Source organism: Dromiciops gliroides, chromosome 4 (assembly GCF_019393635.1).
Source record: "Dromiciops gliroides isolate mDroGli1 chromosome 4, mDroGli1.pri, whole genome shotgun sequence".
Classification (NCBI taxonomy): Eukaryota; Metazoa; Chordata; class Mammalia; order Microbiotheria; family Microbiotheriidae; genus Dromiciops; species Dromiciops gliroides.
In genome coordinates this window covers 152,540,091-152,670,292 of record NC_057864.1, presented here as the reverse complement: position 1 = coordinate 152,670,292, position 130,202 = coordinate 152,540,091, and the positions used below count along the sequence as shown (strand labels likewise).

General features: G+C 39.0%; 1 protein-coding gene and 1 non-coding gene across 3 annotated transcripts; both read right to left on the bottom strand.

Annotated features, from left to right (window-relative positions):
• Window positions 1-8,725: 8,725 nt before the first annotated feature.
• Window positions 8,726-88,498, bottom strand: TRIM67 (tripartite motif containing 67). Of its 2 annotated transcripts, none has more exons than XM_043962462.1 (10): window positions 87,434-88,498; window positions 53,363-53,458; window positions 48,089-48,211; window positions 45,854-45,964; window positions 41,905-42,064; window positions 39,438-39,583; window positions 35,057-35,195; window positions 30,915-31,218; window positions 18,693-18,855; window positions 8,726-16,225 (listed from the first exon to the last, which is right to left on the bottom strand). In XM_043962462.1, exons 1-10 carry the CDS (start codon window positions 88,484-88,486, stop codon window positions 16,160-16,162), a joined length of 2,361 nt encoding a protein of 786 aa, XP_043818397.1. In that variant the 5' UTR covers window positions 88,487-88,498; the 3' UTR covers window positions 8,726-16,159. The 2 variants fall into 2 exon arrangements, with proteins under 2 accessions (XP_043818397.1, XP_043818399.1); XM_043962464.1 differs by having other exon boundaries at window positions 41,911-42,064.
• Window positions 88,499-121,912: 33,414 nt separating this feature from the next.
• Window positions 121,913-122,019, bottom strand: LOC122726902. The gene has a single exon (XR_006352893.1). It is a non-coding gene; the product is annotated as a U6 spliceosomal RNA (small nuclear RNA).
• Between the last annotated feature and the right edge of the window lie 8,183 nt (window positions 122,020-130,202).

The window sequence follows — 130,202 nt, the reverse complement described above, 5'->3', positions numbered from 1 at the left end:
GGAAAATATCTCACATAATTGAGGTGCACAAACAGAAGTCTATACAAACAAGGAGGAAGGGGGATGGAAGGAGCAGCCATTACTTGAACCTAACTCTCATCTGAATTGGTCACAGGAGGGAAAAACACACCCACAGCAGGGTGTAAAAATAAATTTCATTCAACAGGAAATTAGGAGGGAAAGGAAAGAAGGGAGAAAGAAGAATTATTGGAAGAATAGATTAAGGGAGGCATTGGTTCTAAGCAACACAAAATCTAGGTATATACAAAAATATCACTTTTTTTGAGGTGGCTAAGAATAGGAATCTGAGGTACCTGATCCTCAACAATTAGTGAAAAGCTCAATAAATTATCATATGTAAAAATGTGATTGAGTACTACTGAATACTATATTGTGTTATAAGAAATGATGAATTATATGCATTCAGAGAAACCTGAGGAAACTTACATGAATTGATGCAGAGTAAAGTCAACCAGAACAATTTTTACAACAACAATACTGTAAAGACAAAAACTTTGAAAGACTTATGAACTCTAATGAATGTAATGACAATCCAAAATTCCAGAGGACTAATATTGAAACATGCAACCTCTCTACCCCTTTTGCTAGGGAGTTGTAATAATTAGAGTGCAAAATGTGATGTGTGTGTGAGGGAGAGAGGGAGGGGGAGGGAGGGAGAGAGGAAGAGGGAGAGGGAGAGAGGAAGAGGGAGAGGGAGAGAGGAAGAGGGAGAGGGAGAGAGAGGGGGAGGGGGAGAGAGAGAGAGATCTCTTACCTCCAACTGAGAATGAAAGAAAAATGAAACCCTTGTAACAAATGTCCACTTTGCCTCCCCCCTTCCCTCTCTAGCTTTTGCTCTTTCTTTCTTCCTCTTTTGCCTCACACAGCCAATATAGACATGAAATGAAAGGAAATCCAACATGTCAGAAGCTCTGCAGGCTATAAGCACTCAGTCACCACTTTATGATTATATGGGAAATGAGAGGCAGTTTGATGGAATGCAGAGAGAGAGAGAGAGAGCAAGTGTGCTGTCCTTAGAGTCAGGGAGATCCAGGTTTCAATCCTGGCTCTAGCACATCTTGGCTCTTTAACCCTATGCCCCTCAGGGCCCCCCGGACAAAATTCTAAGACCATAAGATAGTTGTTTTTTTTGTCTTTTGTTCTCAAAGAGGATCATGACATTGGGGTGATATCATTACTTGAATTGGATTTAATTGAGAGAGGGCTGTGCAAGGTCACCAACCTCACTCTTTCCTTCAGAATCATCTGGGTCCAGTGGCAAGATATATATCAGGACTACTGGAGATGGCCTCAGGTGTTTAGGGCAACCAGGGTTAAGTGACTTGTCCAGGGTCACACAGCTAGTAAGTGCCTTAGATTTTTGAACTCAGGTCCTCTAGACTACAGGGCCAGTGCTCTATTCACTGCACCCTGCTTAAGATGCAGAGTAGTTGGATGCAGAATAGTTGTTGACCTCCATTGGTAAAGGGAGTTTTCTCAGCAGGAAGGAAGGAAGGAAGGAAACATTTATTAATTGCCTACTATACGCCAGTACTTTACAAAAATTATCTTATTAAATGCTTTACAAATATCATCTGATCCTTACAACAACCCTTTAAAGTAGATGCTGTTATAATCTCCATTTTACAGTTGAGGAAACAGAATCAGAGATTAAATGACTTGTCCAAGGTTACATAGCTAGTAAGTATCTGAGACTAGATTTGAAGTTAATTCTTCTTGACTCCAGGCCCAGCACTCTATCCACAGTGACACCAGTGAAGTCACAATTCTGGTCTGTCCTCCCCAATGATTATTTTTAAGGGTCTTAGGAAACTTCATAGCAGCCAACAGATGAACAAATTTCAAAACCATTTTTTTTTTTGGCAGAAGAATTTACTTAGCAAGTTTTCAGTTGAAGAACATAATTAATATAAGAATTTGACCTACCAGGTCAAATTCTATTCCATCTAGCTGGTGACCTCTGACAGAAGGACCAAAGGATATTCTCTGAAAGGGTATAGTTGTCATCTCTGAAGCCAGACTCCTGGGTAAGTATTATAATCCAAACATCCTTATTCATTAAATGAATTGAATTTATCTTAGTGATCCATTGTGGAGCTGTGGATCTAAATCTATCTAAATAAATAAATAATCTATAAATAATAAATCTATCTAAATCCTTTTCGAGTTATGTTTTCAGCCTTTATCACCTCTTGGCATCTTGTAAAAATAAGTTCTATAAGTTTAGCATTCATTGAAAGAAATAGTATTTGCTTTTATTTGTCTAAAACTTACCCATTTCAGGCTTCAAGGGCCAACAGCTGAACACACTTTCACCATTGTACATTTGATGAAGACAGTATCCTCCTGTGTTTGCTATTTGTCAATTATTAAAGAAAACAAAACATTTGCTATGGTAGAACACAAATGCATTCATCTATGCTGTTCTCCCTCGAGGGTAAATATTAAGATTCTCACTAGACTTGTAAAGAAAATGTCTAATATGTCTCTAAACTAAAATCTCCAGCTGTGGATATTCATGGATGCTTCCAGAACAGCTTCAGGGCTCATGGGACACTAGATTGGCTAAGACTGATGGGAACAAGTGCTAGATACAATATGAGAAAAGCCAAGGTTAAGATTTAGAGCTGGAAAGAGACAGAGGTGAGGAGAAAAAACAGCTCCTATGACAGGAGTGATCTGGGAGCCAAGTTCCAGCTCTCTTAGATATTGTGGTTATTGTTATTTTCCTGTTCTTGTGGATAAAGAGAGTTGAAGATGGATGTGGAAGCTCCGTGGCAGATCAGAGAGGCTTGTGCCAGAGCCAGTTCAAACTAGCTCAGGGATTGTTAAATTTTCAGTGTGAGCATTTATAGCTCAGAAATTGATAAATTCTATAAATCAGGGCTTGCTCTATTGTTTGTTGATTATAGACACAAGAAAGGACTTAGAAAATGCTAACATCATAGATTAAACTTATAAGTATGTCATACTTACTTTTTTTGGGGGGAAGGTCCAGTTGTTAAATATTTACTAGTATGAGTAAACTTCATTTTATTTTTTGAATGTAGCCCCGAATGGGTTAGAGGCCAGATTTTTTGCTTAAGTAGGATGTGCCAGTCATGGGGACCCCACAAATCTTCCAGGGGAGCCAGACATTACTACAAGAAATGTAAGGAATTTCCTCCCATTAAACTTCTCAAGTAACCTATGTGTCTTAACTGGAAACTGCCTATATGCTGTCCAAGCAGCTGTTGTTTCTCTGTGCCTTTGTTTGAACTCTATATAATGTAAAATTTACAGAGAATGGGGGAGCAGGTCACCTATTTTGGTCCTTCCCTCTGCCAGATGACTTAATAAATTTCTTTCTAAATCTTTTTTTTTTCTATTGTTCGTGGAGTTGTGAACTGATCCAACCATTCTAGAGAAAAATTTGGAATCATGCCCAAAAGGCTATAAAACTGTGTGTACCCTTTGACTCAGCAATACCACTAATAGGTCTATATCCCAAAGAGATCATTAAAAAGGGAAAAGGGGGACCCACATGTACAAAAATATTTATAGCTGCTCTTTGCGTAGTAGCAAGGAATTGGAAGTTGAGGGGGTGCCCATCAATTGGGGAATGGCTCGACAAGTTGTGGTATATGAATACAATGGAATACTATTGTGCTGTAAGAAATGATGAGCAGGAAGAGTTCAGAGAAACCTGGAGGGTCTTACGTGAGCTGATGATGAGTGAGATGAGCAGAACCAGAAGAACATTGTACACAGTATCATCAACATTGAGTGTTGACCTACTGTGATGGACTATATTCTTCTCACCAATGCAATGGTACAGAAGAGTTCCAGGGAACTCATGATAGAAGAGGATCTCCAAATCCAAGAAAAAAAAAAGAAAGAAAGAACTGTGGAGTATAGATGCTGATTGAACCATATTATTTCTTTTGTTTTGGGTGCTGTTGGTTTTTTTTTTTCTTTCTATTTTGAGGTTTTGCATCACTGCTCTGATTCTTTCTCTTGTAACAGGATTAATGTTATTATGTGTATATATGTGTGTGCATATATATATATCTATATGTATATGTATAGAGATATATAGATATAACCTATATCAGATTGCCTGCTGTCTAGGGGAGGGGGGGAGGGAGGGGTGGGAGGGAGAAAAATCTGAAATTGTAAAGCATGTATGGACAAAAGTTGAGAACTATCTTTACATGTAATGGAAAAAATAAAATACCTCATACATTTAAAAAAAAAAAGGGAAAAGGATCCACATGTACAAAAAAAGTTTATAGCAGCTCTCTTTGTGGTGGCAAAGAATTGGACATTGAGGGGATGTCCATCAATTGGGGAATGGCAAAACAACTTGTGGTATATGAATGTTATGGAATACTTATTGTGCTGTAAGAAATGATGAGTACAAAGCCAAAAGACTCGTGTTGGAAAATGCTTTCCACATCCAGAAAAAGAAGTATTGAATTTTAATGCAGATTGAAGCATACTATTTTCACCTATGTTATTGGTTTTTTTTAGTTGTTGTTATTTCTTCTTTCTTGTGTTTTTTTCCCCTTTTGTTCTTATTCTTCTCTCACAACATGACTAATGTGGAAATATATTTAATATGAATGTAATGTATAACCTATATCAGATTGCTTTCTGGTTTTGGGAGGGGGAGGGAAGGGAGCATGGGAGAAAAATTTGGAACTCAAAATCTTAGAAAAATGAATATTGAAAACTATCTTTATATGTAATTGGAAAAATACAATAATCAGAGAATTTAAATAAATAATTAAAGGAAAAACTAAATGAGTTATAAGGAGACATAGTAAAATCTAATAGGGAACTTTAATGCACCCTTTTTAAACCTAGCTAAAGCTAACCAAAAAATCCACTTTTTTCAGGTTTGGGTTTGTTCTCAACCAACATCAGCATACTCCTGCTTATGAAGCTTTTCTTGTTCCTGATAACATCAGACTTGAAGACTTAATATGGTTGGACAGCACAGACCCCCTCCTTTTGAGTGGGACATTGTGGTTACAAGAACCTGGAGCATTCACCCATCTGATGACAAGACACACTACAAGTCCAGGCATCAAATCATAGCATCTTTAGCAAGATTTTTTTTTTTTGCCACAACCTGCCCTTGTTCCTATAAAGTGAAAGTGGCTGTAGTATAGCCATTTGATGGGACACCCAGGACTGTAGCCCAGTTGCCCAAGTCTGGGAGTTAGAAGCAAGGCAAAAGGTAGTTTGGGGGTGATGACTGGTTTTGAGGTATCTTTTGATTTTTTTTCCCCTAGAAATCAAAATGATTTTTATTTTAAATATATTTTCTTGTTCTCATTATCATATGAAATCATTTGATAAATATGACTGGGCTGAAAGGGAGAGATTTAGTTGAGTTGAAGCTGCGTAGTACTGTGAGTAGTTTGAACTCAAGCGAACCCAACAAATTACGTAAATTTCCCAGATGACGGTGTGGCAACCTCTCATGTTTAGACTCACAAAGATAACTTTGTTCAATGATCTTTGGATTATCGGTATGAAGATAATTATCAAAAGTGTCCCGACTATGACATAAAGACCATTAAGAAAGTCCATCAGTACAATGATCTTGGACAAACACTGCAGATAGACAATGATTTGGGTCCAGAACTGAACAAGAGGAGAAAAGTAGGGTGATTTGAGAAATTGACCAGCACTTTCAATAATTTCAAGTTGCACACATAGACTCAAACCACATACACACTCACAATATCTTTTTTTTGTGTGGGGGGCAATGAAGGTTAAGTGACTTGCCCAGGGTCACACAGCTAGTAAGTGTCAAGTGTCTGAGGTCAGATTTGAATTCAGGTCATCCCGAATCCAGGGCTGGTGCTTTATCCACTGTGCCACCTAGCTGCCCCCTCACAATATCTTTTTCTCACTTCTTTATTTTTTTTTGGTGAGGCAATTGGGGTTAAGTGACTTGCCCAGGGTCACACAGCTAATAAGTGATAAGTGTCTGAGGTCAGATTTGAACTCAGGTACTACTGAATCCAGGACTGTTGCTCTATCTGCACCACCTAGCTGCCCTGCCCCACAATATCTTTTTAACATGGAATTCTTCCTCTGATTCTAAATGGTCATGAATCATAGAACACTGTAATCTTCAAAGAATTAAAATTTCCAGGGATTAAAGAACCACAGTGAGATGCATGGTAGGTGTTAATAGACAAATTATCCAAAGATGATTTGCATGCAAGAGATGATGTAAAAGATATTACTCATGAAAAGCAGAATTAGAAAAGGTGGGCTAGCCATGTAGTAAGAGTAAAGGATAATAGATTGACAGTCTGATTGTTGCATCAATCACCACAGAATGTTAAAACCAACATTGCCTGTCACTGAAGAATAGGCAAGCCAGCCTAGCTGAAGCAACAAGGCACTCTGAGGGAAAGATGGAAGGTGCATATGCCAGGTAGGTCAAGCCACCTTGAACATCCTCTCTTCAGACCCTGGTGGAGACAGAACAGGATCCTGAGCCCACAGGCCACAGGAATAGTGGCACCCCATAGCCCTTCAGTCCTTCTTCCAGCTTGGTCCTTGATGCTACCATGAAGGTGAGCAACTCTTGTGGAGATGCAACCTGATGACTGTCCCTGCAGAGGCTGCAGCCCCTGCTTCTTCAGCAACCAAGATACTGAAGACCCAGCAAAGGATGTCTCTAAATTCTCTGTGCTAGAGAAAAAGGAACATCAGCCCATAAGATTTAACAATGAAAACAACAACAATTCCGACTAGTAACAGAAATAATTATCTTGGCTGTGTTTGGGAACAGGGTACCATTCTTCTTTCATCAACCTGGTGATCTATTGGACTGACTAGCAGAAAGAGTTCAAACCAAGGGGAAACTAGAGATCTGAGGTTTAGTAGTAATCACAGACCACACCTTCTTTCAGTTTGTTGGCAGTGTCAAAAGAATTTATTTCAAATCTGGTTAAGACAGTGGTAAAACTTAGGTTTTCCAAAAAGTGATACATAAAGTTCAGCCAGACCCCAAAAGACCAAAAAACACTTGTGTTTCCAATTTAAAAAATACAAATGCTTGCAGCTACCAATACAAAAATTAGAAAAAAGTTTTCTTTCCTTTCCTCCTGTCTCCAGTAACACATGAGCACAGATGTGACCAACAACTGTCACTAATTCCCAACAATGAACAACAGAAAGCAACCACACTACAGGAGGAACAAGGATAGGTTAAGAGAGGCGGATTTTTTTTTTTAACAACCAAACAAGACACAAATTTTTTTCTTACTTTTTATGTTCCTTTGCCAACATTTAAACTAACATCTTTCATGCTTCATACAATAGTTTGGTGCAAAGGCAGCAATTCTATTTCATGCATTTTAACTCTCCTGCTTTGCCCCATGGTGCCTCTTGGCTGTGCTTCCATTCATTGCTAATTGAGAAAGCCTCTGGTGTAGTTATTTTCAGCCACAGTGTTGAGGGGGAAGGGTTGGAGTCCATAGTCAGCACCTTTCTCTCTTCTCTCCACCTCAGTTCCATTCGCTCCCCTCCCCCCAACACTGAGGTGGTCCCAGTCTTGTTCATACTTAAATACATACCAAAAATTTCTTTCCTGAGCCTGAGGCCTTATCCTGGGATTCAGCCTCATGGTTTTATCCTCAGTCATAGCATGCGGCATCCACAGGTGATGAACTTTGACTGTTTGGGAAAATACAAATAGATACCCACAGAAGAAACCACACTGTTACTAATCTCCCAATTCCTTATCTACTTATAAACAGCTTAATCCATTTAAAGGGCCAGTAAACTCCCTTTGGAGATGGTGTGGTGGAAGTCCAGGCATTTATCAATTACCTAGGAACATCTTAATACTCTTAAAGTTACTACCTTTTAGATGTGAGTTTGGTTTGTATCTTGTCATATGTCCAGACACTCATATGTAAGGATGCTCATGGTGTGTGAAGCCCTCAGTCATAAAAAAAGGCATGCTATCTGATGAGTGAGTCTGTGTGTGTGTGTGTGTGTGTGTGTGTGTGTGTGTGTGTGTGTTTGTGAGCACCAATCTTGAGTGAGAAGGCAGAAGCCCTGACCCATCTCTTCCCATGGCCCATAAGGGTTTCTGTCCATTCGATGCCTTGATGACTAACAATGAGAACACTGACACTTATAGAACACTTGTAAAAGGTGACTCATTAAAACTGGTCCCACTTAAAGCTAGAGCACTTGGGATTTTTTTTTTTTTTTGTACTCAAAGTAGGCCTGTTTTCAATGACTATTTATGCCCCTAATCAGGTCAGTCATCCTACAAATATACATGACTGATCGCCAAAGAAACAGGAGACTGGATCAGTGAAAAGCCCCTGTATAATCAACTGTTCTATAGCTAGGGTTCATTAGCCAAGCTTTCTGAGATGATAGTTAGAACCTTTTTTCTTTTTAAGGCTTCTTGCTGTTCCTAGAAGAAGATACTCCAGTCTTCAGACTCCTGACATTTTCAATGGCTGTTTCCCAAGCCTGGAATGCTCTCCCTTTTCAATTCTGCCCCCTGGCTTACTGGGTGTCCTTCAAGAACTAGCTAAAATCCCGTCTCCTACAGAAAGCCTTTTCCAATTTCTTTTCTTTCTTTCTTCCTTCCTTTCTTTCTTTTTGTGCTGAGGCAATTGGGGTTAAGTGACTTGCCCAGGGTCACACAGCTAGTAAGTGTCAAGTGTCTGAGTCCGCATTTGAATTCAAGTCCTCCTGAATCCAAAGCTGGTGCTTTATCCACTGCACCACCTAGCTGCCCCTCCAATTTCTCTTAATTCTGCCACTCTCCCCCTGCTGATTATTTCCAATTTATTCTATACATAGCTTTGTTTTACATACTTGTTTACACGCATTCTCCCCCATTAGACTGAATTTCTTGAGAGGAGGGACTACCTTTTACTTTCCTTTGTATCCCCAGTGCTTAGTGAAATGCCTGGCACATAGTGGGCACTTAATACCCATTAATTGACTGACCATTCTCACAACAGCCAGTAGAGGTAGGTAACCGTGATAATAGTAATTGTCCCATTTTACTTATGAGGAGACTGAGGCACAGAGAGATTAAATCATTTGACTGGGACCACACAGTGAGTCAGTAACAGAGCCAGAGTAAAAAGTTTCAACTTTGAAAGACTGTAGTCAGGACCTGGTACCTTGGACAATAAATACTACCATGTCATGTCTTTTTTCAGTTCCTTTCCAGCTTAAGCTGCTTTGATTTTTTTTTTTGCCCCAAAAGGAATCCTTAAGAGATATTATCACTCCAAAAAACAAAAAACAAACCAAAACAAAAAAAACAAAACTGGCTACTTTTAGAAAAGAAAAGAGAAATCCTGAGAATACCCCAGTAACAATATAGTCATTTTATTTGCTATTTGTCTTCTAACCAAGTTTGAGAATGTACCTTTCTAACCAGTTGAAGCCCCTATATCATTGACCTTCCTTTTCAGGGAAGACTAGGAATTCTGATTTCATTCTAAAGCCAAAGGCTCAATTTTCTGTGGATGGTGGGGTGGGCCGGGAGCATCTCCTGAGCATCTCCTGTGTGGGGGTCTAATACCATCCTTTTTGTGTAGGGTTAACATGCCTCTAGCTCTGCCTCACTAAGTTATTTCCCCTAGAGTCAGAATAATGAGATACAGTCAAAAATTTCATTTTGATGCTGGTGCTGGAGGAAAAAAACCACACACATTCCCGTTGTTGCATGTTAGGCTTCCTGGGTTACTGTCAAAGAAATGGCCGATTCATCACTCTGCATGTGAGGCAGCATGGTTAGAGTGTCTCTACAAGAAACTCCATGGGTTGCATGGCAAGGTGCCTAATAATTATGCTATACAGTATTCACAGATCTCCTTTCCAAAGAGCATTTTATCCACCACCCCTATTCATGAGAATCTGGGAAGAGGAAGCAGGTGGTTTGGGACCAGAGTCAGCCTTACGGTACATTGGCTGAGTAGGTATTTGGCTGCTAGAATGAGTAGCAAATTTTGACCTTTTATTAAGGGAAGGTTTTGGCAAAACAGAGGGCACAAAGCACCTGGAGGGGGAGAAAATGATGTGTAGCTGTTTTTCAGTCATGCCTGACTCTTCATGACTCCATTTGGGGTTTTCTTGGCAAAGATACTGGAGTCATTTGCCATTTCCTTCTCCAGCTCTTTTTATAGATGAAGACACTGAGTGACGTGAAATTTAAGTGACTTGCCCAGTGTCACACAGTTTTGTAAGTGTCTGAGATGGGATTCGAACTCAGGAAGATGAGTCCAGGCCAAGCACTCTATACATTGTGCCACCTAGCTGTCCCGAGAGAGTGATAGGGAATGTTATACAGTGGGGCAAAGGACCTCACCTTCCAGCATTAGTCCCAGTTCTCTTGTAAGGCATTTTGCCCAGGGGAACTTTGGGGCTGACAGGCTCAAGCAGGATCTCGGTACACATTTCTAAACTGTTTAGATCAGTTACATTGTAGCCCAGATACCTTTGCCCACATCCTCTATATGTTGGACCCAGTGGTTTTCCAAACATCAGAACAGAAAAGGGGAGGTAAAGCAATATTATAGGTGATGTTTCACCTTGTCCTAGATCAAGCTCTAGGTAGCTCTTGGATATTTTAAAGAGATGTTTAAAAAAAAAAGAAAAGAAAAAACACCGACCAAACTCTATCACCACTGACTAATGTGCTAGAACTACTTTAGGATAACATTATTTACAATGGAATGGGAGCCTTAATATTTCAGACTACTTCAAGCTTCATCCTTTTTCACTAAGCTCTGCTTGATAGGATTAATCAAGTCAATTTCATGGCTGGCTTATTATAAATTCTTGATAAGGTTTTTTTTTATGTACAAAGGATGACATTACATATAGTAACACAATAGGGACTCTGATGAGAGACAATAACTATATTATTCCATCCTGACTTGTAGGAGCCTGGTGCTTTTTTTTCCCCCTGTACTGCAGGAATGGCTCACTATCCTTTCTTTTTAAATGCCCCAGAGACAAAGGTGAGTTTGTGCAGATTTGCCCCTCCTTCTGACATCTATCCTTGGAATCAGTAAACTGGACATTGCTTTGAACTAAAGCAGAGGAGAGAATGAGGAAGTACAGCTCCATCCAACTTGTAAGAGTTTTCATTTTGAGGTGTTGGTTTGGGGAGGTTGGATTCTCCACTCCCTTCCACACCTTCTATACTTGAGTACTGGGGGACGGGGAAGTAAAAATTAGGAGAAGGCAAGTGGCAAAGGACCCTGGAAGAGTGATGAGAAGAAATAGCAAGGGAAGCCTTTCCCAAAGGTCATGTTTTAGGCACTAGTTTCTCTCCAGCCTCCACATAAGCAAGGCAACCTGACACCTTAGGCATTTTCAGCTTCCTATTGGAAACAGACGTAAGTTGTTTTAGGGGGAGAGGTGAATTTAGTACTTCTGAGTGCTAGACAGATTCTTCTTTTCCCTCTCTCCTTTTCTGTTACTAATCCACAAGTCAGTACAAACTCCATTGAATCCTCTATACCTCTCTTCTCCTCCATCTCTGGGAAGTCAGGTACTATGTGCTTCCATTTACTTGAACTTGGGTTAAAGAAAGCTGGGAGAAAGAGGTTTTTGTCTACAAACATCCTCCTATAAATCTAAGCAGGAACCGTTTCCATCCCCTAAAGTACTACTTTGATACTATATCCTGGGTGGAAAAGACTTTCAGGTTTGGAAAACTGTACAATCACAATAGATGTTTTGGCAGGCCTTACCATAATGAAAAGATTTCCAATGCAGGCTCTTCTATAGACCACAGACTGCTTATTGTTTGAGGTCTGGATCAAGGGCAGAAAAGCTCTTCACCAGAAGTTGGCCACCATATAATGTTTTTGTTTTTTTGTCCATAGCAATTCATGAGGACTGTTTCCTAAGGCATGATGGGGTTGTAATCTGCACCTAAACTAATAATATCAAGGATTTCTTTTTTAGTATTGAAGGAACTCTAAGGAGTGGATTTCTACCTCATTTTCCATTCCCTCAAGTCACAGTTTTAAGACTCGATGTGGGAAGTCCCCATGAGTCCTAGTAGGTCCAGTCTGGCCCTTAGCCAGCTCTCACAAGTAATAACAATAGTTTACAAAGCATTTCAATACATTATTATTTCACTTGGTTAAATGCCATCACTATCTCCAAAAGTAGAGAATTATCCCAAGCTCACTGAAGGAATCTAGCTTAACTGCTATCATTGACTGACCCCAGAAACTTAATCTCTTTCAACCGTGGACATCACTGAAAGCATTTTGTTTGGCTTCTTTCTGGCCATAGTTTAGGGAAAGAAGAAAGCCTCTGTGTCCTTACATGCTTCTTTTTGTTTGTTTGAAATTGTTTCAGATGCTTCTGGAGATGAATTAGTCCTTAGAAGTTTGGCCTCATCTTTTTCAAAGGAAGCTACGTGTCTCTCACAGCAATGGTAACTGCTAGCCAAAGCACATGAGAATCTGCCATTCCTTCAGCTTCTGATACCATGGAAAATAATTCTTTGTTCATTTCCACTGGCTCTTTCTGGAAAATCAACTCAGAATTATAATCCTCAGAAGCAATTTGCAAGAAGGGACAACGCAGTCCCTGCTTGAACAATGGGAAAGAGAGAAATGTAGTTAAAAACCCCACATAGGCTGGGGCCAAATTCCCTCTGTCTGGCATTGTCTTCGAGGGTTTGACAGGAAACAGACTTAGAAACTGTCAAGGAAGAACTACATTCTTCAATCTTGGCAACTACTACACTCAAAAGTGAGTCTGGAAGAGGATATTTTCTAGGACAAAGTTCAGTGGTAGGTTAGTCACAACAATCCCATGCAACACCTATCCCACTCTTCCTTTTCATGGAGAAAGCAGGATGAGAGAGCTTCTCAATGGTATTCAAGATCTGGAAGCATGAGATCTGAGGTAGACTTGTTGGATCCACTGAATAAAAGATCAAAACCTGCACAGCATCGACCGGTGGTTAGTAAGAAACCTAATATATAAATAAGAAATCTAGAACCTAAGAAAAACACAGTTGGTTTCGGCTCACAGAACAAAGTAAGAAGAGATTAAGCAGGTAGCAGTTAGCCCTCAACCTCAAAAATAAGAGGCCTGATAAAACATATTCTTCAAGAAAAAGAAAGAAAAATCACTTGTTGCTATCAGGTGAAATTGCTTATTTATGTTGCTTCCCTCATTTCCTTCTTGATACAAAATTGTATGTCTCTTTCGGATAGTAGGATGGGAGCTGGGAAGAAGTGTGGATGATCACAGGTAAACCAGGGAAACTGAAAACAGGATTCTTACCAGGCTTCATTTCTCAGACATACCCATTGTGCCATCTCCTCCTTCCCAAAGGTCCTGGTGTCATGACAAATTTCCTGTTTTGACTGTTGTTTTGGATCCCTTACTGGTCTCCTTGTCCACACAAAGGGCAGATGAAGCATGCTTTCCAAGTTGGTGCTCAACTGTTGCCACCCATACAGGCAAAGGAGAAGACAGTGTGACTCCCATCTGCAGACTTAACTCTGGACACAAGCCTATAGACAGGCTTGTTTGAGTATCTTGAAAAAAAAAATAGCATGCCAATTCATTCGATGTGCTTCTAGATATGTGAGTATGCAGGCAAAGAATGAGAGCTATGCAGCAGTGAGCACAGCTCTAGATCTGGAAAATTCGGCCCATGGAAAGGGCAAGAGTGTTAGATGTAGTGTTGCCCTCCAGAGCTACCAGTACCATCTACTGTTGTCATGAGTCTAATTAAGTCCCGGCTGCCTTGATCAAATTCAACTGTGAACCATGTGGATGGTACTGAGGTCTAACATTTGCCTCTTGTGTGGTGCTTCTGAGAACATTCCATTTGGTCATGATGCCTGAGGTAGGCAGGGCAGAGACCAATGTTCTGAGGGGAAAAAAGTGTCTGATGGGATAGGATGTTTGACTTAGGGCAGGCTCATGGTGGTCTGGGAATCCTGGAGTGAGTCACCTCCTACAGCTACTGAATCCCCAGAGCTAGACCAATATTGGGCTTCTCTGGTGAAGGATATGAGACCGTACTTACCATGGCATCTGACTAACTGTGATGTCTTGACCATGTTCAGCTTTGTGGTACTGGAAGAGAGGTCCAATTCCAGAGTTTCATTTGCAATAACTGGGTAGACTAGGGATCTCAAACACCATAAAGGTCCCAGTTCAGTGGTAAGTACAAGATATTACTGAGCCATTTCCTGTCCTCATCAGTGGACCATGATAACCATGGTCAGACAACCATGATAAAATTCACACTAACCCCCCTCTCCAGACCCCAAGGCAGAACTTTCATTGACTTCATCGGTGTTTTTTTTTTCTCACAGGCTTAGATTCTGAGGCAAATGGGTATTGGGGGTGGGGTGGGTAAGAAATCCTATCACAAAATCCAAATGTTATATGCTTATGACTCTGAGACTGACAGAGCTAGGAAGGGCAACTCCAAAGCCAAAAGAACTCCAGTCACCTCTTTCCCAGGTTCTTTGTAAGTCAACCTTACAAGTAAGGCTCAAACAAAATTTTCCCTGCCCTCTTTCCTCCAAGGAGAAACATGAGTAGTCAGAATAGTTATACCTTTTTTGTTTTTCTTAGCTAGGATAGAGGGCTACTGGTGATCAATCTATTAATAAGAATTCATTAAGCACCCACTATATGCTGGCCCTTGGCAGTTCCAAATGAGGAACAGAAAGATTCCTTGAGAAAGAACATGGAAATCATTTCTGTTTTGACTACTCAGAACTAGGGATGAGGGTTGATTGTTAAATTTGTAGTGAGCATTAGCAAATAAGCAAATGCTAATGCTCTCCCTTTTCAATAATGCTATTTAGTGAGCATTAGCAAATGCTATAAATCAAGGCTTGGTTTATTGTTTCATTGATTGTCTAGACCTAAAGTGATGGAGAAAATGTTAATAATTAAGACTAAACTTAAAAGTGTTTTGTGCATATATTTTTTTCCTCCAGAGAGCTGGTTGTTAGATATTTACCAGCACATCATTAATCATAACTCAGTTTCCAGGAAAGGATATGCCACTTGGGGAATAGGTTGTGATTTTTCAATAGATTTTCAGGAAAACACCAGTGTTTGCATTAAAGCATTTAGGTAGATTTCCTCTGTTGATGTGTGTATTTGTGTGTGTGTGTGTGTGTGTGTGTGTTTTAAGGTAGATCTTAGTCAAGGAGGGAGAAGGGAAATGCAGGAACTATGATACAGATAAGTCAGATATTGCAAGTTCTAGGAAAGTCATTCTGTGAAGTCCAGAATAAATCAATGGAAAAGCTAGAATCCAGGATCCATTTTTGCTCCTCTATGTCCTGGATTAGTTTGTGTCCAGGGCATTATGCTACGCAAACAGTAGGTGCTTAATAAATGTGTTTTTTAAATTGCATTATTAGATTAGACTGATATTAGCAGGTACCAGGTAAATAGACTGTAGCCTCCTGAAGGAAGAAATTGGAGATGTTAGTTTTAGAGAATGATTTTCCTATACCAAGAGGAGACTCTAGCAATCTTGGGACTGCAAAGAGGTAGGGGCATCTAAGAAAAAAAAGGCAAAATGCACAGCATACTCCCTCCAGTAATGGGAATTAAACAGTGGTCATTGCCCTTTCTGGAAGTGTCATTCTCAGAACCAGAAAACCCCACCCCCCCCAAACAAATTCCCATTTAAACATTAGTTACAAGAAACCTATGCATGCCAACTAGACTTGCTATCTTACTCCTCTGTTAAAGTTCTCTTTCTTGTGATTAGGGAAAGGAACTCTGACTTCTGAGGTTCTCTGAACTTAATTGTAAGATATTTCAGTCTCCCATCCCACCCTAAAGAGCTCTACTATGGAAAAGTGAGGCTATGAGGATAAAATGTACAGATCACACACCCACGTCTGCATGTGAAAAGGGACTTGTGATGAAGAGACTCATTCCTGATTCTCCATAGGAAAAGTTTGTGTTTTTTTTTAAACATGGTCTTCAATGGCTACTGTGCTACCCTCCTCATTTGACCATTTTATATTTCTCAGAACAGATTCTGTGCTAAATTTGAAGATAGGGATGGCTGGGCTTCTCTCACGGAGGATCTTCTCATTGAAGATCATCAGCATCTGGGATTTCAGTTGCCAGATAGTTTTTGCTGCCTGGTATTCAATGGTACCTCTAGTCCTGTGTGAAGGGTGACCTGGAGACAGAAGAGATAACTGTGGGTAGAGCTGTTGCCCCCAAAAACATGTTAAAGAAAGTCTAGAAATCACACAGATAGCAGCTATGGTGATTTGTGACATGAGTCTAGAGAGCGTGTTAGTTCCTTCCCTCTGAAATTACCTTCCATTTACCCCACATATAACTTTCCAGACAGTTATTTCCATGTTGTCTTTCTCGTTAGATATTAGACAACACGAGTTCCTTGAAGATAGAAACTATTTTTGTTTTTTTCTGATATCCCCTGCTTCAGTAGACAGTAAGCTCTTAATAAATGCTTGTTGACGAACTAATTGCTGTGCATGCAGACCTAGGTCTGCCCCCTTTCCAAAGACAATTCTGAAGACCTGACAAGAGAGGCACTTCTACTTTAACTGTGGGCAGCATGAAAGAATTTGAGAGGTAGGAGGTACCCCACTGGTCATGTGGACCAACACATACTTGAGAAGAATCCTCATTATAACATACCTGACTAGTGTCCATCCAGCCTCTGCCTGAAGACCTCTAAGGATGGGAAACTCATTGTCTCCTGAAACAGTCTGTTCCACTTTTGGACAACTCTAATTATTAGGAAGCTTTTCCTGATAGTTAACCTAAGTTTGCCTCTTTGCAATGTCCAATCATTGTTCCTGGTCCTGTATTTCAGGGCCAAATAGAACAAGTCTAATTCTTCTTCCATAAAGGCTGCCATTTAGGGCAGTTAGGTAGCTCAGGTGATAGAGCACTGGCCCTGGAGTCAGGAGGACCTGAGTTCAAATTGGGCCTCAGACATTTACTAGCTGTGTGACCCTGGACAAGTCACATAACCCTGATTACCTCAAAAAAAAAAAAAAAGACTGCCCTTGAAGTATTTGAAGACTGCATGTCTCCTTCTCTGCACCCACCTCCAACTCTTCTCTTCTCCAGGGAGGTCAACATGCCCAAGTTCTTCAACTGGTCCTCCTATTAGATGGAGTCTATGGCCCTTCCCTATACTGGTTGCATTCCTCTGGGCACTGTCCAGCTTAACCATGTCAAGCCAACAAACTTAAATTTATTAACCATTTATTAAATATCAGGTACTGTGCTAAGTAGTGAGGAAAACAAGAATGATACTTATTGCACCCAGAATTGAGGCCCATAGAGGGGTGTTGAACACAGCACTCCAGATGAGGCATGACCAGGGAAGAGAGTAGGATAGAGCTAATACCTCTCTTTTTTTGGAAGTTATGACTCTCTTAATGCAGTCCAGGACTGAAGCAAAATTTTTTGGCTGCTGCATCGCAATGCTGACTCTTCTAGAGACTTTGGTCCAATAAAATGCCCATATCCCTTTTAGAGCAATTACTGTTTAACCATGCCTCCCTTATATTGTACATGTGATGTTAATTTTTTTCCATTCAAGTATAAGACTTTACCTTTTTCTCTGCTGAATTTTGTCTTATTAGATTCAATGCAATGCACTAGCCTGACAGGATCCCTTGGGATCCTAACTGTCATTCTGGTTTTTAGCTATTCCATCCAAATTGGTTCCTCTGCAAATTTGATGAGCCTACCACCTATGCCTATATCCAAGTCATTGATAAAAATGTTAACACATGGGGCCAAGAAGAGATCTCCAAGGCACTACAATGGAGAATTGCCACATTGATATTGAACCTTAAAAACTGTTCTTTAATCTGACCATCCAACTAGTTCTGACTCCATCTGATTATAAGGCCATCCATTCCATCTCTCTCTCCAAAAGAATAGCATGGAATGTAGTAGGAGCTAAGATAAAATCCAGATAAAGGTTGGGTCCACACCCACGTGATTTACTTCCCCCTTCTCGGCTTCACTAATCCCTTGGGAAATGCTTCTAACCTTGTACCTGATGTGCCTTGGCCTGCACATGACATCATCATTCAGCTGAAAAAGGTTCTCCTCCTAGTTCATGTGAGATCCATAGGAAAGAGAGTAGGGAAGCAGGGCACTAGGGAAGACCTCCATCTGTTCAAATAGTCTCCTATAATTATTTTCTTCTGTACACCACCCTCAAAGGGCAGGCACATGAAATATCATGTTAGGACATCTGAGGCATGCAATTAAAAGTCAGGTTTCAGGGAGGTCTGCATAACCATGGAGGTAGTGTGTGGTACAGTCTTAACAGGGAAAACACTCACCTTCTCCAGCTTTTCCATCTCAACTTCCAGGAGCACTAGCCTCAATGAGCTAAAACACCCCTGTGTTTCTTTTGATTCCACCTATCCCATGGGCTAACAGCTTTAGAAACAGCTATTTCCTTCCTCTCTAGGGTGAAAAACCAAAAGGTGTGTTGGGCATCATTCCTTCCATTGTCAAGAACCTCCAAGAGGCCAGATTAGTTTCAAAGACCACTATGTGGGCTGGAGCAATGGAGGACTTTATTTACAGTTGGCTCCCTGAGGTAAGTCTTTAGATTAATTTGGGACCTGAGGAATTTACTATACCTGAACATTCCGATTGAGGCTGACAGCTGGCATGAAGACTCCATCCACATGGTCAAAGGCAGTAGGACCCTGCTGTTGCCCATTGATATAGAAGGTCAGAGTATGCTTATTCAGATCCAGAAGTACACCAACAGTAGCTCCTTTAAATACACCACCTTCAGTCCTAGGGGAAACCCAACAAAGCCCACTTACTAATGCTAACCTTACACTGTTGGTAAAATAGGTGATCACAGCATCATAGATTGAAAGCTAGACCTCAAAGTTCATCTACAACTTACTCATTTTACAGATGAGAAACTGAGGCCCAGAGTTAAGTAACATTGAACTGTTTACAAAGCAATATAGGACTGTGCTGGTAAATGTTTTATAATTGGGCTGCGGAAGGTGGGAGAAATGTATGCCCATACCTTCAAGTTTAATCTGTATTATTAACACTTTCTTAAATCTAGACAATCAACAAAACAGCAAATCAAGCTCCAATTTGTAGCATTTACCAATTCCAAGGTGTAAATGCCTACCCTGAAAATTAAACAAACTTTAGCAAATTAGTTAGAGCTGGCTCCAGTAAACCCCCATGAAATTCCATTAGAGATTTAATCCTTTGGATTTATTCAACTGAAATCAATTCAACTAATGTCTAAGTACCTACTATGCATAAAGCATGGTGCTAGGCAATGGGATTAAAAATTTGTGGTGTTTTTTTTTTAAGTCAAGGTCTTTGCTCTTCAGGATTCCAAAATCAGGTGAATAATGAGATGTAGCCACAAATAAACAGAATCTGTTAAAATATAAGTAAGGGAAGGGCAGTGCAGTACAGTAAAAAGTGTCCTGAATTTGGATTCAGAGGGGCACTGCTCTGCCTCTTATTAGCTGTGTGACTTTGAGCTTGTCAATTAATTTCTGCAGACTTCAGTTCGTCAACTGTAAATATCTTCCTGTGATGGGGGTGGCCCAAATAGAATGACCCAATAAATGCAAGGAAGAAGGGATCACTTTTAATTGGGAGAAAGAGGGAATCACAGAAGTCTCAAAAGAGGTAGCACCTGGGGGGCAGCTAGGTGACCCTGGATTCAGGAGGTCCTGAGTTCAAATTTGACCTCAGACACTTGACACTTACTAGCTTTGTGACCTTGGGCAAATCATTTAACCTTTATTGCCCCGCCAAAAAAAAAAAAAGGCACCTAACCTTGGACTTTTAGGGATAAAGATTTCAACCGGTAGCAGTGGGAAGTTGCCTAAAGGCATGGTGTTAGCAAATCTACAGAGGCAGGAGAGTGAGGAGAGTGAACAGATGAGATCAGTGAAGAGCAAACAGGAACTTGGCTGGAGCATAGACTAGGTGAAAGGGAGCAGTATAACATAAGGCTAGAAAGCTAGGTTGGAGCCAAGCCCTTGAGGAACTTGAGAAACAGGCTAAGGAGTTTATATTTCATTTTTAAACACTAATGAATTGCTGAAGGTTTTTTTTTCTTCTTTTGTTTCCCCCTCAGGAGCCTGACTTTATGAGACCTATGACTTAGGACAATTATTTTGGAAACTCTGTGAAGGATGGAGTGGTAAAAGTAAGGACTGGAGTAAGAGAGGCCATTGAAGAAGTCATTACAAATGGTCTAGGAAATAGCATAGTTCAAGTAACAAGGGTCAGAACTAGGGTAATAACAGTATGAGTAGAGAGAAAGGCAAAGGATATGAAAGATTTTGTAGAGCAGAGATGTCAAATTGTGGGAAGTAGATTAAGATGTAGTTGGGAGACATTTAACAAAATAAATTAAAATACAATAGAATATAGATGATGTTAATATGCCCCTCCTAGATCACTGCCTTGTTGGTAGAGGGGCTTATGTAGCTCAATTAAATTATGAAGTATGACATTCAGGGTTTCCAAGATGGACAGGTTATAGCAGAAAGTTCCAACAAACGATGATCCATTGGAGAAGGAAATGGCAAACCGCTCCACTATCTTTGCCAAGAAAATCCCATAGACAATACTAAAATGATAAAACATATGACACCAGAAGATGAGCCCCTCATTTTCGAAGATATCCAGTACATTACTGGGGAAGAGTGGAGGACAACTACAGGTAGCTCCAGAAAGAATGAAGCAACTGGGCTAAAGCCTAAAGGAAGTTCAGCTGGGGATGTGTCTGGTGACAGAGGAAAGTCCAATGTAGTAAAGATAAATAGTACACAGGAACCTGGAATGTAAGAGCTATGAACCAAGGTAAGCTGGATGTGGTCAAACAGGCAATGGAAAAATTAAACATTGGCATCTTGGGTGTCAGTAAACTTAAATGGATGAGAATGGGCGAATTTAATTCATATGATCACTACATATACCACTGTGGGCAAGAATTCTTTAGAACAAATGGAATAGCCAATAGTCAATAAAGGGGTGAGAAAAGCAGTACTGAGATATAATATTAAAAAGGACAGAATGATATCTGTTTGAGTCTAAGGCAAGCAGTACAGTAATACAAGTCTATGCTCCAATCACTGATGCCAAAGAAGTCAAAGTCGATCAAATCTATGAAGTCCGACAACATTTTTTAGAAGTAACACCAAAAAAAGATGTCACACTCATCATTGGGGATTGGAAAACTAAAGTAAGAAATCAAAAGATAATTGGAGGGGCAGCTAGATGGCGCAGTGGATAGAGCACTGGCCTTGGAGTCAGGAGTACCTGAGTTCAAATCCGGCCTCAGACACTTAACACTTACTAGCTGTGTGACCCTGGGCAAGTCACTTAACCCCAATTGCCTCACTAAAAAAAAAAAAAAAAAAAGAGAATTGGAGAGGCAGCTAGGTGGCGCAGTGGATAGAGTATTGGCCCTGGAGTCAGAAGCACCTGAGTTCAAAAGTTCAAATCCAGCCTCAGACACTTAAAACTTACTAGCTGTGTGACCCTGGGCAAGTCACTTAACCCCAATTGCCCCACCAAAAAAAAAAAAAAGATAATTGGAAAAACAGGCAGGTTTGGTCTTGGAGTATAAAATGAAGCAGGGCAGAGAAGAAAAATTTTGTCAAGATAATTCACTGGTCACAGCAAACACTCTTTTTCAACAACACAAAAGGCAACTCTACACATGGAAATCACCAGCTGGTCAATATCGAAATCAGATGGACTATATACTTTGCAGCCAAAAGTGGAGCTCTGTATGAACAGTTTAAAACAAGACCTGGAGTGGACTGTGGCTCAGATTATAAACTTTTTTGGTTTTGTTTGTTTCTTTGTTTGTTTTTATTATAAGCTTCTTATTGTAAAATTCAGACAAATTAAAGAAAGTTGGCAAAGCCATCAAACCACATTGGTATGACCTAAATAACATCCCTTATGAATATGAAGTAGAAGTAATGAATAGATTTAAGGGATTAGATCTGGTAGATAAGATTACCTGAAGAACTATGGACAAAGGTTTGTGATTTGTACAGAAGGCAGCAACAACAACAACAAAAACATTCTGAAGAAAAACAAATCAAGAAAGCAAAATGGTTGTCTGATGAGGTTTTACAAATAGTTGAGGAAAGAAGGAAAGTGAAGGAGAACATATGCCCAACTGAATAGAAGATTCTAGAGAATAGCAAGGAAAGATAAGAAGGTTTTCTTTTCTTTTCTTTGTGGGGCAATGAGGGTTAAGTGACTTGCCCAGGGTCACACAGCTGGTAAGTGTCAAGTGTCTGAGGTCAGATTTGAACTCAGGTCCTCCTGAATCCAGGGTCAGTGCTTTATCCACTGTGCCACCCAGCTGCCCCTAGAAGTTTTTCTTAAATGAGCAGTACATAGAAATAGAAGAAACCAATAGGATGGAAAAGACAAGAGATCTCTTCAAGAAAATTAAAGATATTAAGAGAACATTTCATGAAAAATGGGCATGGTAAGAGATAGAAATGGTAGAGATTTTAGAAAAGTAGAAGAGGTGCCAAGAATACACAGAACTATACAAAAAGATCTTAACATCACCAGTAACCATGATGGTGTGATTATATCCTAGAGAATGAAGTCAAGTGGGCTTTGGGAAGTGTTGCTAAAAATAAGGCTGGTGGAAGTGGCACAATTCCAACTGAGCTATTTAAGGTCCTAAAAGATGATGCTCTTAAAGTGCTGCACTCAATATGCCAGCAAATTTGGAAAACTCAACAGTGTCCACGGGATTGGAATAGATCAGTTTACGTCCCAGTCCTAAGAAGGGCAATGCCAAAGAATGTTCAATTTACCAAACAATTGTGTTCTTTTCACACACTAGTTTAAGACTGTCTAGACTAGGCTTCAGCAATATGTGAACTGAGAATTACCAGAAGAACAGGCTGTTTTTCAAAGAGGCAGAAGCAGTAAAGACTAAATTGCCACATTTGCTGGATTATGTGGAAAGCAAGGGAGTTCCAGAACAACTTCCATTTCTTCGACTACACTAAAGTCTATGACCGTGTGGATCACAACAAAATGTGCCAAGTCTTCAAAGAGATGGGAGTACCAGTTCATCTTACTTGTTCTCCTAAAGAACCTGTATATGGATAAAGAAGCAACATGGAACAACTAATTGGCTTAAGATTGGAAAAGGAGAATGACATTTATTGTCATTTGTTGTTTATTTAACTCCTATGCAGAGTACATCATGCAGAATACCAGGCTACATGAAAAGCCAGAATTACAGTTGCTAGGAGAAATATTAACAATCTAAAAAAATTTATAGACAGCTTCTCAGATAAAGATCTAATATCTTAAACATATAGAAAACTTTGTCAAATTTATAAGAATGCAAGTCATTTCCCAATTGACAAATGCTCAAAGGATATGAACAGGCAGGGTTTTTTTGTTTGTTTGTTTTTGTTTTTGTTTGTGTGGGGCAATGAGGGTTAAGTGACTTGCCCAGGGTCACACAGTTAGTAAGTGTCAAGGGTCTGAGGCTGGATTTGAATTCAGGTCCTCCAGGGCCTGTGCTTTATCCAATGTGCCACCTAACTGTCCCCCAGGCAGTTTTTTGATGAAGAAATCAAAGCTACAAAAAGTCACATGAGGGGGCAGCTAGATGGCGCAGTGGTTAAAGCATTGGCCCTGGATTCAGGAGTACCTGAGTTCAAATCTGACCTCAGACACTTGACACTTACTAGCTGTGTGACTGTGGGCAAGTCACTTAACCCCCATTGCCTAAAGAAAAAAAAAAGTCACATGAAAAATGCTGTAAATCATTATTGATCGGAGATATGCAAATTAAAATAATTTTGAGACATTGTCTCATACCTATCAGATTGTCTAAAATGATAGAAGGGAAAAATGACAAATGTTGGAGATGTGGAAGAATTGGGACATAAATATACTGTTAGTGGAATTGTGAACTGATCGTACCATTCTGGAGAGCAATTTGAAATTACGCACAAAGAATTATAAAACTGTGTATATCTTTTGACCAAGAAGTATCATGTTTGTTTCTCTAGGTGATCAGGGAAAAAGGAAAATAACCTATATGTTCTAAAATTATAACAGCTTTCTTTGTGGTGGCAGAGAACTGAAAATTGAGAGAATTCCCCATCAGTTGGGGAATGGCTAAACAAGTTCTAGTATATGATTGTGATGGGATATTACTATGCTGTGAGAAATGATGAGCAGGTTGATTTTAGAAAAAACATGGAAAGACTTGCATGAAATAATAGTGATATGGGGGCAGCTAGGTGGTGCAGTGGATAGAGCACCGGCCCTGGAGTCAGGAGTACCTGAGTTCAAATCCGGCCTCAGACACTTAACACTTACTAGCTGTGTGACCCTGGGCAAGTCACTTAACCCCAATTGCCTCACTAAAAAAAATAGTGATACAAACCAAGAGAACATTATATAGTGTAACAACAATATTCTTCAAAGAATAACTAAATTATTCTGAATATTAGACATACTGAAATAAATTTAAAAAGACCTATGAAGGCAGATGCTATCACCCCCAGAGAAAGAACTGATAAAATTATGCATTGTATGGTTTTGCATACATATGTGTCAAAGGATGGACTTCTCTAGTGTAGGGTGGGAAGGGAGAGAGGGAGACAGTTTGGAACTTAAAATCTAACAAGAAATAAATAAAATTTAAAAGAAATAACAATCTCAGATGTGCAGATGATACCACTCTGATGGCAGAAAGTGAAGAAGAATTAAGAAGCCTCTTCATGAGGGTAAAAGAGGAGAGTGTAAAAGTTTTCTTGAAGCTTAACATCCAAAAAGCTAAGATCTTGGCAACTGGTTACATCACTTCCTGGCAAAGAGAGGGAGAAGAAATAGAAGAAGTGTCAGATTTTATATTTTTGGGCTCAAAAATCACTGCAGATGGCAACTGCAGCCATGAAATTAAAAGATGATTGCTCCTTGGAAGGAAAACTATGGAAAATCTGGACAGCATGCTAAAAAGCAGAGATATCATCTTGCCAACAAAGGTCCATATAGTCAAAGCTATAGTTTTTCCAGTAGCAATGTATAGCTGTGAGAGACTATAAGGAAAGCTGTGTGCCACAGAATCCATGCTTTTGAATTATGGTGATGGAGAAGACTTTTGAGGGTCCCTTGGACATCAAGGAGATCAAATCAGTCAATACTTAGAGAAGTTAATTCAGACTATTCATTGGAAGGTCAAATACTGATGCTGAAATATAAATATTTTGGCCACATAATGAGAAGACAGGTCTCATTGGAAAAGATTCTGTTGTGGGGAAAGATTGAAGGCAAATGGAAAAGGCAGAGAATGGGATGTTAGATAGTGTCATGGAAGCAACAAACATAAGTTTGGACAGACTTTGGGAGATAGTGAAGGACAGAAGGATTTGGTATGCTGTAATCCATGGGGTCATGCAGAGTCAGACATGACTAAATGACTGAACAACAACAAATGTTAATATAGGATTTTCTAAGTTAGCCCACCAACTCAAGGGATCCTTATGTATGGTTTAGTGGCTCTGTTTCTATTTGTTTGACACCACTGCTATAGAGTTAATAGGACTTAGCAAGTGATTAGGCTTGAGAGGGAGGGAGGAGAGGGAGAGACTAGTCAAAGATAATCCCCAGGTTTTGAGACTGGATGTTTGGGAGAGTGAGGAAGCAATGTAGGGGTGTTAGATGATAAGATAAGTTCAGCTTGGGTCATAAAGAGTCTGAGGTCAGGGCATATAGACACAGATATTTCCTGGACAGCTGTAAATTCAATGTTTATTTAGTGGTTTGGTTGAAGAAGTACAAAACGCTTTTATCAACATTGCTTCACTGCTTCATTGCTTCATAAACACCCTGTAATTTGGTGGTGCAATGGCTATGGAAGAATGCTTAATCAGAGGCAGAGACTCTGAATTCTGTTTGAATCCCCCATCTGCTACTTATTGCATGTGAGTCCTCAAGGAAGCCACAATCTCTCTGGGCCTCAGTTTCCTCAGCCTTAAAATGAGAGGACTTAAACTTGGTGATCTCTGAAGTGCCTTTCAGTTTTAAATCTACGATCCATATTGGCTATAATCCTGGTATTCACAGTAGCTGTTACCTTCCTCTTTCAGATAAGGAAAGTTCAGAGAGGTTATGACTTTCCCAGGGACACTCATGGCAAAACTAAGACCCAAATCTCTAAACCCAGTACTCATTAACATTTAAAAAATTAATTTAATTTTAATTTATGGAATAAAACAAACATTTCTATAACAGCATATTTTTTGAAAAAAGATTGCACATGAAACTGTCAATTTATTACATACAACTTGCTGTTCTATTTAAATATATAATAAATTTATTATGTAAATTTCCCTCCCCCTTTTTTTCTTCCCTGTCCTAGAGATGGCTACCATTAGGCACAAATATGTATCTCTATATATGTAAAATTATTTTATACATACTTCTTTTATCTTTTATATATACTTCTTTATGAATAGAATGATTTTATACATATACACATATATGTATAAAATCTTTAATATATTTTTATGGATAGAATGATTTTATACATATATACATACATACATATATGTATATAATATATGTGTAAAATCATTCTATCCATAAAGAATATATTAAAGATTTTACACAGTATATATGTATAAAATCATTCTATACATACTTCTTTTATCAATTCTTTCTCTGGATGCGGATGGCATCTTCCTTCATATGTCCTTTGTAGTTAATTTGCATTTTAAGAACAACTTTGAGTCAATAAATCATTTTGACAATCATAAATACCCGGTATTCATTTTCCTACAGAATGTTGTCTCTCACAAATAAATTCCTTTTAAAATGTAAATACCCCTGGCAAGGTGAACACAGTAAATTGTTGGCCTATCCCCTCGTGGGACTCACCTTATTTGGACACTTTCTTCCTCTTAATTAGCCAGGAGACACAGGTGAGGAGGGAGAGACAAAGTGTTTTTGTGTGCTGTTCCTAACATCAGGGAGGACATTACCACTGGATCAGAGTATGTAGGGGAGAGTGAGGAGTAAGAACTTCCTATGTGCCTGTAACATAGTAGGTGCTTAATAAATGCTTTCCCCCCCCCCCATTCACTCATCTAGGCCCTGTCTCCTTTCCTTTGAGAGAAATTGCCATTTCCCCCATGGCAACCACATTCCCAGCCAAAGCTGCCACAGTTCCTTCTTCAACCCATAACTATTTTTGCCTGAGGACCTAGGCTCTTTCCTCCCCAGTCTTGAGTTTAAACTCTAGACAGGGTACCCTTTTTGGAGTAGCCAATGGTTATGTTTTATGCATTGACTAACTTTTTCCATTAGTAGCTCATTAGGATGTGAGCTCCTAAGGGCAGGGTCTGTTGTTACCTTTTAAAAAATATTCGTAGGGGCAGCTAGGTGGCACAGTGGATAGAGCACTGGCCCTGGAGTCAGGAGTACCTGAGTTCAAATCCGGCCTCAGACACTTAATACTTACTGGCTGTGTGACCCTGGGCAAGTCACTTAACCCCAATTGCCTCACACACACACACAAAAATATTCCTAGCACTTAGCACAATACATTGAACACAGTAAACACTGAATGTTTGTTGACTGAGTAGTTCAAAATAAATCTTCCTACTAGCCTAATTCCCCCCAATTATATGATCTAAGGCTCCCACTTAGAAAAAAAGTTCTACCCATCAACTCATCCTGGTGCTTGAAATCAACATATTAGAACTATTTCAGCATTGGTATCTATTAAAAATTTAAATCCTTTCCTGAGAGGTGGTAATTTAGTATTTACACCATCATACAAATGATTCATCCCTTAGCTGAAAGATTTTCAATTTAATTGGTGTAGGAGAAGGAAAGAGGAATGGCTTTAGGTTACAATGAAAGAAGAGGGAAGGCTTTGAAAGGGAAATTGGAGTGAAGACAGACCTTGTCTGTTTCACAATTTTTTCCCCTAAAACTGACTCCCTCAGCATGCCGAGCAAGAATGTGTTTGGATGGGGGCAGCTAGGTGGCGCAGTGGATAAAGCACTGGCCCTGGATTCAGGAGGACCTAAGTTCAAATCCGGCCTCATAGACTTGACACTAGCTGTGTGACCCTGGGCAAGTCACTTAACCCTCATTGCCCTGCAAAAAAAGAGAAAAAAAAAAGAATGTGTTTGGAGCTGGGGATTTGGGGTCCTGAACCAAATGTTGGGAACTGAACCAAATGTTGGGAACAAGAATGACCAACCCTGATCGTGCCATAGACAATCTGAGCTAGTGCTGTTCTGACATAGACCACAGTGTGGCAGTACAGGATAGGGAAGAGGTTGCTAGCATTACAATGTAGATGCCACACTATAGTAAGTGAAGTCAGCCTTAACAGACTTGAATCAAGACTGAACAGATTCAAGTGTCTTTCTTCCCCAGACTGAACTGACTACATACCTACACCTCCTGGTCTCCTTAGTGTTGCCTGAAGGCCTTTTCCATCAGTATTTTCTGTAAGCCTGTAACCCCAGATACTGAAGAAATCCTGACTGCCTCCCTCCCTCCGCCTTCTCCCATGGTCTTTCTGTACATACGATGCCAATAACTCTCAATTTGTCTCCGCCCTCTCAGTTTAAAGATCTCCAGAGGGAGGAAACTGAAATCAGTGGTACTCATGAAGTTGTTGGGTTCTCTGAAAATGACAGTTCTATAAGTTTCCCAATCTCCATTTCCTTAAGTTAGGACCTGACTGGACAAGTCTCTCACATCTACAGAATACAGGGAATAAAGTGACATGTCCCCAAAAATCTGGGCCACTTTGTAGGGCATGGGCCAGAGGGTATAGGAGCCAACTGATCTGAGATTCCTCTCCCCTACAAACAGCCATATACATGCCACCAGGAAAAATTCTGCTCTACCCAAAGGAGCTTGGGGAGGAGGCTGCCACAGTTTTCACGTCTTCTCTAGACCATTAGGGTACCCTTGGGCAAATTACTTCTCTCTTCCAGGACTAGGTTTCCCAATAAGAAAAGATGACTCCTTTCAGTGTCTGGGAGAAAGAACGGGTTGCTGTTTCAGAGGGGTTTGCCAGAATGAGCTGAGCAAGACAGAGGAAACCAAAATCCTTTTGTAGACTCATTTTCCAGCCTTGTCCTTGAGACTTCTGTAACCCACTCTGTCCTTTGTGGTTGGAGAGAGAATAGCACATGAAAAATCTAGAAGCAGAGTGTGGCTTGGAGCCTTCTTCCTCTCTGTTTCTAGGTTTCTCGGCCAGAGGAGAGCATGGTGACTGGTTTCAGTGATTTTCCATCCCTTGTACACCCTGGTAGAGGGTACAGCTGAAATTTCTCCAGAGAAACAGAAAGAGGGCACTGAATAGAGAAGGGAGGAGTCAGGTTGGTGCTGTCACATTCACTGTGATTAAGGAGAGTGACCAAGGTGACTATGAAATACTGGAGCAAGTCCAGGTATTGAAAGTACCTCCCTCTAACCAGGCTAAGCAGAGTCCAATCTCCCTTGCTGCAACCTACCCAGGGTTGGTCAGGTCTCAGCCCTCTGCTGAACTGAGAAGGCTGCAATAAGCTTATGACTTAATTCACATAATCTTTTTTTATTCTTTTCTTTCACTCATTTGCTTCCACCTCTATTTATTGAGAACTGGCTATTTATTTTGTGCATATTGTGTGTAAAGAAGCATTATACTTGGTGCTAAGGGATACATAAAGATAAATAAAACATGGTCCTTTTAAGGCATTTTTATCTTCTGTAACTTAGCTCTGTTACCTTATGCTCACGCAAAAGTAGGCAGATAGAGAGCAACATGGTACAGTGGAAAAAGCATTCTTTCTGAAGTCACAAGATCTGGGTTCAAATTCTGCCTGTGATACTTACCATCTCTGTGACCTTGAGTATATTACCTAACCTCCCTTGGGTACATCATCTAACTGAGCAGCCTCAGTTTCCTCATATGTAAAACAAGGAGGTTAGAGATGGCTTCTGAAGTCTGTTCCAGCACTACATCAATGCTCTATAAGGTACAATGTGTGTATTTGCAAAGTGAAAAGGAATGGAACCCTCTTCCCCTGGATAACCCTTCCTAGAGGAGACACAAGAATGGAGCTTAGAGGGCAATGAATGGGGAGCAAAGCATGCACATCTCAAAGCCAGTGAGAAAAACCATCTTTAATAGTGTAGAGGCATAAGATCCCAAAGAACAGGAACCAGCTAGCATCTAATGGCACTTGGTTGTGGTAGTCATTTAATTAAAGAACAACTGTGAATTTGAGGGAAATTAGTTTTGGGTTAAAATGAAAAGGTTTCAGGAAATGAGGAAATTCAATTAACATGAGACCTTTTTAAAGCCAGGGCACACATTCTTGTCTTGGCTGAGTTTGGGGGAGATGGACTTGGTAGAAAAAAATAAATAAAGATGTATGTCGTCATTTTAGCTATTTCTCAACTTATCTCTTGCTCCTGGTACCATTTTGTACTGGGCCAAGTAATTATTTCCTCCTACTTGTGTTCCAGGCCTCTACTTTTCCCTCTTGAAAATAGGGGAGGGGCAGCTAGGTGGCACAGTGGATAAAGTACCAGCCCTGGATTCAGGAGGACCTGAGTTCAAATTCGACCTCAGACACTTGACACTTACTAGCTGTGTGACCCTGGGCAAGTCACTTAATCCTCATTGCCTCGAAAAAAAAGGGGGGGGGACAAGAGTAGCTAAAAATGTTTCCCACTGTCCCAGATGATGATGATCATAAAACAGAAGAAGAGGATACCACTCAAATGGGAATGTTCATTCAGGTCATAAGGGAGAGCTGAGAGTCAAGGCCAGGACCACTCACCGGTTGGTGTGAGAGTTGCAGTGCATGAACCAGCTTCGGTTATTGTCCACATACATGGCCCAGGCCTTGTCATCTTTGCCCAGCATCATATCTTTCACCACATTAACTCTGGCTACACCAAAAGCTGGATCTGGATGGTTGTCATATCGGTCCACGTGGAGTTCCCAGTAATGGACTCCCTTGGAAAAAGCTGCCGTGCCCAGCACTACCCGGTCATCATAACTGCTACATGTGGCTGTCTGGTTGTCATTTGACAGGACGATGTCCCGGTGGCCAGAGTTGGGATCGAATGTGAACCAGGCCACTGTAGCAGAAGGAGACAAGGGATAGAGAGTCAAAGGGAAGGAACTTAAGATGCATAGAGGCAGTTGGTGATCCAGTGGATAGAATGCTGGGCCTAGGATCAGGAAGGCATGAGTTCAGATCTAGCCTCAGACACTTACTGGCTGCATGACCTCAGGCAAGACATGTAACCTCTGTTTGCCTTAGTTTCCTCAACTGGGAAATGATGTTAATAAGAACACTCACCCCTACAGAGTTGTTTCGAGGATCAAATGAGATAATAATTATAAAAAGGGCTTAGTACAGTGCCAGGCACAAAGTAGGTACTATCCTTATTCCTTTCCCAGGCTGATAGAAAAAGGGTTCCACACAGCTACCAAAGTGATTTTTCCAAAAATATTGATCTGATCATGCCACTCCCCTACTCAATAAACCTCAAATGACTCCTATTATGTCTAGGATCAAATATAAACTCTATTCATCATTCCCCACCTGCTCCCAACCTACTTTTCCAGCCCCTTGCACATTACTCCCTATCCCATACTCTACAGTTCAGCCATACTGTCTTATCATGCTACAAACTTGACTCTCCATCTCCTATCTCTATACCCTTGCACTGGCTGACCCCCTCTACCTGGAAGGTATTTCTTCCTCATCTTTGTCTTCTAGAATTCCTAGTTTCCTTCAGGGCTCAATTCAAGTCTCTACCTTCTGCATGATTTTTCTTTACCTGCCCCCTGCCCACAACTGCTAGTACTTCTGCCTGCCCCATCACCTTGTATTTACTTATTTATTTTGCACATACCTATATGTGTATGTATGTGCATGTTGTTTTCTATAGCTAGACTGCAAACTCCTTGAATGCAAGAGCCTAGTACAGTCTCTGGCACATACTAGTAATAAATGAATGTAGGGTGATTGAGTAATTAATTAGAAGAGAAGTTGGCCTCAGTTTTTAAGGGAGTTAGACTAGATAGCTTCTAAGGCCCTTCCCAACTCTAAAGTGCTATGAGTCTATAAGTTTCATTTAATTTTATTTGGAAATTCAGGGACCAGGGCTGACTATTCTTCAGTTTAATTCAATTCAATCCCTGAAATAACTTATTAGGTATCTACTATAGAACAGGTAGGCAGCTAGGTAGCAGAATGAATAGAGTGTCAGGCCTGGAGTCAAGAAGACTCATCTTCCCAAGTTCAAATCTAGCCTCAGACACTTACTAGCTGTGTGATCCTGGGCAAGTCACTTAACCCTGCTTGTCTCAATTTCCTCATCTGTGAAATGAGCTGGAGAAGGAAATGGCAGACCACTCCAGTATCTTTGCCAAGAAAACCCCATAAGGGGTCATCAAGAGTCGGACACAACTGAAAACAACTGAACAACAACAAGATGAGACAGGTACTGTGCTAAGCACTTAGGAGTATGAGACAAAATGAAAAGATGTCCTAGGGGAAATAGCACAGAGAGAGAAAAATAAATATAAAATATGTACAAAATAAACAGAATATAGTTGGGGGTAAGGGTAGGGGTGGGGTTGGGGTGGGGGAAGCACTGGGGGAACCAGGAAAGGTCTCTTATAGGATATGGCCCTTTGAGCTGAACCATGAAGGCAGGTAGGGGTTCCAAGAGGTAGAGAGAGAGACAGAGACAGAGAGAACAATACAGGCCAGAGGGTATATAGCTTGTACATAGACATGGTAAATGGAAACTGAGGTTCAGAGAGATGAAAAGACTTCAACAAGGTCTCACAAATAATTATTTGGCAGAGTCCGGATTGCCGACTCTCAGTTTATGGGACTAGGCAGCTTGCTAGTTATCAGAGGAGCTGGATTGTGGGCACATAATAAAAGCTAACATTTATATAGTACCTTAGTGTTTGCAAAGTGCTTTATAAATATTTTCTCCTTTTATCCTCCCAACAATCCTGGGATATAAATACTATGATTGTCTTCATTTAACAGATTGGGGAAACTGAGGCAATCAGAGGTTAAACAACTTGCCCAGGGTCACACAGCTACTAGATGTCTGAGGCTGGATTTGAACTCAGTTATTTCATTTATTTACTTATTTGTTTGTTTGTTTATTTATTTATTCACTTATTCATTTACTTATTTATTTATTCATTCATTCATTCATTCACTTATTTATTTATTTATTGATTTATTGATTGATTTTTGGCAGGGCAATGAGGGTTAAGTGACTTGCCCTGGGTCACATGGCTAGTAAGTATCAAGTGTCTGAGGTCAGATTTTTTTTTTTTTTGGTGAGGCAATTGGGGTTAAGTTACTTGCCCAGGGTCACACAGCTAGTAAGTGTCAAGTGTCTGAGGTCGGATTTGAACTCAGGCACTCCTCAATCCAGGGCCGGTGCTTTAACCACTGCCCCTGTACCACCTAGCTGCCCCTGAACTCAGTTATTCTTGACTCCAGGCCCAGTGCTCTATCTACTATGCTGCCTAGATGACTCAACTTGCAATCTTCCCTTAAAATTGTGACTATAAATTCACCACTTGAGTACTTTATTTATTTATTTGAGTAGCTTTAGGTTGCTGAGGTCCACTGCTGTGAGGTGTGAGGTGCGTCATAGACTTTAAATCTACAAGGGAATTTACTCCAATCTTCCTCATTTTATCGATGAGGAAACAGACACAGAGAGGTTCCTTAGCTTGCCCACCTTCACATAGTGAGAAACAGGACCTGTCCCCTAGGGTAAGGGAGGCTAGTGAACATATTTAGAATTGTCTAGCAGTTTTGTAAGCTGGCATATGTTAAATATGCATCTATCAGGCAGATCTACTACTATCACCAACACATTCTGGCTGTGTGACCACAGCAAGACATTTAACTCCTGAGTACCTGCAGGCAGCTCTCTGGAGTCTATTGCTATCTGCTGCAGAGAAAGTACCAAAGTTATGCAGTGGTTGTTATTTTTTAAAAATTACTCACCGGTTTCCCCCTTTATTGCTGCTGCTTCTTAGGCTCTTATGCTCCTCTGGGAGTACATGCACCTGGGTTACAATCTGGAGCTCCTAGTTCTTTATGAACAATAAGCAGCGAATGGGCAGTAGGGAGTAGGGCACTGTGGGGCAAGGAAGGGACAGCAGCTGGGGAAGTGGGGAAGCTGTGGCCTCGATTTAGCAGAGGCAAAATATCCATGGATTTTAATTCTTTATCCCTGGTATTGTTCCCATCTATTGGCGTGGAAAATCAAGATCTGATTATCTATAAATATACTCACACAACCTAAAAACCAGATGGGTGTTTAGGCTAAATAAAGCCAGCTGTCACATCTGAGCACTTTTCACTTTGTTTTTTGATGAATGTGTTAGTGTGGGGAGAAAGGGATAAAGCCCTAGAGATTGAAACCCATTCAACCTTAGAATATCAAATGCCATTCAGGGGTCATCACATGCAGCAAGCAGTAGCAGCAACAACAATCCTACTGCCCAGGCTGCTCCATCCCTAGCCCATCAACATGACTTGGACATAAAGGGAAGAGAGGGTTTCTTCTCCACCTTCTAGGACTGCTGGATGGTCAGTCTGTTTCATGCAGGTGATTAAAGAATAGCTGTTCTAGTTGCTCTATGGTGTCAGGTCTGGATGTGGGAGAGGATCTTTCTATGAGTTCTTAGGAAGGTATCTTGTTATCTTACATCAGAGCGAGAAACATAATAACAATGTTCTGTTTTCTAAGCTGCTGATGCTTCTCTTACAGTGTGTGTTGCTGCTCTCTGGCTGTCCCACCCTCGGGATGAAATGTCGTGCAAGTCTGCATCCTTAGGAAAACAAATATTCCATAGGAAAACAGGGACATGTGTGGGCACATCTGTCACCTTTTGAGGAAAAATGTAAACAAGACTCACCATCGGATGTCTGGAGAACAACAGTTTTGCTGTAAGGCCCAACTCCAGAGGAATTGAAAGCCTTGACTCTTGCATTGTATGTACTGTTGAAATGAAGGCCATCAATGGTGCAGAGGGTCTCCTTGCCAACATAGACTTCCTAAATGAGAGCCAAGACCATTAAGCTGTTGTTGTTTTTCCCCATTTGTGAATCTCAATTAGGAAATGGCACAAAAGCAATAAGTAGATAATAATTCAGCAACTTAAGACTTTCCTTGGGGGTGGGGAATAGGAGTAGATCTAATAATAGCTAATTACCCTTTCAACTACAAGCCTTATAATCCCATGACTTTCATAGATCTCAGTAGCTATGGTTGGAGTAAGAATGGTAGCAATCAATGATCTCTTACCGCCCTGTGTCACCTCAAACCAGAGGATCAGTCTGACATTAAAGCTGGTCATCAATTCAGAATACTTAGTAACATTAGGTTGACTGACCTACATTGACTTTATAACCCCTTTTGGCTAATAGTATCTGTTATATAATTTAATTCAATTAAACCCAACAGTAATTTATTAATTACCCACCATGTACCAGGCACTATGCTAGGCATTGGGAAAAGAATAGAAAATTAGTAAAAGGTTCTGCCCCTTACATATGTGGATATTTTGGTAACTGAAAGGGGCAGAAAAAGAATACTGTTTTGGTAAGAAAAACTGAAAAAAAAATCAGCTTGAAGAAGAAAATAGCCTTTCAAATAAAATGTTGAGAGGAGACTCGGATGCTCCTGAGGAGCTGAGAGAGAATTGTCCCTCTGATAAATGTACTGTAAGGAAGAACTATTTGGAGGCAGATCATTGACTGAGGTAACTAGATTCAGACCACTACAATCTATTAGCTTGTTTGTATATTACTATTTTCAGTGTTTTGAAAGATGTAGTTGACAAATTTTAAATCAAATAACTGGGGAATATGAGAGAGTCATATAAGCACTTTTGGGGTTATAACAGAGAAAAGTACAATTTTTGATTTTCACATCATAAACTGCAAATTGATCACTTTTTATGAGTACTGATTTGAGAGATTAGAAGCTAGGAAATAGAAGGAGCTGAATAAAGGAGAAAGATGATCAGGTAAAGCTAGAAGTAGGAAAGAAAGAATCAGAGACAGAAGATGCAGAAGGCTACAAGAAGAGCTGCTTATAGAAGACAGAATACAGGAGTCGATCTAGGATAATAGGAAGGATCTGCAGCTATTTTGCTGGAAACTGTGCTGATTAGGAGACACTGCTTTGCTGAGAATTGATTGGTTGAAGAAATGCAGCATTATCCTCTAGTGCCATCCATAGCCTGAGAAAAGGGACCTTTCTCAAATGTTTGCCTGTCTTGCCCTTTACTTTCCAAACTCACTTGTTTAAGACAAAGAAACAGAATGGGAAAGGCAGGTTTTGCATCTTCTTTGAAAAGAGCTATAACTTTGTTGAGAGATGATTGAATAAAACAGAATTCCCTGCTATTTGAAGAGCTGGTTGGGGTAATGGTGCATGGCCCTATTACTATCTACAGCTTGAGAGGGAGAAACTCAACAGACCCAACCTCAGAGAGATTGACAGTTCTCCAATTTAAGGCAATTGCTTGCCACTAAAAGAGCATAATGCTTTTTCAGCATCCTGCTAAGGTTGGCTACTACAGGTTGGAACTTATTGCTGCTTTAAAATTTAAAGAGGGGGGCAGCTAGGTGGTGCAGTGGATAGAGCACTGGCCCTGGATTCAGGAGGACCTGAGTTCAAATCCGGCCTCAGACACTTAGCACTTACTAGCTGTGTGACCCTGGGCAAGTCACTTAACCCCAACTGCCTCACCAAAAAAAAAAAAAAAAAGTAAAATCTAAAGAACATTTGAGAAGCAATTTTGTCCAGCAAGAAAACTGTGAGGGCAAGAAGGAGAGCAGATAGTAGAGAAGTAGTTTTGTCCAGTAGGTGACTAGTGGCACAGGTTACTCTCCAAAGAGACCAAGGACAGGTAGACATCTTGAGTTATGAAGTGCCCTAGGTACCTGGGTTTCCCCAGTCATGTGCCTCCTTGCTAGGCTTCTGTGTTATTCCATGGCTTGAAATGATACAGTATCACCAAAAGAATACTCAAGTTCAAAAACCAAGCCTTTGTTTCAGGAAGAAGCCTGAGTTCATTAAGAACACTGTGCAATTGCCCAAAGGCAATCCAGTTTAAACTCATCCTCCTCCTGGTCAATTCTGGGGCTAGTTCATTGTCCATATGCATTACTTATCCAGATATATGCACTGGTAGACCAGATCTATGACTTATACACCTAAATGCATATAATAGTATGGACAATCATTCATCTACTTGTTTTTTCCTGTTTGAATTGGTGGGTCAACCCTTTTAACTGAACAGAGATCTCAGTAGGAGATTCTGCAATATCTCAGAGCTTAATGTAATCAGCATAGTGTCATATGAAAACACAAGAATCTGGAGGACCTCATCACCTGTACGAAATCCCTCTTTAATTTGGTCTCTTATTCAGACTTCCTCCATGGCAATGGCAATGATATTTGTTGAGTATACATTTCCTGGTTTTATGCTTCTTTTGCTTTAATTATCTGGGAGTTATTCAACAAAGATACCTGCTATTCTTTCTTTCTTGGAATCTAATAGATTTTTAATCTATGCATGGTAGTTACCTTGTTGAAGGAGAGCCTTTAAAGTGACGTTTTACTTTATAGTATAACAATTGGGGGGGCAGGGCAATGAAGGTTAAGTGACTTTCCCAGGGTCACACAGCTAGTAAGTGTCAAGTGTATGAGGCTGGATTTGAACTCAGGTCCTCCTGAATCCAGGGCCAGTGCTTTATCCACTGCGCCACCTAGCTGCCCCTGTATAACAATTTTTTGTTTGTTTGTTTGTTTGGGTTTTTTTGCAGGGCAATGGGGGTTAAGTGACTTGCCCAGGGTCAGACAGCTAGTAAGTGTCAAGTGTCTGAGGCCAGATTTGAACTCAGGTACTCCTGAATCCAGGGCCAGTGTTTTATTCACTGCACCACCTAGCCACCCCCCCGTATAACAATTTTTAATAGTCAGCCAACAATAAGCATAATGGGATCATATATTCTTTGCACATTTCGGTCCAGTCATTATGTGACTTAAAAGATAGTTTAAAGTAGTATACAATTTGTGAAAATATGACTGTTCCTTTCTCGAGCCTTCATCAAAGATGCTCTCAGTGCATGTGTTTATTATTCTTATAAAAGCTTATTTAAGCTGTGTGACCCTGGGCAAGTCACTTAACCCCAATTGCCTCACCAAAAAAAGCTTATTTAAAAAACTGTGGGAATAGAAACATAGATTTATGGAATGGTAGTTATTGATACTTTCTTGGTCACTTTTCTGGAGGTAATAATAAAGTATGTTTTTTTCTATAAGTGGTTAGTATCTTTCCTCTTTTCAGATAGCCTAAGAATTAATCTCTCAATGTCCTCTAAATCATGTTGCTTCTAGCACAGCTCTCCTCTGTGTATATTTGATCTAGTTTAACTGTTTTTCCTTTCCTTTCTAGTGACTTTTTTTTTTTTTAGTGAGGCAATTGGGGTTAAGTGACTTGCCCAGGGTCACACAGCTAGTAAGTGTTAAGTGTCTGAGGCCAGATCTGAACTCAGGTCTGAGGCCAGATTTGAACTCAGGTCCTCCTGACTCCAGGGCCGGTGCTCTATCCACTGTGCCACCTAGCTGCCCCCTTTCTAGTGACTTCTTGCACAGCACACTAGTGACTGTGATATTCTGCTTCAAGTGTGAAGACATCTGCCACTTGTGGAGAAAAGAGTTTGTTATAGAAATCCCTACCTCCAACCAGAACTCAAGCTCCCATCCATGTGACTGTGACTCTGCATTCTGATTGGTGAGCATTTACCTTATCTTGTTTATTCTCAGGCCTACCACTACACTCATCAGAATATCTATGCCATATCCTCCACCCCTAATTCTCAGTCCCACCTTCCAACTCTATCTGTGAGAACAGTAACCAAATGAACACCATTATTCCTGGAAAGGATATGTCAATCATTTGATTTATAGTTTCTATCTTCCTTTTTCTGACTTCCTGGTCCAAAACATTCCTCCCTGGCCACCACTCTCCTCTATGTGTTGTTTTCTCCTATTAAAATGTAAACTCCAGGGAAAGGACTTGTTTGCTTGTATTCCCAGTGTTTTACACAATGTCTATCATATAGTAAGCATTTAAATCTGTTTTCATTCATTCATTCATTCATATTGATATATATTTTCCATTTTTCCTTTTCTCTCTCCCTCCTCTCTTCTTCTCCCTCCCTCCCTTTCTCTTTCTCTGTTTCTCTCTGTCTCTCTCTTTCTACTAGAACAGATGAGCTCACCCGAAACTGCCCACCATCTCCATCATCCAGCTCCAGGATATAGCCCTCCACAGGGCTATGGATAAAAGGTGGCATCCTCCAAGCAAGGGTGACACTGTTATTTCGAGTACAGCACTTCTCCAACTGCAGTAAGGGGACGGGTGGCACTGCGGCAGGAACTGAGCACAGGTTAGTGTAACCCTATCCTTCCCCATCTGACATCCAAAGGAGGCATCATAGAATCTGTCCCTTCCCCCCCCCCCCCAACCAAATGATAACTCCAACCACTATAAGTCATGGCCACAGAAAACCTACTTGGGTTTTGAATCTTTCCTTGACAGTCTCCAAGTTAGCACCCTGAAGGAATTTGTCAGGAATCCCAAACATATGTATACACCTTTGACTAGGCCCTTCATATCAGAACTTGAAGGGTTTTTAAGGTTTATCTGTACCAACATTCATATTTCACAGATGAAGAAACTGAGGACCAGAAAGATTAAATTACTGCCCTAAAGTCAAACAAGAATTAAGTGGCAAAATTGGAACTAGAACCCAAGTCTTCTAACACATAGCCCAGGTCTTTCCAGTATGCCCTTCAGAAAGATATTAATTTGAAAACATTCAAAATAGCCTTTAAGCAGACGCTTGGTCATAGGGATGATGAACTAGCAGTGATACCTAGGAATTCTTGTGGCCAAGGCAAATTTAGTCAGGATCAATGGTGATAGATCATGGTTAGGGGACTAATTTCTAGCCATCACTTATCCTGGGGCTGCCCTAGAGCTGTGCTCTCCCTCTCCTCCATCTGAAACACATTTTCCACCCCCAGCATAGGACCTGCTGAACCCTTACCCAGAGTCCCTGAAGCTCTCCTCCAAAGGATGATCATGGTCTGAGGGCTGTGGGAAGCTGCAGTGCTCCTTTTTCGGGGAGGAGTTTTTATCAGGTCCCTAGAGTACCCTTCCTCCATGGAGGAGGTAGAAAGTGGTCTAAAGAATCATACTCTTGCCTGCCACTTACCCCTAGTCTGCCTAGTGTTGTGTTGCCCTTGTGCCATCAGCTCATTTCAGGGATCAGCATCATCTTTCCAGGAGATGCTGTCTCTGCTCACTCCTTTTCTCAGGACCAACCAGCCTCAGGCTTGACTCTTAAGTATCAGAGTACTTTAGAATCAGGGATGGGATCCCCTCCAGTAAAATTGGGGGTGTATTTTGATTCCCCCCCAATTCAGCTAAATTTTTTTTCAAAGAAAACACACAGGTTCTAAAACATTAGAGCTACTTCATTGGAAAATTGGTTGATTGAAACAATTTTAGTTCAGATTCAGGTTTTTTAGTTTGGGGTTCATGGTTCGGTTTGCTTAAAATTGGTTGGAATACAGTTTAGACATGAGTACAGGGCCAAGTAGAGATAGTCTGATACCTCTAGTCCCTCATTTAAAAACTGAATAAAATCTTCATTTTGCATTTATTTCTTTGTCCTATAGTTATTTTTCTGCTTTTTTTCTTTTTAAAAAATCAATTTCTCATTGACATTTCCCCTCTCTTTTTGGAAGACAGTGGTTGGAACAATCATTACAGGACCTCTTGCCTTCACCAAGTCTTTTGGTAAGGTTGAAATAGACCCTCTTCTTTATAATACCATTCCCAGGGTCCCATGGATGAAAAAGGATGTTGAGTTTTTGTTGGAGCTCTCTCACCAGCAATCTGAGCCAAGGCTCTGTAGAAGTGGGCAATATTGCTCCAAGTAGCTTCATTTATATTGGGACAGCAGCATTTCCAAACTGTGTCTCCAGATGAGCATAAAAGTTCTTTCAGCACCAAACTATGAAACTGAGCATAAACCTGAGATTAGCTTCATGGGAAGGTGAGGGTATTTCTTCAGAGTTTCTCTTTCTTTAAAATGGATATAAGTGAATGCCTTCAAGGCAAAAATCTCAAGCATCTCATGTTCCATAGAGATAATTCAACCCTTTAGTGCTTTAGTTGCTGCCTGAAGTTCCTTATTCATTCTTCCAAACACACAATTGGATTAACATGCAGATTGGTCTGAGTAGGAGTGGTCCTTCTCCTCTCCCCCATTACATGATTCCCTTGAAGCTTCTAGCGGCCTTTCTCTGAAGACCAAAGCCAGGGGAGAACTCCACTAGGGACTTCTGTTGTATTCCTTTCTCCAACAGAACTATTTCCATGAATTCTCTGGGCAGCTCTAGTAAGGCATCCTATTGAATTGAGATTAAGTTTTCTTTGCTTATTAATTCAAAGTCAGCAAGGTACTCTGTCTCTCTCCTTAGAAATAGTCTTTTGTCCTGATCAAATCCAACTGTATATCCCTAGCCCCCAACTCTACTTTTTTTTTTTAAAGGAGACCTTGGACCTAAGAGAACAAGGGGTGGTCACTACTCTTGTCCCAGATATCATCTACAATGCTGCTACAGAACAAACGTTCATCAAAAGAAACATTGAACACATGCCGAACCAAAGCTCACCCCTACATTTCATCTGAATGAAGTCCAGCTGATGGATAGCCTGCAGCAAAGGCTCACTGTCCAGGGTCAAGTCAAACTCTGCAGACACCTTAGGCTCCAAAGCTCCTTTGACCCACTGCTCTTGAGACACCTGGACACGCTTGATCAGAGCATCTGAAATCTTAAAGAGACCAAGAGACCATTAGGTTTGGGCTAGGAATCTTCAAAGGAAAGAATAAATGGAAAGTTGAGAGGACATTTATTTTCAGCCTTCAGGGCTCAAGGACAGGAAATCATTAAATGATTTGTTTGAGCACCTAGATACTTCAGAGGGAGAGAGAGAGAGAGAGAGACAGAGACAGAGAGAGAGACAGAGAGACAGAGAGACAGAGACAGAAAGAGAGAAACTTAGCTAGAGGCAGAGACTTCACTTTTGTTTCTGACTACCTCACTTTATGAATCTCATGGGAAAATAGGGCAGCCAGGTGGCACAGTGGAGAGAATGCTGTACTTTGAGCCAGCAAGACTGAGTTAAAATCCTATCTCAGATATTTACTAGTGGTGTGACCTTGGGCAAATCAGTTAAACAAATCTTCAACAGTTTCTTCATCTGTAAAATTGAGATAATAATAGCATCTACCTCACAGAGTTGTTGTGAGGATCAAATAAGATAACATGTAAAGCTTATTGCAAACCCTAAAGTATTATGTAAATGCTAACTAGCATTATTTTGTAAGAATTTTATTTTGAAAATGGAATCACATTTGATTCCATTGAAAGATGACATTTGGCATTTAAAGGAACCCTGCAGTGAATCCTTCTGTGAAATTTTTTTTTCCTTTTCTTTGTGAGGCAGTTAGGGTTAAGTGACTTGCCCAGGGTCACACAGCTAGTAAGTGTTAAGTGTCTGAGGTCAGATTTGAACTCAAGTCCTCCTGACTCCAGGGCTGGGGTTCTATCCACTGTGCCACCTAGCTGCCCCACTGAAATTTTTTTAAAAATCTGTTTTATAGCGAGGATAATCCTTATTTCAATTTTTTTTATTAGTTTAGCATTTTACAGAGTGGAGAACAACCATGTTTTGTCAGGTAGATTCTTTTTTGGGGGGGGGGAAATGAGGGTTAAGTGACTTGTCCAGTGTCACACAGCTAGTGCCAAGTGTCTGAGGTCAAATTTGAACTCAGGTCCTCCTGAATCCAGGGCTGGTGCTTTATCCACTGCACCACCTAGCTGCCCCTGTCAAGTAGATTCTTTTTTTTTTTTTAAACTTTTTTTTTTTTTGTGGGGCAATGGGGGTTAAGTGACTTGCCCAGGGTCACACAGCTAGTAAGTGTCAAGCGTCCGAGGCCAGATTTGAACTCAGGTACTCCTGAATCCAGGGCCGATGCTTTATCCACTGCGCCACCTTGCTGCCCCTCAAGTAGATTCTTAAGAGCAAAAGAAAATAAACACTGAGTTGCTGAAAATTGCTTATATATCATTTTACTTAGTTTGTTTTTTCAAGGCTATTTCATACTCTCTCCTCTCAGTCCCATTAGCATCATGTTCACAGGATTACCCACTTTATAGTTCAGCCATCTCCCATCTCTGTTCCTTTGTATAGGCTGTATTCCTTCACTCCTAGCCCTTAGGAATTACTAATTCTTTTAAATGTCACCTCATTCATTACCTCTTACATGAGGTCTTTCCTGATGTCCCCTAGCTGCTAGTGCTACCCTCCCAAAAGTTAGCTTTTGTTTATTTTGTGTACATGATGAATATACATATTCATATGCGTACATATATGATTTTCTTCATTTTCTTGAGGACTTTTGTTTTTATCTTTGTTTCTTTAATTCTTAGTTCAGTAGATGGCATGTAGTAGATAATTAATAAATGTTTGTTGATTGATGCCAGAGAAGGTTTTAGTTCAAATTCCAAGGGAAGAACATCTCTTCAGTACAGTGTTCCTCAGTCTCAGTGGAAAGGCCTTTTTTTTGACATTCTACTCTATTGTGAAAAAAATAATACTACTTTTCTACAATCAGAACCACTATTCATTAATTCATCCTCCCAATATGAGGCCAAGGAAGAAGATCATCATGAAATGGGAGGCAGAGCACTAAAAGAGAGCTTTATCTAAAAACTGCCTGTTCATATCTTTTTGCTATTTATCAATTGGGGAATAACTTGTACTCATAGATTTTACAAAATTCTTTATATATTTGAGATATGAGATCTTTATCTGAGAAAATGTCTATAAAATCCGCCCCCCCAATTTTCTGTTTTCCTTCTGCTATTGGCTACATTTGTTTTATTTGTAAAAAAAAACCAAACCACCCTTTAAATTTAATGTAACTGAAATTATCCATTTTACATCTCTCTGCTCTCTATCAAAAAAGAGTGAATTGTGACTTAGTTTTTTAAAAATTATGTACTTAACAATTACTAATGAATATGAACATTTCAGGATACAAAGAACAAAAAAAAGCTTTTTATGTGAAATTATGTACTTCATAAATATAGTTGGTTTTTAAAAGTATGTATTAAATTTAAGTTGGTAGTAATAAACTTGTCCTGTTTGTTTCTGTCAATAAATCAATAAACAGGAACTTATTAACTTCCTACTGTGTACCAAGTACTGTATCCTTCTGGAAAGTCTTGTTTTCTTTTGTTAATCTGTGTGCTTTAACATATTTTATGCATGTCTTTCTCTTTCTCTCTTTTTTTTTTTACATACCTATTGCCATCCACTAACTTACCTTCCCACTTCTCCATAGAAGCCCTTCCTTGGTAATAAATATAGCCAAGAAAAGCAATTAAACCCACTGGCCACATCTCAAAATGTCTTGTTCTATAGCCCTAATCCATCATCTCTGCTACAAAATGGGTGGCTCTTTACTTAAGGCCACGATAAGATTCCAGGAATATTTGGTTCCTGAGAACATGGACAAGTCATTAGTAGCTCTTGGTAAGTTTCAGTTGTCTCTGAAGAGTCCTTAGGGAATAATCAAGGTAATTCATCATTCCCTCTATAGAAAAAGGGTTATACTACATCTACATCACTGTTGTATTCCAGAAATTGTACAACTCTGAACTGGTCTGCTATGCTAGAGATTAAATTCTAAGTAAGGCTGAATTACCCCAGAGGACAACTGGAAATTTGTTCTGTCCTGTGGGAACTTGCACTTTTGAATGTGAGAAATAACAGCATTGACTTGTCATCAGTGGACACTGTTAAGCGGCCTGACATCCCTGGACTATGCCCAACTTGCTTTACAGAGGTCACTTTATCCTGATCCTTGGCTTTTCTATAGGGGATTAGGCAGAAAAGTAGAAGTATGGTTTCCCAAACACAAAAATGTAGAATCATACAACATCAGAGCTGTGAGGAAACTTAAAAATCATTTAACCCAAATACCTCCCATTTCACAGATAAGAAAACTGAGGCCTAGAGAGGTTGAATGACTTGCTTAGACTCACTAGTTACCAGAAAAACCAAAATAAGCTCATTTGACTTCTGGCCAGTGTTCTTTCAAGTGTTATGAAGGGGGAGAAGGGAAGCATTTATATAGCACTTACTATGTGCCAGACACTATGTTAAGCACTTTACAAATATCTTATTTGACCCTCACAACAATCCATAAGGTAGATGCTGTGATTAGGCACATTTTACAGTTGAGGGAACTGAGGCAAATAGAAGCTAAGTGACTTACCCAGGGTCATATAGCTATTAAGTGTCTAAGGCTGGATTTGAATTCGGATTTTCCTGACTCCAGGACAAGTCCTCTATCTAGTGCACCAACTAGCTACCTCTAGAATATTATGATACAATATTCTTCTAATAGCAAGTAAAAGGGAATCAATAGAATGTCAAAGCCATGGGAAAGGGTTTTATTTTTAATTATAAAGTGTGAGTCAGGGTAGTGCTGGTAGAAAAGAGAGGAAAAAACACCCTCCTTCCCCCAGCAAAGTTCATGAAGACACTTACCTGCAAAAACCCAGAGGGGTCATTTTCTTTGATCACCTCTAGGCAGTATTCCATTAGGCCTGTTGACTGGCGTAACTTTAATGTACAATGGTTGATCTGGTCCCAAACCACCTGTAAAGAGAAGAAGAGTTCATATTGGGGTATCATCATGGCTTTCTTCTTTTTGAAGAGAATTAAACAAAAGGCTGGGGGCAGCCAGGTGGCAAAGTGAAGGTGACTTTGAATGTGGCCTCAGACACGTGCTAGCTATATGACCCTGGGGAAGTCACTTAACCCTGTTTGCCTCAGTTTTCCTCATCTGGAGAAGGAAATACCAAACCACTCCAGTATCATTGCCAATAAAATCTCAAATAGGGTCACAAAGAGGCAGATATGACTGAAACAACTGAACAACGACAAAAACATAGAGCTGCAATAGGGATGATAATAGTAGTAACTTTTTTTTTTAAGTGAGACAATTGGGGTTAAGTGACTTGCCCAGGGTCACACAGCTTGTAAGTGTTAAATGTCTGAGGCCAGATTTGAACTCAGGTACTTCTGAATCCAGGGCTGGTGTTCTATCCACTACACCACCTAGCTGCCCCTAACTTTTTTTTTTTTAAAGCCTATAGCACCCGGTATTCCCAGGCGGTCTCCCATCCAAGTACTAACCAGGCCTGACCCTGTGAGATCGCGCATGTTCAGGGTGGTATGGCCATAGACGATAATAATAGTAACTTTAAAAAAATAGTTGGGGAGAGCTGCCTGGCAGTCCTTTCTCTTTGTACCTGAATTCTGCATGCAATCTGTGTTGGGAAACAATGTTGAACTTTTCCCCAATGATCTTGGATTAGGCACCCAATATACCTTCCTGAACACTGAACATAGAAAAAGCAGAATTGAGATGGTCCTAAGCAGTAATGATTGACTCCCTATGTGATTAATGGGTAGTTGAATGGACTTTAGTTTCTTCACACATGCATAGAGTTACAATAGGCTTATAAAGCTCTAAAAGACCTTAGAAATTATTTACTCTATTTTTCTCCAACTAATTTAGTCACAGGACCCTTTTGGTCTTGAAATATATTGGCAAAACCCAATACCCCAAAGATAAAGAGAAGTGGGAAATTTGTAATCAAAGTAGAAAAATAAAGTTGATTTTTATATTGAAAAAATTCTGGAAATAATGATATTTTGATATAAATATAACTTGTGTTTAATATTTTAGGATAAATATATGATTCACATTTATACTTTGTCATGTGATTCCATCAATATTACAGGCAACATTAGGGTTATGGAATACAGTATGGGAAATGCTGACCTAGCCCAACCCCTTCATTTTGTGGATTAGCAAACTAAAGTCCAGAAATATTTCCCATGTGACCAAGGTCACATGGAAAAACCAGATGTAGAATTCAGATCTACATCTGGCCAAGCAGGACAAAGTTGAATTTATAAGAAAAATACTTTGTCACAACAGTCCCATACTTCAGGGTGACTTGTGTCTTTGCATATGTCTTTCAAGATTCTTCTAGTATCTTTTTCCTCTTTCGATAAAACTTTATTCTGTAATATTGCATACTGTGTGGATATGAATGGGGAGTCAGTTGCAGTCTCACGTATGTATATTATTCCATGTTTCCTAGGGGGATCCTAGGAGACAACAAAATGAGAAAATCCCCAATGTGTCCCTGACTCCTTTGTGTTCTAAGTGAGTCTCTGCCACAAATATTATACACATTAAAAGCAGACCCAGCTCAAGTTGTCAAAGAGCTTGTATTAAATAGTCAAGATGAGAGACTTCTATGTAATTAATGGAAGTATAGGTAAATGTAGTAACTTCAAGAAAGAGTTGGGATTATGTGTGTATTTATACACTGCAGTGGGGCAGGTGAGTTTGACAAATACTCAAAAGGTTCCTAGATGACATAAGCCTGAAGCATGTGGGCTGGAAAAGGGGAGAGATGTGCTTCTGGTACACCTTTATGAATGTTTCTGTAGAAAGGGCAAGTGGCTGATGTGATATTTTATGATTTGCTAAGAACATTAAAATGGAGAAGGAATTGGTAAACCACTCCAGCATCTTTGCCAAGAAAAGCCCAAATGGGGTCACAAAGAGTCAGAAACAACTGAAATGACTGGACAACAACAAAAAACATTAAAACTCTATTGCCTGGAGACTATGAATGGGTACTAAAAGACAGCTTACTTCTAGATGACAGTTCCCAAGGAAACAAGCCCCCAGTCACTCACCTTCAATTTGTGTTCCCGCTCTTTAGTGACCTTGGTGAGTAATTTGGCTTTTTGCCGAGTTAAAGCATCAACAAGGGCATCACACTGAGCAACCAGGCAGGCCTCATAGTCTAGCCCATTTTCCTGGAGGAAATCAAGGTTTATCAAGAAGAGAGGTTAAAATGAAATGCTGTTACTATACGGTTTTATCTCTTTCAATTCCCTCATCTAAGTGGATTCTCAATGTCATATTTCTTTGTGTTTCCTTCCCATCCTCCTTTTTAACCTGTGGCCTGAAACACTTCATGATGACCTACTTCAGCTTGTTAAGAGGGTTAGTCTTCAGTGAATCTCTAACAACTCAATGGCTCCACAGTTTATTCCTTTTTGAAAGCCTGACAAACTAATGCTTAACAGGAATCACGATCTATTTAAACATGACTATAAATATGCTGGAGGAAGCTGTGATGTGGTAGAAAGAGCAATGAACTCAGAGTCAGACAACCAGCCACTTACTAGCCCCTTGATCTTGAATAAATCCCTTATGGGCTATGTGACCTCTCTAAGGAAAGTGCTTCATATAGCTATAAAAATATGAGATAGATTACATTATGCATGTGATATATAATAGAACATATTAAAGTATCCTTTAAATGTGAATTATCATTAATGTGCTTTTTGTTTATTTGGACCCTTAATATCATGAGCATAGGAAACTCTGGCATGGAAACTGCTTCCATGGTTGTAGGGTGGTGGCTGCTTTAAATTATAGTCTAAGAGTTTCCTTGTGTGCTGAGAGATTAAGTGACTTGCACATGGTCATACAGTCAATATGTATCAGAGGCAGGGATTGGTCTCAGGTGTGCCTGAGCCCTAGGCTGGACCTCTATCCATCCTGTCACGTGGCTTCTCATTGTGTATATGCTTTGTTCAGAATACATGCATACACATATATAAACATGAAGCATGGCACAGGGAAAAGAATACTGCCTCTGAAGTCAGAGGACTTGGGTTCAAATCTTGCCTCTGATGCTTATTACCCATAAGACTTGGGCAAGTTTCTCTCTCAGGTTCTTAGTTTTTTCATCATAAAATGAGAGGGCTGGACTAGATGGTCTTTAAAATACCTTCCAATTCGCTCTTGCTCTCGGGCTTGCTCTTGTGTGTGCTCTCATTCTGTCTGTATGTGTTCATGTATATGTATGTGTGTATAATCGTATTGTAAAGGGGTGGTAATTACTGAGTCAGTCACCTCACTTCACTTATCCCTGATTGTCAGTGAGAACACATCTTGATATAGATAGAGTAGCTACCCTCTGGGGACATAGCCTTACGGCATGAGTAAGGGCTGAGAAATGAGCTCCAGAACATGTGCCACACTATCATATACAACATATTTGCCACTAAAGTCCTCTCTGACCATTTCTGTTGGGATGAAGATGTTTTTGAGTTGTCAGATAGTAGAGTGTAAACATGGGCAGGCCTTTTTCAAGTTGGAAAGGCTTTAAATCAATCAGAATCAATCATTGGATCACTCATTCAAGAAACAGCATTTCAACTAGGTGTGACAGGAAGCCTGTTTGGATTTATTGAGAGACTTCCTTATATTCTGTGGGGTTTATGTAAAACCATCAAGCTAATTTGGAATCAAGGAGTTGAGTGTCTAGCACTTTAGTATTAGAAACCTTCAGCCAAGCCCTAGAAAAGGAATAACCTGAGGGGGAGGAGAGTGCTTCATCCTCGGTCTTGGTCTCCCACCCACTCCCCACCTTGGTTAGAGGAGAACCTTGGGAAATTCAGAACAGAGAATATTTGAACTTTTCATTAGTATCTGAGCCATGTTCCTGGAACAGCTAATGCCAGTGTCTATATCAGAATTCAAGAACAGACTGGACTCAAGGAGAAAGGGCAAATTCAAAGCTCTACTAAAAGCCCAGAAGAAAGTTATATTATGCCATACTTTTATCCTGATGTTTCATTTTTTTGAGGGGGAGGGCAATGAGGGTTAAGTGACTTGCCCAGGGTCACACAGCTAGTGTTAAGTGTCTGAGGCCAGATGTGAACTCAGGTACTCCTGAATCCAGGGCTGGTGCTTTATCTACTTCACCACCTAGCTGCCCCATATACTGGTGTTTCAAAGAGAACATCATGAGGACTCCACAAAAGGGAGAAAAGGACTTCCAGAACCTGTGCATTACTCCCTTTATGTCCTAAGCTCAAGTACACCTTCCCCTGGATTCTGTATGTACTTGTGGTCTAGGTTTGTAGACTTTCAGGAAGGGGAGTGTTTTGTGCCAACTAAAAGTATTGTAGTAAATATCCATTTCTAAAAGCTAATCAAGTTTGTGTAACTCATATTGTGATGAAGTAATGAGATTTAGCAGATACTCAAAGACCCACCTGGAGATTAATCTAGACTGATTGAATCAAGTGAGAGTGATTAACTGCTAATTAGCCTACTTCAAGTTAATTGGATTGTAATCACACCTTGAGAACACCTTCAGAACCAATGGATTTGGATGACACCAACCAATCAGCTTGAAGCACTGTGTAAGGCCCGCCTCTGTTCCAGACCTATAAAATGCTTCCACAATCAGTTTGCTGGAGAGAGTTCATGATTGAAGCAGGCTTGTGGCAGAGGACTTGAGGAAGAACCATACCAGGCTGGAACTCTAGGCTAAATAGGCTTTTTTCTTAACTTTCTGAACTCCATGGGGATATCTGTATGCTTTAATAAATCTTTAATGCCCAAGAGCTGGTGCTAAAGCTTCTAATATTAAGGCGACCACAATTTAGATTTTAAACATCACAATATCAACTGATAATCAGGTGAAACACATTGGTGGGGGCACATAAGCAATGATATTAGAACAACCCTTCACCATCCCCACCCCAGCTTCAGGGTTAACTCTAGAGCAGGGGTCAGTAAACTATAGCCAGAATGCCAAACCTGGGGGGCAGCTAGGTGGTGCAGTGGCTAAAGCACCAGCCCCTGGATTCAGGAGCACCTGAGTTCAAATCTGGCCTCAGACACTTGACACTAACTAGCTGTGTGACCCTGGGCAAGTCACTTAACCCTCATTGGCCCACAACAAACAAACAAACAAAAATCCAGAATGCCAAACCTGGCCAAACCCTGTTTTTATACAGTCAGTCAGCTAAGAATGGTCTCTACATTTCAAAATACAATAAAACTTTATTTAAAAATATGAAAATCATTCTTAGCTTGCAGATGGTAGATGTTAACAATAGTTTGCTAATCCCTTTTCTAGAGCCCTAAGGGGATACAGTAGCCACTCTCTGGGGACATAGCCTTGCAGCATGAGTAAGGACTGAGAAATCAGCTCCAGAACTATCATATACTACATATTTGCCACTAAAGTCCTTTTTGACCATTTCTGTTGGAATTAAGATGTTTTTGAGTTGTCAGATAGTGGAGTGTAAGGATGAGCAGGCCTTTTCAAGCTGGAAAGGCTTTAAACACAGGCCTTCTGACAAACGACATGCCTGTCATCCAAGAACCAGCACGGCTAAATTCAGTCTTATCACCAGAAGGTTGACTACCAATAGAGGAATTTTTTGGTCCTAGAAATTCATAAAATCTGTCTCAGTAGTAAGTCCTATATCTACAAAATCACAGATCTTTTCAACTACTAAAGAAAAGTATATCATATAGAATCTCTGCTTCTTTCTTTGAAAATGAGGGAGTTAGTGGGAAAAAAGGGATGTCTATGAATTAGAGAATGGCTGAACAAATTATGGTATATAAATATAATGGGATACTAATTTGCTGTAAGAAATGGTGGAGATGGTTTCAAAGTAATATTTGAGGAGTTTTAAAAGAACAATCCATACAATAACAATTATATTATAAAGAGAAATAATATTGAAAGATTAAAGAGATACTATCAAATCAATGAATAATCCAGATTTTAGAATATTGATGATGAAAAATCCCTTCTCTCCCTGACAGAGAAGTGATGGAGGCAGGGTACAGTTTGAAACATATATATTTGGACTTGTTAAATATTAAATGAAGGAATATGTTTAGTTAAATTATGTATATTTATTACAAGTTTTTTTTAATTGGAGGGATGGGTAAGAAGAAAATGCTTTTTTCAATAAACAGTAAAACTTAATGAAAAATAAAATATTGAATAATGAAAGCACAAAAAGAATTGCATAACATGTGAAGATAGATATTGATATTAATATGCATGTACTCCTCTACTCAAGTCAATCAATGCATCGATAATCATTTGTTAAACATGTACTGTATGATTAAAAAAAAAAGAAAATGAGGGAGTTAGGTGAGATGCACTTATTGTACTAGACAGGTCCCAATGAGTGTGAATAATAAATAATAATAGCAAATAATATTAAAGAAATAATAAAGAAATAAACAAATGAATTAATAAATAAATACTGGGAGGTGGTAGCATGTATTAATTCAGTACAGTTCAAAGTTATAGTTGTATAAAATATGGTAATTGCTTTGAGCTGAATGGAAATGAGTGTTGCAAATTTGAATAATGCTACCACTTTACAGAATTCATTATTTACACTATTCCTGACCTAGCTGTATTTATGCCATCTTTGAAATGAAAAGAAATTTAAAGGTCATTTAGCCTAACCCCCTCATCTTACAGATGAGCAATTTAAGGTCTAAAGGTTCTTTCTTCCTTTAACATACTTATAGATCAAAGATCTAGGGTTGGAGAGGACCTCAGAGGTCATCTAATACAATTCCCTAATTTTACTAATGAGGAACCTGAGGCTCAATAAAGTTAAGTGACTTGCCCACAGTTATACATGTTGTCCGCATCAGAGACAGCATTCAAAAGCAGGTCCTCTATCCTGCTCCTTCCACCATCCCCCTTATGACAGTTATAATACTTTATAATAGTTTTAAAATAAATTCCCTTTCTTTTCTTAGCTGTAAGGTAATTGTCAACATCTTGCTTTTGTCATGTTTACAAGGGTCAAGGCTGGAGCCTCATTTTATAAAAAATACAATTGGAGGCAGCTAGGTGGCACAGTGGATTCAGGAGGACCTGAGTTCAAATCTGGTCTCAGACATGTGACACTTACTGGCTGTGTAACCCTGGGCAAGTCATTTAACCCTCATTGCCCCACTCAAAAATAAATAAACAAATGAATGAATAAATGAATGAATGAATGATGCAATCTTCGAAAATTAACCTCTTCTGCTATTCCTGACTCATCACATAACATTTTCCTCCCAGGAGAGAGCTTGAGGGGAGCCAACCTAAAATGACCCCAGGACATCCTTACCTGGATCTGCTGAAGTATATTCTTGAGCTGAACCAGGAACTCTTTAGCTTCCTTTGCTTTATCAGAAACACCATTCAATGCTTGAGATAGCTGTGCCTAAACCATAATATACATATATGGAAGAAAAAAAAATCAGAAATGAAGAAGAGGGCAAAATTTATGTTTAATAAGAAATCATTCCATTGAAAGTACACATTTCTCCGCAGAGCTCAGACAATATTGTAGGTAGAATCACACTAACAAAAATTGATCTTTATGTGGCACTCTAAGGTTTGCAAAGACCTTGACATACATTATCTTATTTAGAGCCACAGTAGCCCTGTAAGGGAAGTTCTGCTATTATTTTTTTATATGGATGAGGAAACTGAAGGTCCTAGAGAATAGAAGATTTGCCCATGATTACACAGTTAATGTACAGGAAATGGCATTTAAAACTACCTGCCTCATAAGGTGATTGGGTGGGTGGGAATGTGTTATAAGCCTTAAAGCCTTATAAAAACATTATTCATTATTTCTTATGTGGTTGCTAGTCACTATAGGAGACATAGAGATAAATAGGCTATGGCCCCTGCCTTCAAGGAGTTTGCAGTCTAATAGGAGGTATATGACATGTACACAAATGAAAAATAGAAATAATACAAAAAAGTTGGATATTATAAATTTAACAAAAATCGGTCATCAGAAGGGGGGAGAGGCAAGGGGACCTATTTGGCTACACTAAAGCTCTCCCATCCTGTCCTTTTCAGCTATCCTTCCCCCAGGACTCTTAGAGGCACAGCTTATGCACAGTGGAAGCATGCAGCACCAGCTGCCTGTCAATTTGTTGCCAATCCTTCTGATTCTTATTAGTCTCATGAATGAATAATATTAAAAATAATAGAAACTTAGCATTGAAAAGGACTATAGATCAGCAAGTGCAGCACCGTGAGCAATTTTTATGGCTATTTATACTATCCATGCTTCTCTAAAACAGATGTTAGTATGGAACAAAATATTAATAACAACAATTTTGTGGTACAGATAATTGGAGACAAAGTGAGTTACTATAGATCAAGGAATGACTAAACAAGCTCTAGTACATGAACATAATGGAATATTATTGCATAGTAAAAAACATAACAAGTATGAGGAACTTAGAGGAATATAGGGAGATGCATAAATCAATGTAGTAGAGTGAGGAAGGCAGAACCAGGAAAACACATGTGTGTATCTGTATCTGTATCTATATCATCTATATCTATCTATCCCTATTTCTATCTCTGTCTCTATCTCTGTCTCTGTATCTATATCTACACACACATATATATATACACATACATATATATGTGTGTATATATATCTGTATACACACACATATATATTTAACTGGCTGAACCAAATGTGTTATATTATTGCAAGCTGCTTGAGGACAGGAATTGTCTTTTGACTCTTTTTATATCCCCAGCACTTAGCACAGTGCCTGGCACATAGTAGGTGCTTAATAAATACTGATTGAGGGGCGGCTAGGTGGCACAGTGGATAAAGCACCAGCCCTGGATTCAGAAGTACCTGAGTTCAAATCCAGCCTCAGACACTTGACACTTACTAGCTGTGTGACCCTGGGCAAGTCACTTAATCCCCATTGCCCCTCAAAAAAACAAAAACAAAAACAAAAATAAATACTGATTGAATTGAAAATTTTGATACAAATGTGATGGAATACTACTGTGCACTATTGTGTACTATTGTGAAATGAGGAAATGGATGCTTTCAAAGAAGCATGGAAAAACTTTTGTGAACTGCTACAGAATGAAATAAGCAGAATCAAAAGAACAATTTATACTACATTATCAATATTATAAAAATGAACAACTCTTAGACTTTTGTAAATGATGAATAAATTTTTATAAATTTAGTTTTTATAAATATAATGAAGAATGAAATGAGCAGATCTAGAGAATAATTTATCCAATAACAGTAACACTTAAAAAACAACATTGAAAGTTTCAAGAACTATGATCAATGCAATGACCATCCAGGATTCTGGAGGATCAATGATGAAGCATGTTACCTACCTCCTCACACAAAGATGATAAACTCAGGGTGTAGAATGAGACATGTTTTTTTGAACATAGCAAATGAGGCAATTTGTTTTATTTGATTATGCATGTTTACTAAAAGAAACTTATTTTTCTTTCTTCAGTGGGGTGAAGGATGAGAAGAGAAAATAGATTTCTTTTCATGAAAACCATATATAAATAAATATATACAAAATGTATTAAAAAACAACACAAGATAAATTTGGGAGGTGGTGGTGGTGGTAATATCCTGACAACTGTTTGGCTGCCAGGGCTGGTAGACAACCTCATGGCTCAGTAGACACTCTCCTGCTAGTCCCAGTCTTACAGTCTGACTTCTTAGTTATATTTGGCAGTGCCAGTTTAAGGTTGAAAGATGCCTCAGGCTCTAACGAATCTAAAAATCAGTTTTTTGAACATCACAATATATGTGCCCTGAATAGCTTGAACTCCTCACTGATGATCAAGTGGAAGAGAGGTGGTATATAGGGGGAGTCCTTGCCTGGAAGTGGGAAAATCTTGGCTCTTTTTCTAGGCTGAGAAGTCATTTTACCTCTTCTCATCAGTATAGGTTCAAGAATCACAAACATGCCGGCCAATATGGTACAATTGTGAGGAAAACAATGGGTTTGGAATCAGAAAATCTGAGATCGCATCCTAATATTTATTGTCTGTGTGACCATGGTCAAATCACTTGACTTTTCTGGGTCTCCATTTTATTATCTTAAAAGCAAGTGTTTAGATTTTATTTCTAAGGTCTTGTACAGCTCTCAATCCTATGATGATCTAACCAAATGTCAAATGCATTGAACTCAAGGGAACAAGGAAACAGAGAAACACAGATGGAATTTATGTGGATGAGACTATTTATAAAGCTGTGCTCAAGAAAAAAGGTTATATCTCTTCTTCACCTTCCCTGAGGTAAGTGAGGTCAAGAATTGAGTTCTAACTGAGAGTCCTCAGGGTGACATACGGAATAGAGGAACATAAGAATTGTCACATGAGGTCAAACCAAGGACGTATTTTAGCCCAGGCTTCAGTTTCTGGCAATGGCCCAGAGGAACAGTTTGTTGGATAACATGGTCTCTGTTTGACACAACATTATCCTCCTAGCTTAGCAACCTACATAGACCAGTCCTAGGTCTTGATAGATTAATCAACTGTGAATTTTGCCATACCTTTCTGTATAGAGGCTTTCCTCCTGTATAACTGCATGGTGAAATGAATAGAATTCTACACTTAAAGTCAAGAGGATCTGAATTTGAATCCTTAGTAATTTTGTAACCACAGTTAATGACTTAATATACCTGAGCCTCATTTTTCTTCATCTGTAAAATTGGAATGATAGCATCAACAAGCATTTATCAAGTACTTACTTTGTGCCAGGCACTGTCCTAGGTGCTGGAGACACAAAGACAGCAGTGTCTCTGTTCTTTTGTGTGTGTGTGTGTGGCAATTGGGGTTAAGTGACTTGCCCAGGGTCACACAGCTAGTAAGTGTTAAGTGTCTGAGGCCGGATTTGAACTCAGGTCCTCTTGACTCCAGGGCTAGTGCTCTATCCACTGTGCCACCTAGCTGCCCCTGTCTCTGTTCTTTAAGAGCTTATATTCTGTTGCTGTTGCTGCTGGGGTGGGAGTGAGGGAAAACATGTATAATGATAAGTACAATGATAAAGGATAATTTTGGGAGGAGAGATTCCAGCAGCTAAGAGGATTAAAAAAGGCCTTGTTTATGAAGTGGTATTGGAGCTGGGCTTTTAAAGAAATTAAGGATTCTAAGAGGTGGAGTAGAGGAAGTTGTGCTCCCCAAAGCACAGAGGACAGTCTGTGCAAAGATGGAATGCTGTAGATAAGGTAGAGTCAGAAGGCCATTTTGGCTGGACTATAGTATGGGAAGCAGAGTAATATGCAATAAGCTCTGAAAGGTAAGTTGGAGGTTTTAAATGCTAAGCAGATGAGTTTGTATTTGGTCCTACAGATAATTAGGGACCATTTGAGTTTATTGAGCAAGGCAGTGGCTAGGAAAGGCTTCTTGTAGAAGGTAGGATTTTAGCTGACATTTAAAAGAAGCCAGGGAAGCTGGGACACAAAAAAAGGAGAGACAGTATTCCAGGTATGGAACAGCCAATGAATATATGCAGAGTCAGGAAATGGAGTGTTTTGTATAAGGAATAGCCAGAAGGCAATGTCATTGGGGGAAGCTAGGCAGATAGAGTTCTGGGTCTGAAATCAGGAAGACTCATCTTTGTGAGTTCAGCAACCATGTATACTCTTTTTTTTTTGGTGGGGCAATGGGGATTAAGTGACTTGCTCAAGGTCACACAGCTAGTAAGTGTCAAGTGTCTGAGGCCGGATTTGAACTAGGGTACTCCTGAATCCAGGGCCGGTGCTTTATCCACTGCACCATCTAGCAGCCCCTGACATCTAGCTGGCCCCCTGAGTTCAAATCCAGCTTTTGTTTGACCCTGGGCAAGTCACTTAACTCTGTTGGCCCCAGTTTCCTCATCAGTAAAGTGAGTTGGAGAAGGAAATGCCAAACCACTCTAGTATCTTTGCCAAGAAAATCCTAAATGGGGTCACAAAGAGTTGGACATGACTGAAATGACTGAACAACAACAAATGTTGCTGGATTTTAGATTGTGGGGCAGGTAGTAAAGTGTAGAAAGACTGGAAAGATAGGAAAAGGTCAGGTTATAAAGGGCTTTAAAAGTCAAATCAAGGATTTTATATTTGCTATTAGATTGATGTGAAGTTATTTGAGTAGTAGGAGTTGATATAGTCAGACTGACACTTTAGGAAGATTATTTTGGCAGCTGAGATGGATTGTAGTGGGGAAGAGACTTGAGGTAGGGAGATCAACTAGAAGACTATTGCAATAATCCAGGTATGAAGTGATGAGAGTCTGAACTAGGGTAGTGGCAGTGGAGAGAAGGGAATGTTATAAGAAATATCATAAGGGTAAGACTAATAGGACTTGGCAACAGATTGGATATGGGGATGAGAAAAGTGAAGCGTCAAGGATGACACTAAGGTTTTGAACCTGGATGACTGGGAAGATGGTAATGTCTCAACAGTAACAGAAAAGTTAAGAAGAGGGGAGAGTTTTGGGGGAAAGATAATGAGTTAACTTTTAGACATGCTGAATTTAAGATGTCTGTAAGACCTCCAATTTGAGATGCCCAATAAATATTCAGAAATGCAAGACTGGAGGTCAGGAGAGAGGCTAGAGTTGGAAAAGTAAACCTAAGAATCATCTGCAAAGAAATGATAATTGAATCCATCAGAGCTGATGAAATCACCAAAAGAAATGATACAGAGAAAAAAGAAAAGAGAGTCCAGGACAGAGCTTTGAGGAACACCAATAGTAGGCTCAACCCACATGAATACCCAGCAAAGGAAACTGAGGATTAGTCAAATAGATAGTAGGAGAAATAGGAGGGAACGATGCCACAAAAACCTAAAAAGAAAAGAGTATCAGGTAGAATAGGATGATTAACAGTGTGAGGGGTTAAGAAGGATGAGGACTAAGAAAGGCCATTAAATTTCAAAATTAAGAGAACATTGGTAATTTTTGGAAAGAGCAGTTTGAGTTAAATTGTGAGGTCAGATGCCAGACTGCAGAAAGTTTAGAAGAGAATGATAAGGATGATAATTTTCTCAAGAGTCAGGCATGAAAAGGAGCTAATGATTGAGAGAGAGATGGAATCTGGGCACCTCAAAAACTATTCCTCATAAATCCACTGTCCATAGATAAGGTTTTCATTGTTAGAAAACATAAGTGTTAATGCAATCTCCAACAACTTGGATGAGTTCATAGTCATTTAATTATATTTGCAGGGTTGAGGTATGAGTGGAGGAGGCAAGAGTTTTATTCTTTTTTGGGGGGGGGAGCAGGACAATGAGGGTTAAGTGACTTGCCCAGGGTCACAGAGCTAGTAAGTGTCAAGTGTCTGAGGTCAAATCTGAACTCAGGTCCTTCTGAATCCAGGGTCAGTGCTTTATCTACTGTGCCAACTAGCTGCCCTCAAGAGTTTTATTCTTTAGAACATTTTTATATGTTCAAAAGAGTAATTCTCATTGACTTTATAGCTCACAGGTGAAATGAGAATCCAGGGAGTCTTTCAAGGAATTACTGATTTCCTTTAGAAACAACAATAATGGGACTGGGAGAGAAGAAACTTGCTTTCAGGGTGTACCATCTGCTTGCTCCAGATTTCGCCTAATTAGCTCCATTGGGGTTCCATCCCTCCAAACCCTACACACTGGACATCATATGAATGGCCATCTGACTTCACACAACTCAACTTTTCTAGGACATAGAAAGCATGTATGGGAAGCAATTTCAAGTCCTTTTGGCATAAACTTATACACAATGTGATACAATATTGAACTGGGAATCAGAAAACTTGGACTCTAGTCCTAGCTCTGCCACTGAGCCCCTGTGACCAATTGTTTAACCTCTCATTCTCCTATTCCTCATCTACAAAAATAAAATGAAGATATTACATTAGATTAGATATTCTTAAGGTCCCTTCAGTGCTAGAATTTTATGTTTCAAATCATAAGATCAAAGAATCATGAGTTTATAGCTAGAAGGGACCTCAAAGGTCATCCATGAGTTTATAGCTAGAAGGGACCTCAAAGGTCATCCTCATATTTTTATATGAGGAAACTGAAGTCTACAGAGGTTCAGTGAATTCAATTCAGTTCATGTTCAATTAAATTTAATAAAATTTCATACTTACATCACATCTTGCCTAGATTATTGCAAAAGCCTCTTAACTGGTCTCTCTACCCCATATTTTTTCCTTCTCCAGCTACCAAAATGATATTTCTAAAGTGCAGGTATGACTATATTACTCCCTTACTCAAGAAACTTCAGTGGATTCTTATTGCCTTGAGGATGAAAATTAAACTCCTCTCTTTGCTTTTTTCAAGTATTCACAATCTGGCTATAGCCTACCCCTTAGGCTTATTTCATACTATTCCCCTGCATGTACCCTATGTTCCAGTCAAACTGACCTACTTGCTGCTCCTTGTGCGGGACTTTCCCTCTCATGTTTCTTTTACTTCTATACTTGGAATATTCTCCCATCTAATCAGCTCTTGGAAGCTCTGCCTTCTTTTAAGTCAGCTCAACAATATGGAACTCTACCCTAAGGGCTATAAAACTGTGCATACTCTTTGACCCAGAAACATCACTACTATGTCTGTGCCCCAAAGATATTTTTCTAAAAAGGAAAAGGACCTATATATTCAAAAATATTTATATTACCTTTTTGTGGTCACAAAGAATTGGAAATTGAGGTGATGCCCATCAACTGGGGAATGGCTAAACAAGTTGTAGTATATGATTGTGATGGAATACTATTATAATAAGAAATGATGAGTAGGATGCTTTCAGAAAAACCTGGAAAGACTTACATGAACTGATGCAAAATGAAGTGAGAACCAGGAAAACATTGCACACAGTTACAGCAATATTGCAAAATGATCGACTATGATTGATTTAGCAATACAAAGCTCTGTTTCATCAAGGAACACCTGTTCCTAGAAGAAACAAAGGGGGGAATGTGATGAAATAATGGGATTTAGCAGATACTCAAAGACCCACCTGGAGATTAATCAAGACTGAGTGAATCAAGTGAGAGTAATTGACTGCTGATTAAGCCTACTTCAAGTTAATTGGATTGTAATCACACCTGGCTATTCCTTAAGAAGGTATTGTTCTCAGAAACTAGACTGTGAACTCAACTTGAGAACACCTTCAAAGACAATGGATTTGGATGACCAATCACCTTGAAGCAATATGTAAGGACCGCCTCTGTTCCAGATCTATAAAAAAGCTTCCACAAACAGCTTGCTGAGGAATGCTGATTAAAACAGGCTGGTGAAGGAGTTCCTGATTAAAGCAGGCTTGTGGAGGAGGACTTCAGGAAGAACCCAACCAAGCTGGAACTCTAGGCTAGGTAGGGCTTCTTTTTCATAACCTTCTGAACTCTTTGTAAATATCTGTATGTTCTAATAAATGTTTAATGCCCAAAGACTGGTACTGAAGCCTTTTAATTTTTGGCGACCACAATTTAGATTTTAAACATCACAGATCCAAGGTAATTTAAAAGGACTTATGATGAAAAATGCTATCTACCTCCAGAAAAAGAACTTATGGAGTTTGAAGGCAGATGAAAGCATACTATTTTTCACTTTTATTATTTTTCTAAAATTTTTTTGGTTTTTGTTTTCTCTTACAAAATGTTTAATATGGAAATATGTTTTGCATGACTGTGCATGTGAAACCTATTTCAAATTGCCTGCCTTCTCAGTGAGGGCTTAAGGGAGGGAGGTAAGAAGAGAATTTGGAACTATTTTTTAAGAACATTAATGTTAAAAATTGTTTTTATGTGTCATTGGAAAAAAAGAAATATTTAAAATTGAAAAAAAAAGTCAGCTCAAGTGCCACTTCTACAAGAAGCTTATCTTCATCTCTCTGGTTGTGTAAGTGTTCCCAATACCATCCCCCCCCCAACCCCAAGAAATTACTCTGCATATATATTTTTTTTGGGGGGGGGTGAGCCAATTGGGGTTAAGTGACTTGCCCAGGGTCACACAACTAGTAAGTGTCAAGTGTATGAGGCTGGATTTGAACTCAAGTCCTCCTGAATGCAGGGCCAGTGCTTTATCCACTGTGCCACCTAGCTGCCCCTCTGCAAATATTTTGTATTTCATTTTTGGTAAACATATTGTTTCCTCACACTAGAATATCATCTCCTTGAGGGTAAGAGCCATTTGCTTTTGTCTTTTTATCCCAAGTGCCTACTCAGAGTGCCTGGTACTTACTAAGTGCCTAATAAATGCTTGTTGGATGTTGAGTGCTTACTTTCCTCTGGGTGAGGGTGATCTAGGGACATACTTCACAGAGAGGTTGGCAACTGAATTAAGACAAAGTAAGAGAGGCATTTCATTAAGAAGAGGTGGGAGCTGGGGTAAAGGAAGTATGAAAGGTCCATTCCAGGAAAATGAAACAACATGGAAGAGGGAAAGATGGGAACAATGATTAGTCTAATTTGGCTGGAATAGTTGAAGGAGATTCTATGCCTTTCATGACCTTATGGGGAGTTATTATTCCCCAGGAAATTACTGGGGCTAAATAGTTCCAAGATCAGCCCAAAGCCAAAGAACCTCTGCTCCCCTCTCACTCTTCAGTTCAATCCATGGAGCTAAATGATAACCCCTAATAGTCCCACACTGTTTCTCTTGGGGACAACTTGCCTATAGTTAGTGAAGCTCTTCCCTTAGGCAGCTCAAGCTTCATTTCCCAGTGTCTCTGAACTGGCAAGCCAGCTGGGGAACTGATCTTTTTGTTGTTATTATTATTTTTTTGTGAGGCAATTGGGGTTAAGTGACTTGCTCAGGGTCACACAGCTAGTAAGTGTTAAGTGTCTGAGGCCGGATTTGAACTCAGGTCCTCCTGAATCCAGGGCCGGTGCTCTATCCACTGCACCACCTAGCTGCCCCGGAACTGATCTTTTTAAGGATTCAAGAGAACCTAGTAACCAAAAATTACATAACAGTCCTATTTAGTTTCACAAAGCTTGACAGTCATCTTTTAATAGCACTTACTACTGACGGAGACCCAACAACAGACTTCTGAATGTGGAAAACAAAATAGTACTCTACAGGACTCATTGAAGATGGCTCTCTGGAAACTGGGAGAGGGAGATAACCTAGTATTTATGAAGGTTGTGGGAGCCCAGGGAAGGGGTATGTACTGAAGTCTCCATTGTTCAAATAGAAAAAAATGAGGCACCAAGTGGGGTCATGACTCAGTCACATATGGCATTGCCAGGCCTCCCTAATTCTCAAGCTCAAGTCATCTCAGCAGCATAGCATTTTCCCTTAAGTGATCTCCCAGGACCCCTGGGATAAGAGGGATTAAAAACTGAGAAGGAAAGGAGGTAAAGACTGTGCTAGTGAAAAGAATTCATGATGATGATTATTATTATCAAAAGCTCACATTTTGTTTTGTGGCTGCAAGCCATGGAATACTACAGTCTCTGTAGAATTAATAATAAGTATTAGGTTATTTATTGTGGACTTTCTCTTTCCCTTCTTCATTCCCCAGCTCCTTGACATTATCCCCCATTTTCCTCATCCCTCTGCCTCCCTTTCAGCTGAGAATTTTGCCCCTTTACTGAAAAAAGAGGCCACTTGATTAGCTCCTTCTTGTCCAATTCTCTTCATTTAAAAACTCTTTGACATCATCTTTCACTCTCTCCTCTATTCCCTCAGTCTCTGACAAAGAGGTGGCTCTTCTTGCCAAGGCAAACTCCTCTATTTATGTTCTTGAGCCTCTCCCTTCCCACTTTCTCTTGCAGATTGTACTTCAATCACCTCCCCCTTTCTAATCTTCAATATCTCTTTATATACTTATTCCTTTTCTATAAGCTTCAAACAACCTCTAGTCTCCCCATCTTGAAAAAAACAAACAAACCACAAAACACAACTTCACCAGACCTTGACATTCTATGTCTTTCTTCCATTTCTCAAACTCCTACAAAAATTTGTCTACACTTCCTCTTCTCTCATTCCTCAACCCTTTGAAATCTGGCTTCTCTCCTTATCACTCAACTGAGATTTCTGTCTGCAAAGTTATCAGTGATCTGCCCCAAGGTGCCTCCACTGTGGAGGAAGAAGTGCGTTCAATCTTACAGTTTCCTAATTTAACTAATCATTCTTGCTAATGAGGTGCTAAGCTCATTTTTTTCTATGCTGCTGGAGCAGTATAAGTCATATCAATACCCAATAATTTTGGCACTCTTGAGCAAAGCCCTGTCCTATTTATGGCTCTGCCAAACACACTGCTTCCTCAGTTAACTCAGGAAACAGGATTTACATGGAAAAGACCATAGTCTTCATGTTACCCTTTTTAGGAACATACTCAAAGCTGACTATTGCTTTGTATTTTAGAGGCACTCAAATATGTGTTGAATAAAAACAAGTGGTAATAATATATTACCCATACAGAAGATGAAATAACATGTACTGAGCAATCAGACAAAAAGTTGGGTGATGGCAATGGCACTAAATTTTGAGTTAGAACACCTAGGTTTAGATCTTATGTCTTGGTCAAGTCACTTGCCTTTTCTGGGCCTCAGTTTCTTCATTTGTAAAAAGAAATTGGACTTAATTTTTTCTAAGATTCCCCGAAATCTAAAGTGCTATGATTTTCGAGGTCAATTCTATACATAAGTAGAATAAGTCCACCTAGTTCAATTTAAGGAACACTGCCTAAAGATCCTTTTCAAAAATATCTTCATAGACAAAAGATTATTTCCATTGAGTTAGGGTATGTGTTGCTATACTGCTGAAATCTTTCAAAATGTAAATATTAATAGTTTTAACATTTAATGTCAAATGGGCGGACATATGCAAAGCTTCAGTAATCCTAGATACATGGGAGCTATTATTAATACTAAATAATTTCTCAGATCATAATAAAATAATTCCATTCATTAAAAAAGTTATCAGTGATCAGGGCAGCTAGGTAGGGCAGTGGATAAAGCACCGGCCCTGTATTCAGGAGGACCTGAGTTCAAATCTGTTGTCAGACACTTAACACTTACTAGCTATGTGACCCTGGGCAAGTCACTTAACCCCAATTGCCTCACAAAAAAAAAAGTTATCAGTGATCTTTGAATTTTCAAATCCATTGGCTCTTTTCTCAGTTTTTTCCTCCTTTTTAAACCTCTTGGCAGCATCTAATCCTGTTGTCTACTCTCTCCTCTTGGATGCAAGTTTCTGGTCATGAGTGACTGAGGAACAGATAATATCTGGTGAATGACTGAGAAGCCAGGACTAATGACTTAGTAAAGGCTGAGCCAGAACTGAATGTGAATACAAAAGTTTCAAATAGATGATCTTTTTTTCTGTTGACCTTAAGGTGAGAAGCATTAATGTGAATTGCCAGGTAGGAAAGGAAAAACGGGCCCTTTCTCCCACCCAGCCAACAAGTGTCCATGAACAAAAGACGACTGTCTTTGTTTGTTTTGTTTCTTTTATGTTATCTCCTGGTCCTGGGTGAATGTGTGTCTGGAGACGGAATTTATCCCAGGTATGACCTCGTGAGCTTCAAAATGTCAGAAGAGCCACTAGAGGTCCCTTCACCAACCAGAGTCAATAGTAGAGATGACCAGAGCCAGTGGCAGCAGTAATTACATCCAATCAAGCAGCACCATAGCAGCTAAGTGACCTGCTTTCCTCAGTCAAGCAGAGCTTGACTCATCAGCCTAGATACTGAGGTCTGGAAGGAGCCAGATTAGCTGAGTGAGGGCCCCAAACTGAATTTGTCAGGATTCCTAAAAGGGAGAAAAGGATTGTAAGGATGAGGAGTAATAAACTACCCCTCAGATCTACCTGCTCCTTTATATGTATGCTTTAGTAGTTTTCATTCACTCTCCATAGGGACCTGGTGTGTCTGTGTTTTGGAGAATATGCCCTGAGTTGAGGGGATTTTTGTTTGTTTGGGGTTTTTTTTTTTGTTTTTGTTTTTGTTTGTTTGTTTGATGAATACCCTTAAGCTTGAGCCTTCTCTCCCCAGAGAAGAGTGCATCCCTGGTCTTAGGAATATTTTAGTAAATACTTTCCTAGCTATACCTTCTCAGCAAATACCCCTTTGATAACTGATATCAATTTGTTAATTAATATTTAGAGAGGCACATTGATGGAAAGCTTGTGGGTATTAGAAGTTCCCAGGGTTATCCCTGAAAAACTTTCTTTCCTCAGCTCTACCTCCTCCCCTACCTGGCTTCCTTCTAGTCCCAGCTAAAATCCCACCTTCTATAGGGAGCCTTTCCCACTTTTCCTTAATTTAAGCATTTTTCCTCTGTTAGTTCCAATTTATACTGTATGTAGCTTGTTTGTGTACATAGTTATTTCATGTTGTGTCCCCTATTAAAATATGAGCTCCTTGGGGCAGCTGGGTGGTGCAGTGGATAGAGCACCAGCCCTGGAGTCAGGAGTACCTGAGTTCAAATCCAGCCTCAGACACTTAACACTTACTAGTGACCCTGGACAAGTCACTTAACCCCAATTGCCTCACTAAAAGAAAAATGAGCTCCTTGAGAGCAGGGACTGTATTTTGCCTTTCTTTGTATCCCTAGTACTTAGCAAGTGACTGGAACATAGTAGGTGATTAATAAATGTTTATTGATTGACTGATCTCCCAATGAGGGGAGAAGTAGTCAGCCACCTCTGAGGACGCAAACCTTCCATTGTGAGGGGAATTAAGAGAGTGAACCCATATACAGCATCAGAGAAGTTAAAGGCCTTGCCTAGGGTCACACAGCTAAGTATCTAAAGCAGAAGTTGAACCTAGGTCTTCCTCATGCTAAATCCAGTGCTCTATCTCCTATACCATCTTCCCTGAGAAGGAGTGGTGGGACATTTTTTTTTTTAATGAGATATTTTATTTTTTCCGTTACATGTAAAGATAGTTCTCAACTTTTGTTTATACATGCTTTACAATTTCAGATTTTTCTCCCTCCCTCCCCTCCCTCCCCCCTCCCCTAGACAGCAGGTAATCTGGGTGGGACATTTTTTAAAGTTTCAACTGACTGCAAATTCCCATATGAATCTCTTTTTAAATATTTTTTAAAATTTATTTTTATTTTTTGAATCTCTTAATAGAATTAGAATGTGTTTTCTCATTTACAGAATATCACCTTGTATTCCCAGCATGGAACACTGTCTTCCACACATTATTTTTTAATCTTGACTTGTGACTTGACTGGTACATTAAAAATCAAATGAGGAACCCCCCCCCCAACCAATGTATACTCATAACTATTCTGTAACCTATTTTCTTGGACAGTTGTCTGGAGCATTGAAAGGTTAAGTGACTTGCCTAGCTGGTATGTGCCAGAGATGGGCAATGAATCCAGGTCTTACTGATTTTGAAGCTGGTCCTCTACCCAATATGCTATACCAACTCTGCTTTCCACACAATAAATGTACAAAAGCTTATTGTTTGTTGAATGAGATGATGGGGTGGGAATTATGTATGAAGAACAACAGTAGTTCTGAGACATGTTTTCCACCCACCTGCTGTGACTATATTTTATTCCCAAGGAATAACAGCAAATACATTGTTGGAAAAAACCATAGGGTGCTGACCTAGGCTACTACTTCATCTTCCTATTTTGAAAGCCAAACAATCCTGGCATGGAGGATTTACTTTTGTGTGTGTTTCTCTGGTTTTGGGGGGTGGGTGAAGGGGAGTGGTGGGAAGGGAGAGCCGGAAAGCTTTTATTATCCTTCTTCCTGATGAACCACATATGCCTTAGGGAGGCAGAGGTAGGACCCTAGCAGTTTCCTTCCTTGAATTCCAATTCAGGGTCCCTCCTGCAGTGTAGGAGATGGGGAACACAGCAGCTGAAACATGAACAATCAGCGCAGCTGGGATTCCCTCCCCACTCTTTTGCTGCCTGGGCAGCCTCTGGGCTTTCTGTTTTGAGATTTATCTTCTGTTCAGGATTTATATGCCATGAAAGATTAGCATCCTCCTTAGCCTAACTACTCTACATAGATTGGAGACCATGGGTGTTATGGAAATATGTAGATTAAAAAGATCTCAGCAGGATAGAAACAATTCAAAGAAAGGGTATGAACATTAGGTCTCTTCACTAGAGCCTTCCGTTTATGCTCTTGGTTTCACCTTTCTTTGTATCCCTAGGGCTTAGCACAGTATCTGGCACATAGTAGGAGCTAACTAAATGCTTGTTGACTGACTGTTGAGGAATGAGAAACTATGTGAGGGCTTTTGAACTCTGAGGGGCCCAACTCAGATGATTTCTGTGCCCTAAATTGGCTCTCAGGGTAGGGCTTAAAGAAAAATGGCCAGGTGTCCTAAAGATAGGATAGCCTTTGAATTATATTTCCTGTAGGGTTTAGCATGGTGGTCTCTCAATAATTCATTTTGTCTTCACTGGAATATATTCCCGTCATGTCTGCTCCCTAATCTTTTCCTTTTCTACCTTGAAGTCATAGGGCTGCACTCTCTACATGTTGGTGTTGTATTTTAGCATGTTAGAGGACAGTGGTATGTGAAAACAGGGTTAATAGCCAAAGGTTGGAAACTCAGTTTCTCAATGGTACTTTCTGTAACTTCCAGCCTTTGCTTTTTTCAGGAGTTGTGGCTAAGTCACAGCTTTAATAAATATATTTGTATATATACATCTATCTCCATGATATATAGCCATATGTTTTAAATATATACATATACTAAGCAAATGTGTATATATATGTATATGTGTATATATGGTTGTTCAGTTATTTCAGGTGTGTCCAACTCTTCATGACCCCATTTGGAGTATCTTGGCAAAGATACTAGAGTGGTTTGTCATTTCCTTCTCCAACTTATTTTACAGATGAGGAAACTTACGCAAACAGGGTTAAATGACTTACCTAGGGTCACACAGCAATTAAGTGTCTGAGGCCTGATTTGAACTCAGGAAATTGAGTCTTCCTGACCCCAGGACTGGTATATTCCTTGATGCAGCCACAGAGACAACTTTATTTAATATTCCTCTGATTATCAGCATCAAGCAAGGCATAAATTAGTGAAAGACTTGCATTACTGTCATGGAGGAAGTACTGAGCAGAGTCCAAATGGAAGAAAAATTCCCTGTAGGTAGCAAAGTCTTCTAGATGCTCATTTTAATGGATGACTTAGTGCTTCTTGAAACAATGTCCAGTATACTACAGAGCTTTTTTTTTTTATTGAGATCTATGACCACTCAGAAGAGATCAGCCAAAATGGAAAATCTCAAAGGATAAAGTATTCATATTGTCCATACTCTGACATATAGTTGGAGGGGCAACCCATTGAGTTAATCCATCAGAACATTTATCTTGTACAAGCACTGCAAGTAGACAATGAATAGTGCTTAGAATTGAATAAAAGAGTGGGCTAGACTGCATTTAGGAAATGTAGTGCCTTCAGCAACCCCAGGCTTTAAAAACTGCATGGCATAACAATATATTATGCCATATACCCTGATAAACTAAAAACAGATGTATGATCTGAATATTAATGGTCACACCATAAAATAATTAGAAGAAATTCAAATAAGATACCTTTGGCAACCATGGCTAGGTGGAGAAACAAGGGATAGAGGCTATCACAAAAGATAAAATAGATCATTTCAATTATATGATTAATTTTTTTTTGCAAACACAAAATGAACACAAATAGATACGTGGTCAATTTAGAAAAAATATTTGCATAAATGTCTCTGACAACACTCTAGAACCAAACATATATAAGGAACAATGAATAAACCAGCAAGTATTTTTTAAGTGCTTCTCATGTGCTAGGAACTGTGCTATTTTCTTGAAAACTAAGGTAAAATAACTTTACAAGAACCAAAGTGATTCCCCAACGGATAGCTGACAAAAGAATTTGATTAAAAGTTCTCAAAATAATTTTGGACTACCAACCATATGAAAGATTGCTCCCCATCACTGAAAGAAATGAAAACTACTGTGTGACCCAGAGCAAGTTACTTAACCCCCATTGCCCCACAAAAAAATAAAAAAAGAAATGAAAACTAAAATAACTATGATGTTTTGTGTAACATTCAACAAATTGGCAAAGCCGAGAAAGAATGAAAATAATGAATGTCAAAGAGTTGTAGAAAGACTGGAACACTGATACACTGTTGCCAGAATTGTGAATTGGTTCAATCATTCTGGAAAGAAATGTAGAATTATGCTAAGACAATGACCAAAATATCCATACTCTGTTCTGGAGATCTTGTGGTTAAGCAGATATGCCAAGGAGGTCAATTATAAAAAAGAATGATCTTATCTACACCAAAATATTAATAGCATCATATTTTGTTATATCAAACAATTGAAAACAAAGTAAATATCCAGCAATTGGGAAATGGATAAACAACTTGTGGTTTGTGAATGTAATGGGTAATATTCTATACAAAATTATCAATATGATGAATGCCTTGGAAAACCTATATGAATTGATGCAAAGTGAAGTAAGCAGAACCAGAAAATAACATACACCATGATGTCATTGTTGTTGCTCAGCTGTTTCAGTCATATTTGACTCTTTGGAACCTCATTTGGGGTTTTCTTGGCAAAGATACTGGAGCGGTTTGCCAATTCCTTCTGCAACTCATTTTACAGATGAGAAAACTGAGGCCAACAGGTGACTTGCCCAGAGGTCACACAGATACTAAGTGTCTGAGGTCAGATTTGAGCTCAGGAAGATAAGTCCTGCAACTCCAAGGCTAGAATTCTATCCATTACACCACTTACTATGCAAATGGAGGAACAGCCACAACAAAACAATAAAAAATGGAATGCTGTATAATTACTAAATTTGGCCTCCAAAAAATGTAACTCCCATCGTTCTTTATGGAGATAATGACCTACAGGTGTGCAACACTGAAAATCATTTCGTACATGGTTAGTGTGTTGACAATTTTTGGCAAATTTTCAAAAATCTTTTTTATTCTTAGTTATATGGGATGGCTCTGGGAGGGAAAAGAGGAACAGATATGTTGGGAATATAGGTGATATTTTTAAAAGATGTCAAGAAAAATAAATAAAAATAAAGCCCACTAAGAAAAAAAGGTTGCATGTTGCTCTACCGTTTATGAGAGTGACCTACAAATATATCGAAGGCATCTTTCATGTTGCCTGACACAAAAAAACCATTTAAAAAATCAATATTCTTCTAGCAATGTTATATAGCTAGGAGTAAAGAAACACCACAATTACCAAAGAGTTAAAATAATGTGTCACCCAAAAGGCAAAGGAAACATCAGCTTTCTCTCCATAAAGAAGGGTTCTCATTTGAAAGGGGGGCCAGGGAGAGTCATATAGGCTGATGTATATTATCTGGGGTTACTAATGCATTAGAAGTGATGTGAAAAATATCATTCAGGAAATCCATTATCAGAAAAGTGCTGATTATTTGGTGAGAATGAGCGATAACAAAAAAGAGCCCAAATTCTACTATGGTGATCCCAAAAGACTAAAAGACCTAGAGAAAGGCCTTTTGCATACTGAATAGATTATTTGTGGAAAACTGATGGGGGCACATGGGAAAGAAGTGAACAGAATGAAAAGGTGTGGATGGGTTGTGATCTGTATTGGTGGAAAGAATATCCATGTTGAGAAATCAAAGATCCAACAATGTGTTAAGGTATTCATTCTATCAAATCAAATGCTTTTTTTGGTAATAAAAAAGCAGGAAAATGGGCTCTTGTATTCCCTACATTACAGGCTGCTAGGTGGTGCAGTAGATAAGAGTGCTAGGCCTGGAGTCAGGATACTCATCTTCCTGAGTTCAAATCCAGCCTCAAGCATTTCCTAGCTGTGTGACCCTGGACAAGTCACTTAATCCTGTTTGCCTCATCTATAAAATGAGCTGAAGAAGGAAATGGAAAATCACTCCAGTATCTTTGCAAGAAAACTTACATGACTAAAACAACTGAACTAAAAACAACAACAACAGCAACAAAATTTCCTATATCTCTCTGCCAATTTTGTGATTGTGAAGGTTGCTCTACTGTAGAGAATCATATGGGAAAGCCTACAGATTCCCATCCATAGTTTCATGAAGGAAACCCTCAATATATGCATAGAGTAGTCTCATAAGATTTTTATAGTAATGAGAAAATAATCATAACAACCAATAGTTAACTATTTCTTTCTTCCTGCCTGCCATTTGTGGGTAATAATATCATCCATGAACTCTTCTATTGTTTTGGAATGTTTCCCACACCTTGAGATATCTTTAAAACTGATTTTCAGTGTCTTACAGCTGTTACCTCTAGCACCACTTCTGTCCATATGTCTTTGATTAAATCTATCTTCTTCTCTCAAGACTACAACTTTACTGGCACATCTTCCAAGAACCCAGGCTTCCCATTATGAGGCACCAGTGGTACAGTGGGAAGAGTCTTGCATTTAGAACCAGAAGATCTGCATTTGAATAATGATTTTGCCACTTACCCCTTTTATGACCCCCAGGGCAAGTCATTTCATCTCTTTAAACCTGATTTTCTTCATCAGTAAAATAAGGGAATCCAACTAAATGCTATAGAGAATGCATTAACATTCCTTGCAGATCTACATCTGCGATCTAGGACAACTGTTCTTAGTCAATGGAAGCATCCTATTAATAAACTGATTAATTTGGTTCATCTTTCAATTTAGAAAGCTGATTTCACAGAATCATAGAACCTCTGAGTCAGAAGGGACCTCAAAAGTCATCTAGTACCAATCATTATTTTAAATAGGTATGTTCTCTATAATAAAACCTGGCTATCCAGCCTCTATTTCAAGACATTCAGTGATGGGGAACTCACTACCTCCAAAGTCAGCCCATTCACTTTTTTTTTGGTGGGACAATGAAGGTTAAGTGACTTGCCCAAGGTCACACAGCTAGTAAGTGTCAAGTGTTTGAGGCTGCATTTGAACTCAGGTCCTCTTGAATCCAGGGCCAGTGCTTTATCCACTGCACCACCTAGCTGCAAACACCCCCTCCCCCCATTCACTTTTGGACAACATTTTAGGGAAGACCAGACTATATTTCAGATTCAAATCCTATCCTGTCACTCAACTAGCCACCAGGTCATCTCACCTTCCTTTTGATACTGACCTGGTCCTCTCTATTTGGTCCAGCATGCTCTGCACCAAACTGAACCCATGTGCTAGTCTCTGGGGAACTTAATTCATACATCTTCAGAATTCCCACCTAAAGACCCCACCCAGTTCATTGACAACTAAGCATGTGCAAACTAGACCACTTAGTTCATTATATCTCCTAGCTGATCACTGAGACACTAGATGATGATGATCTGCCTTACTCCTCCTCCTCTTTCTCCTCCTTGGAACAAAAATTCTTTCCCTGGTTAGCTTTCCCCTATTTTCTCCTATTAGAGTGTAAGCTCCTAGAAAGCAAGAACTGCTATATTTTCATCTTTGTATCTTGAGTTTGTAGTATAGTTCCTGGCATATAGCATGCACTTAATAAATGCTTTTTCATTTATTAATTCATTTTCCTCACATCAAGGTTAAATTTCCCTCTATTACAACCTATACCCAGTTTTCCTAGTGCTGACCTCTGGTCCCAAAAGAAGTCTAATTGCTCTTTCCCATAATAACCTTTCAAACACTTGAAGAGACCTATTGTGTTTCCTAAATCTTCTCTCTCTCTCTTTTTTTTTTAAACGGGGCAATGGGGTTAAGTGACTTGCCCAGGGTCACACAGCTAGTAAGTGTCAAGTGTCTGAGGCCGGATTTGAACTCCGGAACTCCTGAATTCAGGGCCGGTGCTTTACTAAATCTTCTCTCTTGAAGGAGAAACATTCCTAGTTCCTTCAGCTGATCTTTATATATCATGGTCTCTAATGCTTTAGTTCCCTTCAATAGTGTACAAATTATCATCCAGGTAGGGGATTTTTGACTCTTTACCAGTTGGTTACTACCAGAATAAACAGAAGCAAATCTGGCATTTCTTCTCCCCAGAAGCCTCCAAGTTAGTGGCAATATCAGTTTCCCAATAATTCAGGCTCTTGCTTGAGAAGAAATTATTGCATCCCCAGATCTGTCCTGCTACATTCCCTAGTCACTTTCCAGAGAGGTTGCCACACAGAATACAACCCCTCCAAGCATTTATAAGCCCCAATACTCATTGGGTACAAGAACATCTGTATCATATTTTATGTTTATTGTTGACCCTTTAAAGCTACAACTCTTGAAATATCCCTGGGAAGATAGCAAGTGGTAAGAATAACTTTCTTGTTTTCCTACTCATTACTCAGCAGGAGATCTCCTGGGTTTTCTCCAGCTCTAATTTCTGTGATTTTCAGAGTTGCTGTCCCCAGTAAGTTTCTGCCCTCCACATGTGCATGGTAACAGCCTGATCTGTCAATATTTATTTTCAAGCTGCTAATATTGATGTATCAGAGCCAACAACCATTCTCAGTCTGAATTTAATGGTGGGGTGGGAAATGAAAGCAGACAGGAACTAGATTCTGATCATTAGACACACACACACAAGGGCATTCTGATCTTTTTCCACTGTGTCAATTTGGGGTAATTATTGCTAATAGTACAAGGTACCTGGTTGATGGCAGGGACCATATCATATTTATCTTTGTATTTTCTCCCTTCTGTCCTCTTCCCATTCCTATCTTAGTTCTCCAATACACTAGGTATTAAATAAATAGTTATACATATTCATAAATATGTATGAGTTATATACAGTGCAAATAAATAATACCAGAACTTAAACCATTCCTGTAGCTGGTATGTGTGTATGTGTGTATATACATGTGTGTATACATACATATATTCCCATGGCTAATATGTGTATATATACATATATATTCCCATAGCTGATATGTTTCTCTATATAATCCCATGGCTAATATGTGTATATATATATACATATATTCCCATAGCTGATATGTATATATATATATATACACACACATATCAGATGCATATATATTTCCATAGATGATATAGATATATATGTATACAGATAAGTTGTGGGAATATATATGTATGTATATGTATATACATACATCCATAATAATCCCTATATCCCACACAGTTATTGCTCACTCTGCCACTACAAAGAAGAGGGCTAGCTCCCAGCTAGCTCTGTGTCAAAGTCAGGGGGCCTTAACAGATTAGAGACCTAACCTTTCCAAGTATAACTTTTTGAGCCTTTTCATTTGAGGGAGGTCCATTCACTCCATAGTAAATGCGGAATGTCCTTGAAGGTAAGGAAAATCAAGGCTATTCTGAGGTAGGACTCTTTGTACCTTCATTAGAGATTGGCCATCTAGAGGAAAGATTTATCTCCCAATCTGACTACAGTAGGAGTAGGCATTTAAGGGCTAGAGAGCAAAATTTAATCTTTCCTTTCTCCTACTGTCCACATATGCTCCTCTCTAATACACTGTAGACTTTGTTTTTCCTTATCTAGTGAGTTCCCACCTAATCTATTCCCCAGAAAAACACTGGGCAAGATGCTAGTAATGTTGCTGTACTGCTTTTGAGTATAAACTGAGTGCCTAAGTCTAACTAAAGTCCATTGCTGCTTATTCCACCACTTCATAAATGGTGGGATCAACACAGTCAGGTCAATATGTGTGGTCTTTGTTGCTCATCCTTTGTTTTTTGAAAAGGACCGATGACATTATTGTGTGTGAATTGGACATAAGTGAAGCAGAGTTGCACAAAGTTGTCAGCTTCAGTCTCCATTTTTTTTTGTGGGGCAACGAGGGTTAAGCGACTTGCCCAGGGTCACACAGCTAGTAAGTGTCAAGTGTCTGAGGCCAGATTTGAACTCAGGTCCTCCTGAATCCAGGGCTGGTGCTTTATCTACTGCACCACCTAGCTGCCCCAGCCTCACTCTCTCTTCCAAAATCATCAAAGTCCAGTGGCAAGACAAAAATTAGTATGACTGGGATGACCTAAGATGCAGTGAATGATTGGTACTTTTTATGTCTGACCAAGCTCTAAGCATGCCACAGTACCTGCTTCAGCCATCTTCCTGACCATCAGAACAAGTTGTTCTCATTCACCCATTCCTCTGGGGGAAGTTTTCAACATGCTTGGAGTAGACATTACCTTAACTCATTGATGGGTTTGACATCTGTCAGTTACCCTCAACCTGGTTTAGCCCATCTGCCAAGATGGTTTTACCAGGGTGTGGTTACTGTGCATGATACAGCTTCTTGGAGCCACAGGTGAGAGCTGGGGGTGAACACTAAAGGGGGATGAGAAGCCCATGAGGTCCAGGGAAAAATGCCTTATTCCTCTTTCTTTTGTCTACTATGTTCCTATTCTTTCCTACCTAGCAATCCTTTCTCACTTCAAGGCAAATGTAATTTCATTTATCAACTTAACCTGAGAACTTCATTACCAAAACATTCATTTATAAAAAACTCCAAATGAATGAGACATTAGACAGATGTGCCCATGTGGTGCTAGAAAGTCCCCCTAAGAACACAGAATATTTTGAGCTAACAGGGACTTCCAAGGTCATCTCATTTTACCTCTTAATTTATTAATGAAGAAGCTGAGGCCCAGAGAGGTAAAATAATTTGTTGAAAGTTAAACAGGTAAAAATGATAGAACCAGAACTTGAACCCATGCCCTCTAACTCTAGATACAGTATTTCTATACACCAAAGACCATCTATCTCTGTGTCTACTCAGATTATCCTTATGAAGATTAACCAATTACTAATGATAGCCTAAGACACTCTAACCCAAATAGGAAGTTTAGAAACCACCTCAGTCCCAATTATCTGAATCTTGAATAGCACAAACTACTTGAGAAGCAATCTGGCTCTTCTATAATATCTTGTCAGGCTATTCTGTCCTGAATGGTCTCCTTCCTCAAGTCTTTCCTGCTTCCAGTCATCTTCCACACATCTATCAAGTTATTCTTCCTAACTGTATCTGACCACATCATCCTCCCTACTCAAGTAATTCCATTATCTCCTTATTTCCTCCATGATGTAATAGAAAATCCTTCATTTGGCTTTTAAAGACCTTTATATCCTTGTTCCTTTCTGCCCTTCCAGTCTTACACTAATACCCTACACTTACTTTGATTTAATAACGCTGTTCTACTTCCTGTTCCTCACTCATGGCACTACGATCTCCTGATTCTACACTCTTTCATTGGTTGTCCCTATGCTTGGAATGCTCTCTTTTCTCACTTCATGTTCTGGATTCCTTGTTTTTTTCTAGACTCAGTTCAATTCTCACCATCTATAAGAGGTCTTTCCTATACCCTGTTAGTGTCTACCTTCCGAGATTACCTCCTTTTTGCACTGTATGTATCTTGTATTAACACAGCTGTTTGCATGTTGTCTTCCTTATTAGGATATAAGCTCTTTGAGGTCAGGGATCCTGTTTTTTACTTTCTTTTTATCCTCAGCTCTTAGCACAGTGACTGATACATAATAAACACTTAATAAATACTTGTTGACTAAGTACTGACTATGTCTTCTCTTTATCACTCTCGAATTCTTGATATTATTATAGTGGGCACATGTTATGGGGATAGAGCTTTGTGGAGGTGGAACATTTGTTAAAATCTATCCACATATCCATCCATCCATCCATCCATCCATCCATCCATCCATCCATCCATCCATCTATCTATCTCATCCTCTCTCCATTCACAAACTATCACTCTCATTGAGACCTTCATCACCTCTCTACTGGAATTCTACAATAGTTTTCTAACTGGCTTCCCTACCTTAAGTATCTTCCCATACCAATCCATCCTTCACTCAATTGCCAAAGTGTTTTTTTCTAAACTGTAGACCTCTCTCTCTCTCTCTCTCTCTCTCTCTCTCTCTCTCTCTCACACACACACACACACACACACACACACACACACATACACACACACACACACATACACACACACACACACATAGCAAGCTCTAGTATTTCCTTATTATCTTTGGGATTAAGATCAAATTTAAACTCCTGCATTTAAAACTCTTCATAACTTGTTCTCTTCTCATCTTTCTAGTATTCTTATACTTTACTCTCATCCACACATTGTGTTTGAGCAATGCTGGCTTACTTGTAGTTACTGGAACTTGACACTCTATCTCTCATCTCTGTGGCTTTGTACTGACTGCCCACCCTACTCTTATCACCATATTATAGTTTCCTGAACTTCCTTCAAAATTTAGCTCAAATCCCATCTATTATATAAGCTCATCTCCCCCAACTACTAGTACCTTCCCCTTTCAGATTTCTTTTTTGTCCTCTCTCTCTCTCTCTCTCTCTCTCTCTATATATATATATATATATATATATATTCACTAATATATATATTAGTGAATATATATTATATTATATATAATTATATATATAATCACTAATATATATATATATATATATAAAATGAATCTAGTTGTTTACATGTTCTCTCCCCCATTGAAATATAAGCACCTTCAGTTTTTACATTTCTTTGTACCCCTGGTGCTTAGTATAGTCTCTGGCACATAGTACATATTTAATACATGTGTGTTGGCTTGAAAGATGGAAGGAGATATCATTGCCTGAATTGGACAAGGTCTTATCTCTATCTTGTTAGCTATATAGGGATGATGCTTTAACATCATTCTCTAGAGGGATTGGATTCTCTTGAGGGTTGTTTTGGATGTGTTGAGTTTAAAATACTTATGGAATGTCCAGTTTAGGATGTTCAAGAAGTAGTTGGAAATGTGTGTCTCTCAGGAGAAAGACTTGGGTAGGATATATAAATGGAGATGATAATTGAATCCATGAAAGCTGATAAGATCAATAGCTTAAGAGGTTCTATACCCTAGTCAGAACATTTCAGTATAATACCCTATTAAATAATTGACTTGTTTTAAGTCAAGGGGTCCTGCGTCTTGCTACCTGTTTGTCCCTAGGAAAGAAACCTCACCTCTCACCTCAGTGTACTCACTTGAAAAATTCAAATCCTTTTTTCAAGGAATTCAGCACCTGCATCACTATCTTTCTACTCACCAACTTCTGCCTTTATACTGGGAGTCTTCCACATCCATATTGATCCTTTGTCATACTTCCTACCCTCCCAGTTCCTCAATATTTAAACCCATTGTGATACCTAGTAGGACCTGAGACAGACAAAGGTTAAGTGACTTGCCGAGAGTACCACAGCTAATAAGTATCTGAGACCAGATTTGAATTCAGGTCTTCCTGAGTCCAGGTACAGAGCCCTAACCATGCTACATCTAGCTGCCTGTAATTATCAGGTCATACCCTGGATATCACCATTTCCATTAGTGTTCCATTCCTTAATTAGAAACTCTAACATTCCTGTATCTGACCATAACTTTATATTCATTCTATTTTTCTCAGTGCCTCACCTCTCCTAAAGATATTCTCTACTTTCATTTCATCTCCCCATCTTTCTCTCATTTAGTATTTTTTCAGCCCTATTCTGACTTCACTTTCCTCCTTCCCCTATTGTTAATCAATTAAATCCTATAATGTCATCTACTTCTTAATCCCTGGCCACATTGTGCCATCAAAGCTCATCCTTTGCCAATCTACCCCCAATTTTCCACCATACACCACTTCTGATCCTACCCACATGCTGCTGAATAGAACTGTGGGAAGTCACACAACTATGTTGCCTAGTTTCACTATAAATTCATGCTATACAATTTCATCTAGGCTCTTGCTACAATAAAGCAATCCTTTTCTTCCTCTATCACCAGTTCCTTACCTGATTTCCCACAGAAACTATTCCAAATCTTTTCTTCTCACCTCTGCTTTTCACACCCCCTCAGAGGGAGACCTCACCTCTTACTGAGAAAATTGAGACCATTTCCTATTAACTCCCTCTTCTCCCTTTCTCTTCATCTCAAAACTCCTTGACATCATCCCCCACTCTTTCCTCCTTACCTCCATTCTCTGACAAAGAGATGGCCCTTCTTCTTGTTAAGGTTATCCCCTTTACACATGCCTTTAATCTCATCCTCTCTTGCCTTTCCCAGAAGACTACTCCTTTTTCTAATCACTAACCTCTCCCAAATTTGCTAATTTCTTCTTTTACTACCTTCAAACATGCCCTGGTATCACCCATTTCTAAACCTCCCTCCCAAAGACTTTTAAGACCCTACCACCACCATCCCAAAAAAAGACCCTCCCACCCCCTGAAACTACTGTCCTATATCTTTCCTCCCTTTCTCAGATAAACTCTTGGGAAAAGTTGTCTATACTCACTGGATCTACTTCCTCTCATTTCATTCCTCAATGCTTTAGAATCTAACTTTCATTCCTATTGCTCAACTGAAATTGTTCTATCCGAAGTTAGCAATGATCTCTGGATAGCCAAATCTGATGTGTTCCTCAATCCTGATCCTCCTTTAGCTCTATGCTATATTTGATACTGTTGACCATCCTCTCTACTGGATAATCTTTCTTCTTTAAGTAATTTCTCCTAGTTCCCTTCCAACTTGATTGATAGTTCCTTCTTAATTTCCTTTGCTGGTACATCATCTATAGTATATCTCCTAACTGTTGATGTTCCTGAAGGCTCTATCCTAGGCCTCCTATCAGTTCCTATGGTTTTTAATTATCATCTCCAAGCACATTATTGCCAGATATAGATAGTCCCAATTTCCTCTGAGTTCCATTCCACATTACCATATGACTATTGGACATTTCAAACTGAATGTCCTGGAGACATCTCTAACTCAATGTGTCCAAAACAGAACTCATTATCTTTCCTTCTAAACCCATTATTCTGCCAAATTTTCCCATTTCTGGTGAAGGTACCATCATTCTTCTAGACTTTCAGATTTCTAGATTTGACATTTTCTTCAACTCCTCACTCTCCTTCATCCTACTTATTCAATCAGCTGTCAATTCATGTTTTTTACTTTCTCTATAGTATCTCTCTCATTCAATCTTTTCTTCCTACTCTTACAGCCACCACCTTGGTTTGGACCTTATCATCTCTTGCCTAGATTACTAGAATGGTCACTTAATTGGTCCTCCTGCCTCAAGTATTTACCAATTTCATTCCATCTTTCACATGGCAGCTACCAAAGTGATTTTCCTTAAATGAAGATCTGACCATGACATTTACATACTCAATAAATTCCAATGGGTCCCTATTGCTTCTGTGATAAGGTATAAACTCCTATGTGTAGTTTTTACAATCTGTCCCCAACTCATTTTTCCAGCCTCATTGTACATTACTCTATTTTCTATGTTCTGAGAACTGGTCTTCTCTCTGTTCCTCACAAATGATACTCCATTTCCCTCCTTTCCACTGACTATCTCCCATGCCTAGAATGTGCTCATCATCCCTGCCTCCTAGAATCCCTGTCTTTCTTTAAGACACAGCTCAAACACCACCTTTCCACATGAAGCACAGTGAATAGAGTGTATTGCCTGATATATAGTTGATGCTTAATAAATGTTTATTGATGGATTAAAAGGAATTGGACCAGGAGATTTCTATGGTCTGTGCTCAACAATCTTCCAGTTGTATCCAGAGTACAGATATGTTTGCATGTAGTTGATCCCAGAGTACTTTCTCTAAGAGCATAAAAATACTTTGTATTGTTCATTACCCATCACAAATGTGACTTAAGGAGCTTAGAAACCATGTAGTGAGGGCAGGGTTATGGTGTCTTGAAAGAGAACTGTAGTGTTGATGGAGGAGAGAGACAGACAGACAGACAGAGACAGAAACAGAGAAAGACAGAGAGAGAGAGCAAAAAAGGAAGGAAGGAAAGAAGTAGAAAAGGGAAAGAAAATAAATTAAAAGAAATATCACATCTTAGCCCATAGTCTATTCAGCTCATCTTTAGCAATTTCTTCTTAATTCTCAATGACAGATTGAACAGAAGCTACTGCTTCCCAGAAACCTCAAAGTTGGTATATATATTAAAAATCAACTTCACATTTACTCAAGCTCTCAGATGAAAAAACTGTAGTATTCTTAGATCTGCCATGCCACATGCTCTGAAAGTCAGGACAGGTTTCTGCCTAATGATATGGTACTTACAGCTGACGTCTGAGGTTATGTGAAGCAATCAGTGTGGTGGGATAAAATTCTAAATCCCTCAGCAAGATTGCATAATGAATGTATCTTTTTCTTCCCCTAAGAAACACCCTTTGCTGTGTGCCTAAAGTCTCAATTTTTTCATAGACTTGTAAGATCTGCAGGTGCTCCAGGCAGTAATTGTGCCCATGGAAGGAATTTTTATGTGATTCCTGAGATTCTGATCCAAGCACTGGTAAACCCAGGAATTCAAGTACAAATTAACAACTTCACTGTAGCTCATAATAGTTTTCTCAGGGGCTTTAAAGATTATTACCATGTCCCTTTTAACAGAGAAGGAAAGCGGAGTGCAGAGACCAAACGTCCACAGGCATAATATCAAAACAAGTCTGTGGCAGAGGTTCTGTCTCTCTACATCCTGGTTTTCTAGGACATGTACTCTTTTGTATCTGTGCTGGCTCATTGGGAGCAGCAGTTTCAGGGCTGTGAGATGGCAATTTAAAAAAATATGCCATCTGCTATTTGCAACATGTTCCATAGAGCTCCCAAAGAAGCATTCATCTAGAATTTTGTAACTATGTTTCTGAGATCAATTCCTATCTCCTTCAATTCAGGGTCAAATTGCTTCTATCCAGCAGACCAGGCACAATGCCAAGATGCCAAGAACCTGGGTGAATTATAAGGGAATTTATGATATTCTGTGAAATATCACAAGAGGGCTGGAAGTTACTAAGTACCTCTCCTGAACCCCCTGATTTCTTATTGCTAGCTGTGTGCCAAGGAAAATCACTTTGTATGTTGTTTTTATTTGTTTCTATGTATCCATGTTCTCCCTCCCCATACCCCACCATTAGAATGCAAGTTCCTTGAAGTTGGGGATTTTTTTTTTGTCTGTATCCCAGTACCTCTCAGAGTGCCTGGTTTACAGTAGATATTTAATAAATGCTTGCTGCATGAATAAATCTGTGCTAATCCTTACCCTTGTAAAGTGGGGTTCCATGTCCAAATGTGCTCTGAAGTGGGGCCTTCATTTCTATTTTTTTGAAATTTTAATTTTCTTCAAGTCAGAAGCATTCATTGGAACTGTTAAGCCTCTTCCAGAGGAATCATGTGAAAAGGTGTTTGTTGAGATCAGCAGCTTTTTCCACCCCTTTGGAAAATGTGCTAATCAATCTTTACTCAAAATAGATACAAGTGCCAAACATGGGCCTCATCTGTAACCTCAGGATTATACTGATCAGAGTCAAGTTCAGTGAAACTGGAGTAGTATCTAAGCCAAATCCTGTTGAAAGCTTTGTATGACAGATAAATGAGGACTGCCTGAGTTCCAACCTTCTACCCTTTAAGCCTATAAAGGTTTACTAGTGACCCTGGTGATTTTTTATTATACTGCGGGAGGAGATGGAGCCTACCACAGGAGACTCTTTTTTCTCTAAAGAACTCAGCTTTCACAATTGATATCTGATTGGAATTTAGTCTCCTAGTATGCATTTCTAGAGAAAACATCCTCACACCGAATAGCTAACATATGTACACTCATATACAAAGCAAATAAAGGCAGTCATCAAAGGATCCAGCAATAACGTCTTATTTTAGAAAAGGTATGTTTTCACTAATACAATTAATATGATCCCTTTTCCTATTTAGAGTGATGAATCAGTTCCATGAGGCAGTAGGTAGGCATCAAAGCATCATTTCCTGCCCTGTCAGGTGCCTCATCTTGTAGAAGTGACCTTGGGCTCTTTTAAGTAGAACTTAAGTTCTGGAAGGTTTATCAAAATGGAAAGATTTCTGCACATATGGCAAAGGACCATATGTCAATCATCCAAGGACCTAGAAAAGTTTATTATCACAACGTTGGCCACCAGGTATTGAATTTATTTTGGCCTCAGTAATTTGTGAAGGCAATTTACTGAAGTATAATGGGGTTGTGATCTTCATTGGGGGGGGGCAATACTTGTACCTCAATTCCTCAATGTACTGGAAGACATGATAGCATTTTCTTACTTAGGTTTAACAAGTATTTTTCATTTGTCCTCATACTTCTGTCAGGAAAGTAGGAGCCATCAGATCTATGTAATTGATAGTAAAACTCAGGTAAGAAATTGAAAGAATTTTTCCAAAGACATGAAAGCCCTTCAGATCATGTCCTGTGAAAAAATTCATGAGCTCATTTAAAGAGTTTGAAGGTTTTGTAAAGTGTAACTCTCTTTTGATTACCTCTCCTGTCCCTCCTTCCCATCCACCATACTGAGTTTTTAGAAAATGACACTCAGATTTACTTCTAGAGGGGAGAATGTATTTTCACTTTCCAATAGATGTTGGATCTAGAACTCATATTTCCCTGGGCTATTAAATCCAGAAAACCTATGTACTTAATCAGATGTCATCTAATCCTAGTCTTATCTGATAGCTGCTTCTTATTTGTAAAGTGGAGAAGAGCTTCAGCCACTTGCCTTCAAGCAGATGAAAATGCAAAATGACATGATTGTTGATAGCACTCAACCATTCCTGACCACATGTAATTCTTTCCTTTTTCATGTGCCTCCTTATTCTCTATTCTACTCCTTCCTTTAACCCTACCTTCTTTCTCTTCTTTTTCCCTTTGTTTTTTCCTATTCCCACATCCTATGTCTTTCCCTTCTCTTATTCTTCCTTTACTTTGCTTCCCTCTCATATGCCTCTCTCCCATGCCAGTGCTACTCAGCAGCACCCACAGATAGTTTTAAACTTGTTTCCAGAACAAATAAAGATTACTGTTAAACCAAATAAATAAACAAAATATGTAAGTAAAATGGAGACAAGAAGATCAGTTCAGATAAATTGGTAATTAGAAAGTAGTCGATTAGTAACAATTACTGTGAAGTAGTCTGCTTCTAAAATAAAAATTCATTGTCATCTAGTGTAGATATTTTACCCAACACAAAGCTATTTTAAAGCATGCTAAAATTTACCAGCTTGTTCTTTCCCTGAGCTATATGATCAGTTAAAGAAACATTTTTGCCTCTGACCTGTGGTTATTTTTAAGTCTGACACTATCATCTTTGTGAATATCATTGATATGGTCAAACCAGATATTAGTAAAATATTCAACAAAGTCTCTCAAGGCATTGGGATTACAGAACCAAGAGCATTATTTTTGTGAAAAAGATGGAGGTAAATAGGCAAGATGCTAATACAGTTAGGTGGGTTCATAGCTAGTTAAATGGTTGCTGACTAGAAAAATACTCATTACTATAACAATTTCAAGTAATTCTTTAGGGGGAGGCCCCATGGATCTTCAAGATGGCAGAAAGCTGTGAGGGATAAATTGAGTGAAAGAGTCAAGATCCCAAATAGTCTTGGGCTAAATCACTGCTCTGAATAAAATAAGGTAAAATTTAATAGATATAAATGTAAAGTCTTAATTTAAGCTCAAAATATTAATGTCACGGGCAAAGCATAGGGAAGGTGTAGTTAGAGACAGTTCATCTGAAAATAAATGGGACTGCTATCTGTTACAGTAGAAAGAATTCTAGAGTGTAGAGTCAGAGAATCTGGGTTCAAATTTCACTTCTGATATTCCCTGTGTGTTCTTGAGCAAGTCACTTAGTCTTTCTAGGCTTCATGTTCCTCATCTGTAAAATGGTGGGGTCAGATTGAAGGGCCTTTAAATTTATGATCTTTGTGTGCTTTGTAAGCTACAACAAGCTCAATAAGAGTCAATATGTGATATGGAAAATAAGAAAAGCTATGACAGTCTTAGATTGCATTGATGGGCATAGTGTTCAAGACTAGGGAGGTAATAATTTCACTGTACTTCCCACCCCCACCCCCAACCTGACTCATCGAATCCTGAGAGCAAGCTTGTTCAAGTTGGTCATGGAATTTGGAGGAGAAAGTCTTTTTCTTTAATGAATGTTAAAAGATCTGATTGTATTTTTTAAGAAGAAGAAGGCATTTTCCTGGCTGGTTTTACTTGATTCAAAAAGCATTCATTAGGCACAACTACTAGGCACTATTAGGCACTGTACAATGCTTGAGGAAAATCCAAAGTTTAGATAGAACATGGTTACTGCCCTCATGTAACTTATTATCTAGTAGGAGGTTGAGACACAGAGATTACAATAATAAATAGTATTACTATAATACTGAAGTAGGAACTTAAAACAACCCAGAAAGCTATGTGAATTGTGAGCAGTAAGGTCATTGGCAACAGGACAATCAAGAGAGGGTTCATGGAAGTAGCTTTAGAATTGGGTTTTTAAGGAAGTATAGAACTTTAGTTTTTAAAGAGTATTAAAATTTTTTTCTGATATCTCCCCTTTCTCATCATTGGACATAGCTAATTTTTAAAAAATGATCACCACAGTATGGAAAACTCCTACTATGTAAACTTTTTTCACTAGTTTATATTGGCAACTAATCTACATCTTACTCTTAGAGAACTGACTGGAGCCCTGAGAGATTGAGCAACTCTACATACTATACAGCTATCATATATTAAAGGTAGGGCTTGAACCTACCTCTTTTTTTCTTTGCAAGTCTACCCTTTATCCACTGAACAATGATACTTCTTGAGCTCACCATTGACTAAAACATTTTATCCTCTCCCATTAGATGTCTGGAATGCCATTACACTAGTACTCTCGATTTATCTCTGTGTTGTGGGAGCCACATATCACCCAAGTAGGGGTCACTTTAGAAAGCCAGCAAGGGATGAGCTATCCTGTTATTTAAAAAGTGTGCCCTGCACAGCCCTTTTCAACCCAGCCTTCCTCTCACACTGTCCAGAATTACTAGGGTAAAGAAATGGATAACACTTGAGAAACCAACATCCTACTGGATAAAGGATTAGGCATTTAAATTTCAATAATGAATTTGTGACACATGGCTTTCTAAGAGAATAACTTTTCAAAGATTCTAGGATAAGAAACCTATGAACAATAATGAAATGCAGAATACAAGTTTTAGATGAAGGTATAAACTACATAGGGAGCAAGTTGGAGGATAGTGTTCTACATGTAGGAAAAGGAATTAACTTCATGGGCCTATATATAGTTTGAGGAAGAGTTAAAGAATATTTTTTCCCCATGGGAACAGAGAAAAGTTAGTCATTTTCTTAGTGCTGTATAAGGAAACTTTAATTTGGAACACTTTCCTGTGACCCAAGGAAGAGCTTGCCATTGGGTTATCATCACAGGAATTTGGGAATCAGATTTTGGGTATAAAAGCCCTTTCTTTGCTTGAACTAATTTTCTGTAGAGACTTTGAATCTGTACCCACAATCCTTCCTACTTTGTTCTTGTAAGTAAGAAGTGAAGAAATTCCTCTCAGGGTTAACCTTCCACCCTCCAAACTCTCCTTTTCAGAACTGTTCATATCTCAGCTGTATATTTGTCCCTAAAATATTTCTACTTGCTGCTCACCTTGTGCAGTTTCCACATGGCCCCTAACGGTTTGACTTCATGTTTGCCGTGTCTGCCTTCCTCCAGACACTGGTAGCAGACAGGGGTACGACAGGTCACACAGTACATACTGTAGTTCTCCAGCTCATGATCCGTGCACGTGGGAAACTTACGGACCCCGGTACCCCCTGCTGCTCCCGCCCCAGGGCCTGGGCTTTTGCTGCTGCCGCCGCTGCTGCCACTGGGGGCTCCTTGGGCAGCACCTAGAGGTGCAGAGGCCGCTGGCTGTGGCGGCGGCGGTTGGACCAAGCGGTGCTTGGCAAAAGGTCCTCTGGACGGATGGCATTTAATCTGGCAGGCAGAGCAATAGAGTACATCGCACTGCTCACAGAGCGTAGCTGCTGGTTCTGGAGGGGTGCGGTCGCAAAGCTGGCAATGGGCAACTACAGCTGCTGCGGTTGCTCCAGTTCCAGAACCCCGGCTCTGTTGATAGCGATGTACAATGGCCTCCAGCAGCCGGTTGCGCTGGAAGCCACGGAGGCCGCGGTGGTCCAAAGAGGCGCTGCGGTGGCATTGAGGGCAGGTGATGGAGCTGGAGGAAGAAGAGGACAGGGAGGAACAGGCGGCTCCCCGGGCAGCCGCGGCAGAGGAGCCTGGGGGTGCGGGCACCATGGGTAATACCCGCACTCCATTAGGGGACTTAAGGCTGGGAGTGTAGGAGCCATAACCGCTGTCCGTCTCGCTATGCAGGCTCAGTTTGTCAGCGTGATCCCCTCCCCCAACGACACCACCTACGCCGCCGCCGCCGCCGCCGCCGCCACTACTGCTGGTGCCTCCACCACTACAGGCTGGTCCAGTCCCAGTTTCATATTCTGGTGGAGGACCTGCAGTTGAGCCGGTGGGCAACGAAGGGCCCCGAGTATGCAAGAGAGGCGGAGGCAGGTGTTGCTCGCTGTCAGGAGTCTGTACCGCTATGGTGCGGGCGCAAGGCAAGCAGACATTGTGGGAACAGGGCAAGATGATGGGCTCTCGGAACAGGGACCCACACACTGGGCACTTCAGCTCCTCTTCCATCGCGGCTCAGGCGGCGTCGGTTGCTCAGAGGCTGGCGGGAAGGCTCTAAGCTCTGGAGTTGAGGGGGGCGGGATAGTGATTGCACTGTGTAGCCACGAAGGTAACTGACATCAAAGAGGCATGGTTTCCCGCCCCGCCCCCACTTTGTGGTGCACACTTCTTTCTATTCTTTTTCTGTGACCGCCCTTACGCATAGGGCTCCTGCACCCGGCTACTTTCAGTCCCACTGTCCGGGCCTGGAGTAAGTTCCTCGCTGTTCTCGGGGTAAAAGCCTCGAAGTAATATGTAATGAATCAGCAAGAGCGCCTCCCTGAGTTGCAGAGCTCTCTTTTCAACACCCGGGCTAGGGGAGCAGGCAGCCTGTCTCTCCTCGCTCTCCCTCTTTTGCTGCAGCCCCTTTACTCCAGTAGGTAGCTGTCAGGGCCCCTTTATCCGGAGGAAGAAGTGGAAGGTATGGGGAAAGAGTTAGACTTGCCTTGAGGCAGAGATGGATTCAGCACCAGGACCCTGGTGGACAGCGCCCTACTAGAAGAAAATGCCTCTATCCTTGGGCGATAAACGAGGCGCAGTCTGGGAGGTGGGCGGCGGGCGGAACTGCTGCTGCTGCTGTTGCTGCTGCTGCCGCTGTTGCCGACTGATAGAGCACTGCTTGGGTGGGGATGATCCGGCTACGCCTCATAGGGTTGCTGCGGCTGCCACTGCTGTCGCCGTCAATCCCAGACTGGGCAGGACAAGCTACCTCGGTTTTCCACAGCTACTCCCGAAGCGCCGCTGACCTTGGTCTAGCCGAGGATGGCAGCCGGCAGGCTGAGGGCGTGATCCCAGATTGCACGGGAATTCCCCCCCTTCCGCCTCCTCCCTCCTCCTGGTCTAGGTGCTGGTGCATGGTGGAGTTGTAATTTTCATAGCAGAGCGTAATAGGGTGGGGGGAAGGGAAGAAAGAATCTGCTTAGCAAATAAGTGCTTGCTTCACACGGCCGGCAGGGCAAAGGGAAAATTTAAAGGGATTCGCGGAAATTGGATCATTATAAATTACAATACGTTATTTAGAGGGAGAGCACATTTTGGAAAGAGCACCGCCCTATCCTCCCATCATCCCCACATCTCCTTTCCCTGCTTCCTCCCTCAAAATAAACAAATGAGGGAAAATCGGGATGTCAAAAATCCGAAGCTTAAAAATGTATGGGAGACATAGGTTGAGGGTTTCTTTTCAAATCTATGATGGAGTTAAAACGCTGGTCACAAAATGTCGGACAGCTTTAAACCAAAGGATGAAGCTTTATTAAATTATTTAATTTAAGACGTTTTGTCTCTCTATTATACACCTCGCCTTTGAGCCATGGCCCAATGACCTAGAATAGTCTTGTAAATAGCGTGGATTTCGGGGTTAAAAGGGAGGAAGTCCCAGTGAGCAGCGAAATGTAAGAAAACGCTAAATTAGCACGTACCACAGTCAAGAATTAAGCACCAAGACAATGTAAAAGCTGTGGTGGAGGGGGAACCAAGGGGACTGAAGGTGTCCAGGGAGAGCAGGGAGCAGGATTGTAAGTTTTGTGAATGGAAAATTCATCACACCCTCAAATGCAAGCCACTAGCGGCGGGAACAGCCTACCCACGCAACCCTCGAATCTCAGTCTGCTCTGCAGATCTCTCAGATTTCTATGTATTGTGGTGCAGACAGAAGGGAAGAGATCACAAATAGGAAGCAGGCTGCCTACAGAAGTTTCTCAGTATCATGAATCAGAAAAATATTTAGATACTATTTATTTAGAAGCTACATGAATATCCAATTACCTCCTTCCCGTCGCATCTGGGTATGCAGAAACAAAAGGCTATAAAGACAGAGTAATTGCATGCAGCATCTAAATCATCAATACCTTAGAGTCAGTGGCGAAGGTGGTTGTGCTATTTCGACTCGTCAGCAGAAAAAGGAATCAGTTTCTTCAGCCATCACTATGGCCTTCCAGCCATAGTGCCAGCCACCTCTCCTCCATTCCCCTTTGGCTTTCCACAAGGCAGGTCGTTTAGGAGAAGAGGGAAATCTAAAAATGAATGGGTAGGGAGCAGATTGACAGTATCGTTCCCCAAACTTACTTCAGTGGTTAAAAAATACTCCTGTGTATTAATTATCAAGGGTGAGACCTGACATTTGAAAGGTCTGTTTTGTTCACTGCTTATCTATCTGCTTCCAGATTGCTTGACACATATGCTATAGAAAGAGAAATGGTGGGAGTGCCTTTAAAAGACTTCATTCAAATTCAACAAACATGAATCTAAATTGTGTTCAGAATAAAGTGCCAGGCTAGGTCCTGGGGTGTGTGGGGGGAGGAGTAGAGGTGAATTTAATTAAGACACAGCATATGGGGGCAGCTAGGTGGCACAGTGGATAAAGCATCCGCCCTGGATTCAGGAGGACCTGAGTTCAAATCCAGCCTCAGACACTTGATACTTACTAGCTGTGTGACCCTCGGCAAGTCACTTAACCCTTATTGCCCCACAAAAAAAAAGACAAAGCATATAAGCATATAACTATAATACACAGTTTATTATATACAATATTATATATTAAGACACAGCATATAATACATATAACATAATACATGTTAGCAAGATACCTAAACAAGTGATATTTCAAATCAGAGGAGATAATTGTTCCTTACAGAAGATATCAAAAAAATGCTTTATGAAGGAGATAGTTTTTTAGTTTGGTTTTAAAGAATGAGTAGGAATTTGTTGATAAATGACTGAAGACATTCTAGTTGCAAAAAAAAAAGTGTGAGCAAAGGCAAAAAAAGTAGGAAGGAAAAGGGTTAGTGGTCTACCACAGCAGTGAGCAATTCAGATATGGATAGGACTGGAAAGTGGTGTCAGACTATGGAGGATTTTGAAGACCAGGAAAAGAAATTTGAGTGTGAAATTGACTCACAAGGCAATAGTGAGCCACTGAAATTTTTTTGAGCAAAGAAGTGGCATGGCCAGATCCTAAAGATTAGTCTGACAATGGTATAAAATATTTATTGGAAAGTGGAGTCAGGGAAGCTTGTACAGAGTCAGGAGTAGAATCCTGGGTACTATTTCCTTTTTTCCACTGGATGATTAAATCCTATCACTTTAATCAGGCTTCAGCAGGGCAAAGTGTAAATAACACTGACTTTAGAGTCAGAAGACCTGAGTTCAAATCCTAGATACTACTTAAAAGCTATGTGCCATTGGGAAAGTTACTTAATATTAAGAATCTTAATTTACTCATCTGTAAAATGGAGATAATAATGTTTGCATTACTTAATTAGCAAGGTTGTTGTGAGGAAAGTACAGTATTATATAAATGTGAATTATTATTAATATCTGGTTGACAGCTTCTATTCTTCACTGCCTTCCAGAGATAGAGACAGAATGAATTAGATCCTGCCTGGAGAACCTAGATAAGCCTCCTAAAAAGTTGCTGGTAGCAACCTAGTCAGTGTCTTCAAGTATGACACTGTCTTTTGTCTGTGTCTTTACATTGCTTTCTGCATATTCCTGGAATGCTCTTCCTCCTTATCTTGGAGTTACTTTTGGAATCTCTAGTTTCCTTTAGGACTTGGTTCAAGTACCATCTTCTGTGAGAAATCTTTCCCAGTCCTGCCAGGTGCTAATATCTTCCCCCGTAAGGCTACCTTATACCTACACTGCATATATGTTGTAAATACCTATATATGTACACATTGACTTCCCTATTAAAATGTAAACTTCTTGAGGTCAGGAAGCTCCTGCCGCAACTAGGACATCGGAAAACTTCACTCTCTGTTGCCCGTTGGTTCCTGCGTCTCATTCGTTTTTCTTCCTCCAGAGCTTGAAGGCCCATCTCAGCTTCGAGCAAGCTGCTCCTGAGTACCGAACTCCATCCGGCAAGGTTCTTGGCCTTCTCCTCCCAGCTGCCGATGTCTATTCCCAGAGCCCTCAAGTCTCGCTTGCATACATCTCTGTAGCGAAGCTGGGGGTGTCCAGCAGGTCTTTGGTCTGAGGCTGACTTGCCATGGAGTAGGTCTTTAGGAATGCACCAGTCTTGCATGCGGTGCACATGACCGAGCCAGTGCAGCTGTCTTTGTTTCAGTATCGATGTGTATATATACGCACAGAGATATATATGTGTGTGTGTGTGTCTACATATATTATATGTGTGTGTATATATATTATGTGTGTATGTATATATATATATATATACGCATATTGTTTGTGTGCATGTTGTCTCCTCATTAGATTGTAAGCTCTTTGAGGGCTGGGGCTATTTTTTGCCTCTTTTTGTATGTACCCCTAGCATTTAGCATCATGCCTTGCATGATGTAGGTACTTAATAAATATTTACTAATGATGGTGATGATGATAGTCTACTGGTAGTATGATTACAACCTTCCTCTTACTTTTCACAAAGGCTGAATTGCAGTTTCTCCAGAAATTGAGTGGGTCAGATTACAGATGATGGCTACCTAAATAAATATATCTCTGAAACATAGGCCACTCTAGGTTAATGTGTCCTAGTTTAAACCCTATATGGAACTGGAGGCTGACCAATGAGGACCTAGTAGTTAAAAGGATGCACCGAATACTCTGCCTAGTGCAAACCACCACCACCACCCTTCATGTGAAGAATAGGGTTGAGCTTGCTTCTGAAAGTTTGTGATGATGTAGAATGGAATGCTCCAATTCTTCATTTCAGAGCATGGATAGGTATTCTCTGACTGCTTCCTTTCCACTTACTATGTAATAAAGCATTATAAAAGAAAAAGAGAAAAAAAAATCAGCAAAACTGAGCAACACATTGGGAAAACATCTAAAAATATATATGATATGCCATACCTCACCTTTACGAAGTAGATGGGACTGTTTTTTCATATCTCTCAAGTAGAGCCGTTCTAGTTCTTTTTAACTTTTCAACATTTATTTTCATTTTTTTGTGCTTGTTTTTCTATTTACATTGTTGTAGTCATTGCGTATATGGTTTTCATAGCTCTCCTTACTTCACTTTTCATCAGATCATGTAACTCTTTCCATATTTCTCTGTATTCCCAATATTAATAATTTCTTACAGCACAGTAATATTCCATTACATTCATGTGTTGCAATGGCTGGCCATCACACGTAGCATGGGAGTGCTATTGTGTGGCTCAAAGGGAAGCAGAATAGAGGCAGACAACTCTAGCCTCTCTGTACTCACCTTCTCCAAGGTGGACTTTAACTTCTTCCAGGAAGAGAAGCAGGAGGTTTGGGCCAGAAGTTTGGTGACTCTGTTCTTTTAAGTGAGAGGGAATATGGGGATAGAATTATATCTATCTGATGCCTTAAATTTTGTTAGTCCAAGGGATATAGTTTTCAGATTCAAGATAATTTCTGATCATTATTCATTTGGTGGGGGCAAGGGGATGTACCTCAAGCTTTAAATCTAAGGCTCAAGTCACTTCCCACCCAATATCTGCTATGCAATGAATATACACTTAGGAATTATTAAAGAAACCCATTTATCCAATTTAGTAGCAAAATATAAATCTGAGAGATTATAAATGAGAATATATAACAGACAATACAGAGTGAAGTTCTCCCATTGGAAGAAAAGTAACTAACCTCAACCAAGAGACAGAGTACTAGATCTCAGTCAAGGAAACTGTTGTGGATAAAATTTAACAAAAAGGTAAACTGAGGCAATTCTCTGAGCAAGATAACAGTTATTTACAGAGGCATGCTGCCTGTCATTAAAGGGGTGAATATCTTGCCTCCATTTATGCTAAAGACCCTGAACAGACAGACAGCTTCCCTTTTATAGGTTTTGTGTAGTATAGAACAAAGAATGAATAGGGTACGATGATACCATAGGGTTGAGGGCAACATGATCAATTACAGAGCTGAGATGTAGGGAATAACATGATTGGTTGTAAGTGGTAATGGGGGCTACCAATGACTCCCTCCTTCTCTCCTGAGACTAAGAAGTACTCACTGAGCTCAGGTGCAAGATAGTGAGCCAGATTTTTGGATAGCAAACCAGATATCCTTGAAGGATAGCTTGGTGGTGTAAAGATATTGGACCTGACTCCATTGTGTTCACACAGCATTCCCCAGGGACAACTAAATTCCTTGAGGCAAGAACAGATCAGTGATTGGCAGGAGAGATAGATTTTTAAACTTCATCCATTACAGGTCAGCTGAATTCTGAACCAAGTTCAGAGACAGAGAACCATGACTTAAGTAGTTACAGGACAAAAGTAATGAGTGGTAAATAGGATCAATAAGAAAATGATACAGAATTAATATTGATCATTTCAATTCCCCCTTTGAATGTCTGTCATAGATTACATATCTATAAGCTAAACCTTTAAGATCTTTACTACATTTATTATTAAGAGTACACAAATGGGGGCAGCTAGGTGGTGCAGTGGATAAAGCACCAGCCCTGGATTCAGGAATACCTGAGTTCAAATCTGGCCTCAGATACCTAATACTTATTAGCTGTGTAACCCTGGGCAAGTCACTTAACCCCAATTGCCTAACCAAAAAAAAAAAAAAAGAATACGCAGATACCAATTCTTCTGGTACAACATTAGAACATATTTTTAACATAGCAACTAACGCAAAGTCTAAAAAGAGTAACTGATTAAAGGCTGATTAATCATGGCACAAGCCATAGCAAAAACATCCAAAATCATGGATCAAATTCAAAGAGATTTACAAGTCCCAAGGTAACTAAGAAAATTCAGCAAATAGATATGTTGTAATGAAAGCAAAAGCAGTATAATGATGATCAACAACCTTACTTAACATTAGGTCTTCTAGTATCCCAGTAATCCATTCCCAATGTTCACTTAATCAGCAGCATCTTGTTTGTTTGTTTGTTTTGTTTGTTTTTGCAGGGCAATGAGGCTTAAGTGACTTGCCTAGGGTCACATAGCTAGTAAGTGTCAAGTGTCTGAGGCCAGATTTGAACTCAGGTGCTTTATCTAGCTGTCCCTATCAGCAGCATCTTGGATCCCAGATATCCCATATAGTCATCTGGCCTAGGAATAGGACTTGTTCTCAGGGCACCTCTGAAGTGATCTTCTCTTTAGGAGATTTGCTTTTATAATTCCATATTGCTTGTAGAAATTCCTAGGTGTTCTTACTAAAATCTTTTACAAAACAGATCTCAAGACACTTTAGCACACCTTTATACAATTTTACTTCTCCAATAACAAGTTCATATGGTGAAAATCAGCTCAAACCTTGTGGTTCTGATCTTATTAATAACAGACCTAAAAGAAAAGTGCAAAATTAGGAACTCATAGCTTACTTAAAACTTCAGAGAATTTAAATTCTTAAATACCTCTTCTTGCTTCTGTCTTTAAACCCTATACTTGCTATAAATACTGTCAATAGTATAGGCTGAAGAGGGGGCAGCTAGGCAGCACAGTGGTTAAAGGACTGGCCCTGGATTCAGGAGGACCTGAGTTCAAATCCAGCCTCAGACCCTTGACACTTACTAGCTATGTGACCCTGGGTAAGTCACTTAACCATCATTCACCACCACCGCCCCCAAAAAACCTGATTGGCTGAAGAATTTGAAAAAAACCTATGAGGATATGACTTGTAAAATGAGCCTTTCTAGTTAAAGATTTAGTATTTGCCAAAGTAGGCATGCAAACCAGGGTTAAGAATGCTTTTCTAAATTGCCATTGACTCCATTATCATTTAACTCCTTATAGTGTAAGTCAGCAAACTGTTACACTGATATATTTAAGAAATTCCAATACCAACTGAAAAATCAAAAACTAAGTATTTTAAAATACCACAGAAGGTAGAATTTTAAAAAAGCTTTTCAATTTCTCAACCTTTAAAATTATATATGTAATCTTTAGGCATTGTTGCATTCTTAAAATTTTTACTCAATTTTTTTACTACAATTATTTAGAACTCCAAATTTTTTCAGTTAATTCCAATTCAATCTCCCCACCCCCTTAGGAGGAGTAGAGATTGATGAGGATCTAATCCTTACGTGAAAAGCATAGACAACAATACTTTTTTGCAAGTAGATGACCTCTCTTACACAAATGAATTTATTCAAAATTTGCAAATTTTATTCTAATTGTAGCAAAAGATCTGGAATGGATGGGTAAATATATAAAGCAATTAATTTCAAACTGTATACAAAAACAGTGCATATAAAATGAGCTCTCTTTTTAAAACATGTTTGCACTTCAGGGCATACTTAATACACAGCTGGTAATTCCAGATTAAGTAATAAATCTGAGCAAAATTGGACTGCCCTTTAAGGTAACATAAGATAGTCCACAAGTTACTCTTCTCAAAGATAACTGATGACAGTGAAGTTTTATTTTTTAAAACAAAACAGAAGATTTTCTGACAATCATATTAATGAATAGATTTGTATGTGGATCATTGTCTAATTACTTCCATATCATTCTGAAAAATTTAAGGATCTTATCTTATATGTGAATATAACTATAAACAGTCAGATGACAAACCCAAATACCCATCTACCCAGGTGTTCAGGATATGGAAATGGTTATAATCTCAGAGTGAAAACAGTAGGAAGTGCTAAGGCATTGCAGCAACAAGATTCTTTATAAAAATCATAGGTTAACTTTCCTTGCTTACAGAGATTTGCTATGAAAGGAAGAAACAGGGACATGCTTATAACAGCATCAATACTGATCTTCTAGACTAAAGCCCAAGAGCACAGAATGATTAAACACAATTATAATATGATAAAGCATCCTTAGTTCCATTTCATTTCAGGTAAGAAAATGTATACTATTGTATAAGTATCCAAGTGTATGACAGGATACCACAGTCATGTTTAGAATTAGCCAGTGGAAAGATTTCTTGTGTGTGAAACTGAGTCAAGAGGGTACTACCTTAGTCTTCCCAAGGTTGCCCCACTTCCCAACCTTTTCCCCAGGGACTGGTATTTGTTGGCCATAGATCAGAGACCTCACTCTCATTGAGCTGTTAACATTTTTCTGGAAGTGGTAAAACCTTGACTCAAGGACACAGCAAATCTTAAAATGAAGCTCAAAAAGAAAAGTTATGGTCCCCAAATATTTCACCTCAAACAAAAAAGTCTCACTAATTACAGCAGGGCTGGACACAATTGTTATCAAATGCTCTTATGTCGTTGCAAGAAATTAGCTAGCAAATAAAAAGTTATCAGTCTATCTCTAAAAAGAAAACACATAAAAGATTTTATATAACATTCTTTTCTTCTATTATTTCCCTTTCTCAAATACAGCTTTAAACTTATCCTGATTTAAAAGGTGAACATCAGACTTTAACAAAAATAATCATATTATATTAACTCACATAGATAGTGAATATATAATAGTTTACTCAAAAAGAGTATCTCAGAATTCACTGGCTAATTGTTGCTAATCTCCAGTCTAGCAGTTACCACTCCTCTAAGACACAATAAAATCTTTAAGAATGGGGTCTGTTAAGACAAAGTTGACTAAAGATATAACTTCAGTATCGACCATTCCAGCTATAACTTCATAATTCACATAAAATAATTCTATACTATAAACAAATTCTTAGTTACTTCCCCCTTTCATCAAGAAGTATTTGTAATTGGGGGATAGATATCCTGTTCTGTAAATAAACCAATTTACAAACTTTTTCACAGGGCTGATAAAGTTTTCATGACCTTGCTCAAGAAACTTGGCAGGTAAGCAAATAAGATTTTTTTCAACAAGGTCTTTCACTCTCTTTTTCTTTTTGCAACAAAACAAAACAAAACAAAACAAAACAAAAACCCCAAGCAATTATTATTCTTCCCTTTTAAAATATACCCAGCTAAAAATTTCATAGATATTAACATAATGACAATGGCTTCTAAAAATTCAATCAATATCCTTCAATATCCAAATCAAAAGGAATTAAATTCTCCAATGATATAATATTGCCATTCCATTAAAAGCATTTATCAATCAATGGTTTCCCATAATTTACAATACTGGAAAATTTAGAAACATGGTAATAACATTCACAATACCATGAATTCAAAACATGAAACAAAACTCCATCCTAATCAGATGATGTTAATTCAATCAAATGAATATCCAAATTACTTTTGTATAGAAAATCATTCATCTTACCAAAAGTGGCTTTTAAATTCACACTTCTCATACTTTAGAAAAGGCATTATTACAAAACACATTTCACTAAATACCCAATTAGCAAAAATATAAAATATACATATGCCAAATGAGATCATATAAGACAAATTAATCTCACAGTAAAATTACTAGGAGGTACATATACAATTTTACTGGCTTACATTTACTGTTAGGTCAGTACAAAACACACATTAGTTGTTTGTTAAAATTAGTTGTTTTTAAAATTCCTTACTGTACATAGAAGGCTTGTAAGAGCTTAGACCTCTTCATTTCATAAATGAGGACTTCTTAAAGAGATTTCTGCTGTATCAAATTCACAGTAAAAACATTATTACCTATTGCCTTACTAAATGACCAGTTTAAAACAATTTAAATCATTCTTTTATCAATCAAATATATAACCCCAAAGAATGCAGATTGTTAAAAATTTACCATTTTAACAAAATTTTTAATACAATGAATTATCAAGGAAATGTTGGGTATTATCTTTATCTACATGAAAGCTTATTAAACTGTGAGTCATGACCCCATGTAACTGAATGTGGCAGGGAGTTGAGAAAAATTTGGCAACAGTACAAGGTTATGAATACCTATTTTATATACCTATATATCCAGGGTTGTGTAAAAATTTCTCCAGCAAAAAGGGGTCCTGAGTGGAAAAAGTTTAAGAAGCCCTGATCTGCATTAAAGATTGATAAACTGTGGGGGGCAGCTAGGTGGCGCAGTGGATAGAGCACCGGCCCTGGAGTCAGGAGTACCTGAGTTCAAATCCAGCCTCAGACACTTAACACTTACTAGCTGTGTGACCCTGGGCAAGTCACTTAACTCCAATTGCCTCACTTAAAAAAAAAAAAGATTGATAAACTGTGGTAACTTGTTTTAAGATCACACAGTTAACAAATTTCCTGACTCATGAATTTCCCCCACAATTTGTCTTAAAGCCAAATAGTAGAATAAACTTTCATTTATCTTATATCTTATTAGGAGAGACACATCTCAGTTAAAATGAGACCAGAATAAGTTCATTTATACCTGGGTCCATTTTCCACAATGGTATCACACAGAATCTCAATTTTACAAGGGTCATTTATTTTAAGCATTTTGTATTATGGGCCCCACTATTTCAGCTAATCCACTGCCAAAGATTTAAAACTGGCTGTCTAATATTAAGTTCCACTCTGCCCCAATTATCACAAAAGGGAAGCACATGTAAGAGCACATTTTAATTTAATTCAAATTTGGGTTTTATAATTACTAATGGAAACATTTTAAAATCTCAGAAAGAACCCATTGCTATCAGTTTACTTCTGGTTCTCTATAATTTTTCTCTATTTACTTTCAAATCAAGGTTCAGTTACATTACTGCAGTTTCCATAAAGTAAATATATAGTTTCTCAAATCTTTCTTACTTTAACAAAGCCAAAACATCCCTTAGACCTTTCTTTCCCCATGGTTAAACTATTTCACATTTCTCTGTATATACCTCCAATGGTCTTAAAAACCACAGCTTTTTTCATTGCCTTCATAGTCTTCTTTTTGTTTTTGTTTTTGTGGGGTAATGAGGGTTAAGTGACTTGCCCAGAGTCACACAGCTAGTAAGTATCAAGTGTCTCAGGCCAGATTTGAACTCAGGTCCTCTTGACTCCAGGGCCGGTGCTTTAACCACTGTACCACCTAGCTTCCCCCAAGACTTTTATTCTTAAGGTACAATATTGGCACTGTGCCTCTAACAAACTTTGAATTATGGTCAATTAGTTACAATTCTGTTATTCTCTAAGAAATGGAAGCCCCCCAAATCTTTTAAGATGTTCTTAGCAATTATAAAAATCCTCAAGAGCTCACAAAAGCTTATTTTATTAAAATAATAAATCCTGTTACATTATTTTTTTTTGCAGGGCAGTGGGGGTTAAGTGACTTGCCCAAGGTCACACAGCCATTAAGTGTCAAGTGTCTGAGGCAGGATTTGAACTCAGGAACTCCTGAATCCAGGGCCAGTGCTTTATCCACTGCACCACCTAGCTGCCCCCTTGTTATATTATTAAATGGGTAGGAATCTCATATAATTTGCAGCAAAATTTCTAATTTCAAAATACACATCAATTAAAAAATTATTTCTAAAAGAATTAATACTTACCCTTAATTAGCAAAGCCTCTAAGCATACAATTAAATGTTCTAATAAACTTTATCTACTTAATTTACACAAAATTTTCTCTCTTCCATGAACCAGGAAAGAGTCAATACTTTAAATTGCGAGCTGCAGTCTATTTTTTTTTCCATTTTGAAACTTTGCTGAAAACCCTTCAAACAAGCCACTCCCTAATCAGGAAAATGACCTCCTTCTCCTAGCTGCAAAACAATAAATTTGGCCACATGGCAGGCAAAGAGTGATAAGAAAATCTGAATGTTATTTTCCTTATAACTTTTATAATTATATTCTCAATTTCTTTAAAATAAATTTAAAGCATGTTAACCCCAAACTGGCTAGAATATTCCAACATTTATAAAAGCATTTAAATACAATTTGGAAACCCATAATAGAGAACGTACATTTGAGTCATAAACTCAGTTTCTAATTAGTTTACAATGTCATAAATTCCTATAGCCTGAGGGAAAACATTCCCCTACTTCTTTTCTGTCTTTCCTCTTGCACTCTCAAAACTTAGGATCCTAAAGAGGAGATATTTTTCTCAAGTCTTAGAGAATTAAAAAAATAATTAGATCACAAGACAGAGAGGTCTTTCCTTCTAAGTTCAATTCCCATGATATTCTAAAAGCAGTCTTAATGAAATGGCAGAGAGAGACCATATAAAGACACAGTCATAGATACTCAGACCCTGACAGACAGCTATGAGAGATAGTGGCCTCAGTATTTCCTTAGTGGTAAGGCTGTAGTGTGAGCCTTCTGAATATTTACTTTTACTGATAATTTACCTACTCTGCTCAAAGAAATACTTTGCTGGTTCAATTTAAATGGGAAATTGTTTCATGTGGGCTCTATCGAATAGGGGAAGGTTTGGATAAGGGTCTGGGGGAAACCTTTTATTCCCTAGCCTATTCCTACCACCAAAATTGAACAAAAAGGTAAACTGAGGCAATTCTCTGAGGAAGATAATAGTTATTTACAGAGGCATACTGCCTGTTAATAAAGGGATCAATAGCTTACTTCTATTTATGGTAAAGACCCTGAACAGACAGACAGCTTCCCTTTTATAGGTTTTGTGTAGTACAGAACAAAGAATAGAACAGGTAGATGACACCATATGGTTGATTGGTTATAGAGCTGAGATGTAGGGAACAACATGATTGGTCATAAGTTTGGTGATGGGGGCTACCAATGACTCCCTCCTTCACTCTTTTTGTTTGTTTGTGGGGTTTCTTCGTTTGTTTTTGCAGGGCAATGAGGGTTAAGTAACTTGGCCAGAGTCACACAGCTAGTGTCAAGTGTCTGGGGCCAAATTTGAACTCAGGCCCTGCTGAATCCAGGGCTGGTGCTTTACCACTGTGCCACCTAGCTGCCCCATCCCTCCTTCACTCTTTTTTTTTTCAGTGAGGCAATTGGGATTAAGTGACTTGCCCAGGGTCACACAGCTAGTGTTAAGTGTCTGAGGCAGGATTTGAACTCAGGTCCTCCTGACTCCAGGGTCGGTGCTCTATCCACTGCACCACCTAGGTGCCCCCGCTCCTTCACCCTTGAGACTAAGAAATTCTCATTGTTTGAGTCCAGGTGCAAGATAGTGGGCCAGATTTTTGGACAGCAAACCAGACATCCTTGAATGATAGGTTGGTGGTATAAATATATTAGACCTGATTCCATTGTGTTCATACAGCATTCCTCAAGGACAACTAAATTCCTTTGGACAAGAACAGATCAGTGATTACCAGGAGAGCTAGATTTTTTAACCTAACCCATTACAGTTCAGCTGAATTCTGAATCAAGTTCAGAGAAAGATAGCCATGACTTGAGCAGTTATAGGGCAAAAGCAATTAATTATAAATAGGATCAATAAGAAAATTATACAGAATTGATATTGGTCATTTCAAGATGTTCACCAAAGTCTCTAGTAGAGCCAATTTAGGCTAAGGATTATGATGGAGACTACCAGCTTCTCTACTGTCAGCTTCTTCCCAGAATTTATTACTTCAGCAACTTGAAGTGGGATTGGCATCATCCATCTTCTCTCTTGAAAATGAAAACCAGAAGTGCCTGGAACATGAAGAGATTGAAGTGACCTGAAGAGACTCTTGAGCTTAAAGAGACTGAACCTCTCCTCTTTCCCACTCTTGCCAACTTAATCCTGCTCTTCATTCAGGTTCAGGGCATTGAGTTCCACTAGGAAGGAGTCGAATATTAATGGGCTTTGGGACTCAGATTACACATATATGATAATTTGTTTAGCCATACCTCCATCAATAAGCATCTACTTAGTTTCCAATTCTTAGCTTTCATTATGCTTTAAGGAAAAAATAGCTAAGTCTTCATGGGGCAAATGTTGGTCTTATGACATCCTACACCTTAGTGGAAAAAAGTCTCAAAGTTATTCTAGAGGAGCTTCTTAATTAACCACTTAATGACCTTAGGATCATTATAGGGCAACCTTGACCTTGGGGATATGAGAAACTTGGTATAGGCAGCACCAAATGAGGAGATTAGTTCAGGTTAAGAAAAAGAAAGTCAGAAACACATCAACAAAGACAACAAAAAAGTGAACACCAGAAATCCCAAGTTTTGCCTCTTTGCTTGAGAAGGATTAAGTATGGTGGTTGATGTTAAATCTTTGCAGTTACCTCCGTCTCCCAAGATAATATGGTGACAATGAGCAGGAGCAGTACAAGGAATATCAGGGCCAAAATATAAATAATGACACTTCCAGAATAGTTATTGATCCTCATCATGGATCAGGGTCACCCATAGTAAAATAACTATAAGGTCATTACCCTCTTGCATATAGCTTTTCCTGTTGCCAAGATAAATACTGAGACTTGCCCCATATCCAAGGATATACCAAAGTCAGTTCAAACTGGCTCGTCAGAGCTGATCATTAACTTTTCAATGTGAGCATTTACACCTTGGAAATTGGCAAATGCTACACATCAGGGCTTGATTTATTGTATTGTTCATTTCTAGGCTTAAGAAAGTGATAGGGGAAATGTTAATGACACCAAACTAAAATCAAAGGTGTGTTTACCTTCCCATCATTATTAGAAAGTAAAGCATCTCCCAACAATTCCACCATTTGGCCATGTGAGCCCTATTTCAGAAGGAGTTGTTCTCTGAAGACTGAATACCATGCTGGAATCAATGTGTAGTAGCCCTATTAGTTCCAGATTATACCCAGAAAAAGTCTACTATGGACATGGTATAGCCCATTCTGCTGAGGCCCACACTGCTGCTGCTCATTCTACTGTTGTTGGGTCCTAAGTGTTGCCCCAATGTGAAAGGGCTGAATCCTATGCTAGCTGAATCCTCCTTGTTCTACCCTATGTTAGGGCCTGTGAGTTTCTCCAGGGGCTGACATTATCCCTGAAGTGTTAACCAATTTATGGAATTATTAAATGGGGGCAGACATGACTAGTTCTTTGGGTACTTGCCAAGAAAGACCATGATGGTGGTGGAGAGTAATGCCTCAATTGCACTTTAATTAGGCACAGAAGGTACAGGGACAAATGACACAGAAAGTCCAAAGACAAATGGCACACAGAATCAGACAGTATGGAGACAGGGATGGGGTAGTGGAGGAAGACAGAAGGAATGGAGAAGTGAATGGAGAGGGGGAGAGTCATTCATGCAACCAAAGATCAGAGTTGGGAGCACTCAAGAAATGTGGACTCTTAGAGGATGGAAAAGTGCTTGGAGAACAGGGGTTTTGGGGTCTCATTTTTATAGGGTTTTGGTAGGGGACAGAGTAACTCTTTGGGGTTAATTCAGTAACATATCCACATTGCCTCAAATTATTTGCAATACTTTAGTATTAGTTCATTACCATTTACATATCTGTATCATCTAAAATTTAGTGATATTTGGTGTTGAGAAAGATGATTCATTGAGGACCCCATCTCAAAATCTAATCAGTATCAATCAATCCATTATGATTCTATAATAGGTATTGATTATTGGCAATTATTTTGATATAATTATCTGGTAATACATATTTAGTGAGTTATCTAATAATAGGTATAAGAATAAGCAATGTATCCTGCTATATTTTGTATAGAATATAGCTTCTAATAGAAGGGCCCTACCATAGACCTGAAACTCAAAAGTAATGCCCACTACCTGTTTACCAGGTAAGGAGATAACTTGTGTAACTGCAAGAATGCTGGCATGAATGTCTCCACTCTGTTTTGTTCAAATTCCATGACCAAGTCAAGCCTGGGTGCCGTGGTAATGGAAACCCCCAATATACGAACCCCCCCCCAATATATTCTTTTTATTTTTGCAGGGCAATGGGGGTTAAGTGACTTGCCCAGGGTCACACAGCTAGTAAGTGTCAAGTGTCTGAGGCTGGATTTGAACTCAGGTACTCCTGAATCCAGGGCTGGTGCTTTATCCACTGTGCCACCTAGCCGCCCTATGCCATGTACTCTTAAATTCAGTGATAGTGGCCTCCTTGCTGTTCCTTAAATAAGACCCTTCATCTCTCAGCATCCAGGCATTTTCTCTAGCTTTCTACTATGCCTGGAATATTCTCTCTTCTCATCTCTCCCTACTGGCTTCCTTCAAGTACCAACTAAAACCCTATATTCTACAGGAAGCTTTTCCCAACCCTTCTTAATTCTGGTGCCTTCCCTTTTAAAATTATTTCTTATTTATCTTGTATAAGGCTTGCTTGTCCATATTTGTTTGCTTATTGCCTTCCCCATTTGACTATAAGCTTCTTAAGGGCAGGGACTGTCCTTTGCCATTTTCTTTAAATATTCTCAGAGCCTAGCCCAGTGCCTGATTCATAGTAGGTGCTTAATAAATATTTACTGACTGACAGACTGCTACTGCTCCTTTGTAAGTACTACCCCTTTGTGCTGGGGTCAAGTTTATACTTCCATTGTGTCAGGACCTTAGTGCTGTTGTCAAGAGTTAATGTTGTTCAGCAAGCATTTACCAAGCACTTACTATGTGCTAGGCACTGTGCTAAGATACTGAGGATAAAAAGAAAGGTTTTTTTTTAAACGATCCCTGCTCTTAAGGAGCTCGCATTTTATCAGGGGAGAAAATACATAAAAAGTTGCATATAAGATACATATAATATTCTCAAAGGGAAAGCAGTAAGGGAGGATTAGGCACCAAGAAAAAGATCTCCTCTAGAAAATAGAATTTGAGCTGAGTCTTGAAGGCAACCAGGGGAGCCAGGAGGCTAAGGGGAGGAGGAGGGGCATTCCATGTTTGGAAGAAAAACAATGAAAGGGCATGGACTCAAAGGTAGAGTTTCATGTGTGAAAAATAGCAATAAGGCCAGTGTTGTTGAATTGTAAAGTATATAGAGGGGAATAAAGTGTAAAAAGACTGGAGATATAGAAAGGCCAAAGCTAACATCATGGGCTCACTATTTACTGACATGTTCAGCAAAAGAGATAAAAAGGAGAAAACATTGGGTAGAGACTCCTCTAGGCCCTCTTAGCTCTAGGTGCCATATGTGAGCAGTTCCACTGGGTTAGGACAAAGTATCTTGAGTCTGCACTGCTCACTCAGCTGGGGAAACTCACCTACTTCTCACTTCAAGGTCCAGAGAGAAGAAGTTATAGTTCACAGTTCTGGAGTGAAAGAGGAAGATGTCCTTCCTTTTAGTCTAATGCAGTACCCCACTCCCTGTCTTCAGCAAATCAAGTGGGGTACGTTCAGCACATTTGCCCATATAGGAAAGACTTCTAGTGTCCCAGGGGAGGTATGAGCTTCTTTTATGTGTCTCACACAATACATTACACTAAGAAATCTCAACAAAGTCCACATGGCAGAGCTCTGGCTTCTTAAATGTCATGCAAATCCCCAAATCAGTTCATTTTTTACAGTTCTTAGACAATCCTCAAAATCACAGTCTTTAGAAAGGCCCACACCTACCTCACCTGGTGGGCCTAGGGATCATGACAAATCTCAAATACAAAGTTATAAAATTCACTAAGCAAACGTTATCTCCTTTGAGAAATGGTTCTTAAAGACCCAGAGTACATATTTGTCTGTCTTTAGTTGCTGAATGCTCAGGCATAGTTTGCTTACTAATCTCACAAGGTCAGTGGGAATCTTATCCTTATTCCATTGAAATTGTTTCAGGTTAGTGTACAGAAGCACAGTAGTCATGGAGTGAAAGGCTCCAGCCTTTGGCCACCTAGCCCTCTTTTCCTCTGAATAACTCTTCATTCACTTTAACCACAGGTCAGGCTGAAAGTAATTCTGAGCTAATTCTGTTGACTAATATCAAAGGTCATAGGATAGTCTGGTTGTTTGGGTTCAGAATTGGAATGAAATGAAACAATCATAGAGCATCTAGCACTTAACAATAGCATGGAGATTTACTTAATAGTGTGGAAAGGATATTCAGCAAAGATAGAGGTCTTATTCAGTTTAGTACAGCTTTCCTGACTCTGCATTTGCCATTGTTGAATACCAGTCAGAAGTATGAGTTAATCCTCATGTTCTGGCTTCTGGATTAAGGCAGCTAGTTGGTGCAGTAGATAGAGTGGTAGGCCTGGAACTAGGAAGACCTGGGTGCAAATCTGCCTTAAAAATACTCACTAGCTGTATGACCTTAATAAAGTCACTTAACCTCTGTCTGCCTCAGTTTTCTCACCTGTAAGTAGAGATAATAATGGCACCTGCCTCCAAGGGTTACTGTGAGAATCAAATGAGATAATATTTATGTAAAACATTTAGCATAGTGCCTAACACACAGTAGGCACTTTGTAATTGCTAGCTGTTGTATTTGTTGTTTGTTGTTGTTGTACTTAGGTGACTAGGAAGCTACATCAACCATTTCAGGGACCGCTTCTAGCCTTCATGAGGTAGATGTTGTTCCTACAGAAGCTTCTCATTACATACTTTTTTTTTTTTGGCAGGGCAATGAGGGTTAAGTGACTTGCCCAGGGTCACACGACTAGTAAGTGTCAAGTGTCTGAGGCTGGATTTGAACTTAGGTTCTCCTGAATCCAGGGCCAGTGCTTTATCTACACCTTGCTGCCCCCTTATTATGTACTTTTTTTTTTTGGTTTGGTTTGGGTTTTTTTTTTGTTTTTTTTTTTTGTGAGGCAATTGGGGTTAAGTGACTTGCCCAGAGTCACACAGCTAGTAAGTGGTAAGTGTCTGAGGCCAGATTTGAACTCAGGTACTCCTGAATCCAGGGCTGGTACTTTATCCACTATGCCATCTAGCTGCCCCTTGTTATGTACTTTTAAAGGAGATTTTCCTCCCCAACTCAATAATAGTACCTGACATTTAACCCTATTAAATGTCATTTTATTATATGTAGTCCAGGTGAAGTAAGTTTGTATTTTGACTTTTACACAGTATATGAGCTATCTTTTACATCTTTGTGTTAATTTTAAATTCAATAAGTTCACCATTTGATATAATTCTCTCTTGATAATCTTTTGCCTTGTCTTTCAATGTAAAATAATTCCTACTCTGAATGATCTGATTGTTTCTTCTGTCATTCACCTTCATCACATTAAGATCAGTGCAAACCATTTGGGTGAGGTAGGGTAGGGGCAATCAGGGTTGGATACTTAATCTTTCCCCTAAGAAAATAGAGCTTGCAATTCAAGCGACACAGGTCTCTAATCTTAGCCTGGGATAGTTTCTTCAGAAAGAATGCCTGTTAACATATGCTATGTGACATAGGGCTTAGGATAAATTAGAAGTTTCTCCTGTGAGAAGCAAAACCAAAGATGATAAGATAACAGGACAGATATATCAAGGAATCAAGGGACTATTAAAGTTTAGACTGACCAACTAGATATCAGGACAGACACACCTAAGAAATAAGGGGAGATAAAATTCTATAGTAGGAAAGTCAATTAGGCATGGCTACTACCTGACCAGAGATAGGAGACAGAGATAACCCCAAAGATCAGGATCATCATTTCAAAAAAATCTCTCTTGACTCTCAGGAATATGACAAGCATTCAGGCTTTTCCCAACCCTATCCAAAAAGGAACTTTCTATTTTTAGGTGAACACTCTATTCTCTATAAAAGCTTTTGCCTTCCTTCTGTTCTGGAAGGAGAATATATCTGAGCCCTCCTCCCCAGGGGTGAAGTCTTTAATAGGGTCACTTTCTCTAGCACCAAATAAAAGACCACCTTAATTTTAATTTGACTGTGTGCAAGATTGTAATTCTTTATTGAGGAATACCTAAGGACCCTCACCATTTCCTCGTGACACTATGAATTCTATACAGTATTTAGGGAGGCATGGTGGTTCTATGGAAGGAAAGAACAGTGACTTCTAGTATTTTCTAAGTAAACCATTATGTCATCAACAAATAGGGATGGTTTTATCTCTTCCACCTATTTTCACATCTTTGACACCTTTCTCTTTGCCTTCCTGCTATTACTGCTAGCATTTCTAGAAAAATAGGGGAGAAGAGCAACTTTACTTTACTTCTACATTTAATAGGGAAGCTTCTAGTGTATCCCATTGAATATGATGCTTCTTTTTGATTTTATGTGGATATGTTTTATGATATTAAAAGGTCCTTCTCTGCCTCTACTTATAATATATTTTTATATAGTGTCTTTTTAAAAGTATAAATTAGTAGTAAAAATTTAGTATAAATTAGTGTTATATTTTGTCAAAGGTTTTTCTACATTTATTGAGATAATTATGTGGTTTTGTATGTTTTTCTTTTTAATATGAATAATGATGTTATTTTTTTAAATGATGAACTATCTTTGCATCCCTGGCATAAATCCAACTTAGTCAGAATAAATGATTTCTTAGATGAATTACTATTGTTTGACAGGGTTTTATTTAAAATTTTGGAATCATTATTCATTAATGATATTACTTCATAGCTCTTTTTTGCTTTATCATTCCCTGGGTATTAGGAGTATTTTGGTTCATAAAAGGAGTCCGGTACAATGCTTTCTTTCTGTTTTTGAAAATGATTTGTGTAATATTGTTACTAATTATTCTTTAAAAGTTTGATAGAATTCTCCTGTGAATCCATCAGGACCAGGAATTGTTTTTCCTTTGGTAGCTCCTTTACAATTAGTTTTATTTCCTTTTCTGAATTTGGATTATTTAAAGTCTTTATTTGGTCTTTTGTCAGTTTGTGTATTTTATATTTTTCTTCTATATCTATTGTATTCTTAATTTTGTTATCATATGCTAACTTTTGGGGGAGGCAGGGCAATGAGGGTTAAGTGATTTGCCCAGGGTCACACAGCTAGTAAGTGTCAAATGTCTGAGGTCAGATCTGAACTCAGGTCCTCCTGAATCCAGGGCCAGTGCTTTATCCACTGTGCACCACATAGCTGCCCCCATAGCATAAAACTTTGTATAGAAGGTGTTAAATCCCCACATCTTTTAATTGCTTTGTAAACCCCTCTACCAATTGCTCTTTGTCACATGACAAACTATGCATAATCGTTATAGCTAATGCTCAATGCAAAGAATGAATCCCATGGAGTTTTTACATTATTCAAATTCATACTGTATATTTCCATAGGGTTGGAACCAATGATCATATTTATAATTTTGAATAGTGCAAATTCAAACATATGTGACTACTTTATGAAATTCATTACTTGCATTAACTGAGACTTAACTATACTGATGTTTACTACTTCTGTACTGATGTTTACTATAAAATGTTCCTTGTTTCCACTATTGGAAGTAATCTGTAAACTGAAATCAGACCCTGGCTTAGGCTCTAGGAACAAGAGTATGGTTCACTGATCCTTTCTTTTTGAGAAGCAATGAAGTACAATGGAAAGTATATCAGCCTGGGGAATCTTGTTTCTAGTTTGTTTCTAGTCCTTGATCTATCAGTTTCGGCCTTAGTTTCTTCCTCCATAAAATTAGGATCATATCCTTTCCACCTCCTAACCAACCATAAGGGATTGATGTGAGAATCAAATGAGCTCGGGGGCAGCCAGGTGGCAGTGGATAAAGCTCCGGCCCTGGATTCAGGAGGACCTGAGTTCAAATGTGGCCTCAGGCACTTGACACTTACTAGCTGTGTGACCCTGGGCAAGTCACTTACCTCTCATTGCCTCACAAAAAAAAACAAAACAAAAAGAATCAAATGAGCTCATTTATATGAAAGTACATTAAAATCATAAAGCACTGTGCAAAATATGTCCAAGTCACTGAGGGCTCTGGAAGAGACCCATGAGGATTGTGGGGGTTAATTAATCCCAGCTAGCAGTGCTAGGTGCTACTGATAAGTGATGATGGATTTATTTGCCAAAAAACTTAAGAATATCCATCTTTCCTTCAACACCTTTTCCTCCTTATCTTGCCCACTCTACAAACATACATACTCCTTCAAACAGACTTACACTGAAGAGTGTTGAATATCAAGTAAAGCCCTAATGGAGACAAAACTATTCTGAAAGCAAATAAATAACAACAACGCCTGATTTCCATGAGAATTTTGTCTAACTTCCAAGATGAAAAGGACCATTTCTTGGACTTTTTCCTTTTATTTCTGACCTTTCTCATTTATTTTTAAAAATACATTTAACCTGACTAATGCCTTCTTTTCTCATTTCCCCTCCAGTCTTCTGGTATGTGACATACCTTGTGGCAGAGATAGCCTGTATATAATTCCTACTCCTACCTATATAAAGAAGTATCCTTAGCATCATCTCAAGTCCCAGTGCTATTTTTGTAGTTGTTGTTAAAGTATACATTATCATATGGTTTTTTTAATGCACTTGATCAGCAAACCAAAGATAAAAACTCTTCCCCAATAGCAGAGAAAAACAAAAGCTATGATGTATTATTTTCAATACTATGCTCAAGGATGAATTTTACGGTCTGAGAGTCTCACCAGGCAGGTAATAGATCACACTCTCCTAACTTGGGAAAAACAAACCAAAATAGGGGAGGTAGTTTACTTAAAGTCATACAGTAAATGGTTAAGTCTGTAGAGTCCGCAGTCCCCTTTTTTGACTGGAGTCTCAAGTCATGTTGTAATTGGCGACATTATTTACTAGGTAAAAATAGGTACTATAACCTGAAGGACATACTATAATTCTGTGGTTAGAGAGATAGCCAGTGAGTGAGTCAGGAGTTTGGAGGTTGAATTCTTGCTTCTGACCTATTACTGTTCTTTATCCTTCATTTTTGAAGAGGACCAGTGACATCACAACGTGATGGGTGATGTCTTGACTTGCACAGGAATTGGATTTAAGTGAGGCAGAGTCTCATCAGCTTCACTCTCTCTTTCAGAGTCATCAAAATCCAATGGCAGGGCAAAAGTCAAGATGACTGGCAATGGCCTGGGATGCAGAGAATGACCTTGGTATTTTTGAAGTCTGACCAAACTCCAAGAACTGCTCTATAGCAATTGCTTCAGCAGTCTCCATGGCCTTTGGAATCAATTGTTCTTATCTAATCATTTTACTGGGGGATGTCTTCACATACTTGGGGTAGATAGATATAAGGTCTGTTGGTTTAGCCCATCTGCTTAAATGGTTTATCAGGGTGTGGCCACTGCACACACACCTTTTTGGAGCCACAGGTGAGAGGTTTATGGAGTAGTGGTATATGGGATGCTCACGAAGGACCAGCACCTCTGGTGTGAGGGCTTGCTGTGCCCTTTTCAGGGCTGCTCATTCACCTTTGGTGTCCACCTTCTGGCATATGGTGTCTTTTTGATCCCCTCATATTTCTCAGTGTTGCAAGGAACTCTAACACCATAAAGTTGAGAAAATTGAGTTGCTGCTTGCTTCAGACTTTACCATTAAATCACAACTCCAACAATAGAATCGAAGTCTCTAAATTATTATTTTTTTTGGAACAAACATTTATTTTATTTTTTCCGGTTACATGTAAGGGTAGTTTGCAACATTCATTTTCATAAGATTTAGAGTTCCAAATTTTTCTCTTTCCCTCCCTCCTTTTCCTCCCCCCCTCCACAAGATCGCAACCAGGTTATATATGTACAATCCACAAATGTTCTTTTTATCAGTTCTTTCTATGGGGGTGGATAGTAAGCTTCCTCATTAGTTCCTTGGGATTGTCTTGGATCATTGCATTGTTGAGAGTAGTTAAGTCATTCACAATTGCTCATTGAACAATACTGCTGTCCCTATACACAATGTCCTCCCAGCTCTGCTCACTTCACTATACATTGATGTCCATTAGTCTTTCCAGGTTTTTCTGGGATCATCCTGTTTGTCATTTCTAGCACAAGACCATTCCACCACAATCATATAGCATAGCTTCTTCCATCATTCCTCAATTGATGGACATTCCCTTGATTTTCAATTCTTAACTTCCACCAAGAGTTGCTATAAATATTTTTTGTACATTTTTTCCCACTTTTCTCTTTTTCATGATTACTATTGTTAACTGTTTTCCTTCCATCCTATTCCCTTCCCCATGACATTTATTCTATTATCCATCTTCTTTCATCCTATCATTCTTCAAAAGGGATTTGCTTCTGTCTGTTCCCTCCCCCACTCTGCCCTTCCTTCTTTTGCCCCCCCCCCATCCCCTTCCCCTCCTATTTTCCTTCAGGGTTAGAGAGATTACTCCACCCAATTGAGTGTGTACATCATTCCCTCCTTGAGCCCATTATAATAAGATTGAGGTTTTTGAGCCAATACCGATGAGTGTTAGGCTCATTTACAGCCTAGGTTAAATAGATTACTCCACCCAGTTGGGTGTCTGTGTTAGTCCCTCCAGGAGGCAACTCTGATGAGTTTGAGGTCTTTGAGCCTTTTCTGATGAGTGTAAAATTCATTTACTGCCCTGCTCCTCTCCCATCTCTTCCCCCACTCCATAAACCTTTTCCTATTTCTTTCATGTAGGATTTTACCTCTGCCCTTCCCCCTCAATTTAACCCTAAAGATGTCATCATGGGGGGCAGCTAGGTGGCACAGTAGATAGAGCACCGGCCCTGGAGTCAGGAGTACCTGAGTTCAAATCCGGCCTCAGACACTTAACACTTACTAGCTGTGTGACCCTGGGCAAGTCACTTAGCCCCAATTGCCTCACTAAAAAAAAAAAAAAGATGTCATCATGGGACATCTAGGTGACACAGTGGACAAAGCATCACCCCTGGACCCAGGGAGATCCCAGCCAAAACCCGGCCTCAGACACAAGACCGTCATCTACTGTACAAGACCCCAGGTATGTCGAAGTCTCTAAATTCTTAATCCCATTCTCTTTCTAGTACTTTACACTTCCTCCTACATTATAACTCCTTTGTTGTCTATACTGTACAAATCCAATCACTCACTCATTATTGAAATTGGTCTGTTTCACAACTTACCTCTTTCACTTATCCCCTAATTGGATTCTAAGCTTGGCTTTGAGTCATCTTGTGATCTTCAGACTCTTGCGGCCTTTTCAGCTGCAGACTGAACTGGCTTTTCAGTCTATTGAACTTCTTTTGCTTTTTCTTCTGCCTTTAACCTTACTGATTCTAATGAGGCCATGCACTCTCATCTTTTTAGTAATTCTGCTTTCTTTCCCTAACCACTTTATAAACCATGTCTCCACAAGGTCTCACTCTCTGCATTCCATTCAATATTTTATTTGATTGAAAAAATAATGTATTGTTGGGTTGTATGTGGCAGTAACACTTCCAGGATTCTTTCCACTATACATTCAGGGCCATTCTGTATACAGGACAGTAACATTTTCCACCTCTTTGGAATCAGACAAAAATCTTCTGATCTAGATTTGCTGCATTCTTCTTGTTGTTCTTTTCAAATCCTGGTTTTGTGCTATAGTTATATTTAGAGGAAAAGTATTTCCTACCAGAAGAAGCAAAGCATTAGACACAATAACATTTATATAGCACTTTGCAATGCGAGCTTATTTGATCCTTACCACAACACTGGGAGGTAAAGGACATTATTATCCCCACTTTACAGATGAGGAAACTGCCAGCTATCTTAATGCTCATATGCAAAGCAACTCTGGTCTCAGGAAAGGGTCTGTTCAGCTCCCAGAAAAAGAATGAGAAATCTGCCTATAATCAATTAATGAAGGGTAACAAAGCAAGGCTTCTTTCTAACATTAAAAACATCAACAAAATGAAATATTGTTAGTACAAGTAGTTTCCCCATTTCTCTAACTCATTAATTTACTTTAAAAATCTCTGCAAGAATTTGCACCCCATACTTTGTTCTATACATCTGAAAATTCACTCGTGAGCCTCTGTCAAGCTATAGGTTAGAGAGTTCAAACCTTTAGAAGCCTTTTGGCAGGGCAGCTAGGTGGCACAGTGGATAGGGCACCTGGATTCAGAAGAACCTGAGTTCAAATCTGGCCTCAGACACTTGACACTGACTAGCTGTGTGACCCTGGGCAAGTCACTTACCCCTCATTGCCCTAAAAAAAAAATTAATTACTTTGCTTCCCCAAACAACATTTTAGAGTTGGTGCTGTTCAATTTTTTCCCCTCTGAATAACTGCAATGTACTAATACTCCAGGTTGGCCCCAAGGAACAGTTCAACTCACTTTGTCCAAACAAAGCTAGATACTTGTTTTGGGGAAAGAAGAAACAATGGTAGGGCTGAAATGGTATTGACCATTGATTATTTAAAAGATTTTTAAAAACCTCTGCCTTAGTCATAGGCCTGTTAATATTCAATCTTAACTATTAGCTTTAAAACAATCTCTGACTCATCTCCTACAATATACCCATATCTTTCAACAAACCCTGCTGGAATATTAAAAAACACACAGTGATTTAAAAGAATCTGTGCTACAGCATTGGGATAAGGTATTTATGTGCCCATGTTTGAAATTTGCGTCCCTTCCCTACTTCCTCAATGAAAGACTGAGACTTGTTAATAAAGTCATCTCTTTTAACAGTCCAGGTAACATTCTTTATATTCTTGAAGATATGCTACTATTCACTGGAAGCTTTGAGGCTTCTTTGTAACACATTATACTTGTAATATTGTAATACATACATGCTGATTTATCACAGAATAAATGTGCTATGGAGAGTCAAGCCAAGTCAACAAACATTTATTAATATGCCAAAGAGGATGCTAAAGGCTAGAGAGTAGAATTCTCTGGAAGCACGTGGCAAAATATTAGGAGACACTTTTCCAGAGCTAAGGCCCAGCAAGCAAGCTGTGTCCTTAGCTTGGCATGACAACAATCCTTTGTGTTCACCCTCTGGATAATCTCAGCCATAGCAAAATCCCAGAATTGTTTCATATAATTATAGTATTGCTTTGACCAGCACCAGGTGTTCTCTGAGCTTGGACAAGCACCGGACAAGCTTGGACAAGTGCTCATGTTCTAGTCATGAATCCCTGCTGTGAATAAAACTTGTCACATTATTGCTGCTATCCCTTATTGTCAGGGCTACAGCTCTCCTCACATTGCCTTAGGTCCCCCCACTGGGGTGGGACCCAGTCACATGTGTCTAATTCCCCTCCTTGCTTACAAACCATTTGCCTCACTTTGAAATTAAACTTCTGTTTGATCCCTGACTTGACTGTCTCTAGCCTTATCTCTTTGGCTCTGGTCATCTACAGGCTAGAGGCTGATTTGGTCCAGTTGACATATGGTATAATAGATAAGAAGATACAAGTTCAAATTAGGTCTCTTACAAATAATGACTACATAACCCTAGTCAAGTTACTTAATCTCTCAGTGCTCTAGGCAACTCTCTAAACCTATGTTTCATAGAGGATGTTGACCTATGTTGGTAGAGTTTCCTCACTGGGAGTTCTCTATGGCAGTAAAATCACAGGTCAATTATTAAAAAAATTCCCCAAAGTAATCTATATTACTCTCCTCCTATTTAACATTAAATCAAATTTAATGTCCATTTGTGAAGTCTGCCAAAAACATATGTACTGAAGGATTGACTCTATGGGTTGTCGATTCAATTAAATAGCAGTCTGGATAATAAGCATTCTTTATCCTCTTGCATGTCATCAAAAAGATATATGGCTAGGAAAAAAAAGATGGACTGAACCGGTTGCCTAGAGAGAGAGAGCAAGTAATACATCATGGAAAGCCCATGTATTCCATTGGCAACCATACAACATCAAAAATTCTGGAGGAAAGCCACCAGCATATTAGGTGGGGCTCCCTGTGGAAGATTTATAGGAGGACATAGACAAGGGTTGGACAGTCATAGATGAGTTGTGAACCTTGGAGGGAATACCTACTTCAGAGAGATCACAGATCCATCAAAGTAGAAAAATCCCCCACTCAAGGGATTATCTTGCACAAAGGGTGCACACAAACCAAGTTCATCTGGGTATGAATCTAAACAGCAAAATTAATTAGGGGTCCCCAACTCAACCTCCTGATACAGAAATATTTTTAAATGCCCTTAGTTGCACCCCCATTAGTGTTATACCATAGGTAGTTAGTTTCCTTATGTAACCCAGTACTTACTATGTTGGGCTATATTTTTCTTGAGATTATTAAATATCAATTCTTTATATCTTTGTCAGTAATATAAGCTCCTAGAAGTAAAAGACTGTTTAATTTTTTATGGTACCAATGCCATATAAAAAGAGATACTTAATATATGCTTTCTGACCAATTAGTTATCTTATAACTCCTCATTATGCCTTTATAAATGATTGATGCTTTATCTAATATTATCACCACCACTCTACTTTGGCCAGACTACTCAGTTTCACCTGAATATGACATGTATTTCTTTTTTTCAGTGTATTTTTTTGGGGGCAGGGCAATGAGGGTTAAGTGACTTGCCCAGGGTCACACAGCTAGTAAGTGTCAAGTGTCTGAGGTCAGATTTGAATTCAGGTCCTCCTGAATCCAGGGCCAGTGCTTTATTCACTGCACCACCTAGCTGCCCTCAGTGGGTTTTTTTATTAAAAACATTTTAATTTAAAGTTTTGAATTCCAAATTCCATTCTTTCTTCCCTGTCTCACTGCCCTGAGATGGTAAGTAATCAGATATAGGTTATACATGTGCAATTATGTAAAATATTTCCATATTAGTAATTTTGTATAAGAAGATTCAAATAAAAGAAAATAATAAGAGAAAGTAAAAAATAGCATGCTTCAGTCTGTTTTGAATCAACATCAGTTCTTTCTCTGAAGATGGACAGTATGCTCCATCATTAATCCTTCAAGATTGTCTTGGATCATTGCAATGCTGAGAATAGCTAAGTCATTCACAGTTCTTTGTCAAACAATATTGCTGTTACTGTGTACAACATTATCCTGGTTCTGTTCACTTCACTATGCATCAGTTCATGTTAATCTTCCCAGGTTTTTCTGAAATCACTTGTCATTTCTTTTGTTGTTATTGTTGTTTTGTTTTATTTATTAAATCTTTTTTAAAAATAAAAGTATTTTATTATTTTCCAGTTACATGTAGAGATAGTTTTCAATATTTGTTTATATAAGATTTCCAATTTCAAATTTTCCTCCCTCCTCCCCCAGACAGCAGGTAATCTGATATAGGTTATATATATGTATAATAATGTTAAACAGATTTCTGCATTAGTCATGTTATAAGAGAAGAATCAGAGCAAAAAGGAAAACCTCAAAAAAGAAAAACAACAGCACCCAAAACAAAAGAAATAGTATGGTCCAATCAGCATCCATATTCCACAGTTCCTTTTTTTTTTTTCTGGATTTGGAGAGCCTTTTCCATCATGAGTCCTTTGGAACTTTCTTGTACCATTGGATTAGTGAGAAGAATCTAGTCTATCACAGTTGATCAACACATAATGTTGATGATACTGTATATAATGTTCTTCTGGTTCTGCTCATCTCACTCATCATCAGTTCATGCAAGTCCTTCCAGGTTTCTCTGAACTCCTCCTGCTCATCGTTTCTTACAGCACAATAGAATTCCATTACATTCATATAACACAATTTGTTCAGCCATTTCCCAATTGATGAGAAACCCCTCAATTTCCAATTCCTTGCCACCACAAAAAAGAGTAGCTATAAATATTTTTGTACATGTGGGTCCTTTTCCCTTTTTTATGATCTCTTTGGGAAAAAGACCCAAAAGTGGTATTGCTGGGTCAAAGGGTATGCACAGCTTTATAGCCTTTTGGGTATAATTCCAAATTGCTCTCCAGAATGGTTGGATCAGTTTACAGCTCCACCATCAATGCCTTAGTATTCCAATGTTTCCACAGCTTTTCCAACATTTATTATTTTACTTTTTTGTCATATTAGCCAATCTGATAGGTGTCAGGTGGTACCTCAGAGTTGTTTTAATTTGCATCTCTCTAATCAATAGTGATTTAGAGCATTTTTTCATGTGGGAATAGATAGCTTTGATTTCTTCATCAGAAAACTGCCTGTTCATATCCTTTGACCATTTCTCAATTGGGGAATGACTTGGATTCTTATAAATTTGATTTAGTTCCCTATATATTTTAGAAATGAGGCCTTTATAAGAATTACTGGCTATAAAAATTGTTTCCCATTTTTCTGCATCCTTTCTAATTTTGGATGCATTGCTTCTGTTTGTACAAACCCTTTTTAATTTAATGTAATCAAAATCATCCATTTTGCATCTCATAATATTTTCTATCTCTTGTTTGGTCATAAACTGTTCTCCTTTCCAAAGATCTGAAAGGTAGACTATTCCTTCTCCTAATTTACCTATGGTATCACCTCTTATGTCTAAATCATAACATTTGTTTTTATAAGATTTTGAATTCCAAATTTTTCTCCCACCTTCTCTTCCCTTACCTTTCCCCAAGATGGCAAGCAATCTGATATAGGTTATACATGTATAATTGCATTAAACATGTTTCCACATTACTCATGTTGTGAAAGAAGAATCAGAACAAAAGGGGAAAACTTCAAAAAAGAAAAAAAAACAACAAAGTAAAAATAGTATGGTTCAATCTGCAATCAAATTCTGCAGTTCTTTTTCTGGATGTGGAAAGCATTTCCCACCATGAGTCCTTTGTAATTGTCTTGGATCATTGTATTGCTGAGAAGAGCTAAGTCTGATCATCACACGATGTTGCTGTTACTGTGTACAATTTTCTCCTGGTTCTGCTCACTTCACTCAGCATCAATACACTTAAATCTTCCCAGGTTTTTCTGAAATCTGCCCGCTCATCATTTCCTAATAGCACAATAGTATTCCATTACATTCATATACCACAACTTGTTCAGCCATTCCTCAATTTGTGGGCATCCCCTCAATTTCCAATTCTTTGCTACCACAAAAAAAGCAGCTATAAATATTTTTGCACATGTACATTTTGTACATATCCTTTTTCCTTTTTTATGATCTCTTTGGGATACCAACCTCGTAGTGTTATTGCTGGGTCAAAGGGTATACCCAGCCCCATAGCCCTTTGGGTATAATTCCAAATTGCTCTCCAGAATGGTAGGATCAGTTCACAACTCCACCATCCATGGATTAGTGTCCCAGTTTTCTCACTTCCCTCTAACATCTAACATTTTCCTTTCTTGTCACGTTAATCATTCTGATAAATGTGAGGTGCTACCTCAAAGTTGTTTTAATTTTAATTTCTCTAATTAATATGATTTAGAGAAGGGGATCTTAAACTTTTTCTACTCATGACCCTTTTTCACCCAAGAAAGTTTTATGGGACCCTGGGTATATATGTATGTAAAATAAATATACAAATCAAACATTTACTGATAACAAATCAAAAAGAAATTTATTTAAAAACAACTCCTTGGTATACATATAATTTACCATTTATTAAAGACAAAAGCAAATTTGCATACTAGTGATATGGATGTGCTTGTTTAGTTTTACATAAGGAATTAAATCTTGGTGGACTATTTGATACTGCAAGACAGAACATCTTCAACATTTTCCAGAGTTGTTCGATATTTTGATTTTATAATTGTCAATGCTGAGAATGTGATGACATAAATGTGTAGTAAAAAATGGTAGAAGTATGTTTAGGGCCATTTCAGAAATTGTTGGAAATTCTGTCCTAATCCCAAGCCAAAATTCATTTAATGATTTTTTAGGAAACTCAAGTTTTAAGCCTGTGTTGCTTGATAACTTGGCAAATTATTTTTGAACTTTTAATGACAGACAACCGACTTTTAAAAATTTCAGTTGAGTATGGTTTATGAACCTAACTTAGTATTTTAGAATAGAAATTTGAAGGGAAGTATTTTGAAACTGTCTCTCCAGGCACTTCAGATGTTCAATGATAATTCTTACAATTAAATCTTTGGGAAGGTTATTTTCAATTGTAAAATAATCTCTAGTTTTAAACATTTCTAAAGAACCATTTTCCACCCTATTCTTCCATATGTTGACATTTTAAGAAAAACTGTCATTTTTATCTTTTAACATAAATATTTTATGATTTTCTTCCTTGAAGTGATATGCTTAAATCATTGAGTTTTTTTGAAAATATCCAACAAATAACAGTTTTGAAAGCCATGAGTCATTATGAAAAAAGTTAACAATCATATTTCTGTTCAGTCAAAATTATGACAACTGCATCTTTCAGTTTCAACAATCTATTTAAACTTTGTCCTCTTGAGAACCACCTTATCTCTCCATGTAGTAATAAGTTTTTGTAACCAGAGTCCGTGTTTTTGCAAAAGTTTGAAAACAAATGACTGTTAAGGGCATGGATTTTAATGAAGTTAATGATTTTTATAGTATTGCAAAGCACAACATCTAACTCTGGTGATAGTTTCCTGGCTATGTGTGCTTCCTGATGGATCATGCAGTGAATAAAAGTGATATGTTCATTGCTACCAGCTTTAACTTTTGCTACAAATCCAACATTCTCACCCACCATTGCTCTAGCACCATCTGTACAGACTCCAGTGGAATTTTTCCAATGTAAACCTTCATTTGGGAAAAATTGACTGACTTTAAGACATATATCTTCCCCTTTTGTGCTCCCTTCTAAAAGGTGACAAAACAATAATTTCTCATGTATGCTTCCTTTATAAACATATCTTACATAAAGTAACAATGGTGCCATGTTAGAAATATCAGTTGTTTCATCTAACTGAATTGCAAACTTTGGACTGCCCTTAAGCCTGGTAATAAGATGCTGGAATTGGTCATTACTAATTTCAGAAATTCCTTTGGAAACAGTATAATCTGATAAAGAAATTTCATAAATTCCATCACCATACTTTTTCCCATGAACTATTTATTTTTTTCTTTTTAAAAATTAAAAAATATATATATTTAACACTTCATGAATTTGCATGTCATCCTTGTGCAGGGGCCATGCTAATCTTCTTTGTATCATTCCAATTTTAGTACATGTGCTGCTGAAGTGAGCACCCATGAACTATTTCTGACATTTTAATAGCAGCAGGTAACATGAGATTTTTCTCCTATCATATAGGGCTTCTTAGTTTTTGCAATTAAATAAATTTCATAAGATGCAAGTAAATACTTTTCATTGATATTAACACATTTCTTGAAACATTGTTTTTCTTCACTTAAAGATTTTTTAAGTTGTTCAAAATATTCCTTTGGTTTATTAAAGTACACAGCATGTTTGGTATTGACATGTCATTTTAGTTTGGCTAGTTGCATGCTCTCCACAGTCAAAACTTCATTACAAATTAAGCAAAGAGGTTTTTTTCCATGCCATAATCATTATTAGAAGTAAATTATTGCAAAAATGATTTGACATATTTTCTTTTCTTATCAATTTAGGTGTACTACAACCTGATAATGAAGACTCTGCCACATTGTCATCAGTACTTTTATCCCTTATGTTTAAATTTACCCACTTATCCATAATCGAAAAATTCTTTTGTCCTAAAATATAAATAAATATTGCCAATAATTTCTCAAATAAATACTAGCTTAACTTATGAAGTTATATTTGTTTGTGCTTAATTTAAAAAATTGATGTTCACACTTACATATACATACAATGGTGGTGGTGGAAAAATATTCAAAGGCTTTTGTCTTTACTTGCTGCAATTAAGCACTTCTGTTTCTGTAAAAGGAGATAATAGCAATTTTTAAAATCAAACATTCTAACACAGTACAATACAAACATATACTAATGTGATACTTGCTGAGGAATGATGGTAGGAAAATAGTAAAATTCTTTATTTTCCATTTATGTTTATGTAAGAGCAGAAAACTTTGTATGTACAGTAAAAACCACTGTAATTTATACCATAAAATAGTCTCAAATCTGGGCTGAAGTGTTTCTGGCAGCATTAGTTGCCATTTCATTGCATGATGGCCTGTGCAATGCAAAGTGTGTGTGTTGTATGTCCAGAACCAAAGTTGCAGTGAAGTCGCGTGATGTAACATGAGCAAGAGCAGCCAGAAACACCTTAGATTCATTATGCATTTGATTTTGAATTAATAGTTGGTCATTACTCATTCAGAAACCTTTTACTGTTGCCAAATTTTTTGCAACCCCCACATTCAGTTACAGAATCTCACATGGGGTTATAACCCACAGTTTAAGAAGCTTTGATTTAGAGCATTTTTTCATATGTTTATAGATAGTTTTGACTTCTTTGTCTGAAAACTGCCTGTTCATATCCTTTGAACATTTATCAATTGGGGAATGACTTGTATTTTTATAAATTTGACTCAGTTCTCCATATATTTGAGAAATGAAGCCTCTATCAGAGATACTTGTAGAAGTTCTTTCTCAGTTTTCTGCTTTCCTTATAATTTTGTTTGTGTAAAAGCTTTTTAATTTTATATAATCAAAATGAGCTATTTTGTATTTTTAATGTTCTCTATATCTTCTTTGGCCCTAAATTCTTCCTCCTGTCCATAAATTTGACAGATAAACAATTCCGTGCTCACTTAGTTGCTTATTAGGTATCACACTTTATGTGTAAATCGTGTACCCGTTTGGACCTTATTTTGGTATATTGTGTAAGATGTTGGTCTATACCTAGTTTCTGCCATACTGTTTCCCAGTTTTCCCAGCAGTTTTTGTGAGATGTATTTCTACCTCAGCAACTTTGCTCATGATACTTTCTCTCCCTCAACCTGGAATGTGATTGAGAGAGAAAGATTGTGTTCAAAGTGTACCACTGCCTATTTGCCAGGGGTAACAAATATTTCACATGGCGGTAGGGGGTGGAGGTTCAGGGTGGGAAGACTGTAATGAGACTTTGATGCATGCTCAGATCACCTGAGAGGGAATCACTCATGTGGAAGATAACAGGGAATTGCTCTGGGGGAAGACTTTTTTATTCCTGTAACATGGGTGGGAGCAGCTTTTTCCATTGGCTATGTAACCAGAACAGGCTATATCTTTATTTGCTTTTTGTGTGTGTGGGGGGGGGGAGGGGCAATGAGGGTTAAGTGACTTGTCCAGGGTCACACAGTTAGTAAGTGTCAAGTGTCTGAGGCTGGATTTGAACTCAGGTCCTCCTGAATCCATGGCCAGTGCTTTATCCACTGCACCTCTTAGCTGCCCCTATATCTTTAAAATTACAAGACTGGAAAAGTCTTTTTAGCAGCATCCTAGAGGTGTAAAGGTCCTGCTCACCCATAACATGAGCTTCATGAAATAATCTGGTTCAGAGAGGGGAAGGGGATACTTTCCCCCTTATTTTAGAACCCAGAGAATCAGGCTTGGGGTTTAGTCTATTTCATTTGTCCTTTTCCTTTTGTTATAGGGCCTAGCACCCCAGAAGTTCTCTGGGGTACATCAAAGAACCTTCTCCTTGAGAAACTAAACTAAAGGACAGACACACCTAAGGAGATAAGTGGAACCTGATCAGGACTGAGCTAGCTCCAGGACCATCACCCTTCATTCCAGTCTCCCCCATCTCTGGGGAGATAAGATTAGGTGTGGCTGCTGCCTTTGTGGCCTGAGGAGGAGAGAGATGGCTTGAGAGATCCATAGCCACTCCTCACCCAATTCTCCCAACCACCACCAGTGGGGGATGGTCCTCCCTCCATAAGGGAACTTTCCTCAGTCAGATGATCACCCCCATCAGTACTCTATAAAAATATCTGCTTGTCTCCTGCTTGAGGAGATTAGTATCTCAGAGCCACACTCTATGCCATGCCTTCTCCCCATAATAAGAAGTCCAAAGATTTCTCTCTTGGTTTCCCTTCCCCAGCCCCTAAATAAACTACTATTTTATTCTATTGGACTTGTGTGCAAGAGGGTGTAATTCTTTAAAGGGAGGATTATACTTTCTCCAAGTGTTAGGGTGGGGTAATATTTTGTTTTGTTTTGCAATTATGTAAAACATTTTCCCAACACTTAGCACAACATTTTACCATGTAGTGAACAATTTAACAAATGCTAGTTGACTGACTGACAATCTGTTGATTATTACGCATTTGATAAAATCTATTTGAATCCTGTCTATCCTTCAAAGCCCAGCTCAAATCTCACTTGCTCTACGACCACTGCAGCCTTACTCTGAATTGTTGTAGCATATACTATTTGTATGAATGATATGACTTAATAACTGTTTATCTACCAACCACATGGCCATTTTTTTGGTCCCTTCTCAAGGAAGTCAGTATTGGGTTCACAGTCTTCCAACTCCTACTCTAATCCTAGAAGATTTCAAAACACATGTTGGTTTTCCTTCAAACATGCTCACTTTCCAGCCCCTCAATTTCTTCAACTCCCATGACCAATTCTGAAGAGCTCAAGATGTACCACATTGGGACAGGCTTTGTAAATTTGAACCTAATCATTAATGAAAAAAATAATGTTCAATAAAAAAGACATCACTAGAAAGAAAACTAGAACGAAACCAATTTTTTGCTTTTTAAACACTCCAGACTACATATAAATGAAAGGTAACATCAATCAAGGACAATGACACACAAAGAGACAAGGGTAAAAACAAAAGACAAATAGAAACAATGACCTAAAATGTCATTAATTAAACCTTACAACAGGCAAGTGATGGGGTGTCTCAGAAGTTGGTATAAGGGTCCCAAGTCTTCCAGCCACCCAAATAAATTCCAGCACAGAGGATGGGGAGGCCTCATGAGAAAAAGGAATGGTGCCCCTTAGGTCTCTGCTTAATTGTTTTCCATTCACATATCTGTCAATAACCAACTCTTCTTCTTTGTACCCTCCCACAACATTTTTCATATTCCTCCTCTTGGCTTTACTGACACAGCTACCAATCAAGTTCATATCTCTTCATGCTGAATATAAGGCCAGTTTGAGCCTATCAACTTAGAAAAGCTTTTAGTTTGGACTCAGGAATAATTTGTATTATTTCCTGTCTGCAAATGAACCTAACTATGTTTGGAAAGCTTCAACCAGAAGGTTGGTCAATAAGTAGTCTTTTTTTCAGCCACAGCAATGCATGAGACTGTTTAGTATGGTGCTGAGGGGTTGGACTTCCTCTAAGACCAGAGGGAAGGATGAGGAAATAGATATAGAGAAAGCTATTTTGAAATGAACATGCAGTTTGTCATGTTAGATGGCTTTATTTTTTATTTAAATTTTATTTTTAAACATTTTTTCCAGTTACATGTGAAGATATTTTTTTGAGTTCTGAATTTTTCTCCCACCCTCCCTTTCCTTCCCCTTCCTGAAGTCAGCAAACAATCTGATATAGTTTATACATTATAATCATATTAGACATATTTCCATATTAGTCATGTTGTGAGGGAAGAATCAAAACAAGAAGAAAAAATGCAAGAAAGAAAACAAACAACAACCACCACAAAAGTAAAAATAGTTTACTTCAATCTGCATTCAGACTCCATAGTTCTTTTTTTTTTTTTTGCGGGGCAATGGGGGTTGACTTGCCCAGGGTCACACAGCTAGTAAGTGTCAAGTGTCTGAGGCTGGATTTGAACTCAGGTACTCCTGAATCCAGGCCCGGTGCTTTATCCACTGCGCCACCTAGCTGCCCCCATAGTTCTTTTTCTGAGTGTGGAGAGCGTTTTCCACAATGAGTCTTTTGGCATTGTTTTGAATCATCATATTGCTGAGAAGAGTTAAGTCTATCACAGCTGATCATCACACAATGTTGTTGATACAATGTATACAATGTTCTCTTGGTTCTTCTCATTTCACTCAGCATCAATTCATGTAAGTCTTTCCAGGTTTTTCTGAAATCCATCTGCTGCATTTCTTATAGCACAATAGTATTCCATTGCATTCATATACCACAACTTATTTAGCCATTCCCCATTTGATAGGCATCCCCTCAATTTCCAGTTCTTTGCTACCACAAAAAGAGCAACTATAAATATTTTTGTACATGTGGGTTCTTTTCCCTTTTTATAACCTTTTTGGGATATAGACCTAGTAGTGGTATTGCTGGGTCAAAGGGTAAGCACTGTTTAATAGTCTTTTGGGCATGGTTCCAAATTGCTCTCCAGAATGGTCGAATCAGTTCACAGCTCAACCAACAGCGCATCAGTGTTCCAATTTTCCCATATCTTCTCCAACATTTATTATTTTCCTTTTTTGTCATATTAGCAAATTGGATAGGTGTGAGGTGGTACCTCAGAGTACTTTTAATTTGCATTTCTCTAATCAGTAGTGACTGAGAACATTTTTTTCATATGGCTGTAGATAGCTTTAATTTCTTCGTCTGAAAACTGTCTGTTCATATCTTTTGACAATTTCTCAATTGGGGAAACATTTTCTAACTAGAGAAAACAGAGGTACACTTTGGTTAAGCAGCTTGCCTCCAGTCACACACATGTCAGGGATTAGAATTCACAGCTGCCTTGAGCCAGCTAAACAGCTTAGCTCCAGAGCCACAGCTCCTGACTTCTTAGGCTCACTGGCATTACAGTGTGTTCCACTCCACTCCTGACACAATGGCCTCCTGTAGCTTCAAACAAAATAAAGGCTTCTTTCACTGAACTCATGTGTGCTACGGGCTGTGGGTTTTTTAAACATGGCCATAGTCTGTCCTAGAACTGGCTGCATTTCAGAGATGAAGTGATTCTAATATTTATAGTTCACTTCAGGGTTTGAGGTTATTGGTATGGAAAATATTATGTAAATGGCTGCTCTTGGAGTGAAATTTCATCATAACATTCCTGCATACAAAGTGCATTTTATGGGAACTCCTGACCCAAAGCCCATGTGCAAAGTTTCCTCCTGTGGCCCCTTAGACAGTTCCTTCCCTTGAGAAGCATTCTAAGGAGTTTCTCAGAATTTATCCTCTAAGTTTCATCCTCCTAAGGGTAAATTCTCAGCAGTTTTATACTACTAACAACTCATATTTCATAGTGCTTTAGGGTTAGTAAGCAATTTACCTGATTATCTTGTCTTATTTTTGACAACTTTTATTGTTGTTGTTCAGTTGTGTTAGACTTTGCCACGGGGTTTTCTTGGCAAAGATATTGGAAAGGTTTGCTATTTCCTTCCCTAATGTGTCCCCATTTTACAAGTGAGGAACTGAAGCAAATAGGGGTTAAGTGACTTGACCAGGGTCAGACAGCTAGTGTCTGAGGCTGGATTTGAACTCAGATGTTCCGGACTGCAAGCCTGGTGCTCTATCCACTATAAGCTGCCCCAAAATAACTTTACTAAGTAGGTATTGCAAGTATTTAATTTCCTTATTTTACAGATGGGGAAACTGAGTCTAATAGAGACTAATTGCTAGTAAGTAGCAGACCCAGGACTTGAAACCTGTGTTCTGAATCCAAGTCCATTGTTTTCTTTCAACTAGAGAAAGGATTTCTGTTAGCATCCTAATATCTTAATATTGTTTTCCTAAGTAGCTATGAAAACACCTCTTAACCTTCCTAAACCTCAGTTACCTAATGTGTAAAACCAACTTATAAATGACTTACTTCCTAGTAGCACTGGTTTTCACTATGGATGAGGAAACAGCTCACTGTAAGGGGTAGGAAATTTTTCCAGCAGTGTCTCATTTGCTGCATGAGGATGAAGGAGAATCAGAAGAATTCAGCAAAGGTGCTAAGGCTGATAAAGGAGAGCATGATGGCAAAGAGTCTTTGAAATTATTGGGACTGGAGATGTTTGAAATAGGAAGAATTTTTTTTAAATACAGCAGAAAGGAATAGATGAGTCATGGAGGAAATGAAAAGCTTCTTGCTGGTTGGAAAATAGTCACAGGACAGTGAGCTGAAGGCTTTAATGCTTTTAGATGTATTTAAAGAAGGGAAAATCAATGATTCATTTGGCTACAGGGCTAAGAATGAGTGCTTCTACCCAAGACTACAGAGAAGGAATGGTTGAGATGGGAAACATTCAGAACACATAATAATATCATTGTAGTAAACTTGTGGTGGTGAGTTCCCAGATACTTAGAATTAATTCAGCACAATTTAAGTAAATTAACAAGTCAGTTTTTTTCTTTTGCAGATTTTGTCTGGTCAGGGAATAGCTCCAGGTTCCACAAGCATATTACATATGCAAACAATAGCTGAGAATTGCAGGTTTAGTTCAAATCTCACTGATAGAGAGGGGTGGAAAATATAGGATGGCAAGACATCAGAAGTACCCACCCTAACCCACCAGCAAACAGCTCTCTAAAAACTAAGCAATCATGTCTTACTTGTCTCAGATGAGATACAAATAATAGAATTTAGATAGATTTACAGTTGAAAGAGACCATTTTGTCTCCCTCTTTTGTTTTATTGATAAGGAAACTGAGGCAGAAAGAGGTTAAGTGATTTGCTCATGATTACACAGGGATTAAGTAATAGTGGCAGGATTAGAATGCAAATCCTTTGATTCCAAAGCCTGTATCCTTCTTCCCTCTCTGGTTCCTAAGAGAGGATTCAAGTGCCTAACCTGAGCATACAATGGAAGGAAGCCTATTATTGAGATGAAAACCTAGGTAATTATATTACTTATTTTCTTTATGCACATTCTTTGATATTGTAACATCTGGGGCTTGATGACTCTCACCTAACCCTAAAAGTCAAAAGGAGCTTATCCCAAACCAGAGTTATTCCCAGAAAGAAGCCACTAGGAGAAAAAGGGTGGTGGCAAGGTGAGAGAAGTGAGGAAAGCTACTACTCTTTTTGTTACCTTTGTGATTTTCTGGAGATGTGATTATTTATTATTTATTTATTTTTAACATTCTTTCAAAATTATGAATCCCAAATTTTCACTCTCACTCCTATCCCTCCCTCCCTCACTGGGAAGGCAAACAATATGACACAAATTATACATATGAAATCATGTAAAACATATTTCCATATTAAGCCATATTGCAAAAAAGCGAGAACAACAAAGTAAACAAATTATACTGCAATTTGCACTCAAAGTTCATCATTTTTCTCTCTGGAGGTAGGTAGCATTTTTTCATTATGAGTCCTTATGAATTGTCTTGGATCTTTGTATTGATAAGAGTAGCCAAGTCTTTCACAGTTGATCATCATTACAATACTTCTTCTGTTGCTGTGCACAATGATCTCCTTACTCTTCTCATTTCACTTTAATTCATGTAGTTTTCCCCATGTTTTTCTGAACCCATTCCCCCTTGCCATTTTCTACAGCATAATAACATTCCATCACAATCATATCATCACAACTTGTTTATCTATTC

Bases quoted from the DNA above. Each gene is read 5' to 3' on its own strand.
- TRIM67 (XM_043962462.1), bottom strand. From the start codon at position 88,486: ATGGAAGAGGAGCTGAAGTGCCCAGTGTGTGGGTCCCTGTTCCGAGAG. The intron at 45,965-48,088 runs GTGAGTGACTGG...TTCTCTTTACAG, and splicing joins AGCGGGAACACAAATTGAAG to GTGGTTTGGGACCAGATCAA. The intron at 42,065-45,853 runs GTAAGTGTCTTC...GGTCTCTTTAAG, and splicing joins ACCCCTCTGGGTTTTTGCAG to ATTTCAGATGCTCTGATCAA.